Here is a 144,179-nt window from a genome sequence, read left to right on the forward strand (position 1 = left end):
GAGTGTTTGCTGTCAATTTACATTAAAGAGAAAATATTTTCCACTATATATATAACAAATCATGGAACAATGAAGACAGAGAGGAAAATGCGCACGTGAGGTTGCCATGGTTTGGAAAACACCATGTCTGTATTGAACCTTACTGTCAAAACAAACAACCTGCAAGCACAATTGAGCATAGATATATGTGCTATTACCTTTTGCAACCATTTCCTTATTCATCTCATAGCACTTTTCCAAATCCCTAGATTTGAAAAAGCAAAATGAAGAGAAGGGATATAGCCAGACTACTGAGCTAAGGCCCCTCCCTAGAATGAACGCATATAACTAGGTAGAGAAAGACACTGTTGTGGCACTGTTTAAGTACCTGTTTCCTGTAATTCACTGACACAATTACCTATGTTCCTTCTTTCCATTATATACGGAGGAACAACTTAATGTGAGCTACCACATATGATTAAAATATAATATGGAAAGTGGTCCTCTTAAAACTCAACTGAAATCATTTATTTTTAAGTGCTTTCTTACTAAAGCTATAGGAACAACTGACCTGATTGTGAGCCTATGATGTGGGAGAATACTCCACTGAAATTTAGTTGCTTGGGGTTGCAGCCCTATTCTCACCTTAGGGAGTAAATCCCATTGAACTCCTGGGAGTTACTTCTGTGTAAGGCTACAGAGAGGCCAGACTATAAAAGCTGAACATTTGCTCAAGGAATGAGAAAACAAAAGTGTATGAGCCACTTTTTGGACAGGTTTATGCCACCAACTAAGAAACTGTTGTGCATGAAATTATAAGTTGTTAGGTACAAAACCCTTAGTTCAAATCTTGCCTTGGCATGAATTTACTTGGAGACCTCAAATGCCTGTCTCTTGGTCTCAGCCATGCATTTGCAACTTGGGTTCAATACTACCCAACTACTTGACAAGTTAGTGTAACAGTGGTCAGCAAACCTTTTCAGCAGGGGGCCAGTCCATTGTCCCTCAGACCTTGTTGGGGGCTGACCTATATTTTTAAAAAATGAACGAATCCCTATGCCCCACAAATAACCCAGAGATGCATTTTAAATAAAAGGACACATTCTACTCATATAAAAACACGCCGATTCCTGGACTATCCAAGGGCCGGATTTAGAAGGTGATTGGGCCGGATCCGGCCCCCGGGCCACAGTTTGCCTACCCAAAGATAAAGGTACCCCTGCCCGTACGGGCCAGTCTTGCCAGACTCTGGGGTTGTGCGCCCATCTCACTCAAGAGGCCAGCGCTGTCTGGAGACACTTCCGGGTCACATGGCCAGTGTGACATCGCTGCTCTGGCGAGCCAGAGCCGCACACGGAAACGCCGTTTACCTTCCCGCTGGTAAGCGGTCCCTATTTATCTACTTGCACCCGGAGGTGCTTTCGAACTGCTAGGTTGGCAGGCGCTGGGACCGAGCAGCGGGAGCGCACCCCGCCGCGGGGATTCGAACCGCCGACCTTTCGATCGGCAAGTCCTAGGCACTGAGGCTTTAACCCACAGCGCCACCTGTGTCCTACCCATAGTAGATAGCAAAAAGGAGTTACTGTATCACATTTCCAAATATAATCCTATACTTATTTTTTTTTAACAAAAATAAAAAATACTTGGAAATGTGATGTCAAAGACTGAGCTTGCTACAACACTTCTCTTCCAGGTGTTAAGATTCTTTCATATGCAGTATAACTCTTCCTTTTCTTAGAAAATTAATCACCTATGTAGACCTTCACATCCTCTGATGTTAGAAGAATAGCTGTAAAGGAAGTACCTAGCCACACTGTTCGCTATGCTGATTTGTGACAGGAGCCAGTGGTAGTCTGCTGAAAGTGAATGTTTAGGGGCATGCTAAGGACTTGCTGATCGAAAGGTCGGCGGTTCGAATCCCTGCGGCGGGGTGCGCTCCCGCTGCTCGGTCCCAGCGCCTGCCAACCTAGCAGTTCGAAAGCACCTCCGGGTGCAAGTAGATAAATAGGGACCGCTTACCAGCGGGAAGGTAAACGGCGTTTCCGTGTGCAGCTCTGGCTCACCAGAGCAGCGATGTCACACTGGCCATGTGACCCGGAAGTGTCTCCGGACAGCGCTGGCCCCTGGCCTCTTAAGTGAGATGGGCGCACAACCCCAGAGTCTGTCAAGACTGGCCCGTACGGGCAGGGGTACCTTTACCTTTACCTTTAAGGTATGGTATGGGATGCGGGTGGCGCTGTGGTCTAAACCATGGAGCCTAGGGCTTGCCAATCAGTGGGTCGGCAGTTCGAATCCCCGTGACTGGATGAGCTCCCATTGTTCGGTCCCTGCTCCTGCCCACCTAGCAATTTGAAAGCACCTCAAAGTGCAAGTAGATAAATAGGTACCGCTCTGGCGGGAAGGTAAACAGCATTTCTGTGCACTCTTCTGGTTTGCCAGAAGCTGCTTAGTCATGCTGGCCACATGACCTGGAAGCTGTCTGCTGACAAACGCCGGCTCCCTCGGCCTATAAAGCGAGATGAGCGCCGCAACCCCAGAGTTGTCCACGACTGGACCTAACGGTCAGGGGTACCTTTATCTTTTAAGGTATGGAGGGGTTTTTCTTAGGGTTTGCAAGACAGAAAACCAAAACCAAATGAAAGTCTGTTCTTATTAAGTATCCTCTATAAATGAGATTTGTTGGTGTGTACTCCCTACTACCCACAGGTAGGATGGAAGAGTTAAGTCATTACAGCCTACTTCCTGTTGTGCAAGCCCTGCTGAGAACCTCCCAGGCAACATTCCATTCAGATCTCTACAAGTGTTTATTGGCAGGACCAGTTGGACAGGTGTTGCCAAAATGCAAGAAAAACATACCCCCCCCCCACCTCGGGTGCTTGCCAGGTGTGAGGGAAAGCCACCCAGGAAGTGACAACACCCTCTGTTTGATCCCCTGCTTCCAGTATTATTGTGATCATGCTTGCCTTTCTGTACGGTACAGATTCATTTCTGCTAGCTTATTTTTCTCTCTCTTTTCTGGGTCAAGCTCAGTTTTCCATCATTACCGGCCCTCTCTCCTAGTGAAGCTTTTGAAGATAAAGATGTCTACAAAAACCTTGTATTTCCTGAATTACCAAAGAAAAAATATGAATTCCTGCTGTATTTGTTTCTGAAAATGGACAGTTTATGTCTCCTGGTTCAAGGAGCTTCTGGGTATTCAGTGTGTCTGCTGAATCATGGGGACTTCAGCAATTCTCACCCCCCTCAGAAAAAACTGATGCTCCATCAGTTTGAGTGGCTATCATGAAGTGGAACGTTGATTTGAGGGTTGTATGTATGGACTTGGTGTGTTTACTGACTCTGATAAGCTTGTACTTTTTGTCTTATCACAGCAGGGATGAAGTAGCACCTCTTATTTCAAAGCAGGGGCAATTATGTTATCTCTGCGGGTGCTATTTGCCAATCTTCCACATGCCCAGTAAATAAGCTCTTCCAAATAAGCTAAGCAGCAGAAGAGGTTTGTTACACTAACATGCAAGGCTACTAGTATTTTGAAAAATTCCAAAGTCCAACCAAAATATCAAGCTTTTGAGTTTCCTAGAATTCATAATCAGGTAGATGTTAAGCAAGATGGGAAGAAGTTGAACGGAAAAAGCTGGCTTGGTACTGAAGCCATAGTGTCTGTGTTGGTGAAAAATTCATTTTTGCTATATAGGCAACTATCATTTTGTGCATTTGAAAGCACCATTGCCTCCTCTCAATAAAATCAGGATGATTGCTCCATGAGCAGGTCATTTAGAAGTAACCCTTGTTTCTCTGAAAGTCATCGTAAAAGAAGGGGAGATAGAGGAGGAGGAGGACAGGAGCTTCCTCTATCTGTTCATACTCCTGTCTCCTGCATTTAATGACACCCACACTTTGGAACACACTCCCCTTGGAAATTTGGATGGCACCAACAATTTATTCTTTTAGGTGCCTCCTTCAGATTTTCTTGTTAAATAAAGGCATTTTCAGAGTAGCATTGTTGGATATCGTTCCTGTTGGTTTTACATATAAATTAAATGTATTTTTCATGTTTCCATGTTACTGGGCTTGGTTTTGGCTTTTGTTTTTATATCACCACAATATTTTTGAATGGTTGATGATTCATAAATTCTTTGAACAAACAAACAAACACATTTATCATCTAGTTAGAAACTATCTTTCCAGTGAGGACAAAGCAAAACGTTTATTTAACACTTCAGTCACACAACCTGCTCAGTGCCTGCTGAGCTCAGCTTGTGCTAGCAGCAGTCATACAACCTCCCTCTGAGAATGTGCTACCAGATTGAACTCAACATAGACTAACTGCATTTCCAGCGGCATCTGTGTTTCCGAGCCATAAAATCTCAGCGCAAAGTCTCCACTTCACTTCTGAGAGATCCCCGTCTCCACTCCTGCTTGCACGCAAGTAGGAGCAGGATTGCGCAACTCAGTTGAGGAGCGCCTGGCTGCCTTCAGGTGGTGCAGGGGCTCTCAGATGCAGCTTCTGGGCTGCCTCCACCTTCCCCAACCCCAGCTGAGCAGCCCCAATCCAGCTCCTGTTCCCATGCAAGCAGCAACGCTGCCTAGCAGAGCAGCCCAATTCCCTTCCTACTTGCCTGCAAGCAGGAGCAGGCCGGGGTGTGTGTGCAACATCCGTTGCCTGCCCTCTTGCCAGCCCAGCCCAGCCTTCCCTCACTCAGCGCCTCCAGAGCTGGAGGAGGGGGTGGTTGCTGTTGTGGCTGCAGTAGCGGCAGCGGCAGCAGTGGAGGGACCCAGCACTGGAGGGCAGCAGGTGTCTGCTCACTTGCCTCCCAGCCCGCCTTCCCTCACTCTGAAAACAGAAGTGTGGCACTCAAAACGGAAGTTACCGTATTTTTTGCTCTATAACACGCACCTGACCATAACACACACATCGTTTTTAGAGAAGGAAAACAAGGGAAAAAACATTCTGAATGAAACAGTGGATGTATCGTTTTTGTGCTTCATGCTGTGGCCACAGACATGTGATCTGATGGTGAATTTGGGGTGACCCAATGCAAAAATCCTGAGAATCCCTGTGGATCCATGCTTTGTAACCACTGTTTTTGCACCATTGCAGCCCCAGGCAACAGTGGGTGCGTGATTTTTGGGGGGCAGGCTGTAGCCATGGACATGCTATGTGCTCTGATGGTGAATTTGGGCTGACCCAATGCAAAGATCCTGAGGATCCATGTGGATCCATGCTTTGTAACCACATTTTTGCACCATTGCAGCCCCAGGCAACAGTGGGTGCATGATTTTGGGGGGGGGGCAGGCTATAGCCATGGACATGCTATGTGATCTGATGGTGAATTTGGGGTGACCCAATGCAAAGATCCTGAGGATCCATGTGGATCCATGCTTTGTAACCACATTTTAAGTGGGGAGGGAAGGAAAAACACAGAAGGGACAAGGAGCAGGAGAGGGGTGTGCAGAGAAGCAGCTGGCTAAGAATGCAGGAGAGGGGTATAACGGGAGGGAGGAAAGGAATGCAAAAGTTTTCCCTCACCTACCCACCCAAGCCAGCCAGCTCTCTCTCTCTCTCTCTCTCTCTCTCTCTCTCTCTCTCTCTCTCTCTCTCTCTCTCTCTCTCCCCCCCCCTCCTGCATGTTTTCAGGAGCACCGGCACTCTGCTTTCCCCTCTGCTTGCCTGGAGGGGAGGGGCTTTCCCTGCTCTTTGTTCCGTTTGAGCAAACACAGCAAGGAAACAGAGAAGGGTGGGGAGTAAGACCCTGAGGCAGAATGCAGGAAAGCAGCCGCTTCCTCTTTTCAGGTTTCCCTTCTCCGAGACGCGCGATTTGATTTTTGCCTGATTTTTTTTGCCTCCCCTCGCGCCATTTGGATCCAGGGACCACACATTCGCTCAATAACACGCACAGACATTTCCCCTTCCTTTTTAGGAGAAAAAATCTGCGTGTTATGGAAGGAAAAATACGGTATACTCAGAACAGCGCATGTTTGGCTTCCGAAAAAAGTTCCAAAACCGAACACTAATTTCCAGGTTTGAAGTGTTCAGGTTCCAAGTTGTTCGAGAACTAAGCTGTTCGAAAACTGAGGCACCACTGTATTTATTTCCCCCGATTTGAACTGTATTTATCCCCCTCCCCCCCCGTGGTGATTTTCTTGAGTCAAAATGAGAGTACCCCTACACATTTTTTAGAAAAAAAGCACTGAGTTATACCATAAAATTATATATCAATGGAAAGATAATTTAATGAAGAATGTAATGCAAATTTTTTTATGAAGGATTATTTATTACAACAGCAGTCATAAAGAAGAAACGTGAAACACACAGAAAAAAAATGGGATATACAGATTAAATTCCCGTGTTGGCCCTTTGTGATAAATAAGTGGGTTTTGGGTTGCAGTTTGGGTACTTGGTCTCTAAATGTTTTGCCATCACGGACTTCCGGAGGCGGCGCGAAACAGCAATGGCGGTCCTCTTCGCGCTGTGAAGAGGGGCTCCGCGGAAAAGGGTCGTCCGCTACGGCAAAGCGGAGACCCGTTAAGAAAAACCACAGGTAGAGTGAGCCTGTGGTCGTGGGACTCGGCGGGCACCAAGAGCGACCTCGGAAACGAAGAAGGGACCCCGTAAGGGGCTCCGGAACGTGGAGGGGGTAGCGGTGCTGTGAGTTCATCGCTCTTTCCGCGGGAGTGAAGCCGCGCGGCTGCTGCTGATGAGCGCTGACCTTTCTTCCTTGAACATTCGATCGGAATCAACTTACTCGTGAGTAAGATCTTTGAGATTTGGGACTCTAAATTTCCGAAATTTGGCTGAAAGCGGGAGACGTTAAAAAGGAAGTCCGTCTTCCGGCTCTGTTTAAACACCAAGCAAAGAGCTATAAATCTGAAGCGCTGAGAGGGACTTTTAAGAAGTTGGAGTATACCTTGCAAATTCGGATTAAAGTGCATGAAAAGTTAAGAAAAGTGGAGAACTTTTTTCTTACAAGAGGATATAGATAGCAACCTCTTCTTTTCTCTTTTGTGTGGATTACAAAGTTTCAAAACCCAGCTCTCGGGCTCTCTGGATACAAAAATCATCAGACTGCGGTAACTGTATATAAAACTTTAAAGATACATTGGGGCTACTTTTGTGGTTACAAATAAGGAACTGTTGCATGCACCACTGTAAAGAACACTTATTCTCTGCTAGTTAAAACGAACTTTTGAAGGTTCTACCCCTTGGTTTTTGGTTCCTTTTTTTAACTTTTGGAATTTCTTGGAACTTTTAAAGTGGGGAATTTAATGGTGGAAACTTTTCACTTTTTTTTTTTCCTTAACTCTCGGGGAGCTCCCCCTACTGGATTGTGGAATATTTAGTCTCTGGGAACTGCAGGTTGTTATTGTAAAGCTTCTGCCTGGATGTTTTCCTTTCGGTTTGTCTTTCCCATGGGATTTACAATTTGACCTTGCCACATGGACAGCTGTGGAATGAGTGGTGCCGCAAAAACAAGAGCTGCCAAAAAAGCAAAACAATCTGAGCTAGTACAAACAACTTTGCCGGTGCAGCCTCGCAGATCATCAGTTCCAATAGTTACAGGTCTGCAAGAAGGAGAAACTAAACAGCCAGCTTTTCGGGACATGGCTGCAGGAGGACTAGATCCTGTATCTAAGGAAATTTTGGAACAGCTGGCAGCGTTAAATAAAAAGGCAGATGAGCAGGCCTCTAAGTTTGATCAGGTGACAGCCACAATTAACAAACTGACTGACCAAGTTTCTAAAAATTTAGAGGCCATCGGAAATCTGCAATCAACAACAGCAGAAAATCGTAAATTAGCTGAAGAAGCAAATTTAAAGGCAGACCAAAACAAAAAGAGGATAGAGGAAGTAAGAGGAGAAGTAAGACCACTGAGCAGACAGCTTAATGAACAGCAAGCCTACCTGTCCATGGCAGAACTGAAAAATCGGGAAAGCAACCTTAGGATCAGGAATATACCAGAACTTGAGAAAGAAGATTTGATCAGCTACTTGACGGCAGAAATATCAAAGTTCTGGGGTATTGCAGAAGACAAGGACTTTAAAATTGTCACCGCCTTCAGGCTGGGAAGAGTAGCAAAGAAGGACAAACCAAGAGATTGCTTGGTCATTTTGAGATCTAAACAAGAAAAAGATAATATACTCGGCCTTCATTTTAAAAATACATTGGTGATTCAGGGAAGGACTGCAGAAATCTTCAGAGATATACCGAAACAGCTGTTGGATTTAAGAATTGTATATAAAGACCTCGCAAGCCTACTGAGAAACAACACAATCCCTTATAGGTGGGAATTCCCTCAAGGGCTATCTTTTAGTATCAAAGGGAAAAAAGTGAGAATTAGATCAGCAGAAGACCAAGAAAAATTTTTGAACGACTACGGGGAGGACCTTCGGAAAGGAGTAGCAGGTGCCTGGCCACCACCTCCGCCTGGTGCAATACCTCCAGATCTGGACGGCAAGAAAGACACTCCTATTGGCTAACAATTTGATTCAAGATGTCTCTGCAGCTATTTAGTTGGAACATTCATGGTGCAAATTCCCCTGAGAAAAGGAAAAAGATTTTTCACATATTGAGAAAAGAACAATTGGACATCATATGCCTACAAGAAACACATGTGACTAGGCTCCATAGGAGAGTTTTAATTAACAAAAGATTAGGCCAAGAATTTGTTTCCTCAGACAAAGTTAAGAAAAGAGGAGTAGTGATTTATGCAAAAGAGAACCTAGCACCAAAGTTGATATTTAAAGATGAACAAGGAAGAATTTTGGCGATTGAAATCCAAACACAAGGAGAAAAATTTCTGATAGTAGGAGTATATGCACCAAATGAGGGGAAATCGGAATTTTATAAAAAGCTGCATGAGATAATGTTGGATCATATAGACTACACCAACATCATTTTGATGGGAGATATGAATGGAGTCGTCTCTACACATATGGACAAGTCACAAAACCAAAATCTGACTAAAGATGGCAGACTACCTAAATCTTTTTTTGAACTGACAGACAATATGGACTTGATTGACATTTGGAGGACCAAAAACCCACTAGGTAAAGAAGGGACTTTCTTTTCTGAGGCTCACCTATCATGGACAAGAATTGACCAAATTTGGATAACTAGAGGGCTGGCCCCTAAGACAAAAAAATTAGAGATCTGCCCTAAAACTTGCTCCGACCATAACGCATTGAAAATGGATCTGAGACTTGTGCCAGCTGGATCCTTCAGATGGAGAATGAATGACACTTTGTTTAGAGATCAGGAGATTGTGAAGAAGGCCCAAAAAACGTTGAAGGATTATTTTGAAATCAATATGAATACCCCGGTGGACAAGAGAACAATCTGGGACGCAAGCAAAGCTGTAATGAGGGGGTTTCTGATTCAACAAAATTCTATTAAGAAAAAACTCTGGAATGGGAAAAGAGATAAGATCTTAGAGAAGATACGAGAGGGTGAAAAAAGGCTTAGACTTAACCCAAAGTCAAAAGAAGTGTTAAGAGAAATTAAGTTCCATCAAGCACAATACGCCAAATTGATAAATCAAGAAGTAGAATGGAAAATTAAACAAATGAAACAAAGATCTTTTGAATCAGCAAACAAATGTGGAAAACTATTAGCATGGCAGTTGAAAAAGAGACACAAATTGAATTCTATTACCAACTTGGAGGTTGATGGAGAAAGTATTCAGAAACCAGAAGAAATTAGAAAGTGTTTCCAGAGATATTTCAAAAAACTGTTTACTCAAGGTCCACAGGCGGAGGAGGAGATTATTCAATTTTTAAAAAGTAATGGATTGAAAAAATTATCCCAAGATAAACAAGCAACCCTGAATTACAGAATAACACAGCAGGAAATAGAAAGTGCCATTCAGAACATGCAATTGGGGAAATCCCCAGGCCCAGATGGACTCACCTCCAAATATTATAAGGTTTTAAAAGATTATTTGATTCAACCATTAGTGGAGGTGTGTAACCAAATTATGGAGGGGAAGGGGGCTCCGGAATCGTGGAAAGAAGCATTCATCACTTTGATACCAAAATTGGAATCTGAAAAGACTCAACTCAAGAATTATCGTCCTATTTCACTCCTGAATGTGGATTACAAAATTTTTGCTGACATTTTGGCAAGTAGATTTAAAAAAGTTCTGAATGAAGTAATTCATAAAGACCAAGCAGGCTTTCTCCCTGGTAGACATTTGTCTGACAACACTAGGAACATTATAGATGTTTTGGAGCTATTGCAGACAAATATGAACACAAGAGCTGTATTAATTTTTATAGATGCAGAGAAGGCCTTTGACAATATATCTTGGAAATTTATGAAGAGAAATTTGGAAGGGATGGGAGTGGGAGGGGCGTTTCAAAATGGTATAGAAGCAATCTATTCAGAGCAAAAAGCAAAATTGATAGTGAATAATGTGGTGACAGAAGAGTTCAGAATTGAAAAAGGAACACAACAGGGGTGCCCCCTATCACCCCTGCTATTTATTTCGGTCCTGGAGGTACTGCTGAACTTGATTAGGAAGGATCGGGTGGTACAAGGAATACAGGTCGGAGGTAAACAATACAAGTTGAAGGCCTTTGCAGATGATTTGGTTTTAACACTACAGGAGCCAGAATCTAGTACTAAAAGAGCTTTAGAATTAATTTATGAGTTTGGTCAGGTGGCAGGATTCAAGTTAAACAAACAAAAAACAAAGGTTTTGGTGAAAAATCTGACTTCTTTAGAAATAGATGAGTTTCAGAAAGAAACGGAGTTAACGGTGGCTAAAAAAGTGAAATACCTGGGGGTGAACTTGACGGGGAAAAATTTGAACTTATTTAAAGATAATTATGAAAAATGCTGGATTGAAATTAAAAAGGATTTAGAAATCTGGTCAAGATTAAAACTTACCTTGTTGGGAAGAATTGCAGCTGTAAAGATGAATGTATTGCCAAAGATGTTATTCTTGTTCCAAACCCTGCAGATCGTGGATAGAGTGGAGTGTTTTGGAAAGTGGCAGAAGGACATTACGAAATTTGTCTGGCAGGGCAAAAGGCCCCGGATAAAACTTAAAATACTAACAGATGCTAAAGAAAGAGGGGGGTTTGCCCTGCCGGACTTAAGGTTATACTATGAGGCAGCATCCTTCTGCTGGCTGAAGGATTGGTTTCTACTAGAAAACACTGATGTCCTAGATCTGGAAGGGTTTAACAATGCTTTTGGATGGCATGCATATTTGTGGTACGACAAGGTAAAGGTACATAAATTATTCAAGAGCCATATTGTCAGGAAAGCTCTGTTTAATGTCTGGACTAAATACAAGGACTTACTTGAAAATAAGACCCCGAGGTGGTTGTCACCAACGGAGGCGAAGACCACCAAAGGACTTAACATGGAGAGTGGTTGGGCTAAATATTGTGAGATAATAGAAAAAGTTGGAGATAATTGGAAGTTGCAGAGTTTAGAAAAAATAAAGGACAAGGTGCGAGACTGGTTTCTCTATGCCCAAATTCAAGAGATGTTTAAAAAAGATAAAAAGATTGGTTTCCAGGTGGAAAAATCAAAATTAGAGACAGAACTACTTGAACCTAAGACGAAAGTGCTCTCAAGAATGTATAACTTGCTGCTTAAATGGAACACACAAGATGAGTTAGTTAAATCAGCTATGATTAAATGGGCTCAAGACATTGGTTACAACATCATGTTTGAAGACTGGGAAAGGTTATGGAACACCGGTATGAAATTCACGGCATGTAGTGCCTTGAAAGAAAACATTATGAAAATGGTATATAGGTGGTACATGACCCCAGTCAAACTTGCAAAGATTTATCATTTGTCTGATAAAAGGTGTTGGAAGTGTAAGGAAGCTGAAGGAACATTCTTTCACCTCTGGTGGACATGCCCGAAGGTGAAGGCATTCTGGGAAATGGTTTATAACGAGTTGAAAAAGGTATTTAAGTATACCTTTACTAAGAAACCAGAGGCCTTCCTCTTGGGCATCGTGGGCCAGAGAGTGACAAAGAAGGATAGAACTTTTTTTTGATATGCAACTACAGCAGCAAGAATTCTTCTAGCCAAATATTGGAAGGTACAGGAGCTACCCACGCTGGAAGAGTGGCATACGCAGCTGATGGACTATATGGAACTGGCCGAAATGACTGGCAGAATCCGAGACCTGGGAGAAGAGGCAGTGGAAGAGGACTGGAAAAAATTTAAGGACTATTTACAAAAACATTATAAGTTATATGAATGTTGAGAATTTGTTAAGTTTTTAGACAACAAGCTTCAGATTCCAAATTTTGATATTGCTGGAATTTAAGTTCTGATTGTGAAATGACTAAAGTCTAGGGTAAAGTTTCTATATTGAGGACTGTTGGAATTGTGAACTAATAATATTTTCCCTAAACCTAATATACAATTGAGGAAAGTACAAAAACACAGGAAACAAGGTATTAATTTGCTGTAACTTTATTTTATTGAAAAAGATGCAGGGGATGGAAGATGTGGGGAAGTCCAGTAGATCATGAAAAATTGTTTTGCAAAGTACGATTTCTTTTTTGCTTATAACCTTTTTTCTTTTCTTTCTGTAAAACTGCCTTTGTTGAATAACTGACGATGTATTTGACCTTGGAAAAAAGCAAATAAAAACATTATTATAAAAAAAAAAATAAATGTTTTGCCATCACTGCACTATAAGGTAAATGTTTCTATAAGAAGATAGCTCTGAGCGATCCAGCCCCCCCCCCCATTTAAACCTATTGCCAATTTCTCTAAATCACTCCAACTCAGTTTTCTCTCATTAATCAGGCACTGGGGACTATACCTGCAGTCTTCACTCAGGTCCGTAGTGCTTTCTTCTGAGGTCTCTCAGGCATCTCTCAGTACTTCTACTGCATTCTAGGCTGAACATTTGTTGCTAGCTCAGGTATTCAGCAAGGCTGCTGCCTCTTGGCTTTAGAACTCTCTCAAAGGCTGTCTCTTAGACACTTTTCTGTGCAGACTTCCTCAAATCCAGCTAGTGGTTTCAGCTCTCGTCTTCCCTCAGGTGTTTGAAGTCTCTAGGCCTAGATGTTTTCTTCAGTCAAATTTTCCATCGTCTTCCTTACATACCCTCAAGCGGTGCTTTTTTCTGGCTGTACACAATGGTACGCAGTACAATCACCTTGCAAGGGGGAGGTGGCAGGAGGGTTCTCTAACCCCTTTAGAGCATAACACTCCTTCCCTAAGCTAGGCAAATGCTTCCTGGGCTTGGAGAAGGAGGCGTGAGTTTGTGTCCCAGCAGAATGTTGGATGGTATGACCAGGGCCAGATTTAGGTTTGATGAGGCCCTAAGCTACTGAAGGTGATGGGGCCCTTTATATGTCCAGCTGTCCTTTGTCAACAACAAATTGTCACTGTTTTTTGGTGTTGAATATATGCTATATGGTAATCTATGGACCTAACAGGTATCCAAAGCCATTTGCACATAACAAATAGGAGCCTACACAACACAAAACACTGTTGCTGTATGTACGTAAATTTTATTTTATTTGTTTTTTATCTTTATTTTGGAAATGTGCATCCAGTTTTTTATTTCCTTTAAAAAAATTTGGGGCCCCCAAGAGAATGGGGCCCTAAGCTAGAGATTGTTTAGTTTATATGTAAATCTGGCACTAGTATGACCCTGTAGTGAAAATAGGAACACACAGTCAGGTACTGAGACTACAGAAAAAGGTATGTTGTTACAGCAAGTCATTTAATTATCATGCCTCATGTAATAACTATATACCAATATCTTAATGAAGTTCCAGTAAAGCATGTAATTGTTTTACATGTAATTGTTTTACATGTAATTGTTTTACATGCAATTGTTTTTCCTGGCCCCGATGAATTTTTGCACCCAGGGCAACCGCCCAGAGTACAGGCATCATTTTTTCTCGCAACAAAGCACTGGTCAAAGCTCCCACAGATCAACAATCACTGAGGTCCGAGACCTGCCTTTTATGCCGGAACAGGGTCTCTCCAGCCAAATGTTTTAAATTTGGATGGAATTCAGACTCCGCTCTCCCCAGTCAGGCCAAAACTGATGGGATCGAGCAGTAGGTTCACTGCCTTAATCAATTAGAACTCACTGGTTTTCAATCCACTGTGTCTAAAGACTGAAACCTCAATCTCAGAACAATTTTTGTTCTGACACAAAGTGGCAGTTAATTGAACAGCCACCAGCAATCTCCCCTCTGATATTTTGCATAGATCACAGCTCATAACAGAGAACTGAGACATTTTATAGCCGGTTAACTCTTCCATTTTTTAAAGTGAATTTCCTTGTCCATTCTTTTATATATTTTACCCCAGAAATAAAACCTGATTTCTTCAAAGGGGCAAAAAGCAAGATCTTATGTCCTGGAGAAGACTGAGCCCAAGTTATTTTCCTTATCATCTAGTTTTCTATAGGGAGGGTTTTTTGTATGGAGAAATATTCCATTAGAATTAGGTGTTGCCTGCCACTGACAGATACTTGTACCTATACTGCCACCAAGTGTCTGCATGAAAGCTCACAGTCTGATACCTGATGTTTTTCTGAGCTCTGTCCCAAATGGTATTGGCAAACACGTTTGAAAATCAGACTGCAAATGCCCTGGGTTGCCCTCAACCCAGGGCAGACAATTCACAGCTACCTGCTGCAGATCATAGCAATGCTGCTGCCTGCCACCCTCATTGGTAGCTGCATCATGAGGGTCTCACTGATGCCAAGGGTGCCACCAGAAGACAGTTTGCTGAGCGTCCCCCTCACAGCCGGCATCAGGCCATACCCAGAGGCAGCAGAGAAGAGGATGAACAAAAGGAGTCATGAAAGGGTGGAGTGAGGGGCACAATGGTTATATCCTGTCTCAGTACCCCAGAGCATTGAAAGACAAGAGGCAAGTTCCTGGCAACCTATTTATTCACTTAAATCAGGAAAAGAGGAACCTTTGTCCCTCCAAAAGCTGTTTGGCTTCATCAGCCCCAGGCAGCATGGCAAAAACATAGAATTACCCAGAATACAGTTTCACTCTTTCTGTGTCATACTGATCTGGGGTTTATTTTTCTAAGTTTAATGCTAACTACCAAAATGGTCAATCTTACCCACTCCAGCATTGGCTTTGAGCTGCCTAGTTCATCCTGGAATCTTGTTGTGCTTTTAATGTTGCTAATCCATTCTACCCAGTATTACTAATGAGTAAACAACTCAGCATATGCTTCCATCGTTTTATGAAAGCACACTTTCTTTTTGGAATTCTTTAGTTAGATTTCCACTAGATGGCATGAGCATTCCATTTTTTGCTTCAGCTCTGGGGCAAACAACATGCTGTAGAACTTTCTGGAGGGATAGATGTGTCAGCCCGTTCCAGAAATGACGGCAAAAGAGCCTTGTGGTTCCTTAAAAACCAGCAGACTTGTTGCAGAATAAGCATTTGTGGACTAGAGCCTGCCTCATCAGGTGTACAAAGTTTTATCCTCAGTTGGCAGCTTTTATTTATGCATCTTTCTAAGTTGCTTTTGAAAACTATAGCTGTGCCAAGGTGGTTGACATTAAAAGACAATACAGGTATACAACGCATTTCATATGTTTTTTGGCTGTTGTTTTTTAATAGCAACTATCCGTGGGCTGGTTGTAGTGTTCAGGATTGTGACTGTGCTGTTTGGAGAGGGTTTTAAAACTATTTCCTCCCATGCTGATGTCCTGCCCCCACCTGTTATTTTCCCCCAGATTGATCCAATGGGAAGCTTTCTTCCTGGATAAAAAGCAGCTGGGGAGGTGCAATTCTATTAGGACTACAGTATGAGAGCAAAGGGTTAACCTTCTGCATACAGTGGTACCTCGGATTAAGTACTTAATTCGTTCTGGAGGTCCGTTCTTAACCCGAAACTGTTCTTAACCTGAAGCACCACTTTAGCTAATGGGGCCTCCTGCTGCCTCTGCGCCGACGCTGCACGATTTCTGTTGTCATCCTGAAGCAAAGTTCTTAACCTGAAGCACTATTTCTGGGTTAGCGGAGTCTGTAACTTGAAGCGTATGTAACCCGAGGTACCACTGTACTGGTACTGATTCTGATCCCCCTCACAGCTGCTTTTTTAAAACCTGGATCATCAAGCTATCTATATGCACATACATGCCTACAGAGCAGCTTCAATCCCATTTTTGGAGATGCTGGAGGATGAACCCGAGACAAGGAAACTATGGACGGGGGTGAGGGAAATCAATGTTTAGTTTTCATTGTAATGTTTTATTGATGGTGGGGAATTGTAATGATGAGAAACATATCTAAAAGGTAAAGGTAAAGGTACCCCTGCCCGTACGGGCCAGTCTTGCCAGACTCTGGGGTTGTGCGCCCATCTCACTCAAGAGGCCAGGGGCCAGCGCTGTCCGGAGACACTTCCGGGTCACGTGGCCAGCGTGACATCGCTGCTCTGGCGAGCCAGAGCCGCACACGGAAACGCCGTTTACCTTCCCGCTGGTAAGCGGTCCCTATTTATCTACTTGCACCCGGAGGTGCTTTCGAACTGCTAGGTTGGCAGGCGCTGGGACCGAGCAGCGGGAGCGCACCCCGCCGCAGGGATTCGAACCGCCGACCTTTCGATCGGCAAGTCCTAGGCGCTGAGGCTTTAGCCCACAGCGCCACCTGCGTCCAGAAACATATCTACTGTCCTTAAATAACTGGGGGAGCATTGTAGGCTATGGTACAGACCATGGCTATTTCAAGGCCTGGTGGAGCCTGGTTTTATTCCTGGTGCCAATAACTGGCTGCTACCCAAGAGGCATAGGACTTGGGCAAGTGCACCTATATTGCTGCCGAACTTAACTGCCTCTGTTACTTAAAACCATGCAAAACTTGGTCCTCTACATATTTAGCTTCCAATTAAGTGTGCCTATTAGGATTTCAGCTTGTTTGATTCCCTGTATATCCATATACCTCCTATCCTGAAAGCCTCAAACACTTTTACCATTAAAGAAAACATGAAGCCTTTCATGATATTAAGGCAATAATGACTTGGATTATTTGGAAGGCCTGTCTTTTGATGTTGTGTACTATCACCGTAGCAAGGCATGAGAGAAAATGAAGCGTCATAGCCCAGCCCCAGCAAAGCTGTTTGCTAATATGAACACAAACCCAGTCATAAATTGGCAGGTCTTAACCGTATATCATCTATACCTGCTAGAAGATCTTTTTCCTGTGACTCTGGACATGTTCTTTCTCTGGTAAATGAGTTACTTTCTGACTGAGAGGAAGCTGATAACATCCTTCAGATTTGCATGCTGTCTGCACCTGTGCTCTTTAGCCCTGGAACCTTGTAGTCACAGTTGTTTGTATGAGCCTGTTGTCTGTCTTCCTTGTTTTGGTCCATTCTGCAGAACAAAACACTTAGAATAGCTGGTGTTATGAAATATTATTTTCCTTTGATCTAAGACGAGAGGGGGAAGAATGCCTTGTCATTTATAGTCTGGGTTCATACGACGACCAAGTCATAAGATACTAAAGATTCAGAAGAGATGCTTCATATTGATTAACGCCTTGTGTCTTACTAGTATACCAGATTTTCTGATAAATTGTTTGTTTGTTTATTAAATTTCTATACTGCTTTATATTTTTAAGAAAAAATCTCAAAGCAGTTTCTAAGCTACATTACAACATTAAACAGAGGGGTCTTTTCAAATATTATTCTAAAGAAATCTAGAATAAAACATTAAAGAAGAAAGTCAAATATAAAGGATATATTCAAAGCAGCATAACTAACAGGAAGCTAAAATATTATCTTAAAGATTTTAAAGCAAAACATTACAAAGGAGGTCAAGTACAGAATGCACATGTACCCACTCCAATGACATCTTCCTAGATTTTATCGAGACAGGGGCACATGAATCACTTCCCAACCAACTCGTGGCTTGCAAAATCGGATATGAAGATTTGCATTTCCTTTAGGCTGTGATTGCCATTAAGTATGTAGCTCAAACAGCATGACCTATAAACAAGGTTGGAGTATCAACAGGCTTGGGGGAAACCGAAGGTTTTGCAGAAGTACAGAAAGCATTTATTTAAAAAATCGTCTTTGGAAGATGGGCCTTCTAAAATAGTTCAGTAAGTACTGATTACACTCAATGCAGCCTGTTGCAAGGGAAGATTCTAGGGTTGCCATATTTCAAAAGTAAAATTCCTGACAAAAATTCAGAAAAATTCCCCCGACGCCATTTTTACACCCAAAAACCAGGACGTCAGGAATTTTCCTGACGTATGGTAAGCCTAGAAGAACAGAATGGCTGGAATCTTGAACTCAGAACTACAGACCCCAACATGTACCTGCAATTTCTCACTGAATGCATAAGGAAGGTTATATTCCTAAGGGAAATGTGTTATGTGAACCAGCCCTTACAGTTCATAGGACATTTCAGAATTACACACATTCTGGATAACAGCAAGCTTTGCTCCTGAAGCAGTTACTTGAATGTTCCTCCCAACATCACATTTTCCTGATACAGGACTATTGTGACTAGTTACATTCATTGGAAGATAAGTGTGGTATATGTATGAAATAAACAAAAAAAGTGTGTTGTACTCTGTGAGACAGACATGGCCACAGCTGAACCACCTCTCATAATGTTGTTGTTGAGTAGCAGTGTGTATCAAACCTTTCATTGCAATATTTTGCAATGTGGTATTGGTATTAGTCATAAAAATATAGCATGCAAAGTGGCCTTGAGAGTGTATGGCAGTTGCTGACATGAACTTCTGTGATGTCTCTAGGCACTACCAGTAGATGGCACTAGAGGGCTAACCTGGCGGTCTTGATAACCTGGAGAGGTTCTGAAAACAATCAGGTTTCTGAGACTTTTTGAACTTTCAAAATGGCCTGTACCTCCTGGGCCTACCCAACCCAGCATGAATTTGTTCCACGCGTGAGAACCCAGAGATCTTTGCGTGCCCTTCTGTGCAGACAGCCTACCGCTGTGTGCAAGGGCCTGAGGATGAGGACATTAATCTCAGCCCTGGAATTAGAAAAGGTATAGATGCTTCTTAACGCTTCAGAAAGCCTAAAGGCAAAGCAGCAGCTCTTTCTGAACCACCTTCTTCTCAAATCATGTTGGTATGATAGGGCACTGAAACTGCAGCCATCCACAATCTGCTACGGATCACTGAGGATCCTCTGTCCAGAGGCAGATTTAGGGGAGCGTGACCAGTTCAGTCGCACTGCGCACGGGGCCTCAGGGGCGTCACAACTGTAATGTAAAATGGAAGGCGAGAGGTGGGGGCACCAAATTTTGGTGTTGCACAGGGCACCGTTGAAATTTGAGACACCAAAGCCCACTGCTGCTCTGCCAGGGCTCATTCAGTGCACCTAGGTTCTTGCTAGGTCTTGGGAGCGCTGTGGGTTAAACCACAGAGCCTAGGACCTGCCGATCAGAAGGTTGGCGGTTCGAATCTCCGTGACGGGGTGAGCTCCCATTGCTTGGTCCTTGCTCCTGCCAACCTAGCAGTTCAAAATCACGTCAAAGTGCAAGTAGATAAATAGGTACCACTCCAGCGGGAAGGTAAACGGTGTTTCCGTGCACTGCTCTGGTTTGCCAGAAGCGGCTTAGTCATGCTGGCCACATGACCCGGAAAGATGTACGCTGGCTCCCTCGACCAATAAAGTGAGATGAGCGCCGCAACCCCAGAGTCGGTTATGACTGGACCTAATGGTCAGGGGTCCCTTTACCTTTACCTAGGTTCTTGCTCGTGAGAGAGAAAGTTGCCACTTGGTCTTGGATTTGACTCCCACCTTAGAGCTTTATGCAGGAGATGCTGACAAAGCTTGCCTTCACCACAGCTGGGATTAAATGGTGTATTGATGTTCCATTTCCCACTTCAGCAAAGTGATTTGTCCATTCCTCACCGTTGCACCTGCTAACAAGTGAATTGGTAGAAGAATGTCAGCTCATTTGAAATGCCTGCAAAGCTTCTCCTGCTTGACAGGGAGGGGACTGCTGTCTCCCTCCCCCCCCCCCATAAAATCAACCCCCAACACCTGTAGCAAATACCACGCACAAAGTGAATCTGGAAAACTGCCACACAGCAACGTCTCTGTAAAATAGTGGTTACTTGCTGCAAAAAACTAGAACAACTTTTATCAAGCATGTTTTGATTCAGCTGGTGGCAGTGCAGTTGTTAAGAGCATTGGGCTAGAACTGGGGAAACCAAGGTTCAAATCCCTACTCAGCCATGAAGGTCACTTTGGACCAGGCACTGTCTCTCAGCCTAAACTACCATACAGGGTTGTTATGAGGATAACATGTGCAGGGGGAGAACTGTGTATGCCACCTTGAGCAGCCTTGGAGGAAAGGTGAGATATAAATGTAATAAATAAGTAAAGAAACACTAGTGTGCACCTTCAAGACCGCTTAACGTAGCTTAATTATCTCACAACTTCATTGAACACCCAGTCAAATTCACAATCAAGGTGGTAAGAGGGGTAGATTTTTCTCCACTCCCTTTCAGTGTGTATTTGCTGTTGAACTGCTTTGACTTGTATTGATTCTATTGCTATAGTTGCTATAAGTGAAATAATAAGTAAGCACAGCACATGCTTTTAAAAGGCACAGGTTTTGTGGTGTGTGTGTGTGTTTGCAACAGAACACATATTTAAACCTTGCTGTAAGTCTTATCCTCCTGCCCCTGAGTGGCACAACTCATTTGAGATCTCCTTCATCAGCTGGTATTCGGAGACAAGCTGCCTCTGATCCTGGAGATAGCCAAGCTCTTTGAGATAAGTCACTATTGTTTCTTGCCACACACGGAAAACAACAGCCAGGGGTGCTACTTTGCTCATGTCCTGCTTGTGGGTTCCCATCGGCACCTGTTGAGCCATGGAGGGAGAAAGGATGCCGCACTAGATAGTCCTCTAGTCTGATTCAACAGGGCTCTTCTTTGGTTCTTGTTATGTCCCAGCAGACCCCAGGACAGCAGAAGCAGCTGCCTGCAGGAAGATTTACATAAAAATGCAGTAACCAAGCCAGCACACCTTGGTAAGTCAAGGGCAAAGGATTTAAAATGCTTTTCTCAATTCTGAGCTGAACCAAGAGGTACACAAAAAAGAAAACCAGCCAACCTCATGCACTGGCAGCTCCAAATTAGAAGCCTTCTGAGCGTGCTTTGCAGAGCTTCACTCTGCCCACTTAAAATTTCTGGCTCCACTAACCCATATCCTGCTATGAATCAGACCAAAGCAAGTTGCAGTCTGGGGCAGTCTTCTTCCTACCTCATCCCAGGCCATTTTGTAACAGGCTACACCTCTTGTGGTCTGGCATCTAGGCATATTTGTCAAACCCTAGGGACAAAACAACTTGGGACGCAGGTGGCGCTGTGGGTTAAACCACAGAGCCTAGGACTTGCCAATCAGAAGGTCGGCGGTTTGAATCCCCGCCACGGGGTGAGCTCCCGTTGCTTGGTCACTGCTCCTGCCCACCTAGCAGTTCGAAAGCACATCAAAGTGCAAGTAGATAAATAGGTACCGCTCCAGCGGGAAGGTAAATGGCGTTTCCGTGCGCTGCTCTGGTTCGCCAGAAGCGGCTTAGTCATGCTGGCCACATGACCCGGAAGCTGTACGCCGGCTCCCTTGGCCCATAGAGCAACATGAGCACCGCAACCTCAGAGTCGGTCACGACTGGACCTAATCGTCAGGGGTCCTTAGGGACAAAACAAACTCCCCCTGAAATGCAGGGAGGAAGTCCTAAACCCAGAACCTCTGTGGCAGCTCTCTGCTGGGATAGCCACTCCACCCCACAATGTCCACATGTTAAAACATCACATTTACATAGAGCCCCAAATATACATTGCAAATGTGTATAGGCTTCAACCATGAGATCTGTACATCCCAAAACGTATAGGGTGTAAGGTTGTGGAGGCCCCATGGGAAAAGTGACCTGCAATGCACAGAGAGGGCAAGTGTTGTGTAAGTAGCCAAGTATTGCTCAGGAAGAAACTATTATCAAATTGATGGGATTGTGCACAGTCTATCCAATGACTTCTAGGTCTTAATCTCTGAGCCATTCTAGCACAGCTGTGTGCCCTGAAGCTATGAGAAAGGATGAGCATTTTTAGAAGAATATCTTCTAAAATGAAATTGGCTACATGTACAAAACTTGCATAAGTTGTGCTTGTGCTGTTATTAATTACAACAAGAGATTTAGTATGCTTCCACCTCTTCAAGCTTCAAAGTTGTTTGGTGAAAGAGATTAATAGTGGTTGGCAAACAGAATAATTTGAGCAATGTAGTTATCTTTTTTGGGAAATATGCCTCTCAGGGAGTATGATATAAAGAAAAAATGATGATCTTCCCATATTGGATTTTACAAGAAATAAATTAGGTACAATTTAACATTTAGCCAAGTGTGCAGGTCAAGTGCTGAAGTAAATTTCAGAAAACCAAGATCAAAAGGCTCCCCTCAAGGAACCACAAAGCAGAAACACAAACAGCTAACCTTTACTCAGAGTAGACCAATTGAAATTAATGGACCTAAGGTAGTCATGGCCATAAATTTCAGTGTATCTACTTTGTGTAAACCAATGTAACCCACAATCCTGACTGAATGAAAATGAGAACTGCAGTCTCAAAAGGTGAAATAATAAAGGTGAAATAATTCAAAAATCGTGCATCACTCTTGAAACAATACATAAATATATAATTGAAGTAACAATGCCAAATAACACCTCTTAGATACATATAACAACCCAAGGATTGACCAAGGGTCATAACACCCCCCCCCCATTTTATCATATTTAAACATATGTACCACCACCATTTTTCCCAAATGTGTGTAGGGACAGCCTCAAAAATAGACAGGAGACTGCAAAGAACCACAGCCTAAACAATATTTTTTATACACTTCTAGATTACATATGTGATTGCTATTCACCAGTCAAAGGATCACAGCAATCTTTATAGTTGCAACCCAATGTCATCATGTTGAACAAATCAAAATCATTTGGCTCTTTGGATCATCCCTCATCATCATGTGATTACATATTTTTGAGTGTCTTTCCTTATTAAAGCTTTGACTAATTTTCGTATTCATTAAATGTCTCCCAATCTCCTCTTTCATCTGTTTACAAAACGATTCAAGATTAACCACAATTGCCATGCCTAGCCGATTCTTTTTTCATGCTTACAGTGGCCACCATAGATTTTAACAGTTTGTTCTTTTCAGTGTTGTGGAACAGACATTCTGTTACCCAAAAGCAGCTTGTTCTGTACAGTGGTACCTCAGAAGTCAAATAGAATCCATTCCAGAAATCCGTTTGACTTCCAAAACATTCGGAAACCAAGACGCAGCTTCCGATTGGCTGCAGGAAGCTCCTCCAGCCAATCGGAAGCCACGGAAGTTGCGTCGGACATTCGGGTCCCAAAGAACATTTGCAAACTGCAACACTCACTTCCAGGTTTGCAGCGTTTGGGAACCAAAACCTTTGACTCGCAAGGCGTTTGGGATCCAAGGTACGACTCCAAAAGGCACTGGAGCTGGAATAAAGGGTAATATGTACTCAGTCAAAAATGCCTTCAGATTCAATGGGATTCAATGGCCTACTAACAAATTTAGGCTGCGGAATTAAAGTTGATTTAGAGCTCTTGCACAACAAACCCACCTCCCCAGAAATCAGATTTTTGTGATAAGGAAGGGAAAAGAAAAATGCAGTGGAAAGTTTACGATATTACCCGCTTTGATATGATGCTGTGTAGCCTCCACATGAACAAATCTGAGTGAATGCTCATTAAATAGCCGACATCATTTAATCTTCCTGAAAACAGATCAGGATAACAGATCAACAGATACATTGTCTGGACATGCCAAAAAGCTAACTCTAGTTTGGGAAGTTCTATGCCAGAAAGTCAAAGGATATGTTGTTTCTTTGCATACATGAACCTCATAGGGCTCTGAGTAACAGGCTGTACTCCAACTGGGGCACAGGGTATCCCTGTGGAAGCCAGCAGGGATGTACTAAGCTAAGGTCAGGCCCTTTGGTTTAAAAATGTCCTAAAGCTGCAACAGGATTCAAAGGCCATTTTATTTTACAAACTTGAAAGCCAGAGCAAAGTTCAGCCAAACATAGGATACACACACTTGGCACAAGCTGGACGCAGAAGCTGTGAGTCTGTTCGTACCGATGACGACCATCTGACAGCAACATTACAAAGTACTCAGCACTGACCCCAAGAGAAGCGGGTTGCCTCATCTTCCATTTTCTCTGCCTTTGCTGGATGCTCCTTTCCCCTCTGCACCCAAGTGTGATCAAACTTTGCTCCTCATTGCCCAAATGCTAAACATTATACAAGTTGCAGTAGCGAGTTGGCCTTTGGGCTTTAACTTTTCCCCTCCCGGACATCAGCTAGTTCAGACCAGTTTGCAAGGTGCACTGCTTACAACTTTACATTTCTTTCACAAGAATATTAACAGTAAGGCTGGAAGATCGTGCATTAATCTAAGCACAGGGTACCTCAAAATGTGGTAAATTCCATCTAGCCTCTTTCTAGACTAGTTACCCTTTGTGGATGTAAGGGTGTGTGTGTGTGTGTGTGTGTGTGTGAGAGAGAGAGAGAGAGAGAGGGGGGGGAATGTGCACTTGTGTATTTGTATAATATAAACTCACTGTTTTGTTTTTATGGGTGTTTGTGTGTAACTTGATACAGTTGCTATTTAAAAAATAATAATACCGGTAATTTGAATAATTTAATCTGTTTAAAACTTTGTGGTCAGTTGCCTTGAGACACTGATTAGGGTATTGATACAATATTTTCAAGCTCAACTTTCATGATGTACTGGTTCAAATTACCAAATCACACAACTGGCCAATCTCAACTTTTATTAGTTTATTTATTACATTTTTTAGTGCATTTTCTTTCTGGTGGGGTACGCATACCCCTAAACATTTTGTGAATCTTTGTACTTTTGTCTATTTACTGTATTTATTTTTCATGATTTGATCTATAAAATAGTGATTTTCTTGAGTCAAAACGAGAGTACCCCTAAACATTTTTTTTAAGAATAAAGCACTGCATTTATTACATTTATATGCCACCTTTATCTTCCAAGGATCTCAAGGTGGTGTACATGGTTCTCCCCTTCTCCGCTTCATCCTCTCCACAACCCTGTGAGGTAGGTTAGGCTAAGAGATGGTGATTGGCCCAAGGTCACCGAGTGAGCTTCATGCTGAGTTGGGATTCCAACCCTGGTCTTGCAGGTCATAGTCCAACACTCTAACCATTACACCATCCTTCATTTGAGGATCACAGGACAGTTTACAATAAAAACACAATCTTCCATGGAGCCTTGTGGCTTCATATTTTCAGTTGTCATTTTTTAAAAAGCATTTGGATCCAGAAATAAGGGACAAAAGTCTCTTGCTTCAATGAACTGTAAATTACTTCCTGAAGTTCTTTCAGTGGTATTTGGGGATCTCAGCACAGATTGCCGACTGTTTTCTTAGGGAGTATTTAAATGCAATTCTTGTTGTGTCCACTTATTCTTTATCCCAAGACCTGTCTTTGACATCTTCACATGCTTTATTGCTCTATTTCCATAAGAAAAAAATCTTTGAAATGCACAAGGCTGTTTAAATCAGCATGGGGTCATAAAGAGTCTGTTGTGCATCAATCCTAGGGAGGAGATCACTTGCGATAACTTGTGACAGGAGACCCTGAGCTTTCAGCACAATGAGAGGCACATTTCCCTGTTGCCTTCTCTTTTCTAGTTGACTTGGGACCAACTTACACACAATGAAGGGAGAGCTGTGTTTTCAAATGAGCATCTTCCTAATCACCTGCACTGCAATTTTAAGTGGCATGTGGGCCACTTTCCATCTCCACTCAGGAGAAAAACTAGGTGCATCAATGGCATGAGGAAGCGTCAGCTGCTATCTATGCACCCCTTTAAATAGATACTTTAAATTGCACTCCTACCACCTGCTTTAGATGTGATTGAGGCACACCAGCTGGTTATGCTGCTATTACATTAATTTAAACTCTGCTGGTTTTGCTCCATCTCTCCTTTTGTTTCTATGTCTGAGCTATTTAATCCTGCCATCCTTGAGGTCTTCTCTCGGTGCCCATGAAGGCTTTGAGCCCCGCCCCCCGCTGGTCCACTAACACCCCCCCCCCCCCCGCATGAGGTGGTAAAGGTATTACCTTTTTCTCCCTTGAGTAGAAGGAAGGAGTTCAAGACTGATGCTCTTTCCCACTTCCACTTTCAGCTCATTGTGCTTTTCAGGGCTAAGATCAATTCAGCTGGATCTGATTTTTACATAGTCCATTGGAAAAGCGAAGTCTGTATATGTGCATGTACTTTCTCTCTTTCTGTCTCTTGTGGGGGTCAGAGTGAGCAGAAACCTGAGGGGTTTTCCTATGGCACTTGCTCAAAAATCCAAATACGCCTACGGAACTAAAATGTTGGTGACCCCCTTACCTCTCGCATGATCACACAGTAATGAATGCTGTAACCAGCATACCACAAAGGCAGTTACTGTTGCTTGAGTCTCTTTCTAAAGGGCGGGCAGAGAAAGTTATTGCTCCCTGATTTTCACCAAACTGCTTAAGGCAGCCAGTGTGGTGACATCCAAAAAATTTGAGGTACAATTTGTGTCATCATGCTCTTTAATACATAGATCCTTGTGGGTCAATTTAAAATAGATATTGTCCTCAGTTTGAATGGGGAGACCAGCACTTTTGCTGATTTGGGTGGAATAGGGTTAGTATACCTTTCAAATACCAGTTAGCGGTTCTCAACCTGTGGGTCCCTGGATGTTTGTTGGACTACAACTCACATCATCCCTAGCTAGCAAGGCCAGAGCTCAGGGATGATGGGAGTTGTAGTCCAACAACATCTGGGGACCCACAGGTTGAGAACTGCTGTGAGTAGCTACTTGAGTAATTTCTGCTCTATGCTAAACTAAGCTAGGCTAGGGAGGGAGGCATGTCTGCTATCCCCACCCCTGATGTCACTGCATTCTGCTGACCCCACCTCCTTACCTAATGCACAGAGGCAGGGCCAACTGGGCTCAGCTCTGCTCCATCCTATTCCATTTAGTTAATGCAAGAGTAGCCAACATGGTGTCATCCAAATTATGTTGGACTACAATTCCATCAACCTCTGCCAGTACGGCCAACGGTCAGGGATGGTGGCAGTCATAGTTCAACATTTGCTGGCTACCCGACTAAGACATGGAGACAACATCTGAATGGTGTTTGCTAGGCCTCTGGAAAAGAACAAACCCGGAACAGCCCAAACTTTTTATTAGCGTGCTCTCTCTCTCACTTTCTCTCTCTCTCTGTGTGTGTTCAGTTTGTATTATTTTTGGATTCCTCTGGGGAATCACTGGAATTAAGAGATAACAAATAACTTCAATGAGTTCAGGCCACAACGCTCCCAGGATCTGGTAGGATGTTGAGCATGCCCATAGTTCCCCAGGGGTAGGTTAGTTAGTTGGACACATTTGGGTTATTGGCCTAGAGGCATCTGAGGTCAGCATCTGAGTGCATCATTCCTCAGTGCTCCGCCCATCCCCATGTGCTTGTGTGGCACTGTGAGTTGATGACACCTTACAGTCCCTGCCCTGGTATGAACCACAACAAAGCAGGCCTGTTGCGCACACATTCAGTGTGTATGTGAGCATGTGTGTGTGTGTGAGAGAGAGATCTCAAAGGGAAGCTGAGTCCAAGACTTTATCTTGCATAGGGCTTTGTGCAACCCATCACTAATAACATCAGGGTGTTCTGCCAAGTTCTCCAACGAACCTATGACTTTATCCAAAATGACGGGGGGGGGGGACTGATTTATTCTACCATAAAAGTGGCATTAAATAAACGTGACCTGAGAGAATCCCAGCCCTACAATTCCAGTCCTGTTTGGGCCTGTAGGGAGAGATGAAAGCCTTCCCTATAATTCCACTGTGCGACCCGGAATCCCCCCTACTTGATCTGCCAAAGCCTTTGGCTGCTGTAGAGCCCTGCATTTGATTGCCCTGACAGAAGCGGCTTATTAATTGCACTAATGAGGGGCTCAGCAATAAGAAGCAGGGCAGAGAAAGATGGAGAGAGTCCAGTGTGGCTAATAAAACGTTTGAAACCCAACAGAGCACAAGGTCACCCTGTTGCCAAGCTACTAGCTAAGCTGCCTGCCACACTAAATTGAGGACCAGGAGGTGACTCTGGGGGAAAATACCCTTCCCCAGAGAAGTTGCATTCTTAACAGGACAAGTGATGTTTCATTTTCTTAAAGTAGATGTACGTTATAGCAGGTTGGAATGATGTTGAAGCCTTCTATCTCTGGCCTTGGTGTAGGAAATTGCTGGGTTTTTAACAAATTCAAGAGAGATGTGTGTAAATTGGAAAGTAGACTGGACCCCAAACAACCATAAATCTGATTGTCCAAAATACGGTAAAAGGAGTACTGGGGAGAGTGAAGAATTAATAATTATGGGCGGAGCCATCCGCCTTCCAGAGGCAGCCTGAGAAGGACCCCTGTAATTCTTTGCATTAGTGATAAGTGGTGTTTTATAGTAAAATAAACCACTGCAATCTATGAGTAAGTTGCAGTGTCTGTTCTTATGGAAAGTTTGAGAACAGCTCTAATTCTCTAACACTGTACAGCACAAAATTCTTAAGATAGTATATCCTTGGAACACATGGTGGATGAGAAGTTAGATTCAAAGAGCATCAGACTAGTCTCAAGCCTCTTTGGCTTCTTAACCATATTTATCTTATTGCTTTTCTGCTATTTGGCTGACCAAATAGTAAAGGAATGTTCTGATAGATAGAAGGGGAATTTAAGCTGGATTTTAGCTGACAAAGGTTTGGGTTTCTGAACATACATGAGATGGGAGCCAATAAACAGAGGCTGAATCCTGATAAGGCAGAGGTGCTTCTCCCCAAGTGGTTCTCATTAGGTGGATGACCTCTGTAAGGCATTGCACTCCCTGTTGAGAAACAGGTTCGTAGTCTGGCAGAGACCCATGATTCCATTATGTCACTGGCATGCCAAGTCGATTCTGTTTATGTCCAAGCTTAGGCTAGTTCACCATCTACAACCATTCCTGCACTGGGGCAGCTGGTCTCATTAGCCATTGCTCTAGTGATCTCCCATCTAGACACCTGCAGTGTGTTGTACGTGGGACAGTCCCCCCACGGTCTGGAAATTGCAGCTAGTGTAGAACACAGCAACCAGCTTGGTGAGTGGAACAGCTTTATGGGAACAGTAGTCTTGATAACACTACACTAGCTGCCAGTGAGTTATTGGGCCCAAATTCCTAAATGGCCTGGTGCCCAAGTACTGAAATATTGCCTCCTGCAATATCAACAATCTCAGTGGTATTAACATATTGAGACTCTCCTGTGGAGTAGCTGGCATGAGACGGAAATCCCAAAACAGCAAAATAAAAACCAGTTGCCCTCCTGACATGTTCTTGCCTTGTTCCAGTATGAGTGCTGCTTATTCTCTGCTCAGCCGTGCTTGACTAAGTCTGTCATGTTTTCTGCTTTGCCTTAGTCTTGTCATGTCTTAGCCAAGCTCACCAACAGACTGCTGAGGCCTGGGGTAGCTGGGAATCTTGGTTCCGGGGCGGATGAGGCAAGGAGGATCGGTTCAGGAACTTTTCCTAGGAAACAGTTGCTCAGACAAAGAAACAAAGTCTGGAACAATGCTTATATTAATTCTTAATTCTAATCAGATCTTAGTGATTCTATATCGGGGTGGGGAAACTTCCAGATATTGTTGGATTCCAGCTCCCAAGAACCCTAGACAGCAGGGTCAAAGGTCAGGGTTGATGGGAGCTGGAGTCCTGCAACATCTGGAGGGCCACAAGTTCCCCATCTCATGAGCCTCATACTTGTTGCCTCTGACACAGATGCCAGTCATTTTCTGGCAAATAAAAAATGAACAAAGCACCCACTGTGAATGACAAGCTCTTCTTAAGATCCAACCTCAGTCCTCTCATCTGCAATCTAATTCTAACCAACTCATGCTGGGACACAGCAAGACTGATCTGTATTTCACTCATTCCATTTCCAAAAGCCAATTTCCATATCACTTTTTTGTTTCTTCTAATCCATACATTTCCCTGTTTATCCATCACCAAAAAAATAAAAAATAAAAATACAAAAGAAAATGCCAGTTTGCATAAAATGTTCTTACTCTTTTTCTCAGCTTAAATTGGTGGGAAACTGGTGCTTAGACATCACTGGACTGGAATTAGTCTGTCCCAGCCACTTATGAGTGGTGCATCCACGACACGTTTTGAATTTATTTTGCAGAGCAGATACATCCTAAACTGGACATTCTCAGATAAATGTATTAATTGTGAAATCCTGCACATGATCCATCTTAAGGCTACAGTTAGCTTAAACCAAGCTTTGTTTGATTTCTCAGCATCCCAGCCAGGTTTGCTATCTGTGTGCAATGGGCAACTTCAGTACTTTTAATGCATGGATAAGAACCTGTAGAATTTGGGTATCCTTTTGCGTGTGTGTCTTTTGACAGAGTGCCCTGCATTCTAGTTCACACACAATGATCACATTCGGCTCTAATCTAACTCATTTCAGGTATAATCCGCACAACATCCCTGTAAGGTAGGCAACCTCAGATCATCTAAGTCAATTCCTGACTGAGATTAGGTTTAGAACTGGGACTGTTGTCATTCACAGCACACATTCTTAGCCACTCGCGTAACATCCGTTCTTTTGCTCGCCTACATTCTGCTAGAAAAACAGAGTACCTTTGTGGAAAACAGATCTCAACAAAACTTGCAACTTTTCAAAATTCTTTGCTGCAATCAAAGACCAACTTGAAAAGACTTCATTGAGGTACTAGCATAAGAGCTCTCTAAAGAAGTGCTGGATCAGCTTTTGTCCTCAATAGCAGGAAAAGTTCCAGATCCAAGACCTTGCGCTTTTGAACTTGGGGTATAATATTGCAGCCTTGACAGGGGATAGGGAAAGGGTAATAATGCTCTCCTACAGTATTTCGTACTCATACAGACAGTCCCACTGAACTATCTGTAAGTATCTATAACCAGGGCATCTTTAAACTCAGCAGCAAATGTTTTGCTTTACTTTAGAATAGTTTAGGAAGAGGGTCCAAATCGTAGGCCACAGCCTTGGAATAAAATAAAAAGAAAGTATCTTCCAAATAAATATTTATTGGTGAGTGTGATGCCAGCTGGTTTGACTGTGTCTTAGTTGTTTGTTCTCTGGAGTTCCCTGGCTGCATGACAACCTCTTTGAAATCTGGGGAAGCAGCTGAGTTTTGATGACTTTCCTTAGGAACTCTAGCAAGCCTAACTACTCCTTAGTGAAATCTGAGCATAGCTATGAGACATAGTTACAGTGGGTGGTTAATAGATATTCCCTTTGTGATGATAATTGTAGTTTGAATGCATGTGTGTGTGACAGAGAGAGAGAGAGAAGCTGTCTAACAGAATTTTCAGCTCCTTCACCAAACTACAGTTCACAGTCGCTGAAGAACTCATCAAGGAGACATGCTGGGTGTATTGATCATTAAATCCAAAGACTAATTGACCAGCTGTCACAACTGAATGGTAACCATCACAAAAAGACAGCAACAGCTACAAAAAGAATCAAGAGTGGATCCCAACACACGTGGGCATCCACAGAACCCACCCATCCTGTTTCTAGGGAAAAGCCCAAATTCTCTGGTTCTGTGAGGCTAGGTAGGTTGGAGAGTAGACTTAAGCCCTTTAAAACTCTGTATATGTGTATTTATTAAAGAAATAAGTAATTTTGCAGGCATGAAAGATGGGGAAGACAGAAAAACACTAGGTATTGCTGCCTACTATGACTTTTGGGTGTTTCAAATTCTTTCAAAGGTTCCAAATTCTTAAGCCATTTTTAACTGCATGCTGGTCACGTCTTTTTTCTTTAGCAAACAAAGGGGTCTTTGTTGTCCCCAGAGTGCTTTGTCTCCTGCCACCTCTCCCCCCCCCCCCCAGGAACAAAGTGAATTCTATGAAAGGTGAATTTCCTCTTCAGAACTCTGATAAACTATGCAACTCTACCTTCCATTTGTTGTGGGGGAGGTGGGAGGTAATTTGGATTATCTGGGTTTAAAGAGTTTCCATCACACCTCTGGGATACAGGATGTCTGCTTTGAGGGTTGGGCTATCAGGAGGAAATAGGCAAGGTTGCCTAGCTGTTAAGGGAATTTTGAGAACACTTAACTCAAAGGAAAACAAAGGCTGAGATAAAAAAAATGTGTGATGTTTCCATTTCACAGGAAAAACTGCAAGGAGCATGGGCACACCTTATATATGCTCTGGCCTGAGCAAAGTCTGTTGGGAACAAAGCCAGAGCATGGACCTTTCTTGACTAAAGTTAGCAAAGATGAAATTGGGCTTCTCTGCTGTCATTGCAGTTAAACTGTTGTGCAATCTATCCTTTTTGAAGCCCAGACATGATCTGACTTTTTTCTTTGTTGTCCATAGTCTAATGAATGCTCATCATCAGGGCAAAATGTGGCATTTTAAAAAAGCTTTTTTGGAAAGCTGACTGGATGATTTTAACCTTCCTTTGGCAAGTAACTTTTATTTGCTTTCTGGCTACTTATTCATGTTTTATGGTTGCTTCAAGATTCTTTAGTGTTTCTCTTATTGTTGTGGTGCTATAAAACACCATGCTGTTTATGGCAGATAATGTGGCTTACAATTGACTTTTCCACTTTCTCATGGTGATTAGTGAGAATTTAGAACAGGGATGGCTAAAGTTTGTCCTGGGGGACCTGATCAGACCCCCAAGCAAATTTTTCTAGCCTCTCAGCAAGACCCCATTGAGTTTGGTGGCAAAAAGAACCAAAATAAATAAATCAGCCCAGCACCCTGATGGCGTTGCAATCAGCCCCCAACATTCATCAATTGATCAATCAATTGATCAATCAGATGATAATTAACTACAAACCACAAAATTTGGCAAACCATCCAAACCTATGTCATGGATAGAGGAGGTTAACCAATCATGTCTTAAAGACACAATCACATATTTTGAAAAGGTGAAGGAGCTACTGGGTGTGATCCCATGGTCAGAAATATTCAATGAGAATGGAGTTCAAGAAGGACAGGAGTTTCTAAAAGGAGAAATACTGAATGCCCATATGCAGGCAATACCAACAAGAAAGAAAAGTGGGAGGCATCTAAGGAAAACTGGTGTGGCTGCATAAGAAGCTTACAGATGAGTTGAGAGTCAAGAAGGGCATGTATAAGAAATGGAAGAAAGGGAAATAACAAAGGAGGAGTATACAATAGTAGCCAACAGTTGCGGGGGGGGGGGGGGAGTCAGGCTGGCTAAAGCTCAGAATGAGCTCAGGCTTGCAAGAGAGGTTAAAAATAATAATAAAGGTTTGTTTGGCTATGCTTGAAGTAAGAGGAAGAACAAGCAAGTGGTAAGTCCTTTGCGTGGGGAACACAAAGAAATGCTATTGGGTGACAGAGAAAAGGCAGACTACTCAAAATGATGTAAGGAGGGAGCTACAGTCCAAGATAGGAAAATATATAGTAAGGGAACACCTAGCTACTTTAAATGAATTCATATCTTCAGGGCCTGATGAGCTGCATCCAAGGGTACTAAAGGAGCTTGCAGATGTAATTTTAGAGCCTTTGTCTCTTACCTTTGAAAATTCTTGGTGAACACCTGAGGTCCCTACAGACTGGAGGTGGGCAAATGTTGTCCCCATCTTTAAAAAGGGGGAAAGGAAGACCCAGGTGACTACCAGCTGGTGAGCTTGACATCGATACCAGGGAAGGTCCTAGAACAGATAATTCAACAGTCGGTCTTTGAGCATTTAGAAAAGAATGCTGTGATTACTAAGACCCAGCATGGGTTTCTCAAAAATAAGACATGCCAGACCAATCTGATTTTTTAAAAAATGGAATTACAAACTTGGTGGATCAGGGAAATGCTGTGGACATAGTGTATCTTGATTTCAGTGAGGCTTTTGACAAAGTCCCCCATTAAATTCTCACGAGGAAGCTGGTAAAATGTGGATTGAACAAGGTAACTGTTAGGTGGATTTGTAGCTGGTTGACTGACTGAATCCAAAGAGTACTCATTAATGGTTCCTCATTTTGCTGGGGGGAAAGTGACAAGTGGGGTGCCGCAGGGTTCTGTCCTGAGCCCTGTTTTTTTAATGACTTGGATGAAGGAATTGAAGGATGCTCATCAAATTTGCAGATGACACCAAACTGGGAGGGGTAGCTAATGGCACAGAAGACAGAATCAGAATTCAAAATGACCTTAACAGATGGAGAACTGAATTTCAGTAGGAACAAATGTAAGGTTCTGCACTTAGGCAGGAAGAACCAAATGCAGAAATATAGGATGGGGGACACAACACCTGGCTTACTAGCAGTACATGTGAAAAGGACCTAGGGGTCTTGGTGGACCACAAGCGGAACATGAGTCAACAGTATGATGCAGCAGCAAAAAAGAAGAAGAAGAAGAAGAAGAAGAAGAAGAAGAAGAAGAAGAAGAAGAAGAAGAAGAAGAAGAAGAAGAAGAAAAAGCTAATGCTATTCTAGGCTGCATCAACAGAAGTCTAGTGTCCAAATCAAGGGAAGTAATAGTATCACTCTATTCTGCCTTAATCAGACCACACTTGGTCCAATTCTGGGCACCACAATTTAAAAAGCATGTTGACAAGCTGGAACTTGTGCAGAGGAGGCAAACAAGATGATCAAGGATCTGGAAACTAAGCCTTATGAAGATCACTTGAAGGAGCTGGGTATGTTTAGCCCAGAAAAGAAGAGACTAAGAGGAGATATGATATCCAACTTCAAATATCTTAAGGGGTGTCACATGGACTAGGAAGCATGCTTGTTTTCTCCTGCTCCGGAGCATAGCACTCAAACCAATGGCTTCAAGTTGCAAGAAGGGAGATTCTAACTAAACATTTGGAAAAACTTTCTGACTGTAAGAGCTGTTCAGCAGTGGAACAGACTCCCATGAGAGGTGGTGGAGTCTCCTTCCTTGGAGGCTTTTAAACAGAGGCTGGATGGCGATCTGTCATGGATGCTTTAGCTGAGATTCCTGCATTGCAGGGGCTTGGACTAGATGACCCTTGGGGTCCCTTCCAACTCTAAGATATTATATGTCTTGAAATTCTGGCTGGGCTCCTCACCTCATCTCTACCATTCAGTGTGGCACACAGCCTGAGAAGTTGATTTCAGTCCCAAAAGCAAGAATCCTATTAGATTTAAACACTATGTGGATGCTTTTGCATTGCCAAACCCTGCCTGCCTCCATGTGCCACTTACCTCTTGTTTGAACTCCGGGTGTTACAGGGCTGCCTTCTGCAGGGAGCCTCTTGATCATTCAAGAACCAATGCAGGGAGCTTTCACAAGTAGAGGAAGCTCCATGCTGCAAACAATCATCCTTCAATTCATGGAGGGATATAAAGAGGGAAATGGTGACACGCTTGGTGGGGGTCTTTCCAGTACCTTCTCTTTCTCCTTTGAGGCAAAGAAACATCCTCATAGTGTCTTGGTGGCCATTGGATCAGGCTCAGATTTCCCACTGATGCAATTGCAAGAAAGCTGTAGATGGAGTACCTAATTTACTTGCATTCTTCACCTGAAGGGAGAAAGATGGAACTTTGCAAGATGCTAGAAAACCAAGGTTGAAAGTAAAGGCAGGCAGGCAGATTGCAAGAGTCTGATGAACTGAATTCCTGTTTTGTTTATTTCCTTCTTCTTTACAGCAGACAGTAAAACTAAGGTTGAAACTAGAGGTGGCTTTCTCTCGACAGCTGCTGAAGGTCATCAGCCATTTAGCACCATATGGTGTAATAGAAAGCTGCTTGGTGTGTGGAGCCTGTTAAATAGAAAGGTGCTCAGGGTGTGGGCAACAGTAAGCCGCTTTAGGAATTGTTTGCAAGAAGCATCAAAGTATTATGTGGATTAAGATGTGTTTGCACTGTTTGTATGCAGGTTATTATGTTGCAATGGATTAATTTAAGTTTAATACTTAGCTTGATGTCCAGAACAACAAATTAAAGTGGAATATCAGTGAGACACTGATAGGGCTGGCTCTACAGAGTAGTATAATTTACCGTATTTTTTGCTCTATAAGACTCACTTTTTCCCTCCTAAAAAGTAAGGGGAAACGTGTTTGCGTCTTATGGAGCGAATGCAGGCTGCGCAGCTATCCCAGAAGCCAGAACAGCGAGAGGGATTGGTGCTTTCACTGTGCAGCGATCCCTCTTGCAGTTCTGGCTTCTGAGATTCAGATTTTGTTTTTTTCTTGTTTTCCTCTTCCAAAAACTAGGTGCGTCTTGTGGTCTGGTGCGTCTTATAGAGCGAAAAATACGGTCTATAGTACTGTGCCTCCTGCTGGAAGAAAAGTACATTCCAGCAGACTCCTCTCACTTTACTGTCATCTTACAGAGACCAGCCCAACCATTAGGCAAAATGAGGCAGTAGGCTCAAGTGGCAGAAACTAACCTGTTGCTCATAGATGTTCCTGGGATGGAAAGAAAATTCAGCTGCCAGTTTCTGTACCTGGAATTTGGTTTGTGTGTGTCACCATCTTGTTCTTTGTCTCAGGCAGCAAAATGCCTTGGGCTGGCTGCTTGTTTTCGCATGGGTAGTGGGGAGGAGGGAGAGCACTAGAATCAGGCAGGGCCTGTAAAATAAGTTGCCAACTGCCTGGTGACAATCCTGCCAGTGCAGATCCAGAGCGCTGCCAGAAGAATGTCTCTCTTTGGCTAGTTTTGAGGCAGAATCCAGTGTTCCTTCTGAAACATAGTATTCATAATGTGGTTGACTGATGACAGATGCTGGCATACTTTTTTGTTAGTGGAATTTGCTTGATATCTGTATTTGCTGGATATTGGAAGAAAAACAGAATTCTGGCATGTCACAGAGATTAGAAGGTTTAATCTAGATTCCCTATCTGGATTTAAAATGTTGTGTAACAAGTTGGAACGCTTATGGTTGGGTGGGTGGTGCAATAAGGAATCTTTTCTTTTTAGTCTGATCTCTGCTGTGAACTCATCTTGTGACCTTGATAGATGAGTAATAGATTAGCTATGATGATACACATTTAATAAATTTGTTACTGGATTAAATCCTGGAGCTGCAAGAAAGTCATAATCGTCCATGAATTAGCCCTATTAAATCTGTGTGACGTGAGTAGATGAAATAGCAGTGTGGATAAATTATTTCACAAGAATAGAAATGGCAGGGGCGGGGTGTCTTATAAAGGTGGTAGTAAGGGATAATTAAAGCTTTGAAGATGCCAGCCCCTTTGTGTTTAATGGATCATGACCACAGTTAAGTGTGCATAGGATTGTTCTCTCAGGATCATGCTCACAACTATATGACAAGGTATACAGAAGAGTTTGGATTTGATATCCCGCTTTATCACTATCCGAAGGAGTCTCAAAGCGGCTAACGTTCTCCTTTCCCTTCCTCCCCCACAACAAACACTCTGTGAGGTCAGTGGGGCTGAGAGACTTCAGAGAAGTGTGACTGGCCCAAGGTCACCCAGCAGCTGCATGTGGAGGAGCGGAGACGCGAACCTGGTTCACCAGATTACGAGACTACTGCTCTTAACCACTACACCACACTGGCTCACAACAGCCCAACAATGCAACAACATAAAACTCCCAGCAGCATACAAATCAATATAGCTACCGTAATTTGACCCAACAACCCCCACCCCCTCTCTCACACAAAGAAAACTCATTGCAATCAACTGAATGCAACCAACCATGCTCTGGGCTCTCCAACCTCTTGCATCGCCAACAAAAGCAAACAAATAGACAAATAAAGAACCTATCCTCGTGACCCTACACATACACTAAGCAAAAGTATGAAAGATCATTACTCACCCTTCTTTCTCCCCCCTACTCCTCCATTCTCTCCCCCGTAACCTCACAATGTCTATGACAGCAATGTCTCACATTGAATGTAATCAACCTGTAGAAAGGACTCTATGAATTGAAAACAGAGACATTGTATGTACTGTTGTTATCCATGAAAATCTTTCAATAAAAAGATTTCTTTAAAAGAAAAAAGAACTATATGACAAGCCACCTTTGGGATGCTAAATTGCTAATGTCCTCTGTACCTTTACCTAATATCAGGTTTAGGAACCACTTGTGTCCATCTTTGGTCATGTGTGTGTCTTTTTTAGCACCCAGGTATCCATTACCTCTCTCTATCTGCTGCTTGTGGTGCCTTTTGGCCAAAACATGGTATATCAATAAACCAGAAAAGAACACAAGGAATAATAGACAAGGGCCATAGCTCAGTGGTCAAGCACACACTTTGCATGTAGAATGTCTTAGGCTGAATCCCTGATTTTTCCAGATAGGGCTGGGGAAAATGCCTGACCAAATCCCTGGGTAGCCACTTACAATAAGTGTAGAAAATATTGAGCTACATGGACTTATGGTCTGACTTGGTATATGCAGTTTGCTATGTAATAGGGAAAGGTTGCAGCTCAGAAGTAGAAAACATGCCTGCCATACAGAAGGTACCAGGCTGGATCCCCTGCATCTTCAAATATGGCTGGGAGATGCCCCAGTTTGAAACCCAGGAAACCCATTCCCCATCAGTGCAGAGACAGTACTCAGCAAGATGGAGAATGTTGAGACTTGGGTGTTATGCAGCTTCTTATGTTCCTAATGTTCTTATGTTTTGAACTACACTCCACCATGTACTGTGGTAGCATGTCAGTATCACATGTAGAGGCTGAAGAGTCACCGGGCAGTGGATTTCCTGCATTGATAGGGGAGCAGACTAGATGGCCATTGAAGTGCCATCCATCTCTGTGATGTTATATCTTTGGAAGGTACTTGCCACTGGCATGCTAACACCCGCTTCCTGGAAGCTCAATCTGGTTCTGTTAAACCCCTTCTGGACCCTTGCCTTAGGAATTATACTGACACATTTGGGCTCTCTACACAGCTTTCTCCCTGAAGGATATCTAAACAGCATATGAGAAGCTAAAGCAGTGGGCAACAGGAGAGAAAGCATTTATCAATGTTAAGATGTCTGATCAAAGAGCATTGATCAAAGACTGTGCTTATGCCCCAGAGAGCTGACAAACAGAACCAACAGTATCTGGCAACCTCATGCCTCTAGAAGTTTTGGATTGTCAGTTCCTGACAGCATGAAGAGGACAAAGGCTACACTTCTGAGTGTCTTGTGATCAGGTTAGGAGACACTGGGTGATGCTAGAGTGACACACAGGATTAGTATCCATCAAAACATTCTAAAATTACCTTCCAAATAGCCAACTGAGGAATTTCATATTTCCTTATTTTGACAGCACAGAAGTTGCTTGACCTGCCACTAATGCTTGCTGATTTGAAAGGGTATTTTTAAAATTAGCCTGTCTTGTAAAAAGAGAACTTTTGTATATTGTGTAGATTGCTATAGGGAAGAAGTGGCTTCTACAAACTTGTTGAAAACTGGAAATGTACTGTATTCCTTCTGCTGTTCTGCAGTTGCTAACTGATTTGGTTCACTATTCATCCGGATGGTGCCCTGGATAGATTGCTAATTGGTTCTCATATTGCATGTAGAAAGTGTCCCAGAGATGCAGAAAGCCTCACAAGTCTCTTTCTGCTGTTTTTATGCAACATCAGCCCTGCCAAGTTCATGGTCTCTCTAAGGACTGCTGGAGCAGGATGCTGAGCTGATGGCTCTATTCCCACCACACATGTCATCTTTATTCATGCAGTGGCTCTGGGAGTCAGGATTTCCCAAAATGAGCAAGAAAGTGCAGCTTTCTCCTGGCTTCTGCGGGCCACTTAACTCATTTCAGGAAATCCCAAGTCCCTCTTGCACAAGATAGCAGCTATATTTGTGTTTTGAAAAAGCTGTCCTACTCCCTCCAGTCAAATAAAGAAATGTGCCTATTTTAGACCAAAATATCAACTGGGTTTGTTTCAATCTGTTTGGAGACAGTAAACTGGTGGTTGGAATTAAGGGAGAAGCATCCTCCCTCCTCCTCTGTTGCCAATGCTATGGATCTGCTCCTTCTTGGGGACTGCAACCCTGCACAGAACAGGCCTGTCTCCCCAACCTTTTGAGTCAAGAACATGGAACACATAACACCTCTGCATTATCAGGATTCAGCTTCGGTTAACAGGCTCACATCCAGCCCACCAATGGTTCCAGCTTTCTGTCTCCCTCCTCTCTGCCTCCTGTGGGGCAGTGTGAGGAGGCACCTCTCTTTGGAGCGGGGGCAGCTCAGAGACCAAGGGCAGCATCTGTGGCTGCTCAGAGAACTCCCAAGGAGAGGGGAGGAGAGAGGAGGCTAAGGGAACACTCCACAAGGGAGGGTGTTTGAAAAGGGGTGAGGGGCTGCTGGCTCTGCAGGCAAGGGGTGATATAACTGGGCTCCTGTTATATCCCCACAGGGCTGGGTGCCCCACAGGGGTGCCGCAGAAAGAATGTGGTTGGTCAAGGAAGCTGTGGACCCCCACAGGGGTGCCGCAGAAAGAATGTAGTTGGTCAAGGAAGCTGTGGACCCAGAAAAGGTTGAAAACCTCTGCTTTACTAGATAGGTGTTGAGCTCAGTGGCATTCCTCTGCAATCTACAGTTTACCTGTAGTAGTACAATTGGTCCTCTTAGCCAGTGAATATAACTACGGATTTGGGTGGAAAATCACATACCTCGCTACCTACTGCTGAAATCAATGGAATGCCCTATTGTGACTGGTGGAAAAGCAGGCCCAATGTATCTCATGCTGAGCTTCAAAAACAGTTAGAAATAATTGCTTATAATTGCATTGGGCTCAAAGCCAGGAGACTGGGAGATTTGTGAAATATTGCCTACTTTAGAGTCTACAGCATCGGGATTTTTCCATTTCACCATCTACCTTCCATCTGGTTGATGTATCTGTGCTTTAAGACTGATGTATTAGAGGTATCAGAAAAGTGATAATCCTCAGATTATGATTATTTGATTAAAGCAATGGGTTCTGGACCTTTTGTTTTGGCATAAGAATACCTTCAGGCCCTCATCTTGCCACCCGCCTAGCTACCACAACATTGTCATAATTTCTTCTACTTAAACTACCTTATTACTTCTTAGGTGGATCATCAGAACCTAAATTGAACCTGGAATTCTGGTCATCAATGCATCATTCTGATTGGTGCACCTGCCTCTTTGGTGGCGTTTTGTCTGTTGACCAAAAATTCATGTCTCTCCTGTGGCCAGTAAGGTTGCTTGAAATCTTCACGTCCAAGCATATAAACTCACAATTGATAGTAAAGGGCAAGTAAATCCAAACATGTAGTGTTGCATGTACTAACTACCGTATTTTTCGCTCTATAAGACGAACCAGACCACAAGACGCACCTAGTTTTTGGAGGAGGAAAACAAGAAAAAATATTCTGAATCTCAGAAGCCAGAACAGCAAGAGGGATCGCTGCGCAGTGAAAGCAGCAATCCCTCTTGCTGTTCTGGCATCTGTGATAGCTGTGCAGCCTGCATTCGCTGCATAAGACGCACACACATCTCCCCTTACTTTTTAGGAGGGAAAAAGTGAGTCTTATAGAGCAAAAAATACTCACAGCTGTAGCTGTTGTTTCTTCTGGTAGCTGCATCTCTGAGGCTGACCCCACATGCCCTTTGGTTTGGAGTCCTTGCCTCTATTAGCTGATGAAGAGGAATCTCACTCCTGGTCCCTAACAGAGAGGACCGGAGGGCCCCATCTGGCTCCTGAGACTGAGGTCTCCCATCTTTGCTCAGTGACAACAACCTTGGGGACAGGACACACACACACACCCTGCCCCTGTAACAGCCAGTTTGGGATATGCATTACTGCTGTTTAGGAAGAGTAGCTGATAAAGAATATGAGATACACTGATATCTGGCAAGAGAGGCCAGCAATAGAAGGGACAGAGTAAAGAACAGAGACACACTACTGTATTTTAATTAGATTCAAGAATTAACCATTTGCTCCCCAGCTGGAAATCCTCCCCACAAAGTACCCCTGTACAACAATTAGACTTGAAAAAAGCTTTCTACTGCCTACAGTAGAAGGCTGCCCCCCACCCAGCAGCCTAACTGCAGTGGAAGGAGGATCAAGGAAAGCATGCAGCAGGCTTTTGATTTCCCTTTTTCCTGTAGAAGTGCTGTATAGTATAGGCAGCATATGTGGCTCACCTCTGACACAGTTTCTCCTCACAACAACCTGTGAAGTAGGTTAGGCTGAAAGTGATTGCTCCAAGGTACCCAGTGAAGTTAATGTTTGCCTGGGGATTTGAACCCAGGTCTCCCCAGTGCTAGACTAACACTGTTGCGTTATATGGGCATATCATGCTCTGTTAAAGAACTGTTCAAATTCCAGTTGAAATATGATTGAGTTGGTTTACGCAGCATAGTCAAAGAAAGATGAGCCCCCACCTTAGATAACTGCAATTTGAGATCTGTGCAATTAATACCCACACACTGTCTTGTACAGCTACTGTTTGATTTCCTTTGCCAGAAATAGTTCCCTCAGAAACTGAGATGCTAAGTTCTTTTCTCCCTGAGAAGAAGTGAACTACAGTAAGTAAGGATGTGTGAGGACTCTTCCGTACAGCACTTAACTTTCCACAATAGGCAACACTCTCACCTGATACCAACTTACAGGCAGGTAAGTTATAATACAATTTTACATCTATCATCTCCAACCAGACTTTCAGAGTGTCTGCAGACTGTCAGCATTTTGCAGGAAAGGTTCCAGCGCATACTGGGGAATTCAAGTTTGCACAGTTATAGTGGATTAAAGCACTCTATTGCTTTAGTTGCAAGAAATCCATTCCTAAGGGACCTTTGAGGTTAGGAAAGGAACAGGGGAAAGCACTGAAAAGTATGGAAATATGTATAAACAGCACACAATAATGAATGCAGAATTAATGCTCTTTGTCACATAACCTCCTTGGAAATATTTCAGAGCAAATGTTCAAAGAAGGCTGGGTAGGGCCAGCCCTATACATTTGGCAAAATGGTACTTCCCTCCCCACCAGGAAAGAACTGGTGAGGGAAGATCTACATCAGGAACAAGAAGGAAAGAAGGATTGGTATCAGACTCTGCTGCCCCAATGAATTCTGCCACCTGATGATGTTGCCTCAGCTTGCCTCATGGGTGGGCTAGTCCTGATGGCCAGTGGTACAGTGCAACCACAGCATAAACTAGTTACAGGTAAGAAGCCGTGTTGGTCTGCCGTAGTCGAAACAAAATAAAAAAAATTCCTTCCATTAGCACCTTAAGAGACCAACTAAGTTTGTTATTGGTATGAGCTTTTGTGTGCATGCACACTTCTTCAGATCTGTGAAGTGTGCATGCACACGAAAGCTCATACCAATACCAAACTTAGTTAGCATAAACTTTGTGCAAGTAAATCGGGGTGAATGCCCAATAAACAGGTAATCTGGCTCTCTTCTCGGAAGCACTAAAGAGAATTACATTTTGACAAAATAGCCTGCTTAAAATCTATGCCTTGGTGATTCCCATCAGTGATGCATCTCCTGACTGATAATGTCCCAAAGTGAAGCCATGATTCTTACTCACACATAGTAATTGGTTATTTGCTTAGCTAGTTACTGGCTGTCAATCATGCATGCTCCCAGCTGCTAGATCTGATTTTCCCAGTTGAAAATCCTCTGCTTGTTCTCATGCATGGCCACTACTCACAGACAAAGTTGGAATGCCCCTTGGCTGGAATAACTATATATGTGGCACAATGCCCAACTGCCAGTGCTATAAGCCAGTCACAAAACTCCTGTGCCAGAGTTTACACTGAGACCCAATTCCAGTGTAATGTTCTGCCCTATAAGAGTGCTCTTGGAATGAATCCCATGGAGGAATACTTGTGGAAACTATTGTGACAGAAATAAAAATCCATGGCTTCCCAGGAAAGGTCCAGGAGTGGGGTACCATATACCTGCAATTGGCTTATGCCTGAGGATCTTTAAGCTGTAACATGGACACTGATTTTCAGTTCTGACACGTTTTCCACATGTATTTCTTCTTGGGAACACTGTCAGTAGCATCCCTATGGAGGAAATGATCACACCAGCTCTGCCAGCATTAGAGATTCTAGCAAAACGTGCTGCCCACCATTTAAATGAGGCAAAAGAATACAAGCAATATATTTTTGTGGGGGGAAAGATGGAGCTGGCAAGATCACTGTGTCTTAGTCTGGGTGCCAGTTCCTTTGCAAGCCATCAGGAAAGGAGGTGGAAAAAGTAATTGCACCATTGGCACATATGGGGTGAATTGTCATTTACTTACTCTGATTTTTAAGGGAAATTTGCCCATTGGAAACAACAGAAGCTGTTTATATCGGCCAGCTTACAATGATCAGCTTATAATACTTTGATGCCCAAACAGTGCCTGATCCCTCATGGATCACTGAAAATCATGAGTTCAATAGATGAAGATCTGCAGATATTTAGTGTTTTGTCGATATTTAGAGAAATACATTATTACAATGGTGATGACTACCATTAACTAGCTTTCCATTCTGGCAGGGGTGTCATCTTGAATAAAATATTTGGGAGGCAGGTAAGTCCCACCCCATATAATTGATCACAAGATGAGGCACACATACACCATTTGAATGGCAATGCCCATCAACTTTTGGGGGGCAGCCCACTCAAATATTTTATTGGGGGGAGCGAAGGGACCTTGGCTCCTAGGAGTTGACTCCTGGTATTGCTGGCCAGGACCAGACTTGCTTAGTTTCACAAGAAACACCACCAGTGTATTTGAAATCATTCTTAGTAGCAGTATACATGCAGCAATATGACTTCGCATCCTATATACAGAATATTAAAAGCTGGGAAACAGAAAAAGCTGTGTTCAAGAGATAGAACTTCAAGAGTCAGCTTTGATTTGATTTTTTTGGCTCTAGGACCACATGCAAGTAGAAGGTGTGATCAAAAGTGGGTGTGGCCACCAGTATCCCACTCATACAGGACACTCAGCCTTTATCCTAATGAATTGACTGATTTATCAAGCCACTGCCATGTGTACTCATTTATTTATTTATTTTGTTGGCCTGTTGCAGGGTAGCAGCAGAAAAATGTGCTTGGGTGCCTGTATGAGGTATCTAAGTTGAGAGTTAACTGCTGTTTTAAATTTGTGTTTGTAAGCATTGCACATTTTGTTTTTAGTATGTATGATACAACAAGCCTCCTAAAGATACTGACCTAGATTTTTATTCTTTAACTTTGCTATTTACTCATAAAGCGGGCCCATCTAACAAGTAAATAGCAGGCCTGCAGAATGATCCGTCCCTCTTTTGCCAATCCACACACTTGCCTGCATTGCATTCCATGACGTAGGTAGTTGATGTTCAGAATGTCTCAGGTTCAGTCCTTGAATCCCCTGCCTGAATCTCCTGGAGAGGCACTGCCTGTCAGTGTGGGGTATACTGAGCTAGTTGGACCTGTAGTTTGACTTGGGATAAGGCTTGGGATAAGGAAGCTTCCTATGTTCTGTGCACTTGTCTGTGTTGCCCTCGGTTAAATACAATACTGTTATACAGATACTGGTACATCCTAAAAATGTGGTCCTTTCTTCCAGGTTGAGGTACCCAGTTATAAACTGCCACCAATCAGTCCAGATTTTTTAATCTTATCAGGGGAGTAGATAAGGAGTGGTGATCACATGAGGAATTCATGGTGATTGTGTGAGGATTAACTCTCTGTGGAAGGTTCCTTTTAAAACAGAAAGTAGCTTTTGTCTGGCTTTTGACTTGAAACCTGGACCATTCAGCTGAGTTCTACCTTTATGCACTGATCAAATTGTCTTGGCAGTAGGGATACATTTCCTTTCCACCAGTCATACATCCTTTTGAAAGGGGTAAAGAAATATGCACAAAACATGTTTGTTTCAGCTCAATACTTGCAATATTTTTATTGATTGATTTTCTTTACTCAGGAACACAGATATTAGGATCACCTGAGAGAAGATTTTCTTAGAACTGGATGAACTTGCTGTTTCTCACACAGATATTTTCTTTTCCATTCTATATTTTAGTTGCCTCACCTATGTGGCAAAAAATTTGAATTATGAAGTAAATGCTCAACAGATATTAAATCTTATCAGCGTGAAGGGATGGGGGGAAAGCCTGCTTTGCGTCCACCTGACAGGCAGTGGCATAAATAAAAACCAGAGACATCAGTATGTGAATACAGAGACTTAAGGGCAATTCTGTGATAAGATCTCAGCAAGGATTGGCTTACTCTTCAGTGAGGAAATGTTTGTTAAGCTGATAGTAGGTAGAAAACACAATAGAAAAAAGTACCTGAAGCCTTTGCTTTAATCTGGCTTAATTAAGGAAATACTCGGGAGAGGCAACATTAGATGTTTGGTCCTTTTAGGTAATGAATGATTTTCACGTAATGATTTTACGAGGGCAGGGTATAAAAACATCAAACAAACGGCCAACAAAAAGTTTGTATATTTTGAATCAGCAATGGTGATTTTCTTCCGTTGGTAGTTCTCTGAACAATCAAGGAAGTTTATTACTCTGCAATTAGCATCTTACAATAGCATCTCTTTATCATCTGGTGACTAAACAAACACATCAGCTCAAAGTATCACTAGAACTGCCTAATTAAATCATATAGTAATATAGTTTCATATGTGGAGATGGAAAGCCAGGAGTAACAAGTGCTCCTGGGATCCTGTTTTGTTTAGGATCTGCATTTGATAACATTGGGCAGAAAAGCACAATGTTTCTGCATGCAAATAGGACACAAGGCACCTGCATTTAATTATTGCTAGGGTTGTGGAAGGTAATTTAATTACCTCTATTGAAAGCTGAGGTATTTTTATGTGAGTGATAGGCCAACTTTGCATGCATTATTTGTTCACTACATGACTGTGATGGTTTCAGAGGATTTAGGCACATGCTGCAGATAGGAGAAATTACATAAGTTTTATAAGATACAGATATAATTGTATCTTAATAACATGATTGTGCATTAGAAAACTGGGATGTACTATAGCACATCTTGCAAAAAAAATCAAGCAGGTGGTTCTTCAAGTCTTTACTAGAATTTTTTCTAGTAATTGCAAGCCATTATGCACCAGTTCCCATACAAAATATGAAGATTATAATGCAGAGTTTACATTACACCCATCAATTGCCAATATGGAGATAAATCCAGTCTGTACAACAACTAGTATCTCTTAATTTCAAACTACTTCCCTCCAACCCTCACACTATGAAAAAATATCTCAATCTCACCCTAATCCCCATCTCCAATGGAGATGGGTTTGGAGCAATATTGTATAGTTTATTTCTCAGCTCCTGGTGCATAAGCATTAGTAGGGCAATTTGTAAGTTTATAAATTTAAAAACAAATAAACAAATTTCCCCCTAAACAAAATGAACTGAATTTGAAAGAGGGCAAACTTTTGGAGTGGAGTGAAGTGATACTGTTGCCAAATTAAAGATGTAATGAAGTCCTACATGTCTTCACTGTCTCCTTTGGCTACCTGACATTGAGTGAAAAGCAAGAAGGAAGTCCTGTCTCCAGACATAGGAATTATTAGTCTACAACTTTTTAATGTCAACACTTATAAACAAAGGAGATACTGTACAGCATTTCCATGAGGGGGTGAGACACAAAAAGTTTGAAATTGTTATTAACTAACTTCTTCAATACTTTCTAGGCATGAGGAAACAGCTGATAATTTCAGAGGAACATGATCCCTGTTTTCAGTCTCCTTCAGACATGCTTTATATTTTATTAATTACAATATTTTAATCCCATCTTTCCTCTAACAAACTCAGAGCAGCTTTCATGGTTCTCCAACCCCCAACACCACCATATTATTCCCAAAAGTGTGAAGTAGCTGAGAAACTTTGTTTGGCAACTTTGGTGATTAAGTGGTATATAAATAGCTGCAATAAAAACATATTTATAGTTATTTTCTTTAGCGAAATTATACAACACTTTTCCATCCAAAGCTTTTCAATGCACCTTTCCATCTGAAGATGCATGTGCTTGTGTTTAACATTGTGTTTATCATGGCTGCACCAGTATATTAATACAAGTAAAATGTAAACAGCAGGTGCCTAACCATTTAGTTCACATGCCTAGAAGGGGAAGGGGGATAATTCTGTCTGGCAAGCAGAAATGCTTGTGCTGATGCAAAAATCAGAGGAGCTCAGTGTTGAATTCCTCCCATTAGGTTTATTTTGAGTAAAACCTAGTTAAATGTCACCCAATATAATACAATAAAAATGGAGTATTTCTTTGTAAAGAAACCTTTTGACGAAAATTGGCCAAGCTGTATCTAACTCACACTGAGACTCTATCAGCATACTTGATTGCATGTGCTGGCCTTCTAGAATGAAAGAACCCTGAGGCAGTGAGTTTGGCCACCTGATGACACATAGAAACTATGAGAGTGATCTCAAGCTTACTTTCCCACAGGCCAGGAGGCACCACCGTGCTTCAGTCCTCAGCATTTTTAGGTCTGTCCAAAGTTCACCCTTATAATTAGCAAGCAATTGAAACAGCTCTTCTAGAGCTAGCAAAATGGCCAAAGTGTATGGGCAAAATGTTGAGACGAGATGGGGATGAGTGTTACTTGCCCCTCCTCAAAGATGCAGCAGCCTCAACAGTTTTCAAAGATGTCTAATGGTTGTGCCAGCACCTAATGGCAATTAACGTTTCTTTCAAGTACAGTACAGTCTCTCAGGTCTGGGGGGAAAGTGTAGTAAAGCCTTGGGATTAATATCTTTTAAAAATTCTGCACAAGATGCAATACCGAGGAGTAAAACACTTAAAATTCAAATAAATGTTTAAAAGAACCTTGGTCAACCCACCAGTCTTTATGTCTATACGTAATATGATTTTAAAAGTGGGTGAGTGGAATGGTTATAATCCCTGGATTAAAATAATTGTGTTATTGTCCAATGTACAAGGTTCTGTTTCTATTTCTCAGCATCATTAAGTGCCTTAACATTTATGAAGCGTACCTTGAATGATCATGCCTGGTAGAAGGATGACTTTTCCCTTTGATGTGGCAGAAGAACCGTTTCCCATCTGTTTAGTGTCACTGGATTTGTTCCCCATTTCTTTCTAATATGGAGCAAATGACAAGATATTAAACATTTATCCTCTGGGAAAGGCAAAATTGGTCTGCCTTAGTCAATTTCAGGGTACAATGACAGGTGAATCACAAATTAAGAGAGCTCATGGCAAACAGCACTTTGACAAGAATTGTAATGCATCTCAAAAATAAGTTTTACCCATTGTTTCTTGCTACACAATACTTTAGCTGTTTAATTGTCTAGGGTTTCATAGACAGAAAACTCTTTTGGTTAGGAGAAAGCACAATCACTATATGGCAATTGTACGGACAATTGTTTGATCAGTGTGTGCACACATGGAAATCACGTACTGGCAAACAACATTCCACCCTGATTGCCAGTGTGTGTGCTTACTACTCGGGAAAAGTTTAGTATTTCAAGTGGTCTTTACATAGTGACAGTATCTTGCTACTCTTAAGTTTTGATAGCAGGTCACGTTTACAAATACCTGATTTTCCAGGCTTTATACACTGTACTGGGAAGTGCCTATGATGGCTCATTTAACTGGATGTTTTCTCTTAAGTGACATATGGACCTTGCAAATGTTTTATAAAAATGCATGTAAATTGTTTTTTAAATAATTTTTATTAATTTCCCATTTAAACATATATAATCACATCATTATTGTCCACTTTACCTCTTTGGCTCTTTAGAGCCTATCAACTTCCTTCCCTCCCACCTCTTGGCTTTCAAAGTTAACCTTTATATCAAAGCATTTTATATATTTTCCAATTCTAATAAGACTATCACAAAATCCCTCAAAATTTAAATAAATAAAGGTAAAAAAAGTCTCATTAGAAATCTTCAGATAACCCTACTAGTGTTGTTAATTGCTTACAATGATCTTTCAAATATTGTATAAATTTCCTCGTCGGTTTTGGATTTCCCCCGTCAGCTTTGCCAGTTCTGCAAAATGCATGCAAATTAAGTCATCATGGCTGCTTGAAAAAAGGGAGTGTTTTTGATTTCTCACAAATGTTATGTTATATGAAATGTTAATGTATTATATGAGTTCCTACCCTTTCCCCTGGGGACGAGGGTGGCGCTGTGGGTAAAAGCCTCAGTGCCTAGGGCTTGCCGATCGAAAGGTCGGCGGTTCGAATCCCCGCGGCGGGGTGCGCTCCCGTTGCTCGGTCCCAGCGCCTGCCAACCTAGCAGTTCGAAAGCACCCTCGGGTGCAAGTAGATAAATAGGGACCGCTTTCTAGCGGGAAGGTAAACGGCGTTTCCGTGTGCAGCTCTGGCTCGCCAGAGCAGCGATGTCACACTGGCCACATGACCCGGAAGTGTCTTCGGACAGCGCTGGCCCCTGGCCTCTTGAGTGAGATGGGCGCACAACCCCAGAGTCTGGCAAGACTGGCCCGTACGGGCAGGGGTACCTTTACCTTTCCCCTTTCCCCTATGGTGTTGTGTACTGTATCATTTAGAGAACCAGTACTGTCATTGGTAAGGGAAGAGGACAGCTCCATCCATTTTCTTCCTGTAAGGATTCCAACCGCCATCAAGTCTAGTGTCTGCTCCTATGTGGCAGGAGCAGTTCTGCTCTTTCTGCCTGGACCTGCTTTGCTCCCAGATCTGCCTGGGGTGGGTGAAGAATTTTCTTGGAGAGGGGATAATCTCCAATACAGAATTATATAACTGCATTGTAATAACTCTAATAATTGATGTCTGGGGTTGCTTTCTTCTTCTACCCTCCCCATCCCTCTTTCCTCACATCATGTCCTTTAGATTATGAGACTGAGGGCAGGGGCTCTCTTACTACTGATTTTTGTAAGTTTACCTGGCAGACTTTTTAGCTAAAGAGCAAGGTATGAATGTGTAAATAAATAAAGACGCTGTTGCTCTTGTACAGATCATTTCCAAACATTTCATTCCCTCAGAGATAATAATAATTTATTATTTATGCCCTGACCATCTGGCTGGGTTTTCCCAGCCACTCTGGCCGGCTCACAACAGAATTAATGATGATTATAATAATAATAAAAAAAGCGATAAAACATCAGACATTAAAAGCTTCCCTAAACGGAATAATAGCACTCAGAGAGATTGTTCCTGCTCTCAGGCCACCTTTCGTAGATATTCTTTACCTGGTTTCCCCAGCTTTGGCACTGTGGACTTTGATCTGATTTTACGTCCTTAATGTAAGTGACCAAAACCAACCATAGACATGCTTGTTCAAGAAGCAACTCCCACTGCTCTGAATGGGACCCTAGTTCAGGACTGCAGGTTCATCGATTGCAGGGAACACAGATGTCTGGAGGGTGTGTGCAGGGCCGGATTTGGGTTTGACGAGGCCCTAAACTACTGAAGGTAATGGGGCCCTTTGTCAACAACAAATTGCTGCTGTTTTTTGTGTTGAATATATGCTACGTGGTAATTTATGGGCCTAATAGGTATCTAAAGCCATTTGCACATAACAGAATATGGATTCTATCAAAGTAATTGTTGAACTGAAATACAATTATTAAGTATATTAATAGTGAAATTCAATTAAGAAGAAGCATACTTTTGGGGGGCCCCCAAGAGAGCGGGGCCCTGAGCTATAGCTTGTAAGTAAATCCGGCACCGGTCTGGAGGGTGTCACAATTTCTGTGCAATTCGGAGTGCTAGGCTCAGACACCCTCAGGGCAGGGATCCACCTGCCCCTCTGCAGCAAACGGAACAGTGTGCTAACTTCTAAGGAGCACATTTACTGACTGAGTTTCAGTTGCCAAAAGGGGGGGGGGGCGGTCATTGAAGTCACGGCTTACCGTATCACAAGCACAGTTTCCAATTTTGCTCCCTCCCCGCAAAATATGAAGTGGGCAGGGCGTGTGTGTGTGGGAATTGCCTCTGAGCATATACAAAGTACCTCGGGAGGGAGACAGAGGTTACATTTAGGTGGGCTGCTGAAGCCCCAGAACACCCCCCCATATATATATATTTAAATACTAGTTAATAAGGGGCCCTTGTGTCGACCCCTTACTGAGCGAGACTGAGGAGCCCACTGGCGGCCACAGGGAGACCCGAGGCCGCCCCGCTCCTTTCTGGCAACGCCGCCGCCACCTTCTACGTGCAGAAACGCCACTTTCCATTTGCCCCTGGTGGATATTTCCCCGCCTCTCCTCGCGAGCGGCGCCCCCGCTACAAAGGCTCCCCCCTCAGGCAACCTCTCTCACACAAAGGCGCCTCTCTCTCTCTCTCTCCTATAAGGAGAAGCCGCTGGCTCTTTGCGGTCGGTGGGGGAGGCCAGCTGGCCAAGCCGCTCTTCTGACCCGCCGGCGCAAAAGCCCGCCCTTTGCCTCTCGGCTCCTCCTCCTCGCCGCAGGCAGGCTCCCCGCCCGGCCCGTTATAGTGCGTGAGGGGGCGGGAGCGCCTGCGAGTAGCGCTCGGGAGACTGTCTGGAAGGAGAGACGCGAAAGAGAGAGACGCGGCGTGGGGAAAGGGCAGGAGCGCGTCGTGTGAGTGCCGCTGCGTGCAACGGGTAGGGAGGGCTTCGGCTGCCCGGCTGGGAAGGCGGGAGGCAAAGTCCTCTCTCGGGGCTCCTGGAGCCACGTGGCGCGGCAGAAAGGGGTGGCCGCCGGCCGTCTTGGGGGCAGCTTTTCGGTCTGCCCGCCAACCCCGGAGTAGCACCAGCGCGGGGAAATGGGGGGGGGGGGCGCGGACGGGCGACCCGAGCCTGGGGAGCCGGGCACGAGGTGGAAGGGGCGCGTGGCGACGGTGGGGTGGTGCTGGCACAGAGCTGTGGGGGGGGGGTTTAAGCCCCGGGGGATGCAGTAAAGCGAGGAGGTCCGAGGTCCAAGGTGGCCGGCCATCCTGCCACGTTGGCCATGGGCAAGGGGGTCCCGTTACTGATCGTTTATCGCTTTATCTTTAAGTGAGGACTGCTTGGGTCAGGGGCCATTGCGTTCGTCTGTTTCCTGATTCCTGGGGATTTGCTGGGCTGGCGGGGAGGAGAGGGGACTGGTTGGCTAGCTTCTTTGTTTGAATTCAGCATGTGGTGGTTTGGGGGTGCATGGCGAAGAAGGATTCGTTAATGTTTCTGCTGTGTATCTTACAAGGGTTCGAGTTGGGTATGAGTAGTTGCGCGCATGGCTTGCTTGCTTTGCATGCCTGCATTCGTCTTGAGAGATCAGAGGATATCTGACTTCCCTGTTGCACAGGCGCGCATCTCTCAGCGCTGAGATGCAGGTTTTGAATATAGATAAGCCTATCTAGCCCACACTGGGTAGCCCTAGCAACTCACCTCAAAATGATTTGCAGCAGAAGTGCGAGAGGGCTTACCATATTCCTTTAAATGTCCTATTATACTTGACAATCCTCAATTTCTCACCGCTTGGTTGTAGTTCAATGTGTGCTCTGCCTCCACTTCAAATACTTTTGTTGGACTTAATGTGAGGTGGTAAATTAAAAGTTCTATCTTTGATGGCTTTCACACACTGATGTCTTCACTAGATGTTGCAACCTCCAAGTGATGGCAACCATGTGTGAATCAACTCTTAAGTCTAGAACCAGTGGATTACTTAACAGTGAAATACAAGGATGTGAGCTTTCCTTGTGAGATGATTCTAACAGGTATGTGGGACTGCTTGCAGTTCTGGTTGTGGCAAATGAACAAACATTGTTCCTTGAGTGCATCACCTCTTGTATCTTTTGAAAAGGAGACAAACCTTTAGGAATAAAGCCTTGCCTGTTTCTTGTGTGAGCTCATCAGCATTTCAAAATAGGCACTCTTTGGACTGGGGGAGGACAACTTTCTCACAATGTGATTTGCCTAGTTTACTGTGCCTTTTGGTGACATTTTGAACCTTAAAGACTGCTGACACATCAGGTTAGCTTAAAGCATTCTTGGGTACAGAAGCAATTGTGCTGAACTGGCAGACTGTCTGTTGTTTTCTTCAGGCACAAGCATGGCTCAGCAGTTAAACCTTCCCAATAAGGAACCAGTAATTCTGTGTCCCTCTCTGTTTACAATTTTTAGTAAAGAAAGTTACTCACCTATTTAATACTTTAGTTATTTCTTGCATTTGTTGACCACCTTCCTTGGTAACAATTTCTTGCAGGACCTGAGTTTTGTTGTATGGACCTATTGTCATAAGGAATCTCAGTTCTATGTCAGGAAACTATGTTACGGAGTTGTTCAGGTCTCTATATCTTTTGGAAAGTACTACATAGCTTGAGGCACAATTATCAATAGGACTGAATCATTGTTCCTGCTGTCTGAGAAAGCTGATCAGGTTATGATTATGATATATTCTTTTGCATTTTGCATTTTCAAGCTGTTAATGTCTTCAGTTTTAAGTAAAATATTAATTGGTTGCTATGCAGCACACTATACAGTGGTACATATACTATACTCTAGTTACATACGCTTCAGGTTACATACGCTTCAGGTTACAGACTCTGCTGACCCAGAAATATTACCTGGGGTTAAGAACTTTGCTTCAGGATGAGAACAGAAGTCGTGCTCTGGCGGCGTGGCAGCAGAGGGAGGCCTCTTTAACTAAAGTGGTGTTTCAGGTTAAGAACAGTTTCAGGTTAAGAACAGACCTCCGGAATGAATTAAGTACTTAACCTGAGGTACCACTGTACTTCCAGATACAGAAAGGTGCTTCCAAACATTTTTGCCTCTTCACAACTTCAGTACTTATTAAACTTTATTAAAATTTTATACTAACAAATGTGATTGGGTGACCTTAAATACATTATATTCTGTCACCTCTGCTTGTAACTGCTTTCCTACAAATTTGATGATGAGAACCTTCTAATTACACAGCAGCCAATCATGGGAACATGACTGCAGTTAGAAAGCTGGAGAGACATGGATGCATCTGTGATACAGAAGGCTGATCGCCGAAGAATTGATGCTTTTGAATTATGGTGCTGGAGGAGACTCTTGAGAGTCCCATGGACTGCAAGAAGATCAAACCTATCCACTCTTAAGGAAATCAGCCCTGAGTTTTCACTGGAAGGACAGATCCTGAAGCTGAGGCTCCAATACTTGGGCCACCTCATGAGAAGACTCCCTGGAAAAGACCCTGATGTTGGGAAAGATTGAGGGCACAAGAAGAAGGGGACAACAGAGGATGAGATGGTTGGACAGTGTTCTCGAAGCTACAAACATGAGTCTGACCAAACTGCGGGAGGCAGTGGAAGACAGGAGTGCCTGGCGTGCTCTGGTCCATGGGGTCACGAAGAGTTGGACACAACTAAACGACTAAACAACAACAATAACAAATGATATCTATGATAACAAATGGCCTGTAATGTACATGCAGTACTGGAGACCCATTTCATTTTTATGTTTAAGGCAATGAGATGATTGCTCATTGTTTTGCTGTGTGATCTGTTCAGTGTATCTTTGCCTCAGCATGTGGATCTGTTTGAGTTCTGCATGCATTTGATTAAGCCATGTTGATGGTGGTTAAGCACCAACCATATTTTTGCACATTTCAGAAATGTTGCAGTTCCTTTAAGAACTACTGCCCAGTGGAATATAGTAGTGCTGTTTTGCAGCTGGCTGTTGTTAAAGAAGGAATATAGTAGTGCAGTTTTGCAGCTGGCTGTTGTTAAAGAAGGAACAAAACAACTCCTTTACACTTTTCCATTTCAGGTACAACCTTTTGGAGATGAATGCGTGCCAAGCCAGTGAAGGGAGAAGGAACAGCCTTGGTTTAGGCAGGCATTCTTTATAACTTCTGGCCCATATTTCCAGTCCTGTTGTAACAGCTTGGCTGTGGATATGCCTGTGCCAAGAGGCATTTCGTTTCTCATAGTTGCAGATAACTCTCTAAAATACATTCTGGTTGCATCATGTTGCAATCATAAGCTGGCCAAGTGTCAATCAAGGTAGCATTGAGTGTGTAGTATGTTTTGTGTGTCCTTGAGTCTACCGCCTTGGCTCTAGGCATGCATACCTGGTCAGCATCACCTATATTTTTCCACCAACCTTGTTATTTCAGTTTACCAAACACTTTCCCTATTTCTCTTTCATTTCTCTTGTAGCCCATAGTACCATATAGCTTTTTGCATCCAGACATTCTGAGTTCCTTGCTCTCCTAGGTGTTGCTGGTTGAGTTCTGAACAAATAAGGGTGTGTTGGCACCTGTGTACTTTGCAACTTATCTTTTCATTCTAGTCCCCCCCCCCCATTGCCCTGGTACTAATCTTTTCACATTATCTTTTATATATGTATTTCCTCCTTTTAAGACTGGTGGCTTCAGCTTTTTTCCTCTAGAAAACATTTCCTAAAGTAAAGCTGCATTTTCATAATTGTATGCGTGTTAATAGAATAATAATAGAAGACAGAAGAAACTTTATGATGAAATGGATGTGTCTGAGCCTGTGCAAGGCTAGAACAAGTATCTCTTTCCTACTCTATAGCTTCTAATTCATATTAATTATACTTTATACCAGCCTTCATCTCCTAGTGGATAGTAAAAAACATTAGTGAGGTGTATCGTGAATAGGCATGTTTTGGCAAAATTGTTATGTAGAAAGTTTCCATAATGAGGGAAAGGGCAGTGGCTGGGAAAGATACCATGAAATACAGTGGTGCCCCGCAAGACGAACGCCTCGCAAGACGAAAAACCCGCTAGACGAAAGGGTTTTCCGTTTTGGAGGTGCTTCGTAAAACGAATTCCCCTATGGGGTTGCTTCGCAAGACGAAAAAAATCTTGCATCCCCCCTTGGTTTTTTTCCGCTTTTTCCGCCCTTTTCTTAAGCCGCTAAGCCGCTTATCAGCTGTTCCGCTGATAAGCCGCTTAACAGCTGATCGCTGGAAGCCGCTTGACAGCTGTAGCGCTAATCCGCTAAGCTGTCAATGGGCTTGCTTCGCAAGACGAAAAAACCGCTATACGAAGAGCCTCACGGAACGGATTAATTTCGTCTTGCGAGGCACCACTGTAGTTAGATCTGGCTGATCAAGGGATGATATCAGCTCTTTCAATAGAAGGTAAACTGTGGACAATGAGACTAAAGCTAGATATGGTCTGAGGCAGGGGAGCGCGTGCCCATCCGCGTGTGCACACACTGTTTCCGGCGCACTTCCCGGTCGGAGGAGCACCGGAAATAGCTTGTGCGCATGTGCACGGGCGTCCTCCGACCCCAATGTGGACTGGAAGTAACGCATGCACATGCGCAAATAATGCTTGCGCATGCGCACAAGCTATTTCCGGTGCTCCTCCGACCTGAAAGTGGGCACCTGCGCAGCGCAGTGCCGGTAAGAGTGGGCGGCGGGGGTTGCTGCGGGCCGCATAAATGAGTCCCTCAGGTCTTAGTTTGGGGACCTCTGGTCTGAAGTGTTCATACATCTTTACTCCTTTTAAACTTTTGCAAATAACTGATAAGACTTTCTTGACAAAATAATAATCCATGGCTATATATATTTTTGGGTAATATGGAAAATAATAGCTCATTAGGAGTTTGATGCAAGGGGAAAGGTTTAAGCCTCTCCCCTATGCTATGATCCAAATGCAGACCTCTCGACAACCCTTTGGAAAGTTTAAATGAAAGCAGAGATGCAATCCACTCGTTTTTGCTCACAGTGATGGATCATGGAGATACAGACCACATTATTTCTTTGTATTATTACATTCAAAAATAATAAAAGCCCGCTCACTTCTTCCTCTCGCAATTTTACAGTAGATCAACTTGAAATGTAATTCAAACGAAACACTGATATTCTGTACAGTGAGAACTGTTCAAGCAAAGCTTCCTGCTCCTTATGGAGCATTATCCATGAATCTTGTGCTTCTCATGCAATCTAGAGCTGCCAGTGGATTAACTTCTTTAACAGAGCTGTTTTGATCTTAGCTACTTAACTGAATACTAACCCACAGCAGTGAGGGTTTATATAACACTTTGGCAGCCCGATCCTATAGTTCTCTTGCGCATAACTGTGGCAGAAACCACAGTATAGTGGCATCATACATTAAATAAAAGGAGTAGGGTCATAACAGATAAAGAGTGCCCCCACCGCAATACTTGCCTGTGCCCTTAACTATCTGTGTTCAAAGCATAGTGTTGCAGAAGGAATTTGAAGCAGGGCTGTTTTGACTAGGACCAGGAAGACAGTTCAAACAAGATAACTTTTACACCAGAATATACTGTAACAAACCGTCCCTGTGGAAAATTATTCATGCTGCTTTCTAACCTTGGAGCACACACTGTAAAGCAGGAAAAAGTTTTCAAGGCTTTGGGTGGCCAGGCACCTGCTTTTGTTTATTTATTTGTTTCCAGTGGTTGGATTTATTGCATGTTTTCGCATTCAGAATAGCAGGTTCTCCTAATGCCTATTCTTTTAATTTTTTAAGATTTTTACTGTTGGAGGGACGCGGGTGGTGCTGTGGCCTAAACCAATGAGCCTAGGGCTTGCCGATCAGAAGGTTAGTGGTTCGAATCCCTGCGATGGGGTGAGCTCCCATTGTTCGGTCCCTGCTCCTGCCCACCTAGCAGTTCGAAAGCATGTCAAAGTGCAAGTAGATAAATAGGTACCGCTCCAGAGGGAAGGTAAACACCATTTCCGTATGCTGCTCTGGTTCGGCACATGACTCTCTGCTGGCCACATGACTCGGAAGCTGTATGCGAGCTCCCTTGGCCAGTAAAGTGAGATGAGCGCCACAACCCCAGAGTCGTCCACGACTGGACCTAACGGTCAGGGGTCCCTTTACCTTTCTACTGTTGGATGTATACTGTTTTTATACTCAAAACAAAAAAATTCCTTCCAGTAGCACCTTAAAGACCAACTACCGTATTTTTCGCACGATTGGACGCACCGGACCATAGGACGCACCTAGTTTTCAGGGGGGGAAATCAAGGAAAAAATATGATTCCCCCCCCCCCCGCAGCTCTGGGAGCAGTGGACAGGTTGCACGCAGCCTGTGCGCTACTCCAAGACCTTCTCCCTGCTTTTGCGGGAGGTGGCGGAATTCCCCCACCTCCTGGAAAAGCCAGCAAAGCTGTGCAGCCCCTTTAAAGAGCGCACGGCTTTTGCCTGCTTTTGCGGGAGGTGGGGGAATTCCCCCATCTCCCGCAAAAGCCCGCAGGAGGGAGAAGGGACTGACTCGGCCAGTCAGTCCCTTCTCCCTCCTTGGGGAAAAGCCCCCAAGAGCCGCGCGCTCTTTAAAGGGTGCGCGGCTCCTACGGGCTTTTCTAGGAGGTGGGGGAATTCCCCCACCTCCTAGAAAAGCCTGCAGAAGCCATGGAGCCTCTTTAAAGAGCGCACGGCTCTTGCCTGCTTTTGCGGGAGGTGGGGGAATTCCCCCATCTCCCGCAAAAGCCCACAGGAGGGTTGGAGAGTAGCGGGAAGGCGTCGCGCGCCTTCCTGCTGCCCCCATCCTCTGGGGCTGGCGATGGGGGAAGCGCTGCTTTTCCCCCGCCAGCCTCAAAGCCGGGTTGGAGAGTAGCGGGAAGGCGTCGCACGCCTTCCTGCTGCCCCCCATCCTCTGGGGCTGGCGATGGGGGAAGCGCTGCTTTCCCCCCCGCCAGCCTCAAAGCCGGGTTGGAGAGTAGCGGGAAGGCGTCGCGCGCCTTCCTGCTGCCCCCCATCCTCTGGGGCTGGCGATGGGGGAAGCGCTGCTTTCCCCACCGCCAGCCTCAAAGAGCAGACTCTCCTGGCTTCAGCGGAAGCAACGCGAAGCCTCTGTAGCGCAGGCTTCGGAGGCTTTGCCTTGCTATCGCTGAAGCCAGGGAGCCTGCATTCGCTCCATAGGACGCACACACATTTCCCCTTCATTTTTGGAGGGGGAAAAGTGCGTCCTATAGAGCGAAAAATACGGTAAGTTAGTTCTTGGTCTTTAAGTTAGTTAGTTGGTCTTTAAGGTGCTGCTGGAAGGAATTTTTTTGTTTTGACTATGGCAGACCAACACGGCTACCTATCTGTAACTGTTTTTATACTGATTTGCATCATTTTCTACGCAAAATATTTAAGGATATACATCAGTATCCGTTAATTTACTGACTTTATTCAACATTGCATAAAAGTATTCCTCTGTTGTAGGGGAATGGATCTACAAAACTGTTTTTAATTTTCCTGGAGCTGGAAGCCTAAGCATTTCAAGTCTTTTATTTAAATGAACAGGGTTTGTTTAGATGAGTAATTTGGAAAGTCTAGTGAGTCCTAGCACAAATAAATTCCTGAACTGACAGCATGTTTTGCATGATGCAACTGGGTTATATAAGGTATTGGTAGCTGTTACCTACGTTTTCCCATTTTAAGCTATCGGAATGGACCGAACTGAATTGTAAAGATCACAGAGTAAACTGAACTGGTGTAAAACACTGTTCTAGAAGTCAGTCCTAATAAGGCAGAGAAACTTCTAATTTTTGTGTGGAATAAAGGCCTGGTTACAGAGATGCTGTTCTGTGAATAGGAGATCTATCTAGCTGGTGCCTGAATGGGTTAGCTTTTTGTTAATCAGTGCTAACTCCATTTACTTCTAATATTTAAGATGTGCCAATATTAATTAAAACCAACCTGTTCAATCAAGTGCTGCCGATGGGAACAATTGTACTGAGTGGCTCTACGAGATAAAAACATTCTGTCAGGGCGTTGAGCTACACTGCAGTATATCCACATAAAAATGAATCTATTGGCTCATAATCTCTAATAAATCTAGAAATGAGAACCATGGAAGATCAAATAAAAATCTATAGTAATTTAAACAAGAGATGCATTGAACATCTCATTAAATAGAACTGCAATATGAAGGTTCTATACATTAGTGACAGAGCACAGAGCTCATTCTCTCTCCTGCACCTGATAGACTGTCCCATGTACAACCTATGGCAGGCTTTGCCATCTTGGTGCCTTCTAGATAGTCTGTACTACAAATCTTTTCAGCCCCAGACAACAAAACATAACTTACATGGGAAAGGATTCCATCTTAACATGCCACAGTCCTCTTCAGGCATTACATGGGAATGAAATACTAGGGCATCAGCCATCTTTCCTCAATTGTTACCAGCTGTGTGGCTGCCACTTATTGTCCTACGCTCATCTTGAGATTTGTGGGATAACATGAACATAAATGCATCCCGTGTTGAGATTATCTTTATTAATACATTTGAATTCTGAGTGTACTTTGGAATTGTACCATAACCTTGGAAACGGGGTGAATGCTTCCATCTTGGTGATGATTTCTAGTCCTGAACTCTTGTCTTGAGATGCTTCACAACTGATGGGAAAAAATACAATTTTGCTTATGGGTATCTTGATTCTAAGTCAGTTTTTCTTTAGTGAAAATCTGAATCTCTTATTTCATTCCCTGTAACTTTGAACACACTGAGTTATAAAAACAAATTGCACTATTCATACTAATTACACTCTTGCTTCTGCTATAAACCAGCAGGATAAGGGATTTAAATTCAGGCTGGCTCTGTTTTTGGCTAGCTGTTCTGTGCCACAGCATATAGCTTGCAAAACTGCATTAGTTCCTAGTCACAATCATGAGTAATTTAGACTTGTATTGAATGAGTCTCTCTCTGGGTCATTTTGGATACCGTTAGCCTGATGCGCACTAGATGTAATCATTGTGAGAATTAACATATGGATAGGACCCTAACTAAACAATAATATAATACTGGGGGGGGGGGGAATCTAAAAATATCTTTTTAACATTCATAGCCTTATTCACTTGATCTGGAGCCAGTTCCTAGTGTTTGAGATGAAAATAGATTTGTTTGCACACGTTGTTGTACTTTGATCTTGTGCTGACTTCTCAGAGCAGGTAAAGTTAATATGGCAAGACTGTGTGTTTTAATGTCCTCTAACTTTGTATGCATGCAATCTAATGAGTCCCATTGTAAGATACAAGACATTTCAATCTGACTTTGTTGTTTTAGCGTTGGTAAGTAAGTAACAGGGTGCTTTTTGTCATAATTGTTAACATGATTAGTATCTGAAAAATACAGTTTTGAAACTAAGAGGTTCCAATTTTATTTTTCTCTATGATATTTCATTTTGGGCTGAGCTTGAGCATTGTCACATATAAGTGATTTAACACTGACCTTGCTGGTCCATAGTTCCATGACAGACTGCAGATGGTCCATAGTTCAAAGACTGGAGCAACAATTAGGAAGAAAACTGTTGGGAAGAAATGTGAGAGGGTGACTGGGAATCATTGTGAACTTCCAGGGGAAGGAATCACTTTTGTAAACTGATGAAACAGTGGCTTTCTCAGATCTGAGGTTTAAGTCCTATGTTACTTCAAAACAGATAGGCTTTCTGCCTGGTTAACTGTGGATGGGACAATATTCATGTATGTATTGATAAGAACGTGTGAACTCTGTTGGGGCTGAACATTTATGAGTAGTGTGTCATAATGGAAGATCTCAGTGATTTACTCAATTTACTTCCAAGCAGTATGCTTTAAACTACCTGAGAGATTTCCCATTAATACAATGGAGATTTATTTTTCTGATTTGGAATATTTTTTCAGAACCTAAAATTCTTAAAACTTGATTTTGGCTTGAATGAGGTAGAGAGTAATGTTACTTCATACTTGATTTCCAGCAATTGTGCTGGATTGGTAATATAGTAGAATATAAGAAGAGCCTGCTGGATCAGACCCATCTAGTTCAGCATCTTGTTCTCACAGTCGCCACCCAGATGCCTGTGGGAAACCCCCAAGCAGGGCCTGAGCAGAGGACAGCACTAACCTGCTCTGCAGTTTCCAACAAGTGGTATTCAGCAGCATATTGCCTCCAATAAGAAAGAGCACAGTCATCATGGCTAGTAGCCCATGATAGCCTCTGTCACATGCTTTTAAAACTTCACATGAGCCTCAGCCTCTCTCACCTGCAGCTCCTACCTGTGTGCACCTTTCCTCTGATTATTCCATTTTTCCAGTTTGCCTTCTCTTGCCCTCATTCCTTTGGTTAGCTTCTGTGACAGTCTTCCTCTTCTAGGACCTCATTATTATCTAGGTCAATGGTTCCCAATTAGCTAATTACTGAGGACCTCTGTTTTTTCAAAAGCCAAGCCACAGACCCCCTACTTTTGAAAATTTTGATAACTCTCTGGTAGAGAGCAATTTTTGAACAAAAAAAAATGGATAATAAGCAAAAGATAATGAGCAACAATTTTAGGTATACAAAATAATAACAGATTAGGGCTGAGCTATATCTGGTTTTCAACATTGTGATATATCAGCAGCTAAGCATCACAATATATCACAATGTTTGAAATTGGAGATCAGGCATGGGGATGAGCGAAGGAGCAAACACAAGAGATCAGAGGGGTGGGGTGTGTGTAGATCAGGCTTGGGGATGTGGGAAGCAGCAGCTGTGGAGATCCTGCAGGTGGGGTGAGTGCAGATCAGATGGGGGTTGGGGGAGGAGACGAAGCAGAGTCACCTCCACTGCATGGATTGAGTGGGAGGAGATAGAGATGGGGTGCATCAAGCCGCCGTCAGTGGGGCAGCCAGTGGTGGCAGATGGATGGCAGATGGCATGAAGCTTCTTTTCTTCCCATTCATTTTGTACCTTAACACCCACTCTCCCCCAGTGTCAGCTTCTTTCCTTCCTTGTCATTTTACATTCACTTCTTTCTTGTATAACTTCTTTCCCTTCACGTCCCCTTAGCCATTCCCTGTCTGTTGTTCCTGTTTGCTGCTGTTATATATTAACTTTTTATCACTCGCTATAAGTTGAACGCTTTCTCTGGCCCTTTCCTCTCAGAGCATGCAAGGAGGTGCTGACCCAACACAGTGGTACCTCATGTTACGAACTCCGCTAACCCGGAAGTAGCTGCTCCTGGTTGTGAACTTTGCCCCAAAATGCAAACTGAAATCACGCACCAGAGGCAGGCCCCATTAGTGAAAGCACGCCTCAGGATAAGAACAGTTTCAGCTTAAGAATGGACCTCCGGAACGAATTAAGTTCGTACCACTGTAACAGGACTAAGGCATGTCTGGGAGAGCAGGGGACAGGCAAATGAGGAAGCAGGGCTGTGGCACTGTAAGTAACGATTCTGAAAGTAGCCCAAGGCCCACTATCTGAAATGCTGCTGTAGAACAAATTTGACTAACTTCCATACCTTGGCACTTAGATGTGAGTTTAGTTGTGTGGAGTTTTCCCTCCTGTGTATTTTAGTACTAAAATCACCTAGCATCAGTGTTTGAAACTCTCATTGTTCTAGGCATATTTTGTGATAGGCAATTTCATTAGCGCAAGCAGTTTCTGAGCAATGGACACATTACTGTGCCTAAGATTTTGAATTAAAACTGCAGAGTGGAAGGCAAGGAGGACATTTTTCTGCCTCCCCACTTCCAGCTACTAGTTAAAGGCTGGAGAAGAGACCCTTTTAAGAATATTAAGGGGGTGGGCAGGGGGAAGGACTAGACTGTGTGAAAAATGAACATAATATTTTAGCTGCAGTTCATTCATTTTCAGCTTTGTATTCTTGTTATTAAAAAGTGTGCCTAGACGTTCCGTTATTGCAGCCATATTCTTGGTTTAAGGTGCCATTCAGCTCCTAGCTTTCACATCTCAGTTTCTAGTGCTGCCTGGCATCAAACTGTTAGTGTTCCCAACTCAAGATTTGTACACTTACCATACAAGTATGAATTTAGAGGTGTCCCTGAGAGGGTGAGCTCCTGTTGCTCGGTCCTTGCTCCTGACAACCGAGCAGTTTGAAAGCACGTCAAAGTGCAAGTAGATAAATAGGTACTGCTCCGGTGGGAAGATAAACGGCATTTCCGTGCGCTGCTCTGGTTTGCCAGAAGCGGCTTAGTCATGCTGGCCACATGACCCGGAAGCTGTCTGCGGACAAAAACCAGCTCCCTTGGCCTATAGAGCGAGATGAGCGCCGCAACCCCAGAGTTGTCCGCGACTGGACCTAACCGTCAGGGGTACCTTTACCTTTACCTTGCTTGGAAGGCTGCTAAATGAAACTTTTGGTCTGTGCCACTTGTGTGTTTATCCATAAGCCTGTTCCGCCCCATTTCTGCATTCTTTGTTTTTAAGCCAGGGGGGAGCATTTTAAATAAGCATTTGTGAACCTGTTCCTCACCCTCCTTAAAATATACATTTTATAGTGCATTACATGTACTAGATGGAGGAACTCCTTGTCACCCTCATAAACACCCAATTTTATTATCCCGGGGGGGGGGGGGACCTACAACAACATTTCAAGACGTTTATAAAATACTGTGTAGATAATCTTTAAAGATGTACTAATCCATTAGAATCAATATATTCTGAATTCTTAGAGCACTGTTTAAATAAAGTGTCTCAGCACTGTTCAGCAACATAAGCGGAGAATTCAAAGAGTTTGGTTTTTCTTTTTATGCAGAAGTTTTTGAGGGACCAGTTATAGTTTATATGTTCTGGCAGTACAGATGATGCCCAAAACAACTAACAAATAAATAGCTCCTTTTTGCTTCTCAAGAAATCGTTTGATATTTTAACAGAATCTGGCTTATACTGTGATCTAATTCTTTGGTTTCAATTGGCTGAGGAGTAAATAGTTGTTTCAGATGCTGTTTGAAGGAAGTATATGCAATTCCTTAAAAGTAGTGCCATTTTAACAACAACCAGCACTGCACAAATATGTGCAAATTAATCTCTCATAGAGTGATGGGGGACTTGTGGTGCTACAGCTGTTACTGGCTAGTACTCTGGGATTTTGAGCGGTATAGTCACAGGTTCCCCATCTCTGTTCTAGAATAAGTTTACCATATTTTTTTCAATGAATCCTGGGATACTTTCTGGATGCCCCATGGTCATATTATAAAGTACTGTATTTTTTGCTCCACAACACTCACTTTTTTCCTCCTAGAAAGTAAGGGGGAATGTCTGTGCGTGTTATGGAGCGAATGCCTACGGATGGCGGGGGGATCTGCTGCAGTCGTGAGCAGAGGATCCATGGTTCCCCTTCCTTCCCTCCGGGGCTCGCTTTGAAATAGCAAAGCGGGAGAAGAGCTGCTGAGTGGGGAGGAGAGCGGGACAGAAAGCTTGCTTGCTTTAAAGGAGCAAGGCGGGAGAGGAGAGGAGCCGCTTACACAAGTGTAAGTGGCTCCTGTCCGGTTGGCTCCTTTAAAGCAAGCAGGCTTTCTGTCCCTCTCTCCTCCCCACTCAGCTGGCTAAATAGCAGCAAAGTTTTTCAGCGAGCCCGGGAGGAGGGAGAGAAGCAGAGCCTGCTTGCTTTAAAGGAGCAAAGCGGGAGAGGAGCCTTCTCCTCTTATACCCCTCTTCTGCATTATTAACAGCATCCTTCTCCACCCACCCCATGCGTGTTCCTTGTCCCTTGAGTGCTTTTCCTTCCCTCCCCACTTAAAACGTTACAAAGCACGGATCCACATGGATCTTAAGGATATTTTCACTGGGTCACCCCAAATTCACCATCAGATCACATAGCATGTCCATGGCTACAGCTTGCACCAAAAAAATCACGCACCCACTGTTGCCTGGGGCCACAGTGGTGCAAAAACGTAGTTACAAAGCATGGATTCACATGGATCCTCAGGATTTTTGCATTGGGCTACCCCAAACTCACCGTCAGATCACATGTCTGTGGCCACAGCATGAACCACAAAAATCATACATCCACTGTTTCGTTTAGAATATTTTTTTCTTGTTTTCCTCCTCTAAATACTATGTGCGTGTTATGGTCGGGTGCGTGCTATAGAGTGAAAAATACGGGTAGTTGTGTTCTGTGTTATAAATCAAGCACTGCTATGAGTTGTTTCTTTTCCTTTTCCAATGTATGGTATTTCTCATCAATAAAAAAATTGAGCAAATTTTTATTCTGAAAGTGTGGCCTGGACTAAAAAGTTTGAGAACCACTGGCCTAATCTATTAAGGTTGTTCTTCCTACACTTCATCTTAAGACAGACCAATTTTAACACCAAGCCACCTTTTCCCTCCCCACTCCTGCTTAGATTAACGTCCAGCAGGAAAACCGGAAAGCTTGGTCACTGTTATGTCTCACAGTGGATGGCCTAAAAAACATATTTACCTGCTATGAACCTAAAGTGCTGGCAAATTGCATTGTTCTTGTGAAGGAGAGGCGCTGCTGCCACTTTTGTAGAAGTCTATCAGTCTTCTGCCTTTCCTTTACCCAAGTTCAGAGACTGACCACACAAAGAACATCTCTTTTTTCAGGTTGCTTATGGGATATTCTGTGGCTGATGTGAGAAGGAATGTTGTATCGTTTCCACTAGTTGAAAAACCCTCAGTAGTTCTCTGTCTGCCTGTTGCTGACCTTAGTTCACCCTATGAGCTTTGCAATAACCAAGGAGGCCCTCAATTGTCTATTGTGTGGTGCTGAGCCCTTAGAAGCCCCAGATAGTCACGTATACCAGGCAGAGCCAGATTTTCTTCTAGCCAAGGGGACTGAGCAAAACTCCACTTGAAACAAATTATTTTTGTCAGATGAAACAAGAGGGGAAAGTGACTATGATGTGTTTTATTTCAGCTTGTGCCTGTTCAGATAAATACTGTTGAGATTTTGTTCTGTTCAGATGTTTTCTTTCTGTTGAGCAAGAGGTTTGTCCCCTTCTAACTGCCTTACAGTTTTTTTAACCTATCCAATTAACTGGGAAGAGGTTTTCCTCTGTAGATAGGGTGGTGACACAGCTCCATTTGAAAAGTGCACATAGCCAGATAAAAGGCATTTAAACCTATTCAGAAGCACTATGTAAACCAATCTTGTGCAGCAGAGGCAGTATAGGGTAATTGCTTTATGAACTGATAGGAGAAAGACCTTGCTTGAGAGTTTGTTATTTACCCACTCCAGTAAAACTTTAGATATGTTTTCATGTTCTAATTATTTTGATACTATTATTTTGATAGTATTTTGATACTACTGCCAGTGTCTGGTAAATATTGATTCCAATGTCTTTTAGTTTAATGCTTGCAATTAAATTGACTCTCCCAAACCCAACAATAATTAATTAGGGTGGACTTCATAGCCAGAATTTGAAATAAAGCAAATGGAGCAACTTGCATCGTGTACATTGTGGCCAAATTGTTTATATAAAAAGCTGAAAATGCTTATGACCTTGAATGGGCCAGTAGAGCAAATCTGGCCAAGCTTTTTCAGGAGACCTTTCTCAAGGGTCAGGCACTGGAAAAAGCCCTGTTTCTGGTAGCAAGTAACTGCTTCAAAATCTGGTGACACCTACAGAAGGGTCTTGTCGCTCAATGCCAATGGTTTCTCTGTGTGTGTGTGTGTGTGTGTCTGTGATATGAAGATGCATAGCTGGACTTAAATTTGTTGGCCTGCACCTTTAATTTTGACTGGAAACAAAATTATAGCTAGTGGAACAAAGTAGTATCCAGGAAGCAAACCTACGAAATCACTTACAGCTTTGGATGTCAGGGGCAAACCTGGACCTAGAGAATTCCTGGTTTGTGAATCTGATTTTTAAGCAACTGTGACATCAAACAAGATCAGCATATATACTGCCACTCTAGGCAGTGCGCCAACGGCTATAAGTCTGGATTGAGTATCTCACTCATCTAGTCTGCTACTAGACTTTAGAAAGATGTTCAGGGAAGCCACTGACTCCCCTGTCTTTGATGAGAATACAAGAAGGGAGCATACCAAATAGACTTGTCCTCAGTCTATTAGCCTCATAAAAGATCCCTGTGGAATTTTGCTGGATCTCTCCCATGAAAAGGAACAGCCTCATCAGTCTCTCAGCACCACCTTCAAGGTCAACCTTCTGGAAAAATAGAAGCGGAAGCATTGCAGAACCCCTGCACTTCGTCTGCACAATTGGCTTGTAACTGGTCCATGTTTCCCCTATCTACCAATGCAGACTGTTGACCAGGAAGACAAAGGCACTTTCTGCCCTGAAGTCCAGCCAAAATCCCATTCCATCTATGAGTGCCTGAAGCTGCTTGGCCATAGCTTATTATAATGACTTCTGACTAGAAAGGAGAAGCTAGACATTGTTCTGTAACTTCCCAGTGTATGAGGGTCCATGGAGACCCTTTCCCTTTTTTAGCAGAGGCCTGGGTATAACTGTTGAAATATCTTTCTCCAGGTTTAATGCTTGCAAGTTTATATGCTCGGTTGTTTTTTAAAATATATAGGACTGGTCAGAGACTTAAAATTTCCAACTGTTCCACTTTTTCAGCCAAGTTATGGAGCAATGTTATGAGCAGTGCCTAGCTAACATTACTGCAAGTCAAGGCCGTGAATGGCATGCACAGCTGGGCCCCTGGAGATGGGCATGTTCTGCTCCATGTTCAGTGGCTGGCTTATGTACAGCTAACACCTACTGGAGCTTTGGGAAACTTTGGTCCAAACAAAGCTAAGCTTCAGGAGCAAAATACTTGACAAATGCAGAACAACACTATCTCTCTAGAGAAAATGATGCAACTAAATATGGTATTGGGCCCTGATGAAGGCTGCTCATATGTGTGTTTGTGTACCTGCACTGATCAGGTGTTTACTAGCTGTTAATAAATATGGTAGTAATTTGCAAAGATTTTAATGAAGGAGCAAGTGACACTGGCTGGATTTTGATAAAACATTTGATGACAGTGAGGTACTTCATACTTGCACCTCTTTCCCTCTGCACCACAGAGGAGCTGGAAAAATATTACAGTTGCCTGAACAGGTGTGTCATGTTCATGCTGGTCAGCAGTTGTTCATCTGGTACAGGCTTTGGTGTTCCTTAGCTTCCTTGCATCTGTGTGGTGATGTTTGTTAGATCAGTTTCTGGCATTCAAGATTGTACAATGTAGATGTACATGGGCAAGTGTTCTCAGAAACCAGCGACAATAGTAGTAAATTGTGTTTAGGTAAAGGTAAAGGGACCCCTGACCACAGGGACGCGGACTTATAAAAAATATTGGGGGGGCGGGAAAGCTCATGAATAATAAATAAGCTCATGAATATGCAAATAAAGTGGCGCCGCCTCCTCGTGAGCGAATAGGGGAGAGCGTGCTGCGCCTATTAATCAGCTCCAAAGGAAATTGGGTGGAGCTTTTGCTCGGGAGGGAGGGCAGGAGGCATGCAGCCCGCCCCTCCCTGTGCATTTTGGGCTGGGGGAGGGGCGGCGATGGCGCTCTGCTGGAGGGGCGCCGGAGATTATTGGGGGGGCGGAGCCCCCCCAAACGAATTTTTGAGGGGGCTCGGGCCCCCTCAAGCCCCATGGAGTCGGCGCCTATGCCTGACCATTAGGTCCAGTCGTGACTGACTCTGGGGTTGCGGTGCTCATCTCGCTTTATTGGCCGAGGGAGCCGGCGTACAGCTTCCAGGTCATGTGGCCAGCATGACTAAGCCGCTTCTGGCAAACCAAACGCCGTTTACCTTCCCGCCGGAGCGGTACCTATTTATCTACTTGCACTTTGACGTGCTTTCGAACTGCTAGGTTGGCAGGAGCAGGGACTAGGCAATGGGAGCTCACCCCGTTGCAGGGATTCAAACCGCCGACCTTCTGATCGGCAAGCCCTAGGCTCAGTGGTTTAACCCACAGCGCCACCTGCATCCCCTAAATTTTGTTTAGGCCTATTTTAATAATTCTGACCAGATAAATATACAGTGGATCTATAAACAATATGCAACTATTTTAATATTTTGGTTTTGAAGAGCTTGGAATAATTTGAAGCGAAGTGGGCTAACCTGAAGAGGACTTGTTGGAAATGAAAATTCTTAGTATTTTGTTGAAATTTTGCTTTCCAAGAGGGAGCAGAAGCGCTAGCTCAGTTCTTCCCATTGCTGTCTCTCATCAGCAAGTCTTTTTCAAAACATTTGGCTTTAGTTAGCTGGCTAACGTAAAACAAGAACAGGTGGTATGTGGGTAACTGAGCACTTCCTACGACTAAAACGTTGAGCCTCCTGCTGAAAAACTGGGAAAACAGCTATTTAAGAAAGTAGGTGGTAGGCACCAGTTAGGATGAGGAATTCACTTTTCTTTTCCACATAGGAGGGGTGCTTAGTCTAATACAGTGGTACCTCGGGTTAAGAACTTAATTCGTTCTGGAGATCCGTTCTTAACCTGAAACTGTTCTTAACCTGAGGGTACCACTTTAGCTAATGGGGCCTGGTGCCGCCGCGCGATTTCTGTTCTCATCCTGAAGCAAAGTTCTTAACCTGAGGTTCTATTTCTGTGTTAGCGGAGTCTGTAACCTAAAGCGCCTGTAACCCGAGGTACCAATGTAACAAGGAAACAAAGGATATTATTTCCCAACAGCTTTGTTTGTATGCAGATGCATGCAGATTTAGTCAGTGGGCACTGCAGTTCCAAGGTCCCTGGGAGGGTAGGTTGGGGGGGAGTAGGACACGTGGGATCTCTCTGAGGGTGGAGAGTGACAATGGAACTCAGAGGTAAGTAGGGCAAGGCAAAAAGGTGGTGCGGGGAGCAGGGAGGCTTGGGTCAAATTTCTTCCCAGTGCCCCTCTCCACAATAAAACCCCTAAACCAGGGGAACATTATCCTAGCCTAGGAGCTGTTGGTGTTTGTTTCCTTCTAATTGTTGTACATTGTGTGTGTGTGTGTGTGTGTGTGTGTGTGTGTGTGTGTTGGAACCCTGCAAATGAACAGAGGAAGTGCATTGTTTGCTCCTCTAATGACCTGGTAGGGCTCCTGCTGACAGGGTAGAAGACTGCATTTAGTTATCCCCAGCCTTAAGAACTACATGTGTTTTCTCAGCATTGTAATCCTGTGCATATTTTCCTAACCCCAAGCCGCACCAAACACAGTGGGGGCCAATTTCTGAATAAACCTGTGTAGGTTTGTGCTGCACTATCTCTATTACTGGGTGACAGCACTAACTCCTTCCCATAAACAAGATTATTCCATCCCATGGAAAAACTCATAGGAACACGAGACTTAACTACTCATATGGTGATCATGATTCTCACTGGGATGGTAGAAATCTTACTATTGATTACATTTATAACGCACCCTGCCCTCCAAGGAGCTCAAGGGAGGATGCATAGTTCTCCTCCCCATTTTATCCTTGCAACAACCTTGTGAGGTAGGACTTTATCCTGTGAACTGCCCTGAGATCTTATGATGAAGGGTGGTATATAAATCTAATCTAATGTAAAATAAATAAATGGATGGGTGGTAGCAGCTTTCTTGAATACCATATTCTGTGGTGGCACTGTCCTGTAAGTTAGCGAGTGGGAAACACAACTGCGTGTTTCCAAGATGTGGAGCTGAATGTTCCTTCCTGGACTTAGATATGAGAAAATTGCTACTGTGTCCTCCATAAAGAATTGTAAAGAGAATCCTATGTCAGATAATTATGTTGCTGAATTTACAGTACTTTGAAAGTGCTGTGTAATTCTACAATTATAAAGTTTGCTTCTTCATAAAGTGGCACAGTTAAAAAAAACATCCTGGGAATTTGTGCAACATCCTGGGAATTTCTGCTTTGCTTCAACACCCTAATTGAAGTAGAAACTTGGTGAATGACCCATACTTCTCCTTGCCTAAATAAGAATTAATTCAATTTTCTTCTCTTTGTACCAACATTTAGTCCCTATTCATAGAGCCTGGAAAAATGCTTTTTATTCATTTGCAGCATCACATATGACTCAACCATCTTATTTACTGTAAATGTGGCTTTTAAAATAACTATCCTTGGCTAGTATCTCTGAATTCCACTTCCAAGCACGCCTGACACGTAGCAGTGTTTTCCAAACAAAGCTGGAGACTTTACAAGCTCTGCTTTAAACTTTGAGGAAACTTTTGCATGTAGAAGTTGCTGTCTGAACTGGCTATTGCCTTTTCTCTTTCATATTAGGATGGAGAAGGAAATGAGCCCCACACTCATGGAAATAAGCCTGCAAAACAGTGTATACATCAGATTTGCCTTAGGGGCTTAAAGCAATAAACTAGCACAGTGTTACTTGAGCTGAATTTACTGAAACTGTGACCAGCTCAGGAAAATTTCTAATGCATTCAGTGTGTCATTATTTGCACAGCAAAAGAAGATTTTAAACCGAGGTACTCCTTATGGGTGCTCCCTGCCTTTTAGTGCTACTGAGACAATGCTTTGGCACATTAAGCCATTAGCAAGTTTTAACAACTGTGGGTCAACACCTCACCTAATAAAGTGCTTTTTTCTTCACTGCAATTTTGCAATAATGTGTCTGATTCAGTGGAAGTACAAAAAGTAGTTGGGCATTGCTGAGCTGACTGACAACAGCTCTTTATTTCTTTTGTAAACACAGAAGTAAGTCTCCTAAATTGTTACCTTTGGTCAGCAAACGTTTTCCCTCTGATGTTGAAGATATATCTGCCTCTTTGCAACATTGCTAAAACTGTTTATTAGTTAGTTTCCAAGAGCCTGCACTATTCATCTCCCACCCTGAAGCAGAGAGTGGATGCATTGGCATGGCTGACAGAACTGTGGTTATTAGAGTTACTTCATGAAAGACATTCTTCCCATGCACAAATTATCTCTGTATAGGGAGAAAAAGAGTAGCTTTTCATGGGAGCGTCTGTTTCAGCCAAAGGAGATAGAAAACTGTGCAACTGCTGGAACGTATATTGATGTCCACTTACTATGAGTCTATATATGGAGCTGACCGAAAGTGGAATTCAGGATGTCTTGGTATGAGTATAAAGCAGCGTGAGCACAACTTAAGAGGGCTGTGATCCTCAAATGTGTATAGTAATGAGACTTTCAAAGTTTGCCTTTGGACTGTTTCCCCCTAAATGAGGCAATTGCCTCACATATCATCCCTTTTGATATTAGGCAGTGATAGAGCAGCAGTGAAAGTAAAACAGAATATCTATAGCAAGCTGTAGTGCAGGAAAGTCATTGTGTTAAATGCTCTTGACTTTGATCAGTAGCTCACTTTGAACATGACTGTGTACAGTGCATAACTATATGCAAAATAGGGCTATCTCTTCTACATGAAGAGCATCTCACCACTTCATAAAGCATATTGTGTACATCATACTGCCATGTATGTTTTTTTTAATAGAACTTGGGAATGATCAAGGATGTCTGTTACATATTATACTTATGGGTATCTGTATCAAAAATCTGAGCTGTATTCCAGACTACTGTGTCCCTTAGATAGTGTTAGAAACCGAGATACGGAAGCTAGGAGCTAAATGGCACCTTAAACCAAGGTTGTGGGTGCAACAATGGAATGTCTAGGCACACTTTTTAATAACAAGACTACAAAGCTGAAAATGAATGAACTGCAGCTAAAATATTATGTTCATTTTTCACACGGCCTAGTCCTTCCGTTGCCCGCCCCCTTAATATTCTTAAGAGGGTCTCTTCTCCAGTCTTCAGAGTGTAGCTGGAAGTGGGGAGGCAGAAAAAGGTCCTCCGTTCTCCTTCCATTCTGCGGTTTTAATCTGAAATCTTAGGCTCAGTACTGCGCCCAGAGCTCAATGAAATTCCCAGTTGAAAAATGTGCCTAGAACAATGGGGTTGTCGAACACTGACCTTAGCTGGCATTAAGACTTCTGCTTGTGATTTCTTAACTGGTGAATGAAGGTAAAAACAACTGCTATCATCTAATACACAATGGGAAGAGGGCTGGAGAGAATAGTTAAGTTAATAGGGTTTTGTGTTAGTGTGCATCTTGTGAATTCTCTCTTAAGGTTCAAATGTGACTTGGCTGTATGCATTGTCATTGTGTGTTGTGGTAGTCTTGATTAAAAACAGTAAAACCAATATGGCTATATGAAGGGGAGGGGCTACATTGTAAATTCTGGTTCTGCATTGTTTTGATACAAAAATAAGTTAAATATAAGAACAAAAGCATCATTTTTATCAGGAGATAGTGGTTAGAATAATGCCCCTAACCTCCTTAAAGTAAAAGAACTTAATATTGTTGTTTAGTCGTGTCCGACTCTTCGTGACCCCATGAACCAGAGCATGCCAGGCACTCCTGTCTTCCACTGCCTCCCGCAGTTTGGTTAAACTCATGCTGGTAGCTTTGAGAACACTGTCCAACCATCTCGTCCTCTGTCGTCCCCTTCTTGTGTCCTCAATCTTTCCCAACATCAGGGTCTTTTCCAGGGAGTCTTCTCTTCTCATGAGGTGGCCAAAGTATTGGAGCCTCAGCTTCAGGATCTGTCCTTCCAGTGAGCACTCAGGGCTGATTTCCTTCAGAATGGGTAGGTTTGATCTTCTTGCAGTCCATGGGACTCTCAAGAGTCTCCTCCAGCACCATAATTCAAAAGCATCAATTCTTTGGTGATCAGCCTTCTTTATGGCCCAGATCTTAATACAGTGGTACCTCGGGTTAAGTACTTAATTTGTTCCGGAGGTCCGTTCTTAACCTGAAACTGTGCTTAACCTGAAGACCACTTTAGCTAATGGGGCCTCCTGCTGCTGCTGCACTGCCGAAGCACGATTTCTGTTCTCATCCTGAAGCAAAGTTCTTAACCCGAGGTACTATTTCTGGGTTAGCGGAGTCTTTAACCTGAAGCATATGTAACCTGAGGTGCCACCGTATAAAGCCATCAAAACAAAAGCCTATAGTTTAAAGTTCAACTAACCTAATGAAAAATGTAAAAAACATGAAGCAGGCTTAAAACTAAATTGACAAACCTCATTGAGTGTCGCAATAGTTTCCTAGCTAGGAAAAGTATGTGCAATAAATATTATATGTGATCTTAAGCAGCAATTAAATTCTGAGATAAAGATCCTTTTTCTACAGCCATCTGATAAAGCAGGGGTGGGCAAACTTTTCTTTCTTTTGAGGGCTGCATTGCCTATTGAGATTTGGCTGCTTGAGTACTAGTATGGTGAGGATTTTTGATACAGCTTTTGGTAGAGCTTATTTAAAAAACAAATAACTATCTTGAGGCTGAAGTTTGTGCAAGCCTGTTAGTTTGTGCAGGCTCAGTAAATCTGGGAACCTCCCCTTTTCCACCCAGAAAACCAGAGGTACAAAGTTTGTTACAGAATTAGTATCTCCCCCCCAGTTAAAATAAATAACTGTTGCTTCCTCATTTTGATTCATTGCTCTGGAATGACTGCAAAATGGGAGGAGGAGGTCAGAATGCTGTGCTTCTGACGGATCTCCTCATCCCTAAGTGCTTATAATATTTGGAGTAATTTTTATGCTGTTAAGATGCCAAATATAGTTATTGGGTTATGTTGACAAATAGTGTGCTGCAGCACCCATTAAGGCTTCAGCATACCCTAAAGTGGCAAGAATGGCACTGTGATGCTGCGAAATCTGCTGCATGAGCTACAGTACATTCCAAAACAGTCAGGAATTCAGAACTCAAGAAGCCTATACAAAGCACAGAAGCACCTATCAGAACTTTCTGTTGTTATCTACCACTGCTAAATTTAGACTTGTCTACTGACCTTCGGGGCTCTTTTCAAGAGTGACTGTAAAGGGTTTGGTATTAGGGCTCTTGGACCTTTCTGCACCAGAAAATGTGTTCTTTAAAATCCTGTCCACTCCTAGTCTCAGCTTCTGGTCTCTCCTTTCAGGTTTGCCCTTTCAGACCCTTTCTTTCTGGAGTCTTCATACCTTCTAAGACCCATCTACCATCTTATTAAGAAAGCAGTCCTTTGACCTCAAGGATGAAGAGAACTCATTTGATACTAATGCAGGACTTCTTACCTTTTCAGAAAATGTTTTAGCTAATTAGTGTGCTCTCCGGACATGTTAAAAGTCTTAGATTTAAACACTTAGTGTTAAGTTCTGTAGCTTGAGGAATGATCATTGTTAAGCACAACAGCAGTTCTTGGTTGAATAGGAGTACCCTGAGAGAGTCTGCCACTTCTGAAATGTAGCTGGAGAAATCTTTCTGTATACAGCTCTCTACAGATACAGAGCAGCAGGAGCCCAGTGTAATGTGATTCCTCTGACCCCAAAAGGCGTAGCAGGAAATAGTGAGCAACAGCAGCATTGCAGAGCATTTGGCAATAGATGAGTATCTGGTGTCGGTTCAGAAAATCTTGGGCAATGTTACCATGGAGAGCAGTGACTCTTAGGGATCCTGAGAGCTTCTGGCAAAGTAGCTAAGAATGGGTCCCTCAAAGCACCAAATGGAAAAGTGTGGTTCTAGAACTAATGTTAAGTGGACTAATGTAGAACAATAGGAGTCCCAATAATTGAAAAAGGGTTATAGGAGAAGGTGCACAGTGACAATAGGATGTGGAATGTTTCAGGCAGAGTTGAAGAAAAGGTGTGTGCAATTTCCTTCTGTCTTTTTTTAAAAACAATTTTATTAAGTGGTCATAGCTGTGCAGAAGCGATAAAAAATACTGAAGTGCTGGGTTAGTTTCCCATACTGCCTCCTTCTACTCCTTTTAGGAATATGGACTTGTGGCTTTTTCTGCTGTGATACTAAGGGATAGTGAACATGTAGACATTAAAATTCAAAACCTGTTGTTGTTTATATTGGAATAGCCCCAGAGGATATTCTCTCTGCTGAACACCACCAGTCCAAAGTGTGATTCATGCAAACTTTTGTTGTGGCTGAGGTTGGGATGGTTTCTTATAAACCAGGCTGACTTGATAGTGTTATGGTGGTCAAGTGGGGCAGCATGGCTTGAATTGGTGTGTCACTATGTTTGTAGTGAACCCAGGATGCACTCCCAACACTCTTGAACTCAACTGTTCTTTGGGATTTGGTTCCCATAATTTTGATTGATGGTATGTGCTGATTGTTGGCCCTTTTAAGAAGATGTAGCCTAAATAAACCTCTGTGAAAGTCATGCTCATTGGAACTAATGCTATTGACTGGAAATGCAATGCTTTCCTGACCATTTCAGCAGCCAAATGCTTTGTAATTGATATGTCTTGTGGGAGAAACTTTTGCAACTATTATGCAATTTCTAGGTCCTTGTCCTTGCTTGTAATTTATACTTCATGCATCTGTTTTATTGCCAAAGTTTTGTGTAACTATCTCTGACTTCAGGACCTAGCTATCCAGCATGAACAGTATCGATATTTTTCATATTTTTAAGTTTAAATTTGTATCTGCCCTTCATGCAAAGATCTCAAGGTGGTTCACAGTAGTGTTTGTACTGTGAGCCCCTCCATCCTTTCTTAAGGCTGTATATATATATATATATATATATATATATATGCAGGTTTTGGTGTCCTCGGGTGTCTTCCCGTGTAAAAGTTGGGGTGTCTAGGCGACGTTTCGACGAGGTCTCACTCGTCATCTTCAGGCTGGTGCTTTCGGCTTCTTGTTACTGGAACAGAGCAGGATCTCAGTGTTTGAGTTCCTATAAATACTGTTGAGGGGGTGTGGTGTATAGCCTCCAATGTTCTGGGCAGAGAGGAAGTTCCCAGGCTAGTGTGCCTTTTCTTCTTTTGTTCCTTAATTACTTGAGGGATATCTTGAGTGATTTCTTGAGTGATATCCTGAGTACCACTTAGGTGGGTCATTAGGTGTGGATTAGTTGCTAAAGTCTTTGTGTCTTGACCTCTTGACCTCACAAAGTTCAAGAGGTCAAGACACAAAGACTTTAGCAACTAATCCACACCTAATGACCCACCTAAGTGGTACTCAGGATATCACTCAAGAAATCACTCAAGATATCCCTCAAGTAATTAAGGAACAAAAGAAGAAAAGGCACACTAGCCTGGGAACTTCCTCTCTGCCCAGAACATTGGAGGCTATACACCACACCCCCTCAACAGTATTTATAGGAACTCAAACACTGAGATCCTGCTCTGTTCCAGTAACAAGAAGCCGAAAGCACCAGCCTGAAGATGACGAGTGAGACCTCGTCGAAACGTCGCCTAGACACCCCAACTTTTACACGGGAAGACACCCGAGGACACCAAAACCTGCATTCCTGTACCCGTGAAAATCTACGAAAGCAAATATATATATATATATATATATAAAACCATATATCCTAAAAATTTTTTATCGTAGAGTATTTTTGAAAATGCTGAACAAAGAGACTCACCAGAGATTTCTAGTTATTACTAACTCATTTTACTTGAAAATCCCAGATTATTTCTAGTTGCTCAGACCATGTATCCTAAAAAGTGAACCTTATATTTTTAAGCTTGCAAATTTTATAAACTAGATTTTCCTATAATAGGCAAATAACTTCAGAAGAAAGAAATGCCAGTAATGGTCTCTGGCCTTTAAATGGACATGGGTTTCAGGGTGGCATAACCTTGAGCTGTTCAAATCCAGCCTTGGCATTGCAAATGCCCATAAACAAGAAGCTTTTGATACGATTTGGTTCTGGAATTCAGAAACCTAATTGCCAGAAAGAATAAATGCTGATTTGAACTTAATGCTGTAACATTGTTTTACATAATGAGAATGAACTTGTTTCCCCCTGGGATCGCACACTTTCCCTCCAGTGTGGCCACAAAGAGGAGTTTGGACAGTTTTGTTTTTTTGTCTTAAATTAACCACAGCTTGCCATAGCATCATACCCATATAGAGGTACCTTGGGTTACAGACGCTTCAGGTTACTGATTCCGCTAACCCAGAAATAGTACCTCAGGTTAAGAACTTTGCTTCAGGATGAGAAGAGAAATCACGCGGCAGCAGGAGGCCCCATTAGCTAAAGTGGTACCTCAGGTTAAGAACAGTTTCAGGTTAAGAATGGACCTCCAGAACAAATTAAGTTCTTAACCCGAGGTACCACTGTACAAACTGTGGTTAATCACAGTGGTCGGTGAAAAAGAAGCCAGCTTCAAAGCACACTTAAGAAACTGATTTCTTTGTTTTCATTAATCATAAATAACCACAGTTTGCCTGGGTTTGGAGGCCGTAGCCTCCCATAGACCTTCCAAACAACTTTTTAGGACTGCACTGGAGGAGGCAGGGGGAGTCCAGTGGGAGGCAAGGCTTTTTCTTACAGCACAAAACCATGTGTAAGCATTGCATCCAAATGCAACCTAAAGCTGGTGTTAATTTCTATGGGTTTTTATACTCTTCAGCTGTTTAAAAAACAGCCCTGTGAGTCAAAATTCAAATGTTGGATTTCATTCAGATAGAGTGTTCCTCTTAGAAGATTCTGTGTAGGAGTAGAGGGAAGTTTCAGCTTGTATAATGTGTCTCATTTCAAGAGACTTAGAAAAAAATAAAATGGAATGCTTCCACAACCCTAATGATCTTACTCTGTTTTCTTCACAGATCTTTGATTTCTAGTTGAATTTGCTACCACTTCAATCAAGATGCCACCAGCAATTGGAGGCCCCGTGGGATACACGCCACCAGAAGGAGGGTGGGGCTGGGCAGTAGTTGTTGGTGCCTTTATCTCTATAGGCTTTTCCTATGCATTCCCAAAATCCATCACGGTATTCTTTAAAGAGATAGAAATCATCTTCGAAGCATCTAGCAGCAAAGTGTCCTGGATCTCTTCCATTATGCTAGCAGTTATGTATGCAGGAGGTAAGTTTGCGAGCAAAATAAAGCTGTATGCCTTTACTGTGTCATATGTGGAGGCTTAATTATAATTGTGACTCCTAGTTTAATCTGTTTTAATCAGAGGCAAAAGATTCATTAATAGATTTGTTGTGGGTACCTTATTTCATTTACACCCACACTGTAGTCTTATACCACCTTTAACTGTTATGGCTTCCTCAAAGAATCCTGGAAACTAATTAACTGTAGGTTAAGGATATCTGGAGTTGCTAGGACTATAGTACTCAAGTCCCTTAAACTACAGTTCCCAGGATTATTATTTTTTGGGGGGGGGGAGGGGAAGCAGTGACTGTTAAAATGATATAGGAGCACTTTAAATAAATGGTGTGGATGTGACCCTTCGTCTCCTATGTGGTAGAATGAATTCTTGATACCCAAAATGGGATGGGGGTGGGGTGGAGAAGACCCAACTCCAAAGCTAACTTTTCTTCCTCCTTTACAAAGCTGAAAATAAAATATTTCCGGGGTACTATTTCTGACCTGGCAGTCTTTCTGGTTTGCCTCTCTGACATCATTTGTAAGGCGGCTGCTCCAAGTTAGCTAATTATTCTTATTCTTTATTAAATTTGTATTTTACCCTCCGTCCAAAAATCACAGGGTGGTTCACAACATAAAAATACAAAACGAGAACACAAAATGCATAATAAAACAAAAAAACCCCAAACCAATAGCCCCCCCATACATTTTTAAAAACCATAGAATGCTCTATCAGCCCAAGGCAGCCTGGTTATAAAGAAATGTTTTTGCATGGTGCCTAAAGATACTAATGAAGACACCAGGTGAGCTTCCCAGGGGAGAGCATTCCACAACTGTTGTCATGTTACCACCCTCTGGTACCTCTTGTGGAGGAGGCACACGAAGATGGGCCTTAGATGATGACTGCAGGGTCCGGGTCAGTTCATATAGGAAGAGATACTCCCTGACACACTGCAGTCCTGAACCATTTAAGCCTTTATAGGTCAAAACCAGCGCTTTGAGTTGGGCCCAGAAACTAATTGGCAGCCAGTGCAGTTGGGCCAGGATCAGTGTAATATTCTCAAACCATCTTGCCCTGGTCAGCAGCCTGGCTGCTGAATTCTGTACCAGCTGAATTTTCCGAACCATCTGCAGAAGCAGCGCACATTTAGCACATTGCAGTAATATAACCTAGAGGTTACCAGAGCATAGACAACTGGAGTTAGGCTCTCTCTGTCCAGATAGGGCCACCAGCTGAAGCTAATGAAAGGCATTCCATGCCACCTGGCCATCTGAGTGTCAAGCGATAGCAAAGGATCCATCAGTACCCTCAAGCTACATGCTCACGCCTTCAGAGGGAATGAAACCCCATCAAGAACAGGCAACCTTCAAGCTATTTGGTCTAGGTGACCATGCCGCTAACAGTCCCTCCCTCTTATTTGGATAGAGCTTTAGTTCATTGGCTCTCATCCTTTACAGAGGCAAGACATTGGTCTACAACATAACCCGCAGATGTAAAGGAGAAGTAGAGCTGTGTGACACCAACCAGCTACTTGCTGGCAACACACTCCAAAGCTCCAGATGACTCAGTGGTGTCATATAGATTTTAAAAAGCATATGGGATAAAATGGAACCCAGAGGAACCCCACATTGAAAGCTGCATGGAGCCAAAGAGCACTGCCTAAGCATAAACCTCTGAAAATGACCATTCACACAGGACCAGAACTACTGCAAAGCAGTGCCGCCACCCCCCAACTTGGACAGATGCTCCAGAAGAATACCATGGTCAATGGTATTGAAATCCAAGGAGAAGTTGAGGAGAATCAATAGGGACATATTTTCCTTGGGTTTCTCCTGGCAGAGGCCATCATACAGGGCAAGTGCACTGCTTTTCTGAGTTAGCCTGGTTAAGGAAAGACAGTAGATGCTCAGCACTGCAAGTCACAGGAAGATACATTGTAGGAACAAATAAAGCATTGACTATATGTATATCAGATCTTGTTATTTCAGAATTCCTGTGTTTTCCTGTTTTTTATTACATCCTAGTAATAATAAAAATAAACTGGTTGCCCATTTGCAAAGATAAGCAGGGTCTGGTATGGTTTAAAATTGGATGGGGGGACTGTGGGTTGAGATTTATTCATTGCAGTTGGACTAGATTGCCCTCGGGTCTCTTCCAACTCCATGATTCTACTGGTTTTATTATATTATTTTAGTTGCTTTTAGGTTTTTTTAGACGGTTCAGGGATTAAAAAAAATATTAAGTAGTCTTGAAATGCTGCTAAATAAATACAGTAGTAAGAAAACCTGCCCAGGGTAGAAGCTTTGGCTGAGTTATTGCTTCCACCCTGGCTTCTTGCAAGTGGAACTGAATGTGTGCTGTGAATTTTCTCATTTTATTCTGTTAGAATGACCTGTAAGGCCCCAAAGTGGGGGTTAAGGTACAAGGATAAGAAATATTTCCTCCCTTGCTGCTTTCCATAATGAGGGTGGATTACAGGTAGTATTCAATAAATCATTTTCTCTGAAAATTGTAACTATGAAACAAAATCTACTTTGTTAATAGAAAGAGGAAATAGAGCAGCAGGATGGGACTTCTAATTTGGTGAGGAGGGGGAAAGATAAAAAAATAGTACAGTGGTACCTCTAGTTGAGGACTTAATCCGTTTTGGGGTGCCATTCACACCTCGAAAAGTCCACAACTAGAGCGCCTCTTCTGTGCATGTGCGCGGCGCGATCGAGCGCTTCTGCGCATGCGCGGGCAGTAAACACTTCCAGGTTTGCTGCATTCGTAAGCTGAAAGTCCGTAACTAAAGCAGAACGCAACACGAGGTATGACTCTACAATTTCCAAATTGTTCAGTAGAAATGTTCATGCTCCTCTCTCGTTAGAAGCCATTGATGTTTCTTACTGGCATCTGCACTGTGCAACATGTGTGATCCATGGTTAACTATTTTCAGAGTTTTTGACCTGATAAAGCAGGATCTTGACAAATAAATCTGAGAAATGAAGAATGTGAGTGTGTGAAAAAATTTTATACACTTTTATGCAAGAGAAATCTGAACCAGGCCACCATTGCCTTAATGTTAGCGTATAAATTATGTGCTACCATGCAAGGTGTATAAACCTTGCATGAATGCACATGAATTATATACTAACATTAAGGCAATGGTGGCCTGGTTTGAACTTCACATGCCTAGTTCCAACAAAGTAGGATTTGTTGATTGGGAGTGACCAGTGAGGTCAAGCATTTCCCCCACTTCCTGGTGTGTAAGGTGCACTTAAAACCACAAGTTTCCTGCTATGAAGATTGCAAAAACAAAAAAAAAACCCTCTGGCTTAAAACCCTCAAGGTGTATTCTATGATGCTGGGCACATGAAGGCAGGAGGGGGGAGTGCTGAAATTAGCTGGCTGGGTTTTTTTTTCTTCCTGATTCAACAAATCATATTTGATTGGGAAAATGGCATTTGAACCAGAATTACCTGTTCATCAGCATTTCAATGGCTGTGGCTGGAGGTCTTTCATTAGAATGGTCTGTGTATAGAGAAGCTAACAAGATACATCTGATTTAAATTTTATTTGAACTGAATTATTTCCAGTCTGCTTTCAAGCTACAGGACAAAGATCCCATTCTTTTGCCATAAGCATCTGAAATACAGGATCTGAAAGGCTTGGGGCAATTATGGAGTGCAATGTCCAGTTTTCTTTTTTAAAACAATTTCCCCCCCTTCTTGTGCAGGGAAGTAGTCCTGGTTAGTGAATAGTACTCTGTATCTTGCCCCCCTCACTCTCGTGTTCTTTCTCAACACTCATATTCTCAGTATTCCTCTCACTCATCCGTTCCAACTCATTTCTCTGTATCCAACAAAACTCCAGACAGTGCAAACAGAATGTTATGTAAACTGTACCCTTTACTAACTTACAAGACTGAGTTTTGGCTGTCTTGGTGCAGTATGTTGCCAGACCCTGGATATTGTCCTGTAATTGGAGAAGGTAGAGACACCCCCCTCCCAAGCTACTGCCGAATAGGAATCTCAGCCATGGCAATTGTAGCAAAACTGATGCATGCCATGGAAAAAGGGGCCCAGGCTATGCTGAATCAGGAGATTTTCTCAGGGCAGATAGAAAACAAATATATATATATTCCATTTGCTACTGATACTTAAGCAAACATCTCTTTAAAAACCCTAAAACCACTGATAAAAATCAACCTATTGGCTACATTTGGATGAGATGCTAAATCAGGGGTCAGTAAACTTTTTCAGCAGGGGGGCTGGTCCACTGTCCCTCAGACCTTGTGGGGGGCCGGGCTATATTTTGAAAAAATAATAACAAATGAATTCCTATGCCCTACAAATAACCCAGAGATGCATTTTAAATGAAAACCCAGAGATGCATTTTACTCATGTAAAAATTCGCTGATTCCTGGACTATCCGCAGACTGGATTTAGAAGGCGATTGGGCTGGATCTGACCCCTGGGCCTTAGTTTGCCTACCCATGTGCTAAATGGAAGGAGTGCTATTTGAGCAAGCCTAGTCTGCCCCATGACTCCCCTTCCCCTGTTCTGCATGGCTGCGAGAAGTCTGGAAGCTTTTGCTTTCTCTTAATTGGACATCCTGAGTTGTCTTAATTGGGGATCAGGGCTTAAACTTAGTTCATTTCAAAATGAGATACCTTCAACTACTGGTGAAGCTAACATAAAGGTAAAAGGTAAAGGGATTCCTGACTATTAGGTCCAGTCGTGGCCAACTCTGGGGTTGCGGCGCTCATCTCGCTTTATTGGCCGAGGGAGCCGGCGTACAGCTTCCGGGTCATGTGGCCTACATGACTAAGCCACTTCTGGCGAACCAGAGCTGTGCACAGAAACGCCGTTTACCTTCACGCCGGAGTGGTACCTATTTATCTACTTGCACTTTGGCATGCTTTCGAACTGCTAGGTGGGCAGGAGCAGGGACCGAGCAACGGGAGCTCACCCCGTTGCGGGGATTCAAACCACCGACCTTCTGATCGGCAAGTCCTAGGCTCTGTGGTTTAACCCACAGCACCACCCGTGTCCCCGCCATATATTACTCAAGTAAAAAAAATCACTATAACAGTTTGTAAAACAGGATATACTGAATACACACACACACACACAAACATGCCTGTGTGTACTGAATTCTGATTCTCTTCACTTTCTAACCTGATGTTTCCCTTTTGGGATGACACGGCACAAGTTCCTCCTTTGGAAGCAGAGCTGGGTATTTGTGGCTTCAATGCTGCTACAGTGTTGGTGGGCCAGACTTCTGTTTTGCATTTGCCTCAGAAAGCAAGTGACGTTGCTGCATGAGACTTTTCCTTGGAAGGGAACAGTCTCTGCTTTGTCCTTATTCAGTTGGTGAGGCAACCAGCAGACTTCCCTGCTTCAGTGTTACAACAAGCACGTAAACTGACCGTCTGTGATTATTTGCTTTAAAGGTTTAGATAATCCGTTTTCTAAACACCCTATTTCTAATTGTGCTCCTCCAGCCCTTTCTCTTCTCTCTTCATGGGCTGGGGATGCAGAGGGGAGAGGCGCCCAGGGTCTTCTGGGCTCGGTCTGGAGCTCCCCGGCCAGCCTTCCCAAGCTCTCTCCTGCCCAGCACATGAGTTGGCTTCAAGGAGGGCAAACAGAGCTGCAGGAGGGTGGGCCAAACTGTGGAGCCCAAACAGCCAATGGAGGAGGGTGGGAAATGGGAATCCCTTGCAGCTCCTTCCCTCAGGAGGTGCTAAACAAACACTTCCCTGTAAGGGAGGGAAGGTGGGTTGTGTACACACAAGAGGAACTAAAGCACAGAGAAGTAGCACACACAGATTTCTGAGGTGATTTCTGTGCCCCCAGCAGGGGTCAGTTTTTCCAACCCCCTAGTTTAGCCTCTGATTGCCAAAGTCTTTTTTCCCCTTGGATGCCTGTCTCCTTTCCTCCTGCTTTTAATTTTTATTGTTGTTGTTGTTGTGCATAAAGCTGAATGCGCACAAGTTAAATGCATGTAAGTTGTGGGCAGGTGAAGATTGACTTTTCCTTTGTTTGGAATAATAAGAGAAAATGAGATGTTTGTTTCTAAGATGGGACATAATTATTTCATTAGCTGTTGGTATACTTCCAAAATATCCAGGCTCCAAAGAGCAATATTTTCTGGTCTCACTTGGCTATAAGTGCCGTGAATTTAAAAAAAAATTTTTTTTTTGCTTATTTGTGGCTTACTTAGTCTATATGCTTGTTTGCACTGTTGTCCTTTGAACCATTTTCCAGTAAAATGAATCTTTTTTTATTAAAATTGCATGTTTGTCCAGAAAAGGACAGTGTTCTTTTTCAAGGTAGTGACTAAAAACTTGGTGGAAGCTCTGCTGTTTAGGAGTTTCATATAACCACATGTTATATGTTCTGCAAAACTTTACATAAGCCGCTCCATTGATAGATGAGATTTTACTCCATGAAGTGAAATGTAATTTGGCTGTGTGCTCACTCTGTCAACTGGACTTGAATTCTGCCAATTCTCCCTTTTATAACATGGTACAATTCAGTAGTGTCCTCTTAACAAACACAGAACTTTAGTGTTTAATATCCATGTGACACTCTGAAGCCATTGTGTGCTTTGTGTAGGTGTTCTGCAGCTGCTGAAGCATCTGGATGTTGCAATGATATAAGAAAAGACTGTTGCACAAAAGTAGTAGCTGCTGAATGCTGCATGCCTAGTGTCATTCCTATATAAAACAAGTGGGTGAACTGTGGTCTGGGGGCCACCTGTGGCTCCAACCTAATTTTATGCTCCTTCTGACACCTCCTAAAGCTGCCCTGTTCCTCCATCTGATCAGAATTCCTTCCTTCTTGCATGCCCTCTCAGTTTTCCTGGCTTTTAACAGTGACCCGCTTTTATGTAGTTTCAGTAGAAGTTGAAAGGATGTTATTTTATTTGATGAAAATAAATGGGGGGATGTTTTATATTACCTTTTGTACTTATTTGCACTCTCTCTGTGTGTGTGTGTGTATGTGTGTGTGGCACATTTAAGTCCGAAAGGAATTAATTTTATTTGTTTTCCAGAACAGTAGTTATTTTGGTTTGTTGTACTAAAAAATCCTCCTACCTAATTATTTGAGTGATACTGTCAAACCCAGCAGGTCTTAAGTTCTGAGTAGACTTCCATAGGATTGGACATTCTCATCCAAGGGTAGCTACAGTGAAAATTGAAGCAATCTCCTTTCAGATTAGTTAATCCATAACACTTTTGTTTCTAGCTCCATCCGTTCTTGGTCATTCTTTGCATGCGGGCCTCAATATACTGTTCTTGATAGAATGTACTTCTTGAGGGAAACAATGTCTACCCACCCCTGCTACTGGCAAAATTTCAAGGGAGAAAATTTCAGTGATTTATTTACATTTGCATTGTAAAAAGAAAACGATGAGCAAAGTGCCATGGTGCAGAGGCAGAACATATGCTATGCATATGAAAAGTCCCATATTGTCTTTCTGCCAAAATCAGTATGATCTTGGTTAAAGGGCACAGTAGATTGTATGCATGGTTAAGCAAACTAGGATCCAACAAGCTTGTGAAGAGTAGAGCAGGTACGACTTTAGCACTGAAGCTGAGAGTCGTCTTTGGATTGGCAATCTACTTGGTTCTTCCTCAGAATCGATAACTCTTACCTACAGCCTCCTTCCCAGCTGACTCTTGAGACCTCCTGGGGACCAGATGGGGCTCATCCTAATCCACTGGAACCCTTCCCAGGAACATCAAACTGTAGCTCTTCAAGCTTCTCCCACCCTTCTGGAAAAAAAAGGCACTGCATAGACCTATGCCTGAGACCTTGGATTTTGGTTGGCTGGACAGGGCAACTTCATATGTATTCAGGCCTGGAATTTGGGAGCCCCATATTTAAATCTTCAGATTTCTTATGAATCTGCTACACAGCTGTAAAATGCACCAATCACTTTACCATGATTTTAAAAAAAGCTTTATTAGGAAAATAATAACTGACACACAGAAAGGAGACTGCTGTACTTTGTGTACTTCTCTAAAAACAATTGGAACAGTACCAAGTGGGACAAGATGTGACCCAGCTGGAACTTGTTGGGATTTCTGAATGCCTTAGTGTGTGTTTTTTTAATAAAAAAAACTAGGATGCTGTTATCAAGGCCAGCAAACTTCTATTTAGTTATCCAGGGTCACCATGTGGCTGAGTACCTTGTTATCTGTTAATGAAGAAACCAAATCAGTTAATATTCAGGGCGTGCACATTTGGGTTTATTTAAATGGGCTTTATTATCAATCCTTAGTAACTGTTTGCTTTGGATTTAGGAAAGTACTTTAAATACTGCCATGTAGCTTTATCAGACTCATACCTTTTGGTTGGTAATTAAAAGAATATAGTATATACATAAAAGATATTGACTAGAGAGGATTTCAGCTGTGATTTCAGCTACTTGACTAGCTTGGAATTTGTTACACAAGTAATACTAAAATACCCTCTCTTTTGTTATCACTGTTTTATATCTGGTTGAAACTGTTCAATTCATCTGTTATGCCAATCGTCAAACTACTTTTTACCACTCAAGGAGTTGTCTTGGAGCTAAATCATACTTTTGCATATTTGGTAAAAAAAACAACAAGTTTACACCAGACTGCCTACCCTCACAACCACTTCAGTGTGTGGTTGGCATAGGAAAAATATTGCTGTCACCTGTATTAGCCTGTAGCAAACTGTTTTTATATATGCCAATTCCGCTACCCAAAATTCTTCATTTTGGAAGTTGTTTATGAAATGCTAATTCAGCCATTTCTAAAGTAGAGTGTTCAGCTGTGTGGACATGCCCATAATACAGTGGTACCTTGGGTTACAGACACCTTGGGTTACAAACACTTCGGGTTACAGACGCCACTAACCTGGAAGTAGTACCTGGGGTTAATAACTTTACCTCAGGATGAGAACAGAATTCACATGCTGGTGGCGCGGCAGCAGCAGGAGGCCCCACTAGCTAAAGTGGTACCTCAGGTTAAGAACTGTTTCAGGTTAAGAACAGACCTCTGGAACGAATTAAGTTTGCAACCAGAGGTACCACTGTACACACCCCTAACCCATGGGTCATCAACATGACTCCTGTGGGTGCAGTGGTCTACTCCTGATGCCCTTGGATCATCTAACCACCTCCTTCACTGCCCCCTTGGTCATGAGGTGTGATAATGATTGCCTTTTTCTTCCTTGAAAGGTACATAGTAGAGTAGGAGGAAGTTGGAATTTCTACGCACACACACACACACACACACACACACACACACACACGAGGGGGGGCATTTACAAAAGCCACCCAACTTGTAGGAACAGCTTCTCATGGTGTTGGAGTGGGAATGCGCTTTTCCACAGTTGCAGTTCTTTGATCCAAATATGGACAAGCAAGCTAATCTTTAACATGGTGATTCATGTATAATATCCACAGCCTTCAAAAGTTCATGCTTTGCTTGGCAGGCACCTGTTCCAAAGTGTAGGAAATGAACAGAAATGTAAAAACTTTTTTCACAACTAGATAACTATTGTCCTTTTGATTCTCTCCTAGGTCCCATCAGCAGTATCCTGGTGAACAAGTATGGCAGCCGGCCAGTCATGATGGCAGGCGGCTGCCTTTCAGGGTGTGGCTTGATTGCTGCCTCTTTCTGTAACACAGTGGAAGAGCTTTACTTTTGTGTTGGGGTTATAGGAGGTGAGTGGCATGGCTGCAAAACATCTACTACTTCCATGGAACGCAATCCATGGAACGCTGCTCTTTCTTTGAAGTGATGATTCCAGATCTGAGAAAGATACAAGGAAACTAGTGTATCCTATGAAACTGAACTGAAAGGATTATAACAAGTAATTGCCCAGGCTTTTAGAAAGGCTAAACCTATGTCATTTTTTGCTTTCCCTTTTATTTCAAGTGAAGATCTTTTTATTTGCTCAGGCTTTTTGGCTGTTGTGTTTTTCAGTCCTCCTTTGGGTTTTCTGTGGTTCTAATACTTTCATTTTTAATGTTCTGCTCTTTTTATAATGTAATATTTAAGACTGTTTAAATTTATGGTTTTTAATTGTTGTCTGCCTTAAGTCCCCTGAAAGGTGTGATATAAATAGCTCAAAATTAAGTAAGCTTGCTGAAAGATACAGAGCGGTCCAGGAGAGAGTTGCATGGCTTCTTCTTTGTATGCACCTCTCGGCAGGAAGCAAGAGGGTGCCCAGAGTCCACTGTGCTTTGAAGAGAGGCACTGGGCCGAAAGGGAAGGAGGGTGCATTGCCCTTGACCCAACAGTTACCCCTCTTAGGGAAACCAGGTGTCACCACAGAGACTTCTGTGTTGACGTCTCATTTTGAAGATGCATGGAAGATGCAGCATGTAACAACCACCTCTTCCAACCTTGGATTGTGACTGCAAAGCACAGCACTGTTTCTTACCTTGCAGGTGCCCCTCCTGGGAAATAAGTGGGGGCACTTGTCAGGTAAGAACCCTTAACTCACAGCCTATCCCTACACTATTTAGTGTCTTGGCTCTTTCAGCGTGTGCTTGTTTTTTGTTTAATAACCTCAATCGCCTATACTTTAAATCCTTTGAATCTCTGTTTCATACATACGTCAATAGTGTAGAAGCTGAGTCGGAAAATCACACCCCCACCTTCTTAGTACCTCAAAACAGCAAATAAGAGTACATAGACCCAGTTTCTCTCACTCAGCCTGCTTCAGTAAATATGTTATTTAAAGCAGTGGATTTGCAGAGCTACCATTCTCATACCCTTAATTCAACTTTTTTTTCTGTTCCCAGGCCTTGGACTTGCATTTAATTTAAACCCAGCCCTGACCATGATTGGCAAGTACTTCTACAAGAAGCGCCCGTTGGCTAATGGACTGGCTATGGCAGGCAGTCCTGTGTTCTTGTCTACACTGGCTCCCCTGAACCAGTATTTCTATAGCATTTTTGGATGGAGAGGAAGCTTCTTAATCCTCGGGGGCCTCTTGCTGAACTGTTGTGTTGCTGGGTCTCTGATGAGACCGATAGGTCCCAAGCCGGAGCCGCCAAAGAAAGAAGTTAAGGAAGTGTTGCAGGAGGCTGGCAAAGCAGGGGCAAAAGAAGATGGTGCAGGAGATGTCAGCGCAGACCTTATTGCTGGGAAGTCTAAAAAGCAGAAAAGCACAGTTCTGGGGACTGTGAACAAGTTTTTGGATTTGTCTCTCTTCACGCACCGTGGCTTCTTGCTCTACCTGTTTGGCAACGTGGTCATGTTTTTTGGACTCTTTACTCCATTAGTCTTCCTCAGTAATTATGGGAAGAGTATGCATTTCTCTAAAGAATCTGCTGCCTTTTTGCTCTCCATTCTAGCCTTTGTAGATATGGTTGCCAGGCCATCCATGGGCTTGGTAGCAAACACCAAGTGGGTGAGGCCCAGGATCCAGTACTTCTTTGCTGTGTCCGTAGTTTATAATGGAGTCTGCCACCTTTTGGCCCCTATATCCACCACCTATGCCGGCTTTTGCATCTATGCTGGGTTTTTCGGATTTGCCTTTGGCTGGCTCAGCTCTGTCTTGTTTGAAACACTGATGGATCTAGTTGGAGCGCAACGGTTCTCCAGTGCTGTTGGTTTGGTGACTATTGTGGAATGCTGCCCTGTTCTTTTGGGACCCCCTCTCCTAGGTAAGAGTATTTTCTGTATTTCTCTTGCAGAAGGCTGTGTATGGGGCTGCATTTGTCTTTTGGTGAGAGAGAAGGGGGCAAGAAGGTTAGTCAGTTAGTTCTGGGGGCCAGTTGCTGCCCTCCAAACCTCTCTATCTGGCCTGCTGAACTCTCCCCAGGCAATACCCCTCTGCAGCCCTACTCCATACCCTCCTTGAGTGTTTTTGCCTGGCTGGAATGTGTCCTCATAGTTGCCTCGATAGAGGGGTGTGTGGTGAAACTAGCCTATGCTACAAAGATAACATTTGCATTTGTTGCCTTGCCCACTTTTGTATCTGGTCTCACCTACCAAAGGCAAGTTGTACGCAGAAGGTGGTCCAGATGGGAATAGGGCCTTCATTCTGAAAAAGATTTCCTTCTCCTCCAGAGTCAGAATTATGTTGCTTCTGGCACTTTGCAAATGCCAGAACAGTGATCTCATCAGCCTGTGGTACAGTTCCCATACCCCTGTATTACATATTTATGGTGGAGCTGATCCAGCTTAAAACATATGGATTTTTTTACCTGTGTAGGAAATAACCTAAAAAGGGAGAAGAGGATGTTATCACACTCCTTGGTTTTAAGGCAGAGACTTTTTTGTCTACCATGAAGTAAAACGCTAATGATCTTTAATGTACTTCCCCCCCTTCTTGTCCTATTAGGTAAACTCAATGATATGTATGGTGACTACAAATACACCTACTGGGCGTGTGGTATCATCTTGATTGTCTCTGGGATCTTCCTGTTTATTGGAATGGGCATCAATTACCGGATGCTGGCAAAAGAGCAGAAGGCTGAGGACAAGCAGAGGGCTGAAGCGAAAGAAGAAGAAACCAACATTGATGAGGCTGAAAAACAAAAAGAACCCAGTAATGATGTGGCCAGTCTGCCTCAGAAAAGCACAGAAGATAGTGTGAAAGAGGAGGATAGCCACATGTGAGAGAGACTGGTATCTTAAATCCAGGAGGGCATGATGAAAGATTATCAATAGGATATGTTGTGCTTGGGTGCGGGGAGCACTGTTGGTAGTGAACAGTGGGGAGACGTTTATAAATCAGGTGATTTTTTAAAAAAGCTGCAAATTGTCTTTTTATCAGCATTTGACAGTAGCAGAGCTCAATGGGCAGTGCCATCTTTTTATTGGGTATTGGGTGGGGAGGGAGGGAAATTTTTATACTCTGGCTTTTTTAACAGTAATGTGAATGTACTAATATGTGCCTTAGAGCTTCCACATTTAGGCTGTTCTGCTGGAAAAGCCTTACCTTAGTTCTACAAACTGTTCCACTAGTCTGCTTAGGCTATATCTGTAAAGGATATCTTGACTACTTTTTATGCAGTAGGTTTCAAGGTTGGGTGTTAAATAAACACTACTTCACATGCTTCTAAATTCTGTTACGGCCAGACTTGGTAGAAGTACAAATAGCTTTGGAGCATAGGTGATGAAAAGGTTGGTGGAGTTTTAATCAATATTATTGCAGTCCTGCTGTTTCTAGATTCCAGGTACATGCCAGCTTGATTGTGTTTCTAACAGTTTTTGAAAACTTTTCTCATTGTTGTGAGTTGTTTTGTTTTGTTAAAGTCCCTTCTTGCTTAAATGTGCGTTCTCGCCATTTGAATAAAATATGCAAAGAGACATTTCCACTGTCTTTCACTTGACTTATTATGGAGTCAAGCCTACTTTCAAGTCACCATTACTTTACTTACTGGTTGTCATCAGCCTAGAATGTCTGCCTTGAGAAAACATTTCAAAATGAAACGGGTATCTGTGCAAGTAGTTGAGTTGGTTACTTTGCACATACCTTGTGCATTGAGAGAACCCTCATTTATACAGTTTTTCTATACCCATTTGACTCATTCAGTGTCTGAGCTAGCTTTGGAATAGGAAAGACTAAGGGTGTCACCCTAAGCACAGCTGCTTGCTTACTAACCCCACCACTTCCAAAGGGATTCATTTTCATTCTCATGTTCCTCTTGTAAGTAGTGATCTGACTGGGTGGCGATGAAATCTGGTACCCCATTTTGTGGAGATTAATGCTCAGAGAACAGTGTCTCAGCACTAGCTAAACTATTGAGTAGATACTTCTTTCTAATCTAAGGGTAGATTGGTGGAAAAGCTGAACAGAGGCATCACTTTTTCTCAGTTCCTTGTGCTTTCTGATGTGGCAACTTACTTCAAATGGGCTAAGAATTTGAAATGAGATGTAGCTGCTCAGCTGCAATTTGGTAAAAGATGGGAGAATCCTTTGTATATATTTATTCATTTTTATTAGTGGGAGTGAAAACCACACTTGGGAGGATAGCAGAGCCTCTTGCTAGTCATAAATCCTACTAAAAGTTAATAAATAATCCTGTAAGACATTTACTTTTTCAAATAAACTTGCATCATCTCATTCACCCATCAAATGCTGGTAGTTTTTCATGCTACTTTCAACGATTTTTCATAGCCACATTCCAAAGTGCACAAGTATATTGACATATATCTTGTGAGTCATCTAGTTAGAAGATAGAGGCAAATGATCTCTGTGGGTTGTAAAGTTAAGTTCCAATAACTGAGCCCACATAGTTCAATGGGACTCACTTACAGATTAGCGTATATATAGAATTTCAGTCTAAGACATGCTGTTGTGAGTCACCCAGTCTTGTGAAAACCTGTAGAGGAGTATAAGTAACAGAAGCACAATTTTCTTGGAATGTACCTAATGCCAGTGTGTGTTTCAGTGTGTGACTGCAGAAGTGAACATTAGCACCTTGCTTGATGTTTAGGCCAGAAAGATATGTGGGGAATACTGAAAACAACAATGTCTCGTCTGGTAATGTCTAGTAATACAAAATGCATTGCATGTGCCATTGGGCTCCTTGTTAGTCCCACACTACTCAGTTTCATTGGTTGTTGCTTGCAATGGCCAGGAAGCCCTTAGCATAATAACCTTGTTGTATGTTTTGTACTATTAGGGAGGAAGAGAAGATGCTCTTTGTTTTTGGTGGGAGACGCAAATATTCTAATGTCTTGTTCTAGCCTCAATGTATAAAGTTCATAATATGGTGGTACTGCATTTGTCTTTTTAGGATATGGAAAAGAAATAGATTTTTCAGCGTGTTCTGGGAATCTGAACCCAGCTTAATATGAACCAAATTCCGGCTCTACAATTCTGTGATTCTGTGAATTTGTGCAGTGGTTGCTTCTTGTTTTCCTGCAAAATAGTGTTCCATTCCAAACAGCTGGTGTTTTAAGTATTAATGGGTGTTCTTAGTGTTCTCAAATTTTTGGCCAGATAAATTGAAATTCTGTTGGGTTTTTCCCTTCTAGGGTAGTGTATTTTGATGATCATCTGCACAGGAACTTCCTGTGCCTTTGATTTAGCAGTTTCGTAATAAGCCATAAGCACAGGAGGTTCCTCTGCAGGGACTGCTTTGTGCGACCTAAAAGCAGGTTTGCTGTGTGGCACATCAGTTTCTCCTTCCCACATTTCCACTTACAGCTACAGACTTTGTACTTAGAGCTTTTATCTTGTGATTGGCCTCAAGGTGTAACAAGGAGGACCCTTCAGATCCTTTGGGGTGAATAGCACACATTTGTGTGGCTTGTTTTGTGAAGAGTTAATAACAGCAGCTATCCCTGTAACGTGTAATATGTGATGTCATGAGTGTGTCCTTTGACAGGTAGGCAGATTGTAGGAAAATATGCAACTACAAGCTTTCAGCACCAGAAAGTTTGCTAATATGAGTGGTGAAATGAATTATGATTAGTAACACTTAGCAATAATTTGTCAGTCCCCACAAAAAGTCCATGCAATACACATCCTTAGAGGCTAAATATAACACAATGCTCTGGCAGGGGTGGCTAATCAGTGGCTCCCCAGATGTTGATGGACTCCAGCTCCCTTCGGTATCTCCCGGCATGGTGAATGGTGAGGGATAATGGGAGTTGTTGTCCAATAGCATCTGGGGGGGCATAGAATAGGCACCCCATTTCTATTAGTTTCCCTCCACTTACTAATGCCAGCGTTTTTCATTAAAGGGTAGGAAATTGATTAACAAGTTTTAAACCTTTGATTCTCCTTCACTGTGTATCCTACATTTTTTTTTAATCGAAGGTAAATTACTTCTCTGTGAAACTCTTGCCTTGTCAAAGCTCATACTGAAGTGAGAATTCTTACCATTTTGTGGAAACTCAAGTCTGCTTTCTTAGAATGTTATGCAAATAGTAGTTCTAATAACTGGCCCACACTTTTGGTTTATGCAAATAAAGCTGAACAAATTGATTTTGTGTTTTTCATTTGTTCACCCCAAATATGTAGATTCTGACAAGTAACCTTGTTGGGTTTTTTGTTTTTAAAAAAAAGTTTCTGGAACTCTCTTGCCAGTATTACACAATGCACTGTGAAATCCTTTTCTGTTGTCTTGTTTGCTTAGGTTTTGGATTTTTATTTTTTTTTTTTTGTAATTGCATTCTGCTCTAAAATTGTACAAAAAGGAACAGGTCAGGGTATTTTCATACTTTAGAATATGTTTGTTTATAAAGCCAATAGAGTATTTTGTATAAACAGATTTTATTGTACTGTACTGAGCTGCGACATAAAACCAAGTTATATGTTCAGAAGTTCCATGTGTCAAGAATTCATAATAACTGGTTCACATTGCAATAAACTAACAATGAAAAATTTCAGGTGTGATCCATGTTTTTTAGTACAAGGAGTCATGACTACAGCAGTATAAATGTATTTGTTCTCAATTATTACGTTTACTGGACTTTCATGCAATGATTTCCCCTCCTCCTCCTCCTCTTCTCCCACAGGTGTGCACATACCCCCAAATCTGCTCCAGAGGGTCTTCCAACACTCTGCAGCAGATTCTTAGTGAGAGCATGCACTGAGCTGAAGGAGGGGGAAGCATTATGAAGTGGAAGTCCTGGTGCAGGAGTGGATGTCTGTTGCACTCACATACATGCACCAGTGGCTACAAACCATTGCAACTATAGCCATCCTGGGAACATGACTGGAGAGAGGGGTAAAAATGCCTGTAATAAAATGAAAAGATAAAATGAATTATCTATTTTAGTGTAAGGAACACGCTGGCATCCCCAGCTAATATGTGTTGCTACTGTTTCTTTTGGCATTTAGAATGGCTTCCACTCTTCATTCATGAAACTGTATTTTAATTTAGCAAGGGTGGAGGTGGATGTCTACTTTGTAGGTGAAGCTCTTTGGGAACATAGCTGGGTCACACCATAGGCATCCTCTTTCCCACAACAGCCTATGGGAAGCCCTCAAGCAGAATACAAGCTACTTCCTGTTGTTCTCCAATGCATGCTATTAAGAGGCCTCTGATCCTGGAGGCAATTATATAGCCATTCAACACCAAAGCACCAGGCTGGCTTTGTGAGAGTAAACATAGACCAGTGGGGAACACTGGTTTTTGAGCTAAGCAACCATTTGGAGTGAAGCTTAGCTGTTGATTCATTTTGCCAATCATCCTGAACAAACCAATACCCGTTTCAGTAATACTGGGTTAAGAATGGTCTGGACTGCAAAACTTATCTAAGGATCGGCAAAGATTATTGTAAAGCACATTGCACATACAAAGCCTGATCCTGTGTTCTTCAGGGTATATAGAACAGGTGAATCCTGCCAATATAGAGGACATCTAGATGAGTGGTTCCGGGTGCTGAAGATAAGGCAGTCAGCTTTTCTGAATGGGGGTGTACTAACCCGGAGGCATCAGATATGTAGCTTGGCAATGCTCCTGTCTCCATCTTTGCCACTAGAAGCCCAGATACCTTCAGTGACATGGAATACCCCTTCTGCCACTGGTGGAGGCAGTCATGCTTGTGAATACCACTTGCTGGAACCCACAGGCAGAGGCGAGTGCTCTTGTGCTTGGATCCTCCTTGGATCACTTGATGGCACTATTCACTCATCGTACCACAACTTAAGGCACTGGGAGAGTCTTGGATATAGCTGCATAGAAATCTTTCATTGTGGCTACCTGCTTGTTAATAAATGCATTTAATAAGTGCAGTTTTAAATTTGCAAGAGGTAGCTGAAGTCAATAATGTTGCCTAACTGGGGACTAAAAAAACTCCCAGCTTTGAGCACACACACACCCCAACTTGAATTTTGCCTGGTTAATTACATATTGGATCAGTTTCACAAGCTCCTAATAACTCTCCCCACACCCCTTTTAAAGACACACTCTTAAACTTTCAGTGGAATCTGCACCCTAGGAACACAAATTTCTGTTCTAGGCAGGCTTCCTGACTGGAAGGAGGCATTCCTGGAGCAGCTACTCATGCAGAGCTGCAATGGGCAGCATCCTCTGTGGGGGGGGGAACTTTAGGATGCGAATGGGATCCGTTCCAGAGCCCCATTCGCATCCTGAAGCAAATGCAACTCGTGTTTCTGCGCACGCGCGAGCAGCGAAACCCGGAAGTAACCCACTCCATTACTTCCGGGTCGGCACGGAGCACAACCTGAAAATATTCATCCCGAAGCTACTTCAACCCAAGGTATGACTGTACTGGCAATCCTCTTGCGGATTCCTTTTAGGACCTGGGATCCTGCTTGGGGAATATGTAAATACACACACACACACACACACACACACACACACACACACACACACACACACATATATATATACTGGTAATAGGCAGATGAGTCTTCAAACCCAAACACTTCTGTATTGACTCTAATGAGAGACTGTTCCAACAGATAAGATTCAGCTAACAAATGTACTGAAGTGAGCAGCTCAAGGTGTGGAAATAGCACACCTTTATCTTGATGTCTGTGATAGGTTACGCCTGGGAAGGTTAGTAACTGAGTACATCTGTCCTCTTTTGCTTCTGTAGGCCAGGTTGCTGGGCAGGAATCCAGTTCTGCAGATCTAGCCTGAAACATAGAAAGGGAGTAATGTAACATTCAAAAGCCAACAGCCTCTCTATTTCCAAACAAACTACCTTTTCTGTCTTGACATCTGAACCATTACATTGTATGCACTGCTAATTTTGAAACAAGCAAATCGTTTGACTAACAGAAATTGATATATGAAATGTTTTCTTTTTATAGCATTCAGAAAAAGTTATTCTGATTAAGACCAGTCCTTATTTTGCCTTCTCTGTAACCTGTAGATTTAGAAGTAACACAAGCAAGACAGATATGGGGCCTTTGTGTACTGCTAGTATTTAGCAATGTGCAATGCTTGTATCTCCATTCTTGAGCGACAGGTTTGCTTCTTGTCACATTCCTCTGGTTACAGCCTCGCCACTGAGTGATAGTCTAACTGGTACAAAGCTAAGAAGTGCTGATAACAGTCCATTGTTAAGCAGAATTGCTCTCCTTAGCAAAAGAAACAAAGGCAGGGAGAAGATCCAACCTCAAAAATCAAACAGCAATAAGCAAGTGGGAAAATATGTTTTAAAAAATTTCAAATACTGGACAGATAAATCTATCAGATTTTATAAAATAGAATTCTAGGTTGTGGGCATGCAGAAGAAACTGCTCCATTCTACCAGGTCGTGTACAGGGGTGTTAAAAATAAAAATTAAATCCCAACTTGTTTGCTGCCTTGGCTCCAAACATAAGTGCCTCAGAGTAAACTAGATAGCGCAAGCAATTGTCTTAAAAAGGAAACCAGAGCATCTAGAGGTCAGAAATCTCCCTCTAATTTTGTTTAATAGCTTTACTGCTTACAAAGGCAAGGAGGTTGGGAAAGAGATACGGCCAAGCTTCCTTCTGTAGCTGCTGCAACTGCACAAATGAAACCAATGAAAAGGATTTACTTGCAGCTTGTTCCGTTAAATCGTTTTCAATGTGGCTGCTTCCCATCCACCCCCAAAAAATATGTAAAAGGAAGCTAGGCAAATTAATGAAGGATAAGACTATCAATGGCTACTAGTCATCATTGCCGTGTACGAGAATTGTAGAGTTGGAAGGGACCTCAAGGGTCATCTAGTCCAACCCCTTGCAAATATGGTTATGGCTCGAACCAGCAACCCTGAGATTTGAAGTCTTGTGCTCTACCAACTGAGCTAGCCCCTCCAGTATTGGGGGCAGCAGGCCTCTATATACCCGTTGCTGGCTATCACAGATGGGGAGAGTGCTATTGTGCTTAGGTCCTGCTTCTGCAGGCTTTCCTTGGGCATCTGCTTGATCACTGTGAGGACCAGATTCTGTGGCATTCCTCGATTCTGCAGCACCAGAATAAAAAAGAAGGAAATATTCGAGGGGAGGGAGGGAGAGAGAGAGAGAGAGAGAGAGAGAGAGAGAGAGAGAGAGAGAGAGAGGAGAGTGCTGAGCTTGCTCTCTGCAACTAGTACTAGGATAGCTGAGAACAGCAGAGCATCCTGGATTAAGTGTTCATGCCTTTAGGGCAAGTTTCTACTAAAAGGAAGAATTCCAATGTGAATCTTACATAGGTCAAGGATGTCTTTTAATAGCAATGTGAAATGACTCTCGTTCACCTCCCAACCAAATTCCATCATAGGCAGCTATCATAAACATTCCTCTTCACCAGCCTGGCCCGTTTATTTCTAGGCTATTCTTAAACTTGAGGCCAGTTCACTATCCCTCATCCATTTCCCCCCTCATCTTTCTTAGTTGCCTAGGATATTTATGCTCTGCTTGTAGAGAAACTAATACCTTTTTTCTTTTTTTCAGGATTGTTCTTTCGGCCAGTTCTGGGTCGGTATCCACTATGAGTGCTGAATGTCAGTCATGAATGTTCCATCTTAAGGTGGTTAGGTGAAAGGCTTATGCAATATAGAGAATTTTCTGGTTTCAAGTTTCTTTTTTCCTAGTATTTTTGGAACAACACACACCTGCATGTTGCACAAGAGATCTGTGACTGAATCTCCCTCTGGATTTTTATATTAATTTTTAAGGCAATGACAGCAGGCGGAAAGAGGTATGAGGGTTAAATATTCCTTATCCCCCCACCACTGCTTGGATAAAAATTTGCACCGCACTTAGGAGCGTTGGCTGGATGCTGAGTGAGTGAGCACCAGTAGAATTTGGGTTGTAGACCAATTTGGAAGAAAGAATCAGTAAATTTATATGCTGCCTATTTGACTGGGCTGCCCAAACCACTCTGGGTGGCTTCCAGCAGATTAAAACACAAACATGTTGATGTTGTAAAACAATTTACAGTGGTCTGATAATGGAACATGAACAAGCTTTTTATAATTTGGAGAACGAAGATACTGACCTGTGAATCCTGTAGCTCTTTGGGGAGGGAAGTGAGTCAAGAAAAAAACATGGGGTCTTACTGCCAAGTTGCAGAAGCCCACCTATTTTTAAATAGCATTTTCAAACAGCCAAGTGCACACATGCTCCCTTTATATCTACAAATCCCCAGATCTTTTATTGGAACAAACTGGATTAAGAAAGCAAATTCACTTGTTCCAATACTTAGTTTTGCATGCTGTCTTGTGTGGCTAGGGAATGGCATCTTAATGAAAGATTGGTGCAGCCATCACTAGGTCAAGACCCCGTAGGCAACCAATGATTTATTTTTCTTCCACCCTGATGGAAATAACATCAACTATTTCCTCTGCTTGGCTGGAACTTAGAAAAAGCAAACAAATCCCTGGCTGGCATGAAACTGGTTTGGGGGCTTAAGTATGAGCATGCTGTTTCTCCAGTTGCTTCCAAATTAGATTGATCCTGGTCTGGTCAGTGTAGTCTAGCGGGTAAAGATATCTTTGCTGGGACTGAACAGAAAGTAGCGATCAACCCATCCAGCCCTTTCTATAGTGGTCTTGTGGAGAGGATTTTCAAACTTAAAGATGCAACAGATTAATGGAAACCACACACCCCAATCTGTGACATAACCACAGAACAGAACAGGACCCTTTCTTGACATATGTAGCTAAGTTTTCAAACCAGCCTACATTAAGACTGATGATTTCCCCTGTGCTAAACTTTGGTCTACTGCAGAAAGACTTATCTTCGTTGCCTTTTATTTCTAGGCATTCGAGAAACGTTGCATCGTTAAAATAGCTTCCTATCTAAATATAGAGCTAAGGCACAAAGTGGCATGGAACTTCAGCTGATGGCCAGGGCACACTTTAGCCTGGGCACATTATTTAGCCTTATCTGAGTACAAGCAAGAGCATGTTTTCCCACTGACTCTCATGTGCATCACCCTTTTGTGACTGTAGAGAGCCCTCTTCTCCCACTCATCTGCTCCTAGGTCAAAGTTATCTCAGGCAGAGATCCATTTTCTGCCGTGGACTGTCGTACCAGTTGCAAATAAAGAGCTTACAATATATTATTGAATTTGTACACCACCCTTCATCTGAAGATCACGGGGCTGCTCACAGCATAAAAATACAAAAATGAAACACAAAATGCAGAATGAAAAAAAAGCAAAATAACCCATTCGCATAGTCAGATTTAAAAGGCCATAGAATGTTACAGTAATCTGGTTGAAGAGATAATTTTTTGCCTGGCGCCTAAAGGTATGTCATGAAGGTCCAGGTGAGCCTCCCTGGGGAGAGCATTCCACAAATGTTGCCACCTTCTGCACTTATCATGGGGGAGGCATGTGCAAAGGGTCCTCAGATGGTGTTCACAAAGTCCACATTAGTTCATATAGGGAGGGGCGATCCTTGAAGTATTGTAGTCCTGAACCATTTAAGACTCTTTCAGTGAAAAGCAGCACGTTGAATTCCTCATGTAATAAATTTTTCTTAACGCACACAGACCTCTAACACTGTTAGAGATCAAAGGTCCCTCCTGACTTTCAGTTGCTGCAAAATGTAGAGCAGTTTATGCTGTGTCCAGACGGGGGGGGGGGGGGCATATGGGCCACTTGGCCCGGGCCTCCGATTCCAAAGGGGGCCTCGGTCAGCATATTCACAATCACAGGGAATGCACTGGGGCGAACGTGGAGGCGCAAAGGTGGCGGTTCAAGCCTTGAAATAAAATTATTTGTCAACATAACTTTTGTGAAAATTATTTATATACTTACTTATTTATAAGACTTCAGTTATCCCCAGGGTAAAAAAAGGGGGGGCACATTATCTACCTGGCCCGGGCCTCTGCCTGGCTCTGCAAGGCATTGGCTGTGTCTTGCTTGTGGCATAGCAACACTGCCTTATATCTTGTTAGCATCCATAGACTTTGAGCATCTACAGCTACATAACAGTGATTCGAACATGTTCTGCTCTCTGAAGTGAGCCATTGGCTTGTACCAGCTTGCCCTGTGGTTTAGCTTTAGATGCATGGGGTATCTTCACATTGCTGCAAGTAGCTTACAATAGATTTTGGGCCCCTTCCCCCCTTCCTTTTTTGCATGGAGACGAAGCAAGCAGCTGAGCAGCCTGTGAGTTCATGCTGCTTGAAGCTTCCTTCCTTGAGAATCCAATTACTGGAGTCCAGTTGCTGAATGTGGTGTTGGAAACACCCTAAATCTTTGTCTTTCATGACATATACATTGGGTGGGATGTGTTTTTTTTTAATTTCACCGTTGTCTTAATTTGCTTTCCTGCAGCAAAGCAGGGGATTGGTCCCTTCCAACTCTACAATTCTATTAAAAACCTGACCACTTTAGCAATGGGAGCATCCTCCTCCTCCTCCTCTTGCTGGGTCATGAGGCACACACAGCTCGGCCTGCCTTTCCGTGTATTGAAATTGTAGCTCTCCCTGTAACATGTGCTTGAACTGCTTCTCACTTAACACGATAGCACGCCAACATTGCTAGAGCGGCTGTAACCACAACTGCCTGTTATCTCCATCCCGGCATCTGATTCTTGACGCCAACCTCTTGCTAGCCTGTCCTGTTGGTTTTGCAGCAGCAGCGAGTGCTGCTGCAAGAACTTCTTTCTGCATTCTGTTGACTGCAAACACTTGGTTTGAAGATGGCATCGCTTTCCCCCTCACTCCTCTTTCTGGCATGGAAGAGGCCTGTCCTTGTAATCTTCCCCCAATCCCCTGACACACACAGGCAGGCATTTAAAAAAGAAAAGAAAAAGGGTAAAGCAGCTTAATCATTACCATAATGCACTTCAATCCCCTTCCAAGACAGGAACTCTGCTGAGCGCATTCATGTGATGGCCATGAGAAGGGGATTGGCATTCTTGCATGTCCGCCTTGAGCCCAGGGACCCTTTATTTAGATTTGCTAGAAGATTTGAGCTCTGCTGAGTCAGGGGCTCCTTCTGCATCCGAACTGCTTTTTGCGAAGGTGTTGCGAGGTTTTAGGCGAATGAGACCCAACTGACCCCAGAGAAAATGAAGGATGAGAAAGCCGCTTATCCAAAGCTCTATGTCTTGGGAAAATTAGGTCTAGAGGGAGCTGCAGGAAAGCCACAGGACAAATAGTCACTAAGCTCCCATGTCAACAAGCTTAATATGCTTTCCTGCCTTAGAGCACCTGTTCCTTCAGTATATTGTTAATTTGTTCTGTGTTTATTATTATTAAATTATATGTTGGCTTGGGGACGATTTTCTGGAAATGCAAATGATGCATTTTATTTTTTGTTTATTTGTTTAAAAAAAACAGTTGCAAGAGCAGTTTGTGAGTGGGATCAAATCTTGCACACCCGAAAGAAGCCATAAAGCAAATAGCTGTTCTAACAGTAGCCTGTGAGCTAGCACTAGTGCAAGCAAGCACTCAAATAGGCCATCAGGGCTTCAGTTCTTTGGAACTAGTGGAGGTGTACCAGTGCTTGTTGCACAAAAAGTACAACAAAGGGGTTCAGACTAGCAGGCTTGGTAGTTATGGCCGCTCAGGTTACAGTCATTGAAGGACAAGTAACTTAAAAGGCATATATCCATAAATGTGTCGATTGGAGTGTGTATCCTATATTTCCCATAGACCAGTGATTCTCATCCATTTTGTAAGCATTACCTTTCGAGATGCCACCGTTTCAGGCCCCATTTTCCCCGTCTAGAACAGAACATGCAAGAATATGTTCTGCATTGCAGGGGGTTGGACTAGATGTCCCTTCCAACTCTACAACTGATTCTATGATATCACAGCAATAGTTAACACTATAATCCATTTTTAATGTTAATATAAGTATATATCGGCAGCATGCTTTTGAACAGAGTTTTGAGCATGCAATAGAGGGAGGCAGAGAGATTGTCTCTTAAAACAGAAGTCCCCAACCTTTTTGGATTAGTGGGCATATTTTGAACTTTGAGAGTGCTGGGGGGTCCTGGTTGCAAAATGGCTGCCTTGGACAGGGAATGGAATAACAGGAAAATGTCTGCCATACTATAACACAAGATTAGAGAGACAATCACCTCAGATAAGCTTAAATATACCATGGGAAGTCAGCTATGTCTTGCTGGTCCTAATTATGGACATAACACACATGAATGCTGTTTCTGTCTCAATGCCAGTAAAAAATACAGTACACAAGGTAGGCATACCACTCTCACTTCACATAAATTGCTTAGAAGATACTTGCACATTTTGCCCCATAACTGTCTTTCTAGGAAAGCTAATGGCTTACTTTTTTGCTGGCATGCATCCATCTGTTTGGAGAGACAATGGCATGCGCCTCTGGGGTTGAAGTCAAACCACTGGAGAATTAAGTGTCTTCTGTGGCTTCAGAGAGCAGTGACTCTTGACTGTTGCATCCTGCATTGTTTTTGGTGCATTAGCAGAGCCAAAGTAACCTCTCTGGGGTGCAAGCCTGGGCAGCTTGTATGGAGGACCTGGGCTGCCCCAACGACAAGACCCATCTACCCTTCAGCCTTGCTGATGTGATTCAAAGGAAAGCACAGCAATACATTAGGCACCAGCTTGATTGAAGGAGTTGATGGAGGGAGGCATACAAGACACCATCCAATGCCATCTTAGGAACCACACTCTGGATTTGTAGAAGGTTTATTCCTTAGCCATTTCTTCTCCAGAATATGTCGTGCAAGGCAGTGGGTATGGATTTTTCCTCAGGGTTTACTCCCAAAGCCTTTCTCACAAATGTGTATAGCTGCAAGGCAGCTGGGTTTAAGGATCAGAGCTTTCCTTCTTCTAGGTGGCTACCTTCCCAAGTTGATGAGCATCATCTGCTCCTCACTTTCCCTCTACAGCAGTGTTTCCCAACCGGTGTTCCGCGGCACACTAGTGTGCCGCGAGACCTTGCCTGGTGTGCCGCGAGTCGGGCGGCGAGAGGCGGGGCGGCGGCGGCGAGGATCCGCGTCGAGCCGGGGGCGGCTCCGCGGTGGTGGTGCCAAGGTTTCTCTCTCCATTCTCCCCTCACACACACACACAGGAAATAACACAGGATCAGCTGACAGGACCCGGCCAATGGGGCGGCGGCGGGGCAGCACGCGCAAAAGGGAGGAGCGCGAGACAGCGGACGAGGAGGAGGCCGGCATGTCCGGGCAGCAGCAGCAACAACAGCAGCAGCAACTCCCGGCGACGGCTCCTCAAGCCCCGGGCAACCCTACTCCCTCACCGGCCTCGGCCGCCCTCCTGCTCCACCCGCCGCCGCCTCCCCCGCCGCCGCCGGCCACCTCGGCCCCGCCGCCGCCCCCTCCTCCGCCCGCTATCGCCACCACCACCACCACAACAGCCGCCGCCTCAGCTGGGCCCATGCCTGCTGGGAGCGGCGGCGGCAGCAGCAGCAGCAGCGCCCCGGCGCCCTTCCTTCACGGCGGCGACCCGGCCCTCCTGGTTCGGGAGGCGGGCGCGAGAGCCCCACCCCTCGGCGCTCGCCAGCTCCGTGCGCGTCCTTGCCTGGGCGAAGGTGCTTCTTGGACGGGAGGCTGCGGCGACCAAAGACCCCGGCGGCTGTCAGGAGGAAGCGGAGGAGGAGCGGGAGGCTGACCCCGAACTCGTGGGAGGAGGCGAGAGAGAGAAGGCGCTTGGGCAGCCACCCCAAGCCGGCGCACGCGGGCGCCCCTTTGGAGCTGCCCACCTGAGCGCACGGGACAGGAGCGGCGATTTGATTCGCGCCAGGCCACGCTTGCTGCAGAGGGAGGAGGAGAGCGGCGCCTTCCAGCCTCGTCTCGCTTCGTGACAGCGCTGACCGAGCCTGAGAGGGAGCAGATCCGAGGGGGATCTCCCCCACCCAGCCACCCCCTCGCCGCCCGCCCTGCTCCTGTCATGGCAGCTGACGAGCCGACTCGCCCTTACCTGCGGGGTCCCCCACGCCGCCTCCGCTCACGGCGGCGACCCGGCCCTGAACGAGCAGGAGAAGGAGCTCAAGCGGCGCCTCAAGTGGCTCTACCCGGCCGTGGACGAGCAGGAAGAGGAGTTGGAGGAGTCCCTCAGTCCCTCGCTTTGCTGCCTCCTCCCCCCCCACCCCCAAAGCTTGGAGGTTCCCCGGCAAGGGGGAGGGGAAAAAATTGAAACTTACACTTTCGTGCGTCCCTCCCAGCGTGACGCTGCGCGCTGACGTCACGGGGCTGTAATGGTGGTGTGCCTCAAGATTTTTTTCATCAATCAAGTGTGCCTTTGCCCAAAAAAGGTTGGGAAACACTGCTCTACAGCACATGCAGAAACTGGCTTATTGACCATTGCACCTACTATTGGTCTCATGCGCTCAATATACTGGAACCTATCTTCAGATGCAGGGGAAGTCCCTAACTCATTGACCCATCAGCTACCCTCACTTGCTTTAGCTGGCCAGTTGAAGCTGCTTCACAGGCAGTGGCGTAGCGTGGGTTGTCAGCACCCGGGGCAAGGCAAGTAATTCGTGCCCCCTAACCCGTGGATTTGCACCCCCTAACATGTGGATTTGCGCCCCCTAACCCCCAGATGTTGCGCCTGGTGCGGCCGGCCCCCCTGCACCCCCCACACTACGCCACTGTTCACAGGTGTGGCCGCTGTCACACACTGACGGCTTCTAGGAGCCATAAGTGAGAGCTGAGTGCAGGGTGGGGACCAAAGGTGGACAAACTACCCTAGAAAAAGCACATGTCTCCTAGCAGAGGTACTAACCCCCCCAACACCCCAAAGTGACTTACTTTGAAAACAAATGTGAAAGATCAGAGTCTGGGGCTCTTGCCCAAGGGCACCCCTCGAAACCCCTAAAGGCACCCATGGCAACCAGGTTGGTGGTGCCATCTTAAAGCAACAGCACAGAGGTCATGGTGGTGTTATCAGCCTTAAACACAGCATGGGCTGCTTTGTTGGTGTTCTGTTTACATACTATATAATTATGGCTGAACTGTATTTACATTCTATATACATAACTGAATTGCCATTATTTCCACAAGCAGGAAATCTATCTCCTAAAGCTGGAGCAGCACGGCCTCTTTCTGTAGTCACAATCATAAGGTAGTTTACACAATCATAAGGTTGTCGCTCAAGGGGAAAGTTCAGGTGTCATCAGAGCTGCAGGGCTTACAACTTACTCTGCTTTCCAGAAGGTTTACTGAACCCCGTAGAGGCAACCCTTAGGCTGTAAGCCTCCCTGTCAAGGATCATAGTTTAGTCAGCAGTCATACACTGTGTACTTTCTGTTCCTGAAGCAGGCTAGTGGGTGAGGGCTGTAGAAGCAGTGGGTGCTTGCTCCAATTGGTTCGGAGCAAGGACAAAACAAACAAGCCCTCTCTTAATATATCAACCAAGCATCACTAAAAGGGCGAAGATAATCAATCTAAAACAAATTAATCATCCATTATTCTTCCTGCAGATTGCTCTATATTAATGACAGCCCTCTTGCTATGTTAAAATGCTATTGCTGGTTTGGATAAATGGGATATTTCTCTCATGAAAACTACAGTAGATTAGGTCCTGCACCCCAGGTTCAGGGTAGCCCTTGACATCTTCCATGCCTATATTTCTGCCTACTCAAGTATTGTCCCATCCATCTTCGATGTGACATGTTGAAAGTGAAACACATCTGGCCCCAGATGTGTTTGTGGGTGGGAAGAAACTATATCCCTGGCTCTGGAGCTTGCCTACATAAAACAAGTGCTTGTGGAGGGAAATAATATAAACATTACCTCACCAATTGAGCCATACGCAGACTGATGATTGTAGCCAATATTTTTTAAACGTTTTATACACCGTAGGCTGCATACTGTCCAACTTTATCCGATGCAAAACTGGGACGTGTTCCCGGGTGGGTCACATGGCCTGTGTCTCTTTCTCACCTTGGGGCGAGATCTCACATAGTGCCCCAAAACGTGTGTTTTGTTGTGCCATGTGAGATTGCGGCCCTGAAAAACCCCCCACTTTGGGGGGCCATGAGATTGCAGCACCCAAAATGGCTGCCAAGATCTCTCATGAAAAAATTGGATGTCCCATTTTTTCCCAAGGCACTTGGACGGTATGTATACTGTGCCACACACTGGAACAGCTGAGTAGTTTGGCAGATATTCTACTAATGAAGTAGGAATATGAGATGCAAGGAATTACCTAAATCAGCCTGTAGAGTTGAGTTATGTGAAAGGATACATGATTTTCTTATTTTTCCACCCTGCCACTGGGAGCAGTCCCATTATAGAACAAATGCTGTTTCAGACAGTTCATTGATGTTTCTGGGTCTGGTCCAATGCCAGCAGGCTTTGTCCCATGAATGTGGCCTCTGTGATTCCTTAAAGGAAGAGCTTTTGGCAATATTGGCTGTCTCCATCTTGAGACTTTTAAGGCACAGACAGGCATTGAGGCTTGCGGTAGCAGCAGATTGCAAACCATTCATTCCCCTTGCACTGGAAAGCTCAGGCGTTTTCTCAGTTATTGCAGGGAGCAGCCAAGCTGGTGAGGCTCTCCCTGTTTCTGCTGTCACCACATCTTGCACCAGATTTTGTGTGTTGTTGCAGTGGAGGTGTTCTGTGCACACAACCCCCCACCACAACACAACACAACACAACACAACACAACACAACACAACATTTTGCTAATAGGAGCAAATCTTTGTGAGGAAAACATCTAGTATTCATTAATGGGCTGCTGGCTTGTAGGTAAGTACCCAAAACATAACAGTCTAGAAAATGTTAATATCTGCTTGCCCATCAACACATACCACAAGGAGAGAGTGGATTCAGCAAGCTACATATCAAAAGGGGTTTCTTCACCCTCAGCAAAAAAGTTCATTTGGGATCTGCTATTTCCAATAGCAGAAACATCATCATTTCCCCCCTCATAGGCTGTTAGGTGCTTTGTAAACTCCAACAAAAATCTGGACCTGAAATTTGTGTGTCAAAAATGATGAGTTGAAGGAGTTGGTTAGGAAGAAAGAGGCGTTAAGAGGTGAATGAGTAAAACCTGAAGGGCAGGGCTGGGTAAGATGTGGCCTTCCAGATGTCGCTGGATTATAACTCATCCCTGCAAAGGCCTGGAAAAAGGAACCATGCAGTATAATCTGTGACAGACCGAGAGATAGGGCCTGGCTATGGAAGTAGATAAGTGCGCTTAGGGGTTTGTCAGGCAGGATGAACCTGTTTCCTTGCCTCAGGTGGAGGAAAAAGGACCTAGAAAGGGGCTAGAGATGCTATTACATGAACAGTAAAAGCAGATAGCCAGCCTAGAAGCAGACAGTTTTAATAGAAACAGTTCTATTTTCTTATAAGATCTTGGTTAAACCTGAAGCAGCGTTTCTGACAGAGAATAAGTACTGTGCCTTTAATAGTGAATCCGTCAATCTTTATACCTCTGAATGTTTGTTTCCATCTTGTCTCAGCTTTAATTGATACCTAGTTCAGGGAATAAAAAGTTTAAAAAGGTAAAGGACCCCTGGACGGTTAAGTCCAGTCAAAGGCAACTATGGGGTTGCGGCGCTCATCTTGCTTTCAGGCCACGGGAGCTGGTGTTTGTCCACAGACAGATTTCCGGGTCATGTGGCCAGCATGACAAAACTGCTTCTGGCGCAACAGAACACTGACGGAAACCAGAGCTCACGGAAACGCCGTTTACCTTCCTGCCGCAGCTGTACCTATTTATCTACTCACACTGGTGTGCTTTCGAACTGCTAGGTTGGCAGAAGCTGGGACAGAGCAATGGGAGCTCACCCCATCGCTGGGATTCAAACTGCCAATCTTTTGATCAGCAAGCCTAGGAGGGAATAAGTTGTTACAGCAACACCCAATATCAAGAGTCTTTGCTGTGGGTTTATATTATATGGTATCACATAAAGAGAACCCCTGAATTCTCGGTTGTTATAGACAGGGAGTGACCTCAGACTAAATCACCTCAGACTTGGTCATGTTGCACCACTCCCATCTTCACGCAGGGAGTATATTACACAATCCGATGCATATTTACTTAGAAGCAAGTCTTACGGGTTGGGATTCACCTAATGAGCCTCATCAGCAGAAGCCCTGTATAGAGGTTTCCACTTGTGCAATGGGGCTTTCCCCTCACTCCCCCCCACCCCATGTCTCCTAGAATTAGCTCTGGGGGCATCAAGAGAACACCAAGAACAGTGTGCAGGGGAAAGGGAGAGGAGGGTTGTTCTCTCTGGCAAAGCTTATATGCTTGCACAGATGGAACATTCAACATCACGCAATGTTGACTTCGACTCACTGAGTTCAGTGGGGCTTATTTCCTAATATATGTGTTTAGCTTTGCTGTTTTAATGGCTTTACTTCAATCACAGATATTTAAGGTGGCGACCCCATGCACACTTACCTGGGAGCAAACCCTACTGAACTCAGAGGGGCTTACTTCTATGTGAAAATGCATAGGATTTTGCTGCATGGCTAGAGAAGAACTGAAAGTCATATAATCCCACATGGAGAAACAGTTGTTTGACCAAATTTGTGTATAATATATAGGCTACAGCATGTGCCAAATGAAACACAAGGAAGCAAGGTGCACTGTGCCCCAAATGATGATAGAATATTGTTCAAAGAACAATCCTAAACTAAATGGATTGAAGAAGGGATTGCCATGAAAGGGATGGGGCTATGGGGGACATCTTGCCTGAGGGATCCTAAATGACATTCCTACAACCAGTATTTTACATCCTTCCCTTAATGTAGGGCTGGCACTCAGGATGCCAACCTATTACCAATAGAGGATATTTTATTCCATGCTAAAATCCTTGGGTTTTTTTAGTCCAAATAATTCAAAAGTTTTTTCTTTTTTTCTTTTTTACATATTTGTGCTTTCATGCAACAGGGAGAAAATGGTTAAGGCTTCTAATTTAGAAGTGGGTGTCTCAGTCCCACTTTTGAAGATTAGCCACAGTTGAAAATCCAGTTTCAATGGATTCAGACTAACAGGGCAACTATAACTTTCAGGATGATCAATAAATGGAGTTTCTCTGCCTCTAAGCTAAGGGAAAGTTCTTAGTAACTATGTGAAGAATCCAGGTTTCAGTTATCTGGCTGTCATATCCTTCCTCTTTGCCCAGGAATGATGGGTGAAAAGTGAGAAAAGCTTGAGGCCCTTTCTCTGCATATCACAAACAGTGGCAGGTTGTGCTGACCAGGTGTGCGTGAGAGAGAGAGGACGTGCAAATTAGACATTTTTTAACTTGGAACAAATGTTTGCTCCCACTAGAATATATATATAGCTAGAAATGCATTTCTGGAATGCCTTGCATTGTTTAGACAGCATTACCAAAGAACCTGGGCTGCACACTTCTAGGAACTGAGATGGAAGGAACTGTAAGACTCATATTTCTGACAATTGTTGTACAGAGGGTATTCTTTTTGTTTCGCCTGAGGCCTGGCTTGATTTTGCAGTTTAGGGCAGCCTCTAGTGGCAATTTGTCTGATTACATCTCTCAGCAACCTAAAGGTCAAATAAAGGTTCAAATGGTCATAGGGCCCCTCCAGATTGATGTTTTATTGCAGGTGTATTGCAGCACACTCTTGACACAATAACAGCGCCTTGGTAGTGTGTTTATTCTGCTTTAGCTTGTACTGTAGAGCTTCCTGCAAACTACCACATTATTGCTGGTGCTTGAACAATTCTCTGCAGCAGAAATGAGTTGCAAACAATGTCCTTTAATACGGTGAGAATATGTAGATCTCAGAAGAGAGTTTATTTCTAAGATAGGCACTTAGGAGTTTGGAAGACAAAAATGGTTGTCATCTTTTGACTGGACCAGCTCCTATGCCTTTTTAAAAATTGTTTAGTAGTAGTAGTAGTAGTAGTGATAATAATAAAAATAATAATGCATTTGTCACTTTTTTTGCTTGGGAACTCAAAGTGCCTTACAATATTGTAAGCAAAAAACAAACACATGCCTACATTAAAACCAGCATTAACCCCCCCCCAAAGATAAGTCTATTAAAATAAAGAACTAGATTAAAACATCGCACCCACACAACAAGGTTATAACTAATTAAAAGCCTAAGGCCTGATGAAAAAGGAATGCTTTTGCCTGGAGCCTAAAGATATGTAACAAAGGCACCAGGTGAGTCTCCCTAGGGAGCCACTGCAGAAAAGGCCTGTTCTCGTGTTGCCACCTACTGGACCTCTTGTGGAGGAGACTTATGAAGAAGAGCCTCAGATAATGATTGCAGGGTCCTGGAGAGGTACTGGGGTCCTGAGGTACTGGGCTCCTGAGCCATTTCACTCCCTCAACCTCCCTGTGTCAGGCAGTGGGAGACTTTCTAAGAGAGGAGGCATAGGAAACTATTTTATACTGAAACAGTGCATTGGCCATAGCTGTCAAGTGTCCCTTATTTGAAGGGACAGTCCCTTATTCCACTGCCATGTCCCGCTGCTGTCCCTTATTGATGGATGTCCCTTAAATGTCCCTTAAATGATGTCCCTTAAATTTCAAAGGAAGCAGCTCCTCTCCCTCCCTCCCTGCCGGCCAGGGAGGAGGGAGGCTCCAACTGTGTTTCTTGGCTGTGTTGCTCACCCAATAAGAAGTCTAAGAACGACTGGGGGGGGTGGAGCTTGCATGCCTTGTGTGTGGCTAGTTAATGCAAGCTGAGGAGGTTTTTGAATGCTGGACGCCATTTTGTTGCACGTGCTGCTGCAAACTTTGCAGTGCAAAGCCAGGCCGGGGAGCCATCTTAAGTTGAGGCTGCATAGGCCTTGTGGTGCATGTGACTCAGATTCTATTCAGTTGAACCTCTGGTTACAGAGTTGGTTGGACAGTGTTCTCGAAGCTACCCAGCATGAGTTTGACCAGACTGCAGGAGGACAGGAAGACTGGAGTGCCTGGAACAGGTGAGGCTGCAGGTCCCTTATTTTGGCTGCTGGTCCCTTATTTTCAAGGCTGCTGGTCCCTTATTTTCAAATCTGTAAGTTGACAGCAATGCCATAGCATCGTTTCATGGAGGGGTCTCTGACAGCCCTACCTGGAGATGCCACAGACTGAACCAGGGACCTTCTGCATGCAAAGCTAGAGGAAAACACACACACACACTCTTGTGTTATCAATAGCTGTTTTGTGTTTTACCCCATTAATTACATAATTACGAATGTATGTAATTTTCTGAACTTCATTTTATTCCCTTATCACCTCACTGTTTACTATATGAATGTTGTGCTGTAGAGTGATGCATTTTCAGTCCAAAGATGAGCCTTTGGAATGCTCCTTCCAACTCTGCGCACATCCAAGGTGATGCTTCCCATGCATAAAAGATCAGCTGCCACTGTACCTTCCCGAGGATCAGGGAGTAATTGCATTAAGAAGAAAAGTAGCACCGAATAAATCAAAACAATCTGATCTTGATCATAATGAGCAAAGTATTAATTAATGGTTTACCTGTAGACAAGATAGTTAATTACTTTCTACAGAAAATCAAGGGGGGGGGTGGAACGGAAGAAGGGAAGGGGGAAAATGAATGTGTTTAACATTTAATTAGAAGCTGCACGTCATGCATGTGGGCGAGCTTGTTTCTTGCAAATGTAATTGTTTGCAATTAAAGATCAGCATCTCATATTCATCTCGTCCCTGTCAGGCAATTAGCCATTTCCCTTCTCTAGTACCACTTGGCTCAGCGCATCCATTCACCTTCTGGCGAGCGGTGCAGCTTGGCGGGTATCGTGCCACTGAGCCAGGTGAAGAGGAAAGCTGCCAACCCTCCCCAGGTGCCCTGTTTAACAAATGTTACTGGGATTTTAATGTCATTGCACAAAAAGGCTTAGTGCAGCGGGACAGAAACATGCCAAAACTGCAAAGTAACAGCAAAGTTCAGCAGGTGCAGGTTATTTCCATGTTAAGAGTTTTGCACGTCGCATTTTGGATTGGAATGCGACATATTCCTCTCCTGCAGAGAGTGTGTACTATTCCAAGACAGAAGGCAATTTATTACGGACTTTGTGCTGCACAGCCATGCAAGTCCACCCCTCCCCCCTTGGCCTGTGCCATCCCCTCACTTTTAAATCCGGATTTCCCCCAGAGTTTATTTTTTCCTTATCAGATTTTTCCATGGAAATGGTGCATTTATTTATCAAATGTTTATAATGCTTACATAATGTGGAAAATCTCTAAGTAGTTCATATAAAACCAATTCCATAAAATTTCCTAAAAGCTTGATAAAAATGAGATTGAAAACAAAACTATATTTCGCAAACGAAGCTGAGCATGGATTTGGATTGAAGGGGAAACATCTGGATTAAATGAGAAAATAAGATGAGATGGCATTTTGATGAGGCCATCGTTAACTTGGCTGAGTCCACAATTAATTGCCATGTGGAAGCGCCCTTAGTAATACCGCCTAAGCACTCTGTGGTCCTATTTCCCACCCCCTCCTGGCTAGAGTCCCAAGCCCTTAGCTACTGCATCTGAGTTGAAAATTGAATCGGGAAAGCACACCATCCTTATGCAATGTTGCATGTGATGAATTTGGGCACGAACCTTGCCAGAAAAAGTGGAATCAGTTCCATGTGTTAAATCCAAGAAATGACCCACATATTCCACATGTTAATGAGATTCCTTTTTATCTGCTTTGGATACCTCCGATTTTACCATGAAATAGTGTTGCCTGTTTATTATTTGTCCTGGCTTGGCTTCTGTGCCTTAGGTTTTTGTACATGGCCTTGGAAGGTAGGGTGCTAAGGCTGCTGAACAAACTCTTGGGCTAGGGCATTTTTTAGGTTTTTTTTTTGAGAGGGGAGGGTTTGCTGCTAGTATTGATATTTTTTTTCTATCTTTATTTTAGATCTTATTATGATTGATGTGGAAATTCTTTCAATTTGATTGTGTACTTATTGATGTGTTATTTATTGTTTATGTCTGCTTTTGTTGTGCTTGCACTTGTGTATTTTTCACGTAAGCTGGCAAGGAGGCATACAAATAAAACGATGTATGTATGAACAGAACAGAAGCTTCAGATGCAGTGATGGGGAAAGCTTCATCAGTTGGACTTCCTCCTAGCATGCAGCTGTTAAAGGTACAGGAACCATGCCGGAAGAAGGTCACTAATGTTTAGCGAGAAGCAGCTGCACCTGCTGAATTACTGACTGCTCACGGCAAAGGGGCTTTGTCAGGAAGAAGGTGGCAATCACAGCTCCCAATCAGCTTGCCTTAATAGGATGGTGTGCAAGTTTCAGAGTTGAGAGCAGACTGTGTGTGAACAAAGGAAAATCAGATTATGTGGTTCCCCACTAACCTGCCCACACTTACTCTGCCTGATTTATTTATTTGTACTATTTATTTTTATTGAAAGATTTTCATGGAGAACAAAGGTACAAATAGTGTCTCTGTTCTCAGTTCACAGAGTCTTTTCTACAGGTCAGTTACATTTGGTGTGAGATACTGCTATCATAGGCATTGTAATATTGGGAGGGGAGAGGGGGGAGGGAATGGCTGGTTGCATTTGGTTGGTTGCAGTGAGTTTTGTTTGTTTGGGGTTGTTGGCTCAGATTAGCCATATACTCCTGACAGGTTAGCCATATACTCCTCCAGCGACCCTGTCTGATTTCTGAACCCCCAAACCTACTTTTCCTTGCGGTTTGGGGACCTCAAATCAGGACATGAATAAATGCACTGTGAATAGCTTTGTTTCTCTTAAAGGTAAAGGGACCCCTGACCATTAGGTCCAGTCACGGACGACTCTGGGGTTGTGGCACTCATCTCACTTTACTGGCTGAGGGAGCTGGCGTACAGTTTCCAGGTCATGTGGCCCGCATGACTAAGCCACTTCTGGTGAACCACAGCAGCACACGGAAACGCTGTTTACCTTCCCGCCGGAGTGGTACCTATTTATCTACTTGCACTTTGATGTGCTTTTGAACTGCTAGGTTGGCAGGAGCAGGGACCGAGCAACGGGAGCTCACCCAGTCGTGGGGATTCGAACCGCCGACCTTCTGATCGGCAAGCCCTAGGCTCAGTGGTTTAGACCACAGTGCCACCTGTGTCCCTTTGCGTCTCTTACGGATATCCAAAGCAGTGCTCCCATTTCAAAGAGTGATTCCTTCACTAGAACTCTGGTTTCAGAAGCTTGTACCTGTCAAATGCTGAGCCTAACTTTGCACCAGCAGCCTTTTTTCCTGTGGCAGGCCTCTGCAACAAGGAGATTGCTTCATCCTTAATGGCTGCAGACAAGAGCACAACAGGGAGCCAGAGAAATAAAATGAGTTCTATGCTAATGTGCCATTTCCCCCAGCTGTGCCCTGACTCTGAACATTTAGACAGGGATTCTGCAGCCAAGGAACAGCTGACCTTGTTCCGAGAAGACGCACCTATGGAAGTTGAGCAGAGAGGCAGATTTCAGCCGATGATGAGGCTTGTTCCAGATGTGAAATCAAGAGTCAGTGACTGATAGCAGGAATGGGCTCAATGTCCCACGGTGCTGAAAGAATATGCATGGGGAAGTAGTGATTCATATCATTCTCAGTGCATCCTGTTGTGATAGGCTTTGAACAGACAGGCAGCAGACAAAAAACGATTTAAAATGCAGCAATGTCTAAGCTTGCTACCTTCCCCTCTGGGCTCCTTTACCTTTAAGAGTGGCAGAAGACCTTTCCTTGCCAGCTATGTAGCTGCTAAAGGAAGCAAGCAACCAAAATCGATATATAGAAACTACACGTTACAAGGGAAGGTGAAACTTCTTAGCCATTCATGATCACTTACAGCAATATTGATCAGCAGGAGCAGATATGATTTTTACATATCATCTACAGTGGTACCTCAGGTTACAGACGCTTCAGGTTACAGACTCTGCTAACCTAGAAATAGTTCCTCAGGTTAAGAACTTTGCTTCAGGATGAGAACAGAAATCGTACAGCAGCGGCACGGCAGCAGCAGGAGGCCCCATTAGCTAAAGTGGTGCTTCAGGTTAAGAACAGTTTCAGGTTAAGTACGGACCTCTGGAACGAATTAAGTACTTAACCTGAGGTACCACTGTATGTGTTTGTGTATAAAATGGACATATACCAGACTTAGAAGAACACAAGAAGATTCTCCCCTAAGAGTAGCCAACCAGATGCCCAGGACATGAGCACGACAGCATTCCTTGCCAGTGTTCCTTTAACATCAACTGGACTATAGTTCATAGTAGGTTGTTCTCAATGTCACGTAGGGTGAGATCTACAAGCCGCCCAGATATCTTTACACCTAGAGATTGAAATCCACTGCTTCACATTCCAGTACTGTGGAAAATTAGAACTGTAGTTGCTGGTATCTAGACCTTTACAGTGATGACCTCTGAGGTGGAAAGCTCTACCTCCTTACTCACTTTCAGAAAGGGACGCAAGTTGTAGCTGTTTTGGGCTAAGCTAGTAAGAAATTTTGTATTGGTTCTAAAACAAACAGATGTAAGCGCATGCTATGTATTTAACATAATGTGTGGTTGGTGCTCAGAGTGGCATGTGAGTTCTGGTCAGGCCCAGGCCTGCTTAGCTTCAGAAACACAATGGCCTCAGGACTCTTCAGGCCATTCTCTGGCCAGCTACATTTATTTATTGAATTTATACACCACCTGTTTCTCTGAGAAGCTCAAAGTGCTGTACATGGTTCTCCCTCTTCTTAGGACACAACAGTTGTTTAAGCAATCAACCTCAAAATCCCAGACCCGGATGCTATTTTCGCCGGTTAAATCCTGGACATGTCCAGGAAATTCCAGACATACGGCACCTCTAATTTTATCTGCACAGCAACCCTGTCAGATAGGTTATGCTGTGATGTGGTCACCCACAGTGGCGTAGCGTAGGGGGTGCAGGGGGGCCGGCCGCACCGGGTGCAACATCTGGGGGGCGCGCACTCGCACTCGCAGCTCTCTGCCCCCTGCTAAAATCCACGAGTTAGGGGGCGCAAATTACTTGCCTTGCCCCGGGTGCTGACAACCCATGCTACGCCACTGGTCACCCAGTAAGCTTCTTGGCCAAGTGGAGATTTGAACCCTGGTCTCCCAGGTTCGAGTCTCACGCTCTAACTGCTTATATTGCACTGGCTCTACAGTTTGAAAAACGTTGAGTTTGAAAAGTACTGTGCTGATAGCCAAAGCCACTTTCTGCAATACACAATTGATAACATATGGAGAAGTTTCCAGTTCCATCATTTGCTGGACTGCAGTTTAAAGCAGAGGTGGGTAACCTCAGGCTTGGGGTCCAAATGTGGCCACTAGGGCTCTCTATCTGGCCATTGGGCTCCTCCAAGGCTACAACCCCTCCTCAGCCACACACTCTTAGCAGCCCTGCTTCATTGAGCATTTTTGACAGGCTGGAAAGTGTCATTGTCTAATAATGCCTCTTGGCTGCTGGGATGGAGGATAGAGCATCAGTCTGTAGAAACTAGTCTCCTGTAAAAAAGGTGAATTTTAATTTGTTGCTTTGCCTGCTTTCACCCTGGCCCTCCAGGGGGTTGCCCAGATGGAAATGTGCCCCTCAGTCTGCAAAGGAGTCCCCCACGCATGATATACAGTGGTACTTCGGGTTACATATGCTTCAGGTTACAGACTAAGAAATAGTACCTCAGGTTAAGAACTTTGCTTCAGGATGAGAACAGAAATTGCACGGTGGTGGCGCGGCAGCAGCAGCAGCAGGCCCCATTAGCTAAAGTGGTACCTCAGGTTAAGAACAGTTTCAGGTTAAGAACGGACCTCCGGAACGAATTAAGTTCTTAACCCGAGGTACCACTGTACAGGGAAGTTGATAGCATTCTCCTGCTTTCCAGGCCAGGCCTCAGAAGACAGCCATATAAGTATGTCTGATTACGGCAGTTCTCAGGTTATTTCACAAACTATCCCCCTGCGCTTTCTTCCTCAGCTGTTTTTCTTTGCAAGTCTTCTTTGAGCAAAGGCTTATGGTGATACATCTTAATGAACAGAGCGATCCACTTCCACAGGTGCTCTTGCCATTTCCGAGTGCTTCATTGACCTCTCTAATACCCTTCTCTCTTTGATGTCTGTCTTAGGAGTGCAGGGAACCTTTAGAAAATGAAATGCTAAAGCTAACCAAGCTTTGAACTTACAATAAACTGTGGGAAAATGGAATCGATCCCACAGCTTGATGAGTCAGTAATGAAGAGTCAAGTCTCACACCACTGAGTGTCACCTTTCTGATGTCTTCATTGTCTTCATCTGCATGGCAGGAGGAGGTAGCCGGAGCTGCTGAGGCCACAGCAAATGGACTGCTTATTATTCCCTTCCCACAGGAGTCCTAAAGGCTAAGCCCTTTATTTGCCTCAACACATCCAAGCGGCAGGGAGGTTGTGAGGATGAATGCATTAAAGCCTGTAGCACATCATGTTAAAACGGCCAAACTGGAGGCGGAATGTGTTATTCTCAACAAAACCAGGTACTATTTACATCCTCCTAACACAGGGCAGCACTGGAATGGATTGGCACATTCAGCTCAGATATCAAATCTTAGGTTAGGCCGCAGATGCATTCTGGCCCGTAGACTGGTGTGAGGTTTCCAAAGCACTATTTAGGAACAACATTCCTTTGGGTACTTTCCAACGAATATCCTGTCAGAGGCAAAGCAATAAATCCTGTGGCAACCTGCGGTCTTTCATATGCCATTCAGGTACAACTCCCATAAGCCCAGACCACTGGCCATAGGAGTCAGGGTCCAACTGCATTTGGAGGGTCCCTGATATCGACCCTTCCTGTAACTAATCTCTGCATTTCCTAGACCTGTACAGAATCTGTTGCTTTGTCATGCACAGTCTCAAATAGGGGAGGTTGAAACCTGGGGTAATTAGACAGTCTGATCAAGTGTAAAAAAAAAAGAAGTTTCTAAATAATACAGCCTCTTCTCTAGCTCATTTTCTGGATTATTGCCATCCCTTAAATGTCATTAACCCCATTCCTGTAAAATATGCATACGGCTCCCAAATGAACCAAAACAGAATGGACATTTTCATCTCTTTTATATCTATACTATGATGAGTCCATTTCTTTGAAATGCCAGATTTTTCCTACCGCCTGTCTGCCTAGGTGTGATAGTGGCTCTTCTTCTCCTTGTCTGCGGGGAAAATGAATATTGCCCCAAGCAGCATTTGGGAAAGTTACTGTCTCTCTGAAGAGAGTTATTAGTTAATATTTGAGCAGAATAGACTAATAATAAGCCCCACAAGATACTCTGAAAAACGCTGCTGCCTCAATTGCTAGCTGAGAGAAATTTCTCTAATCTTTCAGAGGAGAGAAAAGGGATGTGTATGCCTTCCCCCAGGAATATGAATGGTTTTGACGCTGGTGCTGGAATTTGGAGGAGGTTTAAGGATGTTAAACTCACTCATGTGAAGATGGCTGGCAGAAGGTGCCACGTACGTCCCACCTGAGACAGTGTTCTCTGTGATGGGGATGGAGCAGGGCCTGCCCTACTGTTAGGCAGAATGGCAACAGAGGAGTTAGTTACAGATCCAACGCTTTCAGCTTTACTATATATCACAGGGGGTGTGGGACGGGTGTCCCTACTCATTTCCCCTTGCTTCTCACATATCTCCCAAGTAACATTTGATAAGAGAAAGATGTGCAATTAACATGTTTGCCCACTCCATTAACAAGTGACCTCTGGCCACTAGCTTGGCTTTGATCCCAATGCTACAGAAACTGTTTTTCTGGAGCATTTGTGTGGTTATTTTTTTTTGGGGGGGGGAGGAGTGGCAGAGAGAAGGTTGCCTTCGCAGAAGTATGGTGGCTGTCATGTGTTTATGCTTGCCGACATCTTTTACCCAACCGTAACTTCAAACAATGTAACTTCCAGGACATGGGGGGGGGGGCAAATCTTGATACCAGAGTGCTGATTTCTTTTTTAAAAATACAAAATTATTTCATTTTTTCTTCAATAAGCAAGGATGCATCGAGGGGTGGGGGGAGGCCTCCCAGGGCACTGGAGCCCTGGCATCTGCCTGTACATGATTCATAATGGTGCCAGCCCTTTTATTGGAATGTGATCCCCTCACACAATTAGCTGCATGAAGGGCAGAGTGAGGCCATGCCTACTGGCTCCATAATACTACTGTGCCGCCCTGACCCCATCTACACTTTGGGAGAAGGTTTGGAGAGGAGATTTTGCTCTATTCATCTAGGACAGGTTCTCCCTACAGGTTCTCCTGCATGATCAGGGTTCTGAATCCCCTGGGAGGAAGAATGGACATATGCACATAGAGTAACCTTCTCCTTTCAGACCTCCCATCCCAGTATCTCTCAGTGAGAGGGGCTTGTGGGAATGTGATGACAGGGCCAGGGTCAGCAGGTGTGGGACTTCTCCAATGTTGAACCCATGAGAGTAAAATGAGACTCTAGAACAGGGGTCAGTAACCTTTTTCAGCTGTGGGCCCTCAGACCATGCGGTGGGCCGGACTATATTTTGAAAAAAATATATGAACGAATTCCTATGCCCCACAAATAACCCAGAGATGCATTTTAAATAAAAGGACATATTCTACTCTTGTAAAAACACGCTGAATCCCAGACAATCTGCAGGCTGGATTGAGAAGGCAATTGGGCCGCATCCAGCCCGCAGGCCTTAGGTTACCTACCTCTGCTCTAGAACTAACTCCTTGGTCCACCTAAGACCACTTTGCTACTAGTATAGAAGGTGCCTGTATACTCTTGGCGAAGTGTGTGTGTAAAATCTCAGGCAAGCTTAATGTGATTTCAAACGCTACATTTGCACCATGTTGTAATTGAGATACTGGAGAATATAATGAGAGATAATACAGCATTGTGGCCAGCTTGCTACTAAAATGTATCTTGTAATATGCCCTGCAAACAATCCAGGCACATTTCCTTCTTCCTTAATAATGGTATTATTGGTTTCCGTTCCTTTGGAGAATCACCTAGCCACCTAGATATTATGTTTTGTTGCTGATAATTCTTGCTGAATCAGTTTTGAAACCGAGCTGATTGCAGTTGGTTGAAAAACTAAAAACAATACCGCAGAAACATATTTGGCAAGGTGTGCCACACTTACCTGCTTATTGCTCTTCCAGTTTCCAGGCAGTAAATGTGATCTGCATCTTGGACAGGGTTTCCTGCTGCAGGCAGAGGAATAGTGCAGGTCTTGACCATCCCCGAATGTAATCCAGCGTGATTCCTTGGAGAGTTAGGATTAGCACTGGCAGCATATGGATGAGCGACTCTCATGCTGTTTATTTAACAAGAACAGCAGTGCATTCTGGGAAGGGTGAATGAAGAATCTTAGAACTTCAGCATAAGCAACATCCCAGAGATGCTGAAGAATTGGATAGGAGAGAAAGGGCACCAATTTTTGGAACTGGCTTTTTAGAAGGTTCTCCTTGTGCATGTGTGTGTAACCACTGATGGTGGATTTGTGACTGGAATACATATGAATATTTCACTTCACTTTAATGCATTAAAACAAGGATACAGGACTTGAGGTCCTCCAGATGTTAATTCGCCTGCCACCAGCCATAGCCAAGATGGCCTATGCTCAGCAATGACAGCAACATATGGGGGTCAATGGGTTTTCCATCTCTCCATTTAGTGCTCAGGTAGACCTTAATTTGAGATAGTATTATTAAAAGGCTAAATGCTCCAGTGACTCTGGGCATGTGCAGCATACCTTTTCCTAACCATTTTGATTTGCTGGATCCGGGGGTTAGGAAGGTTTCTGCATATAATCTACCTACTCCCCCCCACCCCAAAAAGCCTCATAGCAATACTATCAGTAAAACCAGTTAAAGGCAAACATATATATATATATATATATATATATATATATATATATATATATATATATATATATGATTTATTTTATATATATATATATATATATATATATATATATATATATATATGCAGGTTTTGGTGTCCTCGGGTGTCTTCCCGTGTAAAAGTTGGGGTGTCTAGGCGACGTTTCGACGAGGTCTCACTCGTCATCTTCAGGCTGGTGCTTTCGGCTTCTTGTTACTGGAACAGAGCAGGATCTCAGTGTTTGAGTTCCTATAAATACTGTTGAGGGGGTGTGGTGTATAGCCTCCAATGTTCTGGGCAGAGAGGAAGTTCCCAGGCTAGTGTGCCTTTTCTTCTTTTGTTCCTTAATTACTTGAGGGATATCTTGAGTGATTTCTTGAGTGATATCCTGAGTACCACTTAGGATATCTGGCTGACACAGGCCACAAAACCACAGCTCGCCCCTATACACGAAGCCAAGCCAGAGCACAACTAAGTGCAGTACAGCCATCTTCTCAGAAAAACTCTTCACAAAGTTCAAGAGGTCAAGACACAAAGACTTTAGCAACTAATCCACACCTAATGACCCACCTAAGTGGTACTCAGGATATCACTCAAGAAATCACTCAAGATATCCCTCAAGTAATTAAGGAACAAAAGAAGAAAAGGCACACTAGCCTGGGAACTTCCTCTCTGCCCAGAACATTGGAGGCTATACACCACACCCCCTCAACAGTATTTATAGGAACTCAAACACTGAGATCCTGCTCTGTTCCAGTAACAAGAAGCCGAAAGCACCAGCCTGAAGATGACGAGTGAGACCTCGTCGAAACGTCGCCTAGACACCCCAACTTTTACACGGGAAGACACCCGAGGACACCAAAACCTGCATTCCTGTACCCGTGAAAATCTACGAAAGCAAATATATATATATATATATATATATATATATATATATACACATATATATAAAATTAGTGATAAACTGAAAATAGATTAAAACACACGTCCACATTCTACATATCTGGGTAACAACAGTGTTCTCTGGTGGCTTACAAAATCAAAACACAATTTAAAAAAATCAATTGATTATCAGTTTATCAGTAAATAAGCAGCAACATAAAAAGCTGCAAATAGGAGCCGCAAATAAAAGAGTATAAATAGTTCAAAACAGTGTGACTAAAAGCAGATCTAAAAATTCAGAATTGAAAAAGCCCAGATCTAAAAAGCCTGGCAAAATAAAATAAAAAATCTTCACCTGGCACCAATAAGAGTTTAAAGTTGGGCCCTAGGTGAGCCTGAGAAGGAGAGGGCATTCTGTAACCAGATGTCACCGCTGAAATTCCCTTTCCCTGTCACATGGCACTTGGTAGGGGCGCCCAGAGAAGCATAGCCTTCAGAGCTCTGGAATGGCAGCTAGATGAGTACATTCACCAGTGACTGTGGCTGATCATTCAGCTAATGATTCTGGTCACTTCCGAATGACCTTTTTTATTGAGCTTTCATCCTGATTAGCTTGCACAAAGTTCAGAGGAGGTGCTGAGGATCACCAATGAATCAGGTGAGCTTGATGTGGGATCGGCTTTTAATCACAGCAGCAGGGAGTGAGGCAAAATGGAGGGGAAAGGCAAATGTTCAGAGGGGATTGGAGAAGGTATGGTTTCCCTAGAGAGCATTGTTTTTCTTTATTTTAATTTATTCTACTAGGGGGAAAAACATTTCTTCTTTCCTATTAGTCTTTGGCCCTGTCGCCTTTCACCTTTGGCCCCATCTGCATTGGAATGTGGCCGTTGGACGGTCAGCCATGTTTGAATCCAGCCCTCAGGCTGAGGGAGGTTACGCAAAGTCGTGCCAAGCAATTGCTATCTCACAACTTCTCATTTTCCTGACACTTTTCTTACTCCAAAGACTTTGAGTTGTTTTGAAAGTGTGATTTGTTTTGAAAGCAGGTATGCTCCTCAAGGGAGCAAAATCCACTTTAATTCTGTGACCTACATTTGCTGGTATGCAATTAAATCTCACCTGCAAAATAAGAATGGTCTAGAAGTGCCTTGTGTTTCTTGTAATATATGGAGGCAGCTTACACACACACACACACACACACACACACACACACACACACACACACACACGTGTGCGTGTGTGCTGCATGTATTCAATTATTGATGGACTTGTCCATGTTAGTTACTTTTTTGGAGGGAGGAACTGAGCTGGAAACTATAACTGACAAACCTTTTGCTGAACTCAACAGGCAAATATTACACGTAAGAACATAAGAAGAGCCTGCTGGATCAGGCGTGTAGTCCAGCATCCTGTTCTCAAAGTGGCCATTAGATGCCCCTGAGCAGGACCTGAATGCAACAGCACTCTCCCCTCCTGTGGTTTCCAGCAACTGGGATTCAGAAGCATAGTGTATCAAGCCACTCGTCACCTTATCCTCCATGGATTTGTCTAATCCTCTTTGAAAGCCATCCAAGTTGGTGGCCATCACTCCTCCTGTGGGAGCAAATTCCATAGTTAACTATGTGAAGAAGTACTTTCTTTTACTTGTCATGAATCCAGCTTCATTGGATGAACACAAGAGAAGTGGGTGAGACTATACCCACACTGGATCATGGTGCATTAGAAGCCACACACTGACTTCCCAGACTCAGACCTGCAGACCATGCACCCACAGAATCTTGCCAAGCTTCGGGATTCACATCCAAGTCCACCATTTCATCCAGATAGTTTTCTGGCTGTACATTTTCCTTGTACAGTGGTACCTCGGGTTACATACGCTTCAGGTTACAGACTCCGCTAACCCAGAAATAGTGCTTCAGGTTAAGAACTTTGCTTCAGGATGAGAACAAAAATCGTGCTCTGGCGGCGTGGCAGCAGCAGGAGGCCCCATTAGCTAAAGTGGTGCTTCAGGTTAAGAACAGTTTCAGGTTAAGAACTGACCTCCGGAACTAATTTAGTACTTAACCCAAGGTACCACTGTATACTGGGCAGGAAAAAATCCACAAAGCAGATAATGGAACACCTTGTCCTTTCAGGCTCAGATGACTCTCTCTCTCTTGCCGTTTTTCATTGGTCAGTGAAGAGTTTTCTGTATTGGCAGGCTTTTGCTATGTCAAATTAGATAAAAGTTTGAGAACTCTCTTCTCTTTTATCTGTCACTCATGCCAGTCTTTTTATATTAAATTGTACTTTATTAATATGTTTTGTTATGGTTGTGACTTTTACTTTATGTAAGCCACCTTGAGCAGAGGTTAAACCCCTAGAAAGGAGTAGAAATCTTACTCTTACATACATTTTAAAATAGTTGTGATTTCAGCTGAAGTCCTGTATGCTTTTTCACATAGCCAAACTACATAGCAGACAGCCTTGGAATTATGTTATATATGATGGAATAGTTTACCACCCTGTTACATGCCGCCCTGAGTTTTCTTGTACCCGGGAGGTAGACATTTAATAAACAAGGGCTGGAGATGACCCTGGGCCAGCTGTTGACTGCCTAGCAGGGGAGGAGGGGGCTGCTGCTGGGATGAGACTTTTGTGTAGAGAAGTAGCTTTCAATTGAAAAATGGAGAAGAAGATGTCAGCGAGGAAGCCGGCTGTTAAATCCCTTCTTTCAGGAGGAGATAAGCCAGGATCAAGTGGCTCCAAATCTCTTTATTTAAAGTGTATCTGGCAGCAGGAGGGATTCCAGCTGCTGGGGTTTGCTCTCATTTGTTTTATTTGCAAAGCGTGGGGTCCTGTGTGATAGAGATATTAAAAAATACCTGTGATTCTGCTGGATGCTGTGCAGTGAGCGGTGACAGATGTTATTTGCCGATTCCTGCAAATTCTCTCGCAGGGATTTGCAGAAATTGCCCTGTAATGCTGCTGGAAATGGCACCATTAGACACTGTGAGGAGATGGAAGGCCTCCGCTATGGATGGATTAATTCTCAGCTTGAGCAGGGAGGAGGCAGATCTATATCAAGGGGCAACTGTAGCATCTCAGGGTCAAACGACACTGTTATGCTAAATGCACAGAGGGGAAGCATGGTTTTTCTTTTGTCTTCTTTAATTACAGGTGGAGAACAGCCCCCTCCATTTGCATCAGAACGGCAGCACCTAGAGAGGGCGAATTTAATGCTTCTGTCCTTAGTCACAATCCCAACGAAGTGCCCCACCCGGCTAGTTAACCTTAGGCAGCCTCCCTACACTGGCACCAAGGGTTTTTATTTTCCTAAGACTCATTGCAGTGCAAATGGACAGTCTTCATCAGCACTGCATTTAGGGAAGGCAGGAATAAGCCTCTTCTCCTTGCATTCTGCATTTCCTAAATAATAATAATAATAATAATAATAATAATAATAATAATAATAATAATAATAATAATTAGTAGTAGTAGTAGTAGTAGTAGTAGTAGTTTTATTTATACCCCACCCTAGCCAACCAAGACTGGGCTCAGGGTGACTAACACCAGGTATAAAAACACTTGATTAAAATACAACTTAAAAACAAGATTGAAATACAGCATTAAAATGCAGCCTCATTTCAGTAGAAACTCAAATCAAAAACTTTTTGGGGATGAAAACGTCAAATCTTCACCAAGGCCAACTATCCAGACTGGTCCTACGTGGGCCAGAAAAAAGCCAGGGAAGTCCCCAAATAGGAGTTCCATCACAGAAGGAGAAAGAAAAGAGCGGAAGGGGATCAAGTTGATTCCAAGCCAAAGGCGAGGCGGAACAACTCTGTCTTACAGGCCCTGCGGAAAGAAATCAGATCCTGCAGGGCCCTGGTCTCATAAGACAGAGTGTTTCACCAGGCTGGAGCCAGTGTTGAAAAGACCCTGGCCCTGGTTGAGGCTAATCTGACTTCCTTAGGGCCTGGGACCTCTAGAGTGTTGCTATTTATGGACCTTAAGGTCCTCCGCGGGACACACCAGGAGAGGCAGTCCCATCCCCACAAACACACCAGCATTTGAAAGTAAAGGGGGGCAGCGGCAGAGGAAGCCACTTGGGCGGGGCAAGCCGCCCTTAGGGGTGTGGTGCACTGCAGGGCCTTTGAAGTCTGCCTGCCTGCCTGCCTCCTCCCACTCAGCCGCCCTACAGCTGGCGGGGGGGAGGAGGCAGCGGGTGGACTGTTTGGACAGTACGGAGCTAGAGAGACGCGTGGCTTGCGCACGCTGCAGGTCACACGGTGAGTGCCGCCCAGCATTTGGCCACCCCCCAGTAGTGACACCCAGGGCGGTCCGCATCCTCCTCACCCCATTCCTCCACCCCAGGGGGAAATGCCTGATAGCGATGGAATTAAAAACACCTCTAGCTTGTCCCTCCCCCTCATGCTAGGACAATGTTAGAAAAGGCATATCTCAAAGGCAAAACAAAAACTTGGACAGTGATTTAATTGTGGGCAGATGGAGTACACGAGGCCCTTCTTCACCAGCAGTGTTTCTTTCCCCATACCCAACTATGGAAAAAACGCCCCAATGGACAGATTCTTTCATTTGCCTCCTGGGCTTGAGTAAAAGGCTGGATCTCGGCTAATTGTACGGTGTAGAAGTTGGAAGTGAGAATGATGAGAATGATCCCAGGGGGTTTCTTGCTTGTTTATGAATGCTCTCTGCCCTGAGTGCTGATATTTATGAGATTGGGAAAGAAAAATGGATTGGGTGGAAGATGTGAAAGATTTCCCTGAAAATTTATGGGTGCATGCAGCTGATGTGAGAGTTCATTAATGCTCAATTCATGTCAAAATAACAAACCACACTTTTGAATCGACCTGCGTTTGGGACCTGTACAAAGGGTGGCCTCAGGGTGTATGAAATATGACAGCCATGTGTTGGAGCACACTAGGTGCTTGATGAGACTCTGTCCTGATTCTGTGGTCCGCCTAAAGAATCTAAGACTCAAGCTACAATCCTGTATGCACTAACCAGGGAGAAAGCCCTGTTGAAAGCACTGAGACTTCCTTCTGAGTACACATGTACGAGACTGCGCTGCCAGTCACCTGTGTTTACTCATACCCAAAGCTGGTCCAAGAGCATTTTGACACCTGAGGCAAGTAGCTCAAGGTGGTGTATATGCAGTGGTGCCTCGCAAGACGAAATTAATCCATTCCGCGAGTCTCTTCGTCTTGCGGTTTTTTCATCTTGCAAAGCATGGCTATTAGCGGCTTAGCGGCTATTAACGTCTTAGCAGCTTAGTGGCTTTAAGAAAAAGGAAACAAACTCAACTTGCAAGACGTTTCGTCTTGCGAAGCAAGCCCATAGGGAAATTCGTCTTGCGGAACGACTCAAAAACCAGAAAACTCTTTCGTCTTGCGCGTTTTTCGTCTTGCAAGGCATTCGTCTTGCGAGGTACCACTGTGGTCATGACGTCACATTTCACATGCACCGCTGGCTTGGGTTGAGGCTCAAGTCAGCGGTTCTGCTCCCACCCAAGAAGGTATGCATCTTTAACTCAACGATGTCAGAAATCATTCAGTAGCTTCTTCAACATTGCATTTCCATTTCAAGAAAATCTACAGCAGTTCTTTCGGCTTGCCACGTACCTGTTGAAGGCCCAGCATCTTTGCTTGAAAAAGCATTGGCAAGTCATGCCCGCCCCACAACTCCGAAGACAGGCAATTAACACGGGTAGATCAGCACTAGAATGGGCTGCTTAAGCAAACAGGATTTTGTTTTGTTGTTGAGCATTAACGCACCAGAGACAATTGCAAAGCATCAAACAAGAAGTTAAAAAATAAAATAAAAATCTCCGCGGAGTTTCCCAGCAGGCAGCAGCATATCCTTTTGAACATTATGTCCCAGCCAAATTGTACACAGGATCTAATGAAACAATTGCAAGGCTTTATAAAATATTTAGGAAGTTCTTTATTGAGCTTGTTGCAGCTCAAAGCAAAGGCACGCTGCACAAAGGTCAGTAAGTGGTGCAATTTCTCAGAGACATCCTGTGATGAGAAGCTGCAGCACAGACTTAACTCGGTTGCCGTCGCTCTGCAAATGGGCCTTTGAAATCAACTTTAAAAATGGATGAAGAAAGTCCCCGAACCATCCCGGCCCAAGATTATGTTTCGGAAGATACGTCACACAGAGTTGGAAAGAACATAACGGGTATAAGAGGTCACAGGATTGCTGGTTTCTTATATCACTAGGAACTTAACAATGAGCATTTTTAATGGTTCAATATTTTAAAAGGGGGGCTTATGCTAAATAATTCAGAAAGCTAATAAAGCTGGTATTACTGTGAAATGAACACGGCCTTCCCGAATAATTCCGTTTTACTTAGATATGACCTACAAGGTGGTACAGCACTATTCCCTCCCCACACTGCTTACCTGAGTTGAAAAGTGAACAATATTTCTGCGACTGCTCATTTGAAAAAAGGCAGAGGAAAGATGCTCAGAGTGTGAGATATTCTGAGAAAGAAACGAGGCAATAAAACCATCAGTGGCCAATGTGGGGCCCTCTAGCTATTTTTGGAGTACAACTCGCACTTTCCCTAACCATGGATTCTGCTGGCTGGGGCTGACAGGAGTCTAATGCCCCCTGCAGGACACCATCTTGTTGGCTACCTTTGCAATAGACTTTTTAAAAAATAAAAATTGCTAGATCAGAAGCAACTGAACAATTCATGCAATCTGTTCCCTTCCCTCTCTAGTCCCTACCATGCTAAGTTTCAGCATGCCGGGACAAAATACTGCAGTGGCTCTTGGGAAATGTAGTTTCCCAAGGACTATTGACATTGCAGTATTGCTGGATGGGATAATGTATTGGATTTGTAGGGTGGTATAGAAATTGGCTTTGCCTTGAAAATAAGCAGAGCATCTTCTCAGTTTTGGGAGGAGTTGTTTGGCTTATTTCTGAGCTAAAGTCAACATGAGGAAGCTTGTCATCTATGAGATTTAGCTGCTGCAGTTTTCTGCCCCAACAGCTTTTATGACACTTGATGTCTCTGCAAGGATTTGTATCTGCTGTAGGACTGAAGTTGCTGGGCGTAGGGTTCTTGAGCTCAAGTCCAGCTTTCAGGCTTCCCACGGGAGTCTGGTTGGCCACTGTGAGACCAGGATGCTGGACTAAAGGAGCCATTGAGATGCTCCAGCAGGCATTTCTCATGTTCTCATGTCCCTTGCAATGAAAACTAATGCAGATAAAGCTTGCGGCCTCTGCTGCTCACCCAGCAAGGCAGAGCCTCAGCAATAATCTTCCAGCAGTGATGGCACTGCTGCTTATGAAGGGTGAGGGGGGGACTGTACAGACTGTATCTGGCACTCCCACCAGTGCACCCACACAGTTCCCACTTTGCCAACCCCTTGCTCCTCCCCCTCACAGGAAGTGGCAGTGATGCTCCGGCCAAGAGGCTGTTTCTGTAGCCCCAGCCCATAGGACAAACCACTCCTAGTAAAGGGACCCCTGACCATTAGGTCCAGTCATGACTAACTCTGGGGTTGTGGCGCTCATCTCACTTTATTGGCCAAGGGAGCCGGCATACAGCTTCCGGGTCATGTGGCCAGCATGACTAAGCCGCTTCTGGCGAACCAGAGCAGCTCATGGAAACGCCGTTTACCTTCCTGCCAGAACGGTACCTATTTATCTACTTGCACTTTGACATGCTTTCGAACTGCTAGGTTGGCAGGAGCAGGGACTGAACAACGGGAGCTCACCCCCTCGCGGGGATTTGAACCGCCGACCTTCTGATCAGCAAGTCCTAGGCTCTGTGGTTTAACCCGCAGTGCCACCCGCATCCCAAAAAACCACTCCTGCTGCAGCTTAAAACTTTTTTTGTTTTTACACTTAAATGCCTGCAACGTTGCTCACAAAATCCCAGCATCATTTGCAGAAATGTTGGTAGCCTTTTCCATTTGCAGTTTTCTATTTGTATTCTTGTGCTTGCAAGCTTGCTCTCAAGAAAGTAGGGTCCCATTCTTGCTAGAGCAGCGGTGGGGGACCTCAGCTTCACAGGCTAAATACAGCCTTCCAGGCCTCCTTATTCATACTCCAGGACTCTCCTCATATGGGCCCATTAACTATGAACCCCCAAAATTGGGATCCTCTGCAAACCTGTGCCACAGTTTTGCTGATCTTTTTCAATGTTTTGCATGGAAAACCCCACGTTTTGCTGCTCCCCACAAACTGGTCAAACATGGGGTTTGTACTTAACATTACTAAGGGGTCTGCAGATTTTTCTTCCATTTTAGCAGGAGTTTTAATGCAAACCTCTTCCTAATCCTGGAGGAAGGCGTGTCCTACCACCCATCCCCTGAGCTGAAGGGTTGTGGCAACATGCCTTGCTCCAGCAAAGGAACATCCAGGAGCTTACTTAAATCACCTGATTGCTCCTTTAAAGCCACACCTGCCCCTTTCCCACACCTGATGTCACCTGATGTGGGACAGATGGATGTGGTTTGCCAGGAATGGCCTGGCAGGTCAAATTAGAACTCTTAGTGGGCCCAAGTTGGCCCAGGGGCCCTGCCTTAAATCTTTATCTCTCTTTTTTCTCCTATCCTTTATATGTGCTTGCTTCATTGGTGACCTCTTTTGGTGTGGCATATCTATTTCGTAACCCAATTACAAACGTTATCTAGATGTTAAAATGGTGGTGGTGGTTCAGTGATGAAAGGTCATGTCAAAAGGGATAAGATTGCCCATTAGTGAAGAACATAGTTCTTCTCTGTCCAAGAAATGGGATCTTATCAGGTTTGACTGTAAGTATTTAATGAATAGCATGCAAGTCAGAACAAACCCAATTATAAAATGCACTTGTGTTAATAACTGCCTTTCAGGCAGTGAAGGAAGTTAATACACTTTGAATAAAAGGCAAGGAAAGCCATTATCTCCAAATGCCTAGTTCTTGGTCAGCCAAAGCCCCATGAAATCATTATGCTTAATTATGGGATATCAGACTGGAATATCAGCCTCAATAATTATTTGTAATGATTTGTGAGTGCACATTGCACTCTCTGAGACAAGGTAGTTAACGTTGTCACAGGCAGCTGAAGCCAATTGTGGAAGTTCCCTTTTGAGGGGGAAAAAGAACTAGGTTGGTGAGCTTCCTCTGAGCAAATTCACCAAGCAGACTTTGCTTTGCAGGGGAGGTCACAGGCGTCACTTGCTTTTCTTATGACGCTACAGTCAGGGCCAGATTTACGGGCCATCAGTTCCAGAGATGATGATTATGATTTTGAGTGGTCTCCTTGTCAGGCACATATCACACCAGTGCTAAGGGATTGAGACTGGCTGCCACCAAACCAGTTTTAACATCCTGCTACTTTAGGGCCCCAAACAACTCTGGACCAGGTAACCTGAAAAACTGCCATTCCCTCCAGTGGCTAGTAACTATTGATAGCCTTATTACTCCATAAGTGAGAGCTGTTCAATAGTAGAATGGGCTCCCATGGAAGATGGTGGACTTTCCTTCATTGGGGGCATTTAAACAGAGGTTGTATGGTCATCTGTCAGGGATGCTTTACTTGTGATACCTGCATTGCAGGGGGCTGGACTAGACAGGGGTGAATGAAGGTGTTGTGACACCTGGGGCGGGGCGTCGCTACGTATGACGCATGTGCCGTATGTAGCAACACCGCACATGTGCTGTACATAGCAGTTTGCCGGCAGCGCCGCTCCAGTGCCTTACAGACGGTGCCGGGACCCTCTGCTTGCAGATTCCACCGCCGTCCGTATGGCGCTTGAGTGGCGCCGGCAGCAAACTGCTATGTACAGCGCATGTGTGGCGTTGTAACGTACAGAGGCTGCACATGCGCTGTACATTGTGGTTTGCCGCCAGCGCTGGGATCCTCTGCTTGTGGCTGTAGCCGCGAACGGAGGCTCCTCCACTTGAGGCTGCAGTGGCATGATGGCTGCTCACGCTGTCATGAGCCCCCGCGGGGTGCCTTCTTGTCTTCCCCCCAGGGGAGGAATCTCTAATGGAGAATTCTCAGCATCTTCAGGGAGTGACAATTCCTTGTGGGAAGCCATGAGAGTTAAAACAGTCTTCAACATAGAAAACTTTTAGATAACTTCCAGTGATGGGAAACATGTAGTCCTCCAGATGTTACTGGACTCCAGCTCCATCACTCAGCGTGGCCAATGGTCAGAGATGATGAGAGTTGTAGTCTAGCAAAATCCACCAGCCCTGCATGTGGTCCATAGCAAACAAAAGAGTTATAACTCCCAAGGATTTGGCTCAGCAGGGGTTAGCACGATACTCAGCTTGACAGTGAAATGATAATACTTGCTAAACACTTGTTAACATAGGAAACAACCCAAATCTGCCTAGCCAGCAGCATTGAGGATTTTGGATCTGAAATCTGATTCAAGCAGAATCAAATTCTTACCTGGAACTGCATGTAAAGCTTGAAAATGATAATGGAAAATCTCCATTATCTTGCTGATTAGTTAGTATTCCCTTCAAGTAGGGTGGTAAATCACCACCATCATTAATAACAAATCCTTGTTCCACTTGCCATTTCCTGGCATGAGTAGGCACAGACTTCTGTGGAAAGAAAGTCCTCCCAGCTCCCTCCTGGTTACATCTGAAAGCTGTCAAGCCTCTGTTTTTCATTGTCCTGGTGGCTTTTACAAGTCTCTTTGAAGTTCCTGTTAATTTTCTTGAACGTATCCATTCAGGCACCAGAGGAACAAAGGGAAGTACATCTCATAGATTGTTTTGTAGACGACTACGCTTGCTTTGTGTCATATAATTAGCTTTCAGAAACACTTAGCAGTGGGTTGCAGCTTGTGGGGATGTCATTTGCAGCTTTCATGGTATCCTTTCTCCTTAGAGTGAAGTTAGTTGCCTCTTCCAGTTCCCGTCAGCTGGGGAATTGTCTGAAACCTCCTAGGAAACGGATGGAGAACCCATGGCTCTCCATGTCATTGACTCCAACTCCCCTCATCCCTGATCACTGGCCATGGTTGCCAAGGCTGCTGGGAGATGGAGCCTTGTAACACCCAGAAGGCCACAGGTTCCTCACCTCGATCCAGGGAGGCAAGGTTCCTTTATATATTGGTCCCATATCCAGTGCCTGTAGGCCAATGTATGGAGGTAGGCAATATTTGCAGAGCACTGGGAACTTAGATTCATAAATATAACTCACCCACAATGTTTAAAGTTATTTAAGTGTATTAATTTACATTTAACTTTATGAAAATCTAGGTGGAGATGCAGGGACCAGTGGAGATAGGCTCCAAAGAAATTTCGGTGAATCTCCACCTCCCTGGACAGTCTGCAGTCTTCTCCCAGCTGTGGCTGTGTGACCAACCTTGAGGAAAACCTAGCAGAACAGCAGTCAGAGAGCATTTCCGCGTGGGTTGATTTCCATGGCATACCAAGACAAGAGGAATAATTATAAATTGTGCTTTGAGGGGGCTTCCCCTTGGGCAAGCTCATTTGGTGGATTCAGAAGCGAGAGCGAGGAGGTCTGCCTGACCATTTCTGGAGCTGAGATTAAAAAGAACAAGTAGTTGAGATGGAGTGATCCGTTGGAAGTATCATTTGAAAAAAAACAAACCACAAGTAGCAAAGGAAGAAAAATACAAAAAAGGATATAAAATATATATGAGACCTTCTTATCAAATGATAAAATGTAGTTTCTCAAAATAAGAGGAAGGACTATTACAGATGAATATTGCGGAGGAGGTGTGGAGCAATGTATTTCCCACGAATGTGACTTTATCACCATGTATAAGCATAATATAACTCCTTAGGAGATTTATTTAATTTATATACAACTTCATATGTCAACAGAAATCTCTAAGCAGTTTACAGATCCCCCCAAAAGGAAACAATATAAGAAATATTGTACAGTAATATTGTACCAAGCACAGTCCTATAATTACTAATCATCATGTCACATTTTAAGTCATATAAAGATCTCTATGCAGCTTACATAAGTAAAACAACCAACAAAAACAAATCCTACACAAAACGTCAAAATATATTAAGATACATCAAAATACATCAAAAGGCAGCATAAAAATCCACATACATGTCAAAAAATGCTTTACTATTGGTGTTTATTTCATCCTAATCTTAGTAATCTATGTTGGAATCTATGTGAGGAAAATTTGCCTGCTTTGTGGGGTTGTGATGAGGTAATAAAATTACAGGGAGAAAATTATAAAGAATATAGTAGATATGATTGGTTATCCTATAGCAGGGACGTCCAACTCCAAAGAGACTGCGATCTACGACTACTTTCGTTTCCAGACTTGTTGGCAAACTACGATTAAAAACCACACATTTGACGCAAAAAAGCAAAGGAGGAGGGAGTCGGGGACTTTCACTGCATTACTTTTCACTGCCACAGATCAAGAGGGATACTGCAATCGACCACAAACATCCGGGGATCGACCTGTCAATTACGGTCAACCGGTTGGACGTCGCTGTCCTATACCATTAAAGTTAGCACAGATTATTTTGGCTTATTTGAAAAAAATGATGCACGCCCAGAACACTCTATTTTGGTGGGAAACGTATTAACTGCATAAAAAACCCAATCAACTGCATAAAAAACCCAATCAACTGCTAAATGGCATACACTAAAAATGCCCACAGAATGAGAGTGATTTCATATAGTATGGGATATTGCTATGATGTCCAAACTTACAAAATGTGTATGATTAATGGAGGGGAGGCAGGAACAATTTAAAAATCTTTGGTCCTGGACTTGGAATAATAGAAAAGAGATATGAAATCACAAATGGTGATGTTAGTACATAAGTATAATTATGTGAATAACAAATAGACATTTAATCAGTAGTGCTTATCATTCATCCTAGAGCCTTCCCATTCATTTGGCAGATCAAAGACAGCTAGGAGGAGTTTACTTCCTTGTGAGCAATTGGATAAAATACGTTCCACTCTGTTTTCCTTATATTCACACAGGGGCTACTTAAATGAATAGCAACTGAACATTCAGGAAGGGGCCTGAAATAACCAACAAGGGTTAGACTTCTAAATGTACCCAAGCACAAATAGCTACATTTGGATGGGAATCTTATGGTGGCCAACTGTCCTATTTTACAAAACATGATACAGTGGTACCTTGGTTCTCAAACTTAATCTATTCCGGAAGTCCGTTCCAAAACCAAAGCGTTCCAAAACCAAGGTGCGCTTTCTCATAGAACGTAATGCAAAATGGATTAATCCATTCCAGACTTTTAAAAACAACCCCTAAAACAGCAACTTAACATGAATTTTACTATCTAACAGGACCCTTGATCCATAAAATGAAAGCAATAATCAATGCACTGTACTATAAAATAAATAAGACAGTATTGTAGATGATAAAAATTTAAATTTAAATGTTTTCTTACATGCACTGATGATAGTCATTGTTTGGATGGGGGGCTTTTATCCATTTCCACAGTCACACAATCAATCAATCAATCAGTAGCTGAACTGGGTTCCACATAGTCACAAAAACAAATTAACCAAAAAAGCCTCAAAAACAAAAACACAAAATAAATAGCAAAAACAAAAGTGCCAAACTTAATCCGTTCTGGAAGTCCGTTTGACTTTTGGAATGTTTGAAAACCAAGGTGCGGCTTCTGATTGGTGCAGGTGTCCTGGAAACAATAGCCAACAGCCTCATTGGATGTTCGGCTTCCGAAAAACATTAGAAAACCGGAACACTTACTTCTGGGTTTTCGGCGTTTGAGAACCAAAGCGTTTGAGTAACAAGGCATTTGAGAACCAAGGTACCACTGTACTCTGTATGAAGAGTTGTATCAGTTCAACCCATTTTAATGATATAGAACCATCCGAAGGGAGAGCAGAGGTCTTGAAATTGCCCACCACCATTGAGCTACTTGCATAGCAGATTAGTTATGCATAATAGTTATGCTTATGGTTAGTGTGATGTGTAAAAGAGGCCACTGCCTGTCCCTTAACGGCAATGGCTGACTCTTTCCTCCTTGCCATGCAAACTATCTATTTTCCTAAAAGCAACCATGGGGTGTGCATGTGTGCTTTAGCTCAGAACTAGCGCGAAGGGGAAGTGCCTATGTATTCCCCTGGCCATGGGGATGGTGTGTGTGTGACTGCTTTTTGAGAAAGAAAAGGATGTCAGGAGAATGCATCATAGATCTCCCATACGCAAGGTTGTTTCTCCTTTGGAAGGCATTGCAAATAAATGTTGTTGTTTAGTCGTTTAGTCATGTCCGACTCTTCGTGACCCCCTGGACCAGAGCACGCCTGGCACTCCTGTCTTCCACTGCTTCCTGAAGTTTGGTCAAACTCATGCCAGTAGCTTCGAAAACACTGTCCAACCATCTCGTCCTCTGTCATCCCCTTATCCTTGTGCCCTCCATCTTTCCCAACATCAGGGTCTTTTCCAGGGAGTCTTCTCTTCTCATGAGGTGGCCCAAGTATTGGAGCCTCAGCTTCAGGATCTGTCCTTCCAGTGAGCACTCAGGGCTGATTTCCTTAAGAATGGATAGGTTTGATCTTCTTGCAGTCCATGGGACTCTCAAGAGTCTCCTCCAGCACCATAATTCAAAAGCATCAATTCTTCACTGATCAGCCTTCTTTATGGTCCAGCTCTCACTTCCATACATTACTACTTGGAAAACCATAGCTTTAACTATACAGACCTTTGTTGGCAAGGTATGTCTCTGCTTTACAAATAAATAAATAATATAAAAATCCACAGTGTTCCAAAATGTTACAAAATACCGAGCGAGCTTTCAGGTTCTACAGAACTCTTAATCAGGCTGGACAATAAGCAAATTGGGGGCAGGAGAGAAGGACAATGCAGGCTTGGTGTTAACGTAATAAAATCTGCATGGACACCAGTCTTTAAGATGCAAAGAGGTCGCCTATCCTACACTATCTTACCATGTCTAGGATACTGGGGTGAAGAAACACAAAATGGCTCCATAGACCAGGCTTTGAATTTCAAATCCATCAGATTCATGCTTGCTTCACATCTCGTTGAAGGCTTCTTTTCTTCTTGAAAATTCTCTTTGCTGTTTGTTCTTACATAGCTTGTTCTGTTTTCTGAGCTGGGCTGGGCTCAACATCCAGCAGGTCGCATGGGAGGAAAAATAGCTCATTCCAGCAGGTCACAGGGTCAAGGAAACATTAACACCTCTCCTTGCTGACTGTCAGATCCTTTATTGCAATCCTTTTGCCAGGAAGTCACAAGAGGGCAGTGTAGTGCCAGAACGATCTACCCAAGGGAAAGGGGAGGGGGGAAGGATGCTCACTATCTAGCATTTGCAATGCTAATATACTCCTTTAAAGTGTGATTAAGACAGTCCCAAACATCTCCAGACTGATTGTTGCATTGATTTCATTGTCTAATGTCAGCAGGTTAGAAAATTATATTGGCAAAAAATAGCTGTGCTGGGGAGAAAGTGGGAAGGTTCCACTCAGGGGGATTAATTCTAGCAAAAGCGAAGCAGTGATTTCGCCTCCCCTCTTTCCAGTATCACTAGCGACGAACATTTACAGTAGGAATGGACTGATAAGAATCACTGGCAAAAGATGTCATTCACATTCATTGCTGAGAATCAGGATGAGAAGCTGTAATTTCAGAAGGACTGTTGCCAGATGTGAGATTTGTAGACAGCTGAGTTTAGCTTAAAAGAAAAGAAGGAATACATATCTGAACCACATTCTCTTCTGCAAATCAATCCCACTGTTACTCCTAGAAACTCAGGGTGGTGTCCATCATCTTCCCACTATTTCATTATCACAACAATCCTGTGAAGCAGGTCAGACTGAGAGAAGGTGATTCCAGGCCCTCCAAGTGTCCTTATTTACCAGGGACATCCCTGATTTAGAGAAGCCATCCCGGCTCCTGATTTGATCCCAGAATTTCACGCTTTTCCTTAGGATGTCCCTATTTTCCATTGGAGAAATGTTGGGAAGGTATGGAGTTATGTATTCAAGTCCCGAGTTGTCTGAAGGCAATCCTGTATAGGGAAGCTTTTTAAAAAATGTTTAATGCTTCATTTATGTTTTTATATATGTTGGAAGCTGCCCAGCGTGGCTGGGGCAACCCAGTAAGATGTGTGGGATATAAATAGTAAAATTATCATTATGGAATGAGACGTGCCTATTTTCATTGGAGAAATGTTGGAGGGTATGTGATTGGCTCGAGGCCACCCAGTGAGTTTCATGGTTAAGTATGAATTGAACCTTGGTCTTCCCAGTGGCGTAGGAAGGGTGGTGGTGGAGGGGAAGGGTCGCCCTGGGTGCCACTCTGGGAGGGGTGACAAGATGGCCCCTGCCTCCCCCCAGCTGTAGAGCGGCCAAGGGTGCCCGCAGTCTCTATGGGGTGCCGCTCTCGCGTGCAGCGGCCGTAGTCTGTATGGGATGCTATACATGCTCAGTCTGTACAGGCTGCGCCGCCCCAGGTGCCAGAGAGGGTTCCTCTGCCTCTGGGTCTTCCCAATTCTGGTGTGACACTCAAACAACTGCAACATGTTCCTTAGCGCTTATGGTGAGAGGAAACCGCATTATATAAAGCAGTGTTCCCAACCTTCCCCCCTCCCCACGGACCACTTGAAAATTGCTGAGAGTCTTGACAGACCACTGAAAGATTTTTCTGCTTGTTCTAGCAATTATAACATGCTGTGCTAGATGCTGCACGTTTTAAACCGTATCACTCTTTTTAGTTATTACATTGCATTTTATTGTACAAAGTGTTCTTCGCAGGCAGGCTGCAGATCACCTGAATGAAGCTCACAGATCACTAGTAGAAACTCCTGGTCTAAAGAAGTCTTATCAATTTTGGTGCCCTCAATATATTTAGGACTTCAACTCCCATCATCCCTAACCACTGGCCATGCTTGCTGGTGCTGTTGGGAACTGTAGTCCAAAACTTCTAGAGGGCATCAGGTTGAGCAGGGGTGAAACTAAGCTTTATTTCACCCAGGTCAAAGACTCAGTTTGGCACCTCCACATGCATTTGTGTGTGCGCATGCATACATGTGCACGCGCATGCGCACACGCGGGCGCGCGCACACACACACACAGAGGCTGGGAGCCTCAGTGGCACCCCTCTGGGGGCTTCACCTGGGGCCAAAAATCTGGTTGCTCCCCCCTCCCTTAGTTATGGCACTGGGTTGGGAAATGCTGATTTAAAGTGTCAAAGAATGCAATTTTGTCGCTGGGGAAACGAAGCTCCTATTTTCTGGAGAGGAAGCTCCTATTCAAGGAACTGGGCAGTTTGGCCTCTGATTATGAAAGTATCATGAGCACTTATTGGCTAGTGCCCATGCTGTAACAACAGAGATGAAGAGACATAGTTTACAGAGTCCAAAAATTCAGCTGTCTATGTCACATTTTTGGATGATTACTGTCCCACTGGATATCTGATGTGAGAGCATAGACTCTATCTGTCTTTTGGGGTATTTTAAGCTGTCCTCCACCTATGTTCAACCTATAGATTTGTAAATGAACATAAATGTTACAGAATGCCAATAAGCCTCCAGGGACTTCCTCCCAAAAGAAATGAAGCCTGGGTAAGTGTCCCATCCTTGGAACTTCCCAGTATTTGGAGAAGTTGGGTGCATGTAATAATATGCAAACTGAGGAAATATGAGTATGTGTGGAATAAAAACAAAAAAAAGAGCAACAGTTACAAGCTTGGAAAGCTAAGACACCTGGAAATAATCCCAACAGCATATAAAATGTGAGTTGAAGGGTTGTAAAAATTATACGCTGTAGTTTACAGCAAGAGAGAAGAATTTTTCTAAGCAGGAATCAGTGGCTACTGTTAGCTAGCCTGGCACCACACGGAATGTTGTGTATGCAATGACACACTCTAACATACACTGTCCTTCAAGTTAATTGGAACAGGAGGTAGCTTTGAATTCCAGCCTACAGCGTTGCATTTGGTAAATGATTTGCAAACGTTTGTCACAAAGTGGAGGAAGAGAAATGGAGTGAGAGGAGGAAGGGGCCAAAAAAATGTGTGTCTCTAACAGCAGAAGAGGTGAGAAGGCAAAGAAGAAAGGCAAGACTGAGAAAAACTGAGGATCAATCATGGTTTTTTGAATTAGCTTTTCATAGGGTGTATATATATATATATATATGCAGGTTTTGGTGTCCTCGGGTGTCTTCCCGTGTAAAAGTTGGGGTGTCTAGGCGACGTTTCGACGAGGTCTCACTCGTCATCTTCAGGCTGGTGCTTTCGGCTTCTTGTTACTGGAACAGAGCAGGATCTCAGTGTTTGAGTTCCTATAAATACTGTTGAGGGGGTGTGGTGTATAGCCTCCAATGTTCTGGGCAGAGAGGAAGTTCCCAGGCTAGTGTGCCTTTTCTTCTTTTGTTCCTTAATTACTTGAGGGATATCTTGAGGGATATCTTGAGCTAGCCTAACCAAAATCAACCCAGATGAAGCCAATAAAATCAGACTTGAAGTCACCAACATCCTCTGCTCCAGCAAACCACCCAGAAGCAATTTACACAAAGAAGAACAGAAAGCACTCACCAACCTGAGGAAAGACAACAACATAATCATTCTCCCAGCAGACAAAGGTAATGCCACTGTTGTGATGAACACATCGGACTACCAAGCAAAACTATCAAATCTACTCCAAGATCCTACCTACCAACCTATAAAAACAGATCCCACCACCTATCTGGAAAAAACCACCAAATCCAAAATAAAAGCCTCTCCTATCAGTGAAGAAATCCAGCTAAGAATCATCCCCAGAGAAAAATCATCCAGATGCCCCAAACTCTACGGCCTCCCCAAGATACACAAAGAAGGAACACCACTCAGACCAATAGTCAGCTCCATAGGCTCACCTCTACAAAATCTCGCTAAATTTCTCGCCAAGCAACTTCAGCCCTATGCAGAATCCATCTCTTCACACGTTCCAAACTCCTTCCAGTTCATAGAAACAATAAAGAAGCAAAACCTACATCCTAATGACCTACTTGTGAGCTTCGATGTTGTATCTCTCTTCACACAAGTGCCCATTAATGAAGCCTTGACAGCCATTCAAAACAAATACAATCCCCCCGAATACATCTTGGACCTGACCAACCACTGCCTAACCAACACGTACTTCATCCACAATGGACAAAGATACAAACAGATAGAAGGAGCACCTATGGGATCACCCCTCTCACCGGTCATCGCAAACCTGTACATGGAACACTTTGAAACCAATGCTTTAGACAAGTCAGAACACAAACCCAAACTTTGGCTCAGATATGTTGACGACACCTTTGTAATTTGGCCACACGGGAAGGAAAAACTGGATAGCTTCCTCACACATCTCAACAGCCTACACCCCAAAATACAATTCACTATGGAAATAGAAGCCAACAACCAACTTCCCTTCCTTGA

At 43.6% G+C, this 144,179-nt stretch overlaps 1 protein-coding gene and 1 long non-coding RNA gene across 5 annotated transcripts; one reads left to right on the forward strand and one right to left on the reverse strand.

Moving 5' to 3' along the window:
* Positions 1-16,952: 16,952 nt before the first annotated feature.
* Positions 16,953-52,206, reverse strand: LOC309372678. Of its 2 annotated transcripts, XR_014169599.1 has the most exons (4): positions 52,028-52,206; positions 48,950-49,052; positions 19,733-19,857; positions 16,953-17,380 (listed from the first exon to the last, which is right to left on the reverse strand). It is a non-coding gene; the product is annotated as an uncharacterized lncRNA (long non-coding RNA). The 2 variants fall into 2 exon arrangements; XR_014169600.1 differs by lacking the exons at positions 16,953-17,380; positions 19,733-19,857 and adding an exon at positions 45,838-45,999 and having other exon boundaries at positions 52,028-52,143.
* A 165-nt stretch (positions 52,207-52,371) lies between these two features.
* Positions 52,372-96,658, forward strand: SLC16A1 (solute carrier family 16 member 1). 3 transcript variants are annotated; one of them, XM_081916407.1, is made up of 5 exons: positions 52,372-52,502; positions 80,063-80,320; positions 89,880-90,023; positions 91,110-91,976; positions 92,657-96,658. In XM_081916407.1, the coding sequence occupies exons 2-5, from the start codon at positions 80,104-80,106 to the stop codon at positions 92,932-92,934; spliced, it is 1,506 nt and encodes a 501-aa protein (XP_081772533.1). In that variant the 5' UTR covers positions 52,372-52,502; positions 80,063-80,103; the 3' UTR covers positions 92,935-96,658. The 3 variants fall into 3 exon arrangements, with proteins under 3 accessions (XP_081772533.1, XP_081772534.1, XP_081772535.1); XM_081916408.1 differs by having other exon boundaries at positions 52,407-52,525; XM_081916409.1 differs by lacking the exon at positions 52,372-52,502 and adding an exon at positions 53,498-53,616.
* The last annotated feature ends 47,521 nt before the right edge of the window (positions 96,659-144,179 follow it).

The sequence above is a fragment of the Podarcis melisellensis genome (genome assembly GCF_964234715.1).
Source record: "Podarcis melisellensis genome assembly, chromosome: 6".
Lineage (NCBI taxonomy): Eukaryota > Metazoa > Chordata > Lepidosauria > Squamata > Lacertidae > Podarcis > Podarcis melisellensis.

Excerpts from the sequence above, each read along its gene's own strand:
- SLC16A1 (XM_081916407.1), top strand. The coding sequence starts at position 80,104 with ATGCCACCAGCAATTGGAGGCCCCGTGGGATACACGCCACCAGAAGGA. Across the intron at positions 80,321-89,879 it reads AGCAGTTATGTATGCAGGAG|GTCCCATCAGCAGTATCCTG; the intron begins GTAAGTTTGCGA and ends ATTCTCTCCTAG. Across the intron at positions 91,977-92,656 it reads TTTGGGACCCCCTCTCCTAG|GTAAACTCAATGATATGTAT; the intron begins GTAAGAGTATTT and ends TTGTCCTATTAG.